General features: G+C 43.8%; 4 protein-coding genes and 1 pseudogene across 11 annotated transcripts in view; 2 read left to right on the top strand and 3 right to left on the bottom strand.

Annotated features, from left to right (window-relative positions):
• The first annotated feature begins 34,219 nt into the window (after positions 1 to 34,219).
• On the top strand, positions 34,220 to 42,616 carry grhprb (glyoxylate reductase/hydroxypyruvate reductase b). The gene is made up of 9 exons (XM_060916611.1): positions 34,220 to 34,359; positions 34,501 to 34,631; positions 34,718 to 34,790; positions 34,925 to 35,041; positions 37,624 to 37,712; positions 37,843 to 37,947; positions 38,103 to 38,238; positions 42,022 to 42,152; positions 42,296 to 42,616. Exons 1-9 carry the CDS (start codon positions 34,220 to 34,222, stop codon positions 42,415 to 42,417), a joined length of 1,044 nt encoding a protein of 347 aa, XP_060772594.1. The 3' UTR covers positions 42,418 to 42,616.
• Positions 42,617 to 51,576: 8,960 nt separating this feature from the next.
• LOC132883242 (zinc finger and BTB domain-containing protein 5) lies at positions 51,577 to 83,600 on the bottom strand. 7 transcript variants are annotated; one of them, XM_060916607.1, is made up of 4 exons: positions 83,302 to 83,600; positions 81,381 to 81,525; positions 66,464 to 67,555; positions 51,577 to 52,689 (listed from the first exon to the last, which is right to left on the bottom strand). In XM_060916607.1, exons 3-4 carry the CDS (start codon positions 67,550 to 67,552, stop codon positions 51,769 to 51,771), a joined length of 2,010 nt encoding a protein of 669 aa, XP_060772590.1. In that variant the 5' UTR covers positions 67,553 to 67,555; positions 81,381 to 81,525; positions 83,302 to 83,600; the 3' UTR covers positions 51,577 to 51,768. The 7 variants fall into 7 exon arrangements, with proteins under 7 accessions (XP_060772590.1, XP_060772588.1, XP_060772589.1 ...); XM_060916605.1 differs by lacking the exon at positions 81,381 to 81,525 and adding an exon at positions 80,345 to 80,439; XM_060916606.1 differs by lacking the exon at positions 81,381 to 81,525 and adding an exon at positions 80,345 to 80,386.
• A 3,716-nt stretch (positions 83,601 to 87,316) lies between these two features.
• Positions 87,317 to 89,117, bottom strand: LOC132882534 (general transcription factor II-I repeat domain-containing protein 2-like; annotated as a pseudogene).
• Positions 89,118 to 93,901: 4,784 nt separating this feature from the next.
• On the bottom strand, positions 93,902 to 109,151 carry LOC132883243 (N6-adenosine-methyltransferase non-catalytic subunit-like). Its single transcript, XM_060916610.1, has 11 exons — positions 108,999 to 109,151; positions 105,783 to 105,871; positions 105,448 to 105,535; positions 105,289 to 105,366; positions 103,562 to 103,649; positions 102,868 to 102,958; positions 102,591 to 102,732; positions 102,316 to 102,408; positions 101,966 to 102,082; positions 97,964 to 98,174; positions 93,902 to 97,844 (listed from the first exon to the last, which is right to left on the bottom strand). The coding sequence occupies exons 1-11, from the start codon at positions 109,062 to 109,064 to the stop codon at positions 97,552 to 97,554; spliced, it is 1,356 nt and encodes a 451-aa protein (XP_060772593.1). The 5' UTR covers positions 109,065 to 109,151; the 3' UTR covers positions 93,902 to 97,551.
• A 25,808-nt stretch (positions 109,152 to 134,959) lies between these two features.
• LOC132883241 (uncharacterized) overlaps positions 134,960 to 144,179 on the top strand; it is a 9,906-nt gene continuing 686 nt past the window's right edge. Inside the window, exons 1-3 of one of the 2 annotated variants that reach the window (XM_060916601.1) lie at positions 134,960 to 138,623; positions 139,303 to 143,727; positions 143,864 to 144,179. The exon at positions 143,864 to 144,179 is cut by the window's right edge and continues 686 nt beyond it. In XM_060916601.1, the coding sequence (XP_060772584.1) occupies positions 136,688 to 138,094 (1,407 nt within the window). In that variant the 5' untranslated portion in view covers positions 134,960 to 136,687 and the 3' untranslated portion in view covers positions 138,095 to 138,623; positions 139,303 to 143,727; positions 143,864 to 144,179. Of the gene's footprint in view, positions 143,728 to 143,863 lie in introns of both variants that reach the window. The other variant, XM_060916602.1, reaches the window with a different exon arrangement.

The raw sequence follows: 144,179 nt of genomic DNA, 5'->3' as shown, positions 1-144,179 counted from the left end.
AGCATTCTTTATGTCTCAGCAAAAGCCACCCATGGTGATCAAGGCGTTTTTTGAAAACCCATTTAGTGAGATATACTTGTGGCACATGCACTCACTCATGTCCGTCTTCCACAATCACATTCAAGAAATGGAAAGGGAGAATAACTCCATCATGGAGGTTAAGAAAATATTGAGCAGCATCCACATTCTTCTTCTTGAACGGAAGAACAACAATTTCATGTCCCTCAAAGTTAAGGGATTGCTGGCCGAAAATCGCAGAGATGGACTTGAAGGGGGCTGTGACAAGTTCATGGCTGATGCGCTCGGCATGTAACTGCATGTTTAGAGTATCTGGAGAAGTGGATGACTCCCATGGAAGAGTTCTCACCATTCATGTGGATGGACATGAGTGAGCCACCAAAGTGGAATGATGTGGAGGCCTGCATCAAGTACCTTGGAGAGAAGGGGGTGCCAATTGATGACGTTAAATGTTTTTTGACCAGGTTGCCAATCTGAAGAAATTAATTGAAAGCTGCAGTGATGATGAGTTCATGGGCCTGCAGGTGCACCAGAAGTGGACCAAATACTTTGAGAAGGCCAAAAACATTGCATGCTACTCAGAACTGCTGAAGATTGCACAGTTTGTGTTGAGCATTTCCTTCTCACAATGCAAATGTGGAGAGAGTTTTTTCACTGATGCAGAGCCAGTGGACAAAGGAGAGGAACCAGCTCTCTGTTGAATCATTGAAAGGGATTCTATTTGTGCAATACAATTTCAAAGATATGTCTTGCAAAGACTTTCATGCTTATTTGTTGAGCAACAAAAAACTGCTGAGAAAGATCAGCTCTACAGCAAAATATCAATGGGCAAACAAGGAGGATGAGGAAGAAAAACCAGACGAAGAGGAGGAAAAACCAGATGAAGAGGAAGATGAGGATTAAGCAGGAAACTAAAGATAGACTATTGATATTTTTTGTTAGTTTTTTTTACATTTTTGAGTTATTTTTAAAGTAAATATACAAGAGGTATTTTTGTTAATTAGCTAATTTGTTAATTTATCTTTTCCAATAGCCTACAGATCAGACATTATTTCTTTCATTACTGAAATTGAGGCTAACTGAGTATCAGTATGTTTGTTATTGGGAGTTGAGAGTTATTGTTAACTTTTATTGTTAATATGAGTGAGTGTGGTTTAGATGAGACATTATTTCTTTCATTGTGTCATTCATTCATTGCAGAAATTGTAAAGCATTTTTGAATAAATACATTTTAAATATCATTTGTTATTGGAGTTATTGTTGTTGACTTTTATGAAAAGCATTTTTAATAAACCAACTTTAAATATCATTTTATTTGTATGTTTGTTAAGTGAGTGCATGTGCCATAAGTATATCTCACTAAATGGGTTTTCAAAAAACGCCTTGATCACCATGGGTGGCTTTTGCTGAGACATAAAGAATGCTTTTAAAGCAGGGAACATCTGTAGCATCCTCTCTATGCCTGGGAACAGAGAGAGCCACCTTGTCTTGCTGTATGAAAGCATCCTCCTGTACTCAGTGTCAACAAAATCACAGTACTCTTGCCGCTTTTCCACTACAAACGCGGCTGAGCCGTGCCGTGCTGAGTTGGGCTGAGTCGTGCTGAGCGGGGCTGTTGGAGTTGCATTTCGACTACAACCGCGCTGAACCGTGCTGGTTGGAAGTGGGTGGACACATTGGGTGGAGTTAGCGAAAGTGGGTGGACGTCACGTGATGTCGTTAAGCAGCGCAAACAGTGACATCAGTGATCTTTTAAGCGGTAGTCTCACGACCCGGATAGTAAACAATAAACATGGAGGACATGGAGTCGTTAGTGTTGCTGGTCTTGGTTCTGTGGCTTGTAGTCACCGACAACGCCAACAGATACTGGCAAGAGCGTATAGATGAGGCGAGGCGCATAAGGCTTCATAATTCTCGTAATTCTCCTTCTTCCGGGTTTACGGTGTTTACAGATCCCAGCGTGCTCGCGGGGCATGTGTGGACATGTGAGGACACTCCTCCTCACCAATCAGTGCACAGGGGAGTGTCTGCTCACGCCCCCAGCCTCACTCAGCACGGTTTGGCTCGCTTCAGCCCCACTCCAAAACCGTGTGAGTTTTAGGGGCTAAGCAGGGCTGAAGCGAGCTGAGTCGTGCTGTTTTTTGGTAGTCGAAACGCGAGCCGTGTCGGGCTGAAGTGAGCTGAAGCGAGCTGAAGTGAGCTGAAAAAGGGTAGTGGAAAAGGGCCATTTGAGGGACTCAGTACGCACGGTGTAAATGTGGAAGTACTGGTATATTTAAAAATGATATTTTCAAGGTCCACATCAAGTGTGTCTGCCCCGTGATGGACACAAATGTTCAGTATGTGTACTGGGCAACCCACACCAATGAGTGTTTTGTTCTGCATTTGGAAGACAAATAGTTTTTTTTACCCATGTTTCCATTAGGTAGTTTGCGATGGTGGTTGCTGTCTCATTTGGTGTATCTTTCACCTCAATTAATTTGGTCTGCATAACACCCTTCTTCTTCCAATCAAAGTGATTACTCCAGTCAGTACTAACACCACAGAATGGGACACCTCAACAGAGTGAGGTAAGTTTGTAGTTTGATATTGTTACTAACACTACCCCCCCCGCACTAAGGTGTCCTGGTTTTCCCAAATCAAAATATGGTCACCCTAGACATAGTACTGCAGGCTAGTACACTGCAAAAAAAAAAAAAGTTGGGTGAACTCGAAATTTCAAGGCACTAAACTTCGATAAAATTTTAAGTTGGTCAATTACACTAAATATTTTAAGTTTTGCTTTTGAGTTTGCTCAACTCTGAATTCTGATTTTTGTCAACTCAACCATAAGTTGTACTAACTTATAATTTTACATTGTAATAACTGAATTTTTACACAGATAATCCACTTTAATTTGGTTAAGTTAGCATAGCAGAATAATTTAAAAGGAATTAAAAATTGCACACTGCAATAGTTAATAATGTAACTTAACTTTATCATTTAGAATGTTGGCTGGACAGAAGGGAACTTTTAGGCAAGGCAAGTTTATTTATATAGCGCATTTTATACACAGTGGCAGTTCAATGTGCTTTACAGAGGTAAAAGCAAACAGTAAACAATAGAAAATAAAATTACATAAAATAAAGGGGGAAGAAGAGAGAAAAAAATAAGAATTAAACAATAGTAGAAATAAAATAATAAAATGAAGTAAAAAGTTCAGTAAAAAACAGCAGAATAAAATAGAATAAAAGTTAAGTAAAGTTTAAAACATGCAGAGACTGTAAAAGTTAAGTAAAGTTTAAAACATGTAAAGATGACAATATTTATCAGTTAGCAGAAAGCATCTGAGAACAGCTTGGTCTTTAGTCTAGATTTGAAGCTGCCAACAGCAGGAGCATTTTTGATGTCCTCTGGCAGTTGGTTCCATAGCTGTACTGCATAGTAGCTAAAAGCTGCTTCACCATACTTTGTTTTAACAACAGGTTTTAACAGTAAATTTTGCTGCTGCGATCTGGTAGATCCATGGGCGTCGCCACCATTGAATGTGAAGGGGACGTGTCCCCCTCACATTTCATAATTCTTCATTTGGACACACACACACACACACACACACACACACACACACACACACACATTTAACATAAAATATGAGTTCACCCAGCGCCGTTTCTATTGCTTCGTGAAAGAATCCATTCCACTTGATCGATAAGAGAATACACAGACCACTGAACATCCACTCCGGGTTTTCCGGGCGTTCCCGACAACAACTCACCGCGCGCGAGTGAATCTCAGCGCGAGCGGAGACATTTTGGTGCACCTGCTGGAAAGTGGAGGAGGTGACGTCAGCCCCATTGCAACCTCACAATGCCTAGCTTTTGCTAAAACCTTATTCTTTTGTTATATGCCCTCAAAATTAACCCTAGGCCACGTTAAATTAATGTTCAACTAAACAATGAAATAAGCTTAGCCTAATGGGGTATTCTTGGTTGATGATGAATTGTTTGCAGTATTTGCTCCCTCCCCAGACACAATGGACATAAGGACATTCTTTACAAAGAAGCGGAAAGTCAGTCAAAATTTCCCCACAATGGAAATGTTAGTGCAGTTAGCTGGTTAGTCAATGTTAGGAGATGTATCAGCTAGCTTGCTGTTAGCTATCATTTAATTCAAACCCAGTATACCTACCTTATTGTAATGCCAAGAATGAGGTCAAGTCTGCTCTGATGATATTTACTGATTCCCTGTTGTGATTTGAAGAACTTGTTTTGTCTGGTCTTTGGCAGTTTTCTGGAAAGTAACATGGGTAATCAGTGTATGGGGAAGGAATAGTAGAAAGGAAAGCGATGGAGAGAGATGGATGTTATTCCAGGTGGATTGTGAAGGAAAGGGGGATAAAAGTTATGAAGTGGTAGAAATTGTGGTGGCATCAATGTAAGGAGTTATATCTATAAATCTATTTGTTATACTAATCTGTAAATGCTACTGTAGTACCACCATTGCATGTAGGTTGACAAAACTGCACTTGTTCATTGTGTGAAGTTCTCTTTTATGTGTCATTGCTTGACAGTGTGATTTTGTGTGAAAAAAGTAAAATGCACCCACTAAAGTCACTGCTGGTGGTGAACAAAATTGCACCTGTTCATTGTGTGAAGTTGTTTTTTATGTGTCACCGTTGCTTGACACAGTGTGATTTTGTGTTATGAAGTTTGCATGATGCCATGTCATGCCTGTTCATTGTGTGAAATTATGAATATTCTTATTTTTAAACATACAGTTGAGTGTCACTATTGCTTGGCACAGTGTCATGTTGTATTACATCTAAAACTAAATAAAAAAGGAAACACAAAATAAAAAGTAAAATGCACCCATAAAGTCATTCTCTAGCCACTTTATCCTATTCTACAGGGTCGCAGGCAAGTCACTGTTGATGATAAATTGTGTCACATTCATCTCATTATCTTAGGCAGAGCAGTGGGTTTAAAAACAGGCTGATGAATATATGGACTAGTTAAATGAGGACTTATTGTTGAGTCTCGAAAATAGTCATTGAATTAAGTGACTTTTGAAGGTAAAATTACGTGTTTAACAACCTGTTAAAAATACACCAGAATGCAGGAAATGGCATCTAATTAATTAAAAATTTTCTGGGGGAGGACCCCTGCCAGTGTGTCCCCCCCACATTAAAAATGCTTCTGACGCCCTTGGGTAGATCCAGGGGCTTCAAAGTTTGGGAGAATAGCAGGGTACAAATAATTTACAGCAGGGTGCAAAATGGTAAAATGTCTGCCAGCGGCAGACATAATGCACGCAAAGCGTGCAGGGATAGATAGATAGATAGATAGATAGATAGATAGATAGATGCAAGTACGAATTTTTCATGGGGCGGGATGGTTTGGAACAGGCCATCTAAAATTGGGATAACATTTACCTGGGACGGGTATTTGAGGCGGGTCGTCTAGCTTAAGCTTGATTAGCGTTGTTACGCACGCCAGTGTTTCCCACAGAAATTTTGGAGACTATGGGGGAGGCGCGGGGGTTGTTTAAAATTGAGTGATATGTTAAATATTAAGTTATTACTGAAAAACTATTGATTAAAAAAACAGACACTGAGAAATGGTCCTATAAACAACTTTACCAATATAAAAGATTACCAGGACTACAAAAATGCAGAATAGGCTTTACTTATCCAAATGCACCTGTTGGTTCAAAAGTTAAAGTGCAGAGAACCTCACAGCACAACATGAAGTTACCTTAAAATATAATATAAATGCCTCAGCTTTCATGTAAGAAAAAAAACTATTAATACTAGTACTGTGTGCACTCAGTGTCTTCTGAAGACTCAATTAAACAATAATTATAAACTAATAAAATAAATGGCTCAGGCTTCATAGAAGAAAAAAAACAATTTGAACAGAATCTCACAGTATGATGCTGAAGCTGCCTAAACAATGGAAAATAAAATGCCATTTTGGCAAAAATGTTGGCATCCATTAATTTATTGTATTAAGTAAAAAAATATGTTGCCAGATACTGCTGACGTTTTACAGCCCAAAATATGTTCAAAACCCGCCAAAATGCACTTAAAACCGCCCAAATTGGGTGGGAAACCGCCCAACCTGGCAACACAGGCGGCAGTAATGGCTGCACTCATGTCGAGGATGTAAACACAGTTGACGCGGCAACGGACATACATGACATAGTGGATGTAATTTACGTTCACAACTTTTTTTGCTGTCAGAAATATTTAATATTAAATTTTGTGACTCGACTGACAATAGCCGGCGGCATAACAAGCCATAGCCGGCGATTTGCCGCCAGTGACCGGCTACTTTTGAGACCGCTGTAGATCTGATTGGGTTAGGCCGCTGCAACATATCAGAGAGGTAATTGGGCCCTGTACCATTTAGAGATTTGTACACCAGCAGCAATGCTTCAAAGTCAATTCTGTAGCTTACTGGAAGCCAGTGAAGGGACCTTAGAATTGGAGTAATGTGCTCTGTTCTTTTTGTTCGTGTGAGAACCCTAGCTGCTGCATTTTGAACCAGCTGAAGTCGTTTGACGTTTTTTTTTGGCAGGCCTGTGAAAAGGCCATTGAAGTAATCAACCCTACTAGAGATGAAGGCATGTATAAGTTTTTCCAGATCATTTTTTGACATAAGTCCTCTTAGTTTGGAAATGTTTTTTAGGTGATAAAATGCCATTTTAGTGATTGCTTTCATGTGACTGTCAAAGTTTAGCTCACTGTCAATGAAAACAAGATTTTTAACCATATATTTTGTTTTAATCCCCTTTGTGTCAAGAATAGTGGTAATCCTGAGTCTTTCATCTTTTTTCCCAAATAGAATTACTTCTGTTTTATCTGTGTTCAGCTGAAGAAAATTTTGTGACATCCAGTTGTTGATTTGGTCGATACCCTGGTAGAGACATTCAAGGGGGGCATAATCATTAGGTGATAGAGCAAAATAAATTTGGGTGTCACCTGCATAGCAGTGATACAAAATTGAGTTGCTCTTGATAATTTGTCCAAGTGGGAGCATATAAAGGTTGAATAGTAATGGTCCAAGGATCGACCCCTGGGGGACACCACAGGTCAAGGACATTGATGTTGAGGTACAATTTCCCATGGTAACAAAGAAGCTCCTATCTTTTAAGTATGATTTTAACCAATTGATAACTTTACCAGTCAACCCAACCCAGTGTTCAAGTCGATATAGCAGTATGTTGTGATCAACAGTATCAAAAGCTGCACTGAGGTCCAGTAACACCAGGACTGATGTTTTGCCTGCATCAGTATTAAGATGTATGTAATTTATAACTTTAATCAGCGCTGTTTCAGTGCTGTGATTGGCACGAAATCCTGACTGAAAGTTATCAAAACAGCTGTTTGATATCAAGAAGGCAGTTAATTGATTAAAGACAATTTTTTTCAAGGATTTTCCCGATGAATGGTAGATTTGATATTGGCCTGTAGTTGTTCAATACTGAAGCATCCAGATTATTCTTTTTAAGTAGGGGCTTTACAACGGCTTTTTTCAGGGACACAGGAACAATGCCAGTCTCTAGGGATGTATTTATGATCTGAAGCACATCTGTAATTATAAGGTGAAGAACAGACTTAAAAAAGTTGGTGGGCAGAATGTCCAATTCAGATGTTGAGGAACTGAGATTTTGTACAGTTTTTTCAAGAGTCTTGTAATTAATCAAACAAAATTCTGACATTGTGTTGAAATTGTCTGTCTGTGTCACTGGTGATTGCAGCTTTTCAGTTATTTGCAACTGAGATATATTATGAGCAATATTCTGCCGTATTTTATCAATTTTACCTTTGAAGAAGGATGCAAACTCATTGCATTTATTAACTGAGAGAAGTTCAGGTGCTAATTGTGGTGGGGGATTAGTTAGCTTCTCTACTGTTGAAAATAGCACACGGGCATTGTTCATATTCCTGTTGATGATGTTGGAGAAGAAAGATTGTCTTGCTTTACCAATTTCATAATTATATTTACAAAGCATCTCTTTATGGATTTGATAATGGATGTGAAGTTTAGATTTGCGCCATTTTCTTTCAGTCTTCCTACATTCTCTCTTTAGCAGTTTAACAGCTGGGTACTGCTTCCATGGTGCTTTCTGCTTGTCATTTACTCTTTTGATTTTGAATGGAGCAATGTCATCCATAATTTGGGTCATATTTAAATTAAAAATTTCCAGTAAGTTGTCTACAGAGTCTGACATTTTAGTTGAGATCCGAGATAGAGCTTGCTCAAAGAGAACACGTGTTGTCGTTTATGACTCCCCTACCCATAGTCGTTGAGCTGTTCTGAATGTGAGGGGACATAGAAACATCAAAGAAAACACAGAAATGATCAGATAAGGCCAGGTCAACAACAGTAGTAGAAACAGTAAGACCCTTTGCGATAACGAGGTCAAGGGTATGACCACGAGAGTGGGTTGGCCCCTGTACATGTTGTACTAGGTTGAAGTTGTCAATAAGTGCAAGTAGTTCTCTGGCGTAAGTGTTTTCAGGATTATCTATATGCAAGTTAAAATCCGGCGGCACGGTGGTGTAGTGGTTAGCGCTGTCGCCTCACAGCAAGAAGGTCCTGGGTTCGAGCCCCGGGGCCGGCGAGGGCCTTTCTGTGTGGAGTTTGCATGTTCTCCCCGTGTCCGCGTGGGTTTCCTCCGGGTGCTCCGGTTTCCCCCACAGTCCAAAGACATGCAGGTTAGGTTAACTGGTGACTCTAAATTGACCGTAGGTGTGAATGTGAGTGTGAATGGTTGTCTGTGTCTATGTGTCAGCCCTGTGATGACCTGGCGACTTGTCCAGGGTGTACCCCGCCTTTCGCCTGTAGTCAGCTGGGATAGGCTCCAGCTTGCCTGCGACCCTGTAGAAGGATAAAGCGGCTAGAGATAATGATGAATGAAGTTAAAATCCCCAGATATAATAAGACAGTCAAACTCTAAGCAAATGACTGACAACAGTTCACAAACTCTTCCAGAAAGACTTTGGCTGAATGTCTCGGAGGCCTGTAAATAGTTAATAACAATATGTTAGGACAGCATGTAACAAGTGCACATAAGTGTTCAAAGGATGTAAAATCACCAAGTGAGGACAGTTTACATTGAAAAGAGACTTTGAATATATTTGCTATCCCTCCACCTTTCCCATGTCGGGTAGCACTCATGAAATTAAAATTTGGGGGAGCTGCTTCAATAAGGGTGGTAGCACTCTTTGCTTGATCCAGCCATGTTTCAGTTAGAAGCAAAAAATCAAGATTGTGTTTGCAAATAAGATCATTAATTAAAAATGACTTGTTTGAAAGTGATCTAACGTTCAGAAGAGCTAGCTTTACAGAAAGTCTAGAAGTAATATCCGCTTGGGCACTCTGATGTTGTTTTGAAACAGGAAGGAGACTAGACTGGTTTACCCCCTGGGTTAAATATGCTCTATGTTTTCTATTTCTTATCAACACAGGAATAGAGAATGGCATAGGCATACTGGGTCCCAGCTTGTTTTCAAAACTACACCCAATGCAGGGACCCACAGCACATCATACAAGACTCTCTGTATTTTCCATGAGGTTGGGAGGGGGAAGGATTAGAGATGTCATGTATTTTTTAGATGGTGAAAAAGATTGGTAGCCAGTTGAAAGTCCTGGGCGAACACAATTCAGTCTGTTGGTTGATTTTTGATGAACTGGGTACACTGCTTGTCGCGAATGATTTGGGCTGGAAAAAGAGAGTGCAGCCATTGGCAGCAGTCTCTGCATACTTTTAGGGAAATCCATGCAGGGGGGAGACGGAGATGGTACAACAAAGTCAGAAGAGCGAGACTAAGATTGGGACTTTGGTGAGGTCTTTGTGAGTGTCTCCATGACTGTCTCTGTGGTGACCGTCTCCCTGACAGTCTCTGTGATACTTGCATGGGGTCGAGATGTGGATGATGCAGCCTTGGCATGATTGTCTTTGGTCAGGTCCTCAATAGGGATGGGCGGTGCAGATATCTGTGGCTGCCCATTGTTAACAACATGCTCACATTCTCCATGTGATTGTTGATTTTAGATTTTAGAGGTCAACAATTCCAGATCCAACATTATGAGTTAACTTGTGGATTCACTGAAGGAGTTTGTTTTTGAGGGATCTGACCCTTGCAGAGAGGTCTGTACTAAGTTTCATGAAAACCTTCTGAACAGTTTCAAATGTGTACCTGAGATCTTTTGGGTACTTGAAGATCATAGGCAAGGGTCAGAGGTGAAACGTAGAATATCAACTTTATTGTCCAGGAGAATGATCCAAAAAGCAAATTCAATTTTCCTAGTGTCTAATTTGCGCCCTAAAATTGAATAAAATGGTTAAAATATACCGTTTTGCCCAGTTTCTGAAGGTTTGTTTACATCTCACTTATGCACACTTTCACCACCAGGGGGCAGTCGTCATGACGTCATTTAAGCCAAACAGACCGGGAGCAGTTCTGTGTTTACCTGCGAACCGAGCACACGTGTATGGACTTTGGTCGTGAGAGGTTGTGTAAAATGTCTGAAAGCGATAGCAATTTTGAAGTAGGAACTCTCCAAATTAAATATGAAGAGGTGAAACCAGGGCGGCACGGTGGTGTAGTGGTTAGCACTGTCGCCTCACAGTAAGAAGGCCCAGGTTCGAGCCCCGTGGCCGGCGAGGGCCTTTCTGTGCAGAGTTTGCATGTTCTCCCTGTGTCCACGTGGGTTTCCTCTGGGTGCTCCGGTTTCCCCCACAGTCCAAAGACATGCAGGTTAGGTTAACTGGTGACTCTAAATTGACCGTAGGTGTGAATGTGAGTGTGAATGGTTGTCTGTGTCTATGTGTCAGCCCTGTGATGACCTGGCGACTTGTCCAGGGTGTACCCCGCCTTTCGGCCGTAGTCAGCTGGGATAGGTTCCAGCTTGCCTGCGACCCTGTAGAACAGGATAAAGCGGCTAGAGATAATGAGATGAGATGAGGTGAAACCGTATATGTATGAATCTATGGCCGTTGCAAAGCAATCGGTGAATGTGGCTCACTGGTTTGACCGTGCGGCCTCGGAATCGGACAGCGACTCGGCCAACTCTGATCGCGGTGACCCCGGACCTCAACAAGACTCGCGCCCAAACGATTTATCCTGGTAGTTCTGATAAATTCCTACTTTCGTCGTAATACTAAATGAGAGCCCTTTTGAAGAATAATTAAACCGCCCTCACTAGTGAGTACAGGGAACGATTACTGGACAGTGCGCCGGTAGGCCACATTAGCCTGCCATCCGCAGCATAATACTATTTATAGCCGACTCTAAGCGAGGAAATATCCCTTTGTCTCATTTCTACAATGATTGTACAGGATCCCTCAGGATTCTTGACTTGTCAATTACAAGCAAAAGTAAAAATGTTTACCTCCAATCTTCTTCTTTTTGCTTGAGCGATGCTGCTCCGTTTCTTCTTTGACTGCTTGATTTTGTTTCATGCGCACAATCCACTCTCTCCGCCTCTTCTCCTCTTCCGGAAAAAAACAACCCTCTGGCTTCACGCGCACAATCTACTCTCTCCGCCTCTTCTCCTCTTTTGGAAAAAGCCAATCCTCTCGCTCCGCCTCTTCTCCTCTCTCAGAAAAAGGTAAAAACTTATTCCTGAATCGGTCCCGTTGTTACAGATCACTGCACAACAATAAGGCATGGTTTTTCTTTGGAAATTCCCAAATGCACTTCTGCACTCAAGCCAAACGGCAATGCAAGTAAACGGAAGTGGACTCAACTCAAGTGGTTTGTTTGTCTTAAATGATGTTACGCGCCGAGTGGTCACGAAATTCGCCGAACAGGAATTCGCCATGATCTGAGCTAACTTATTTTAATTATTACTTATTAACAATACCTCTTGGGACCAGAAGAAAATTACAGAGTTTTTTTTTTAACATATAAAGTTTCAAATGTGCATAAAATTAAAACCGTTGCCTATGAGCTTTAAGGTTTAAAGTATAGATCAGTCCAAAGAGGTATGCAAAAGCAGTTGGCAGGTCAGGGAGATCTTGAAGGACACTTTCTTCTTCCACAACAACAGCAACACTCACGACACTTTGAGGAGCTGCGGTGCTGTCATCATCCTCCAACACAGTGAGGATACCCACAGTGAGGCCCTTCGTCTGCTCTTCTTCTGCATCAGTGTCCTTGTGTTGACAAACAGGAAAACACATGAATTGCAAATCAAACTGCAAGACATTAGTCACTAAAATACTGTGAATCAGAATAAGCTATTACTCTAAAATAATTCCAAATTATTGGATAAACATTTTTTTCCAAATAGAATTAATCATGAGTTTGACATATTAACCATTTCCATCCCATACCCCACAACCAAAAATTGAACACCATATACACATTAACCCTCCTATTATGTTCATTTCTGAGGAACACCCATGATGTTCCCGGGTCAATTTGACCCATGGCATGTTTAATTGTCTAAAAGTGTCATAAAACAAAAATATCCTCACAATTCCTTTGTATGCATCATTAGCAGGTCCATTTCTTCCATTTCAAGTCAATTTTGGTGCAAAGGTGTTTTTTGACCTCAGATAGATCATGGTTCATTTACGATAATTCACCCGATTTCTGAAATAAAAACATCTTTTAAGTGTATTCTGGAAGGTCAAACATTTTTTAAAAAGTTGTTTTACCTGACATTGGTTAGAAATAAACAGTTTGCAATATGTAATGCATGTGAAATATACAATGACTAACATAATATTCTCATGTTATAATATAATATGTCTGTAGCCGAGCTGCTGATTCAAATTCAAGACAAATGAGTCATTAGGTATTCAATGCAAAGCAACCTTTATTTCAAGAAATGAACAAATTCAGAGGAGATAAGTAGTATGAACACCACTGTACATAAGTGTATGAATTGCTGTTTGAACACCTCTTTCCCACTATGTGTGTGTCTGAATGTGACACTTTACAATGCTTAGGAACAACATGAACTATAGAATGTTTGGGAATTACAGTATATGAACTACAGCACCTAGGAACAGAAATTCACAGAAATGACTCTACTTGGCACATGAGGGGCATGCCATCACAGTGTGTTTTGTGCATATGAATTTACCACACTTCACACAAGTTGAGCTTGTCTTCACATCATTTGCTGGCTTGCAGATCTGGCATCTCTTCCTCTTCCTTTTACTCCCCGCAGAAACCTAGGAGGACAAACATCATTATTACTTTATTTTTGCTATTTTTCTAATCTAATGTACAATGAAATACTGCATCACACATAAGGAAACACACAGACATACTGTACACATATGTGTACCACATATTGTGGTACACCCCCCCATCCACACACACAAACACACATGCACACGCGCATGTACGCACACACGCACACACACACACACACACACTCACACAGACAGACAGACACACACACACACGCACACACACACAAACACACACTCTTACCTTGCGCACTGGTGTGCTGGTTGATGCGCTGTCCTGGATCTCCCGAACGGTGGCTGCAGCAGTCGGTGTCCTTGGCATGGATTTTCTTCGTTCAATATGTGGAACCACAAGGGCCTTTCCCAGCTCTTCGAGGAACATGCGTCTCTTGAAAAGCTTTCCAGCATTCCACTCTGGACAGATCTCTGACCAGATCACAAAGGCATTGTATGCCGATACATCAATTATATTGTAGAAGATGACAAGAGGCCAGCGTGCAGTCATCCGCTTGGTACTGTAGGCATCTGTCACCTTATCCAAATTATCCACACCCCCTTTGGTGGCATTGTAGTCACAGATGATGGTGGGTTTTCAGTCTTCTCCTGAACTGATTTCCGCATCCCTGTGCAAGGTGTTCATGAGCACAACATTCTTCCCTTTTTTAGGACAGTATGACACCACAGTAGTGGTGTCTGTGAAGGCGAATGCAGAGGACTGAGGGGCTCTGTCCTTTGTCACAAGCAGCTCTGGTGGGAGTTCAGTCCTGTTTTTGCGGACCGTTCCGACCATTGTGATCTTTCTCTTGAGAAGTTCCTGACCCAGGGCGTAGCTTGTGAAAAAGTTGTCACAAGTAATGTTGTGCCCCCTTAGGCCCTGTGCCATGTCACGTACAACTCTCGCACTTTCCATTGAGGTCAGGAATAGGTTTTTTTTTTTTGTGTGTGTGTGTGTGTGTGTGTGTGTGTGAGAGAGAGAGAGATAGAGAAAGAGAGAGTGGGGGGTGGAGGGAAGGTGTGGAAGTGGACTATATCTCACAAATGCAAGAAACCTATAATATTTGACACTTCTGTCTCTGTTTAGCCTCTACTTTGACAACCGGGTCAAATTGACCTGGAACAGTATCTATGTAATAGGTTCATGCAGGGGGGGTTACAAATATTTGAATTCATTGTTTTTTTTTCATTTTATGTGTTTTTTACACTAAATGAGACACATAAAACAAGGTACATAGCAGAAAACAAAAATGAACTGTGTTTTTAACACTTTTAAAAATTGAAACGGGTCAATTTGACCCGTAACATAATAGGAGGGTTAACTGACATCATTTAGGCTAAATCAAGTCATAGCCAGGACAGTAAAACTATTGAAGACACTCTGGACATGGGGAAATATGAAGGGAACAAGGAGGACAGAGAGGTAATGGTTGAAGTCACTCACAAGACAGTTCCTTAGAGCTTCTCCTGACTGTCACGGACATACAAGGGAAGGCCCTTCAATGCTGCAGTTTGTCGATGTGCAGTGATGTCAGATGTCTGAAACAAAGAGTTGCAAAAGAGAACAAAGATATAACTGACATAGAAAGTAGAGTAAACATGCAAGCAGCTATCCTCTTCCGTATGCGGAAAATTCCTGTTGACTGCACGTCGAAGGTTTACTCCTTTTAAAGGGTAATTTGGCATTTTTCAACCTGAGCCCTATGATCGCTCACTGTCGAGGTATGTCCACTGAAAGTGCTTGTTTGTGTCACTGACAGGCTAAGATTATTATCAGTGTCTGACAACGTTATGAAAAGGATCCCTATAGAGCAAGATCTTTTTTTTTTTAAGATTAAGATACCCTTTGTTTAACAAGAAAGAGCCACTATATCTCAGTAATTTCATGTCTTTGGTCAACCACTACCTGAATTGGTTGGCTTGTTTGTGCTATTCTGTCAGTCCCTTAGATACCCATGCATTTATTCTGAGGGTTTGTCACTATAAGGATCATTTAATATTGTAACAATTGCTACCAAAATTACCATCGCTTCATAAAAAAGCCAAAATTCCATTTTATATCCGTAATGTTCAGAGTTATAAATTACTACATCTAAAATTCACCTCTTGATCCAGGCGGTTAAGGAGCCGATCCATCTCGGATGAAAAAGCTGTCCTCCTTGCCCGATAGAGTCTCAGGAGCCTCAAAGTGTGCTGATTGAGTGCTGCTCTGAAGTTGTCTATTAGGTTCTTGTTTGTGATGCGATAAAATTCTTCCCTTATCTGTTGAAAAATGTGAACAGAAAATTTAAATCCGCAATACAAGGTCAATACAATTTCAACACCATCTTCATGTTAAAATATGCATTGTAATCAACACACATATCTCTTATTCTGTCATTTTAAAAAGACTAAATCATAAATACAACATAATATATTCTTGGTTTATCTGCTTACCTCTGCCTCACAAAACAGAGCAGGCCACTGTTCCAGAACCTCTGACACCATAGGCTGCAGCTCCACGATCTCCTTGCGCCTCAAGGAGAAAGTCAGCTCCATCTTTTGTCTGATGAGTGCAACATGCTTCTTCTTCTTCTTCAACTCCTCAACCAGAGCCAGTCTTTCATCCTCCAGTGAGTCATGATTATGGTTTTCTGGATGGTCAGGGACATGATTAACCTCACCTCACTTTGCTCTCTTCAGAGAAGGACCTGCACCATTATCTTCACAGCTCCTCTTTTTCTGATTAATGCTAACCTCGATACAGCCCGCCTGATGCAGCTTGGACCTGTAATTGCCAAGTTTATATTTTATGCTCATTTTCCATCCAGCACACCTTGTTTCACTGCCTGGTTCTCGAAGACAAGCTCACAGCTAACTGATGCATCACCGCTAGCACCAGTTAGCGGCTAGGTTTCGCTAACGACTGAAAAGCTGTTTGTATTTTAATGTTGAAAATGTTAAGGTCACCTTGTCCATTCATTTACAACGTACTGCTCAACTTGACTCAGAATAACATTCCCGGGGACGTCGTGGCTCAGGTGGATAAGGCGCCATACCATAAATCCAGGGACCCGGGTTTGATTCCGGCCTGAGGTCATTTCCCAATCCCTCCCTGTCTCTCTCTCCCGCTCATTTCCTGTCTCTGCACTGTCCTATCCAATAATAAAGGTCAAAAAATCTTTAAAAAAGAATAACATTCCTATATCATTTTAACTTACGGTAATTTAATTAAAGGTTGGTTAAAACTTACCTGTGTGGACTCCAGCTCGAGGCAGCACAGCCACAGTGAGGTCACATTGACAGAGTACCAAGTGCCAACTCGGAAAGTTGGCTTTCCAGCATTTCACAACAAAGAAATAAGTTAGCAGAACTGTTGTCGCTTGTATTGAACCCCAACTTAAAGATATAAGTATTAACAACTCACCAAATTGTTTTGGAGTAAACAACTTGCTTGCTTTGTTGTGCTAACTAACATTATTGCCCTAAATGTCAATAATTTATATTTTCAAGTTTTACTAAATTAAATTACTGTTTTAGGCCAAAAAATATGAGTTGGGTTTTTTGCAGTGTAGCACAAGCGGTGGGGCTGGCAAGAGGCTGCACTGGGTAGCAGTGGGCTTCCTGCCAGTGTTGTAGTTGAGTCACTAAACTTCGAGTCTGAGTCCAGTCTCGAGTCCCCAGTGTTCAAGTCCAAGTCATTTAAGAAAATTTCAAGTCGAGTCCAGTACTGATCTGAGTTGAGTCCAACACAAGCCCCGTTATCAACAGGGCAAATAACGAGAGAGGATTAACACTAGCTAGTTCATCGGTCAGAAAGCAAGCCCCGCTATCAACAGAGCAATGAACATAGCGCGCCACTTATTTCTCTGGGTGTAGTCTTGCCAAATGACGATTGAAGTTCGAGGTTGTCCCCGTTGTCTCCTTGATAGTTCTTCTACATATGGAACACATAGCAGTGAATTTTTTCCCACTGCATGAGAAGTCTGTATAAGCAAAGCAGACAATCCTAGGGGCTTCTCTCCAGGCATTTTGGCACCATTAATGTTAGTTTGTTCCTGAACATGATGTATGAACAGGTGAATTTGCATTCTCTTGCACTAAATTAGTGTAAAAATTAATATAGATATAAATATCTTAACCCTGTGATGACCTGGCGACTTGTCCAGGGTGTACCCTGCCTCTCACCCATAGTCAGCTGGGATAGGCTCCAGCTTGCCTGCGACCCTGTAGAACAGGATAAAGCAGCTACAGATAATGAGATGAGATGAGATGTTACAAAAAATAAAGAAAAAATCTGAGTTATTTTAATTTGGCCTCAATTTCTTTCAAATTTGCTTCAGAAATGAAAGGGTTACTATCCTAAAAACATGAAAATAGAGTTATCCAATGAGATTTTTTTGTTTGTTGACTCTAGGTCACGGGCGATTGCTCTTAGACAACGAGGGAGGCTCAGCCTCCTCTAAAAATGCCCTTATAACTTTAATGTGTGCGTGAGTTTTTCCCCCTCGTGACAGCGCGATGCAGCGCAGCCTCAGACTTCAATGGCATTTGGGAGCTATGCGCTTTTCAATCTCAAAATGCAAGACGGTTATTGGACAAATACTGCGAAAACGCCCGCCCACGGAGTCTCACGGACTCCCAGCCTCAGTGGACTTCAATGGCATTTGGGAGCTCTGCGCTTTTCAATCTCAAAATGCAAGACGGTTATTGGACAAATACTGCGAAAACGCCCGCCCACGGAGTCTCACGGACTCCCAGCCTCAGTGGACTTCAATGGCATTTGGGAGCTATGCGCTTTTCAATCTCAAAATGCAAGACGGTTATTGGACAAATACTGTGAAAATGCCCGCCTACGGACTCCGAGCCTCACATGGGAGGGATATGGCAGTGTCCGCGAGGAGACTGGTGATTGGTGAAAGCAGCCGGATATTTTCTTTGATTGACAGCTCGTTTCAACTATAGACAGGCAGCGGTGAATTTCAGTCCCATGCGGATTCGCAAGTGCTGTGGTGTATTGTAAGAGATCAGCTTACATTTCGATTTCATTCATTACATATGGTTTCTACCAGCTTTTTTAGTTTGTATATATTTTCATTGTAAATAAAGTGTAAATATAGTGTTGTCAAGTTTGCTATCTTAGTTCCAGAAATTTCGTTTATTTGAGTAACTGAACTTGAACTTGAGGGGGCTAGTCAGCTAGCAAGAAAGCTGCGCACGGAGGCCAAGCATTGCTGATTTAATTTTGGCGAAGCCATTTGCCAGTCTTCCTTTCGAGGAAAAAATTAAAGAGCAGGGTAGACCAACGCCTCAAATTGACTTGGTGAAAAAGGTAGGGAATAATACTCGTTCCTTTCAGCTCTCCTGGTACGAGAAAGTGAATTGGCTAACAGCAAGTGACCCACATCAACAACAGTAAATAGGCTACTTTAGTAATATGTCATGGATGGACCAAAAATATAGAATCTATTTAAAATGTTTATGCTGAGTATATTATATTGGAATATATATTTCTCTGGATATGAATTAAACACAGCTACAATTTGGAAAACATTTTTAAACAAAAACACAGCCGAGAACATTTCACACTACAGACCTGGATTAAAAGTGAAGGGTTATCAAAATTATCAATAAAACATTTCTCAGTCAAAATAAGTAAAATATAGGGAAAGTGTCATTGAATGAAATGTGTGGCACCCAGCTCTACTGCTGAGGTTCCTGACAAAGAGCTGCTTTCAATAATGATCAATTTTTAAACAACATGCCACAATTTTAAAATATAAAATGTTAAAATATACCCCCCCCCCAACACCACCATCATGTATATTGGACAGTAGGCTAATGGGCCAAAAGAACCTGTTATTTCACAGTTTGTGACGCTGCCAACAATCAGCCAGATCAGAGGCAAGAGTATGGGCAAAATTGATGTGTTTTTTCTTTTAAAATCTGGAAATATCGTAACCGACCAGCCTCCCCTGTTTGAAAGACTACCAGCCGCCACTGCTCTAGGTTGAGAAGAGTTTAGAGCTGACTCACTCATTGGTTCGGATTTCATTGCTGGGACAGAAGGCCATGGCAGTGTATGTTTATGTATGAAATGACAGATGAATTAACCAATCAGACTTCAATTTATAGTGGGCGGGCGGGACCAAAATTTTATTGCCCTCAGTGAAGGTCAACACGAACTTAACCAGGACTATCAGCCGTCAGCACAGCAGTGAAGTCACCTTCCAGGCATTGTAGCATTCATCAGTGGTGTTAGCGAATGCTAATAAAGCGGTCAAGCCAGTGCTATTGAGAACAAGTAGCACAGACTAATGACTGAGAAACTAAGATTTCTGTCTCCAGACTCTTCTTCCACGCACATGTAGCAATGTCATAATTTCATATAAATAAAGTTTTGGGTTTTTTTTTGTGAATTTCCCCAAATCCCTCAATTGCACTGTAAAATATGTTAATTTGTTGGGTTGCGTTAATGGTTCCACTATTGTTTCTGATGGGGCATTAATTAGTGTGACACACCTGTGGACAATATTGTGCTTGGGGATGTCTGGAAAGGGGTAAGCTGACTTCATGAATCCTGCATGGACAATATTCATTCATACAGTATATCTCATCTCATCTCATCTCTAGCCGCTTTATCCTGTTCTACAGGGTCGCAGGCAAGCTGGAGCCTATCCCAGCTGACTACGGGCGAAAGGCGGGGTACACCCTGGACAAGTCGCCAGGTCATCACAGGGCTGACACATTGACACAGACAACCATTCACACTCACATTCACACCTACGGTCAATTTAGAGTCACCAGTTAACCTAACCTACATGTCTTTGGACTGTGGGGGAAACCGGAGCACCCGGAGGAAACCCATGTGGACACGGGGAGAACATGCAAACTCTGCACAGAAAGGCCCTCATTGGCCACAGGGCTCGAACCCGGACCTTCTTGCTTCATACAGTATATATATATTTTAATTTTTTCTAAGATATGATGTTTATTTTTTGATGTAAGAATGTGTTGACACACACCGCTGTTTGTATTGGATCAAATATGTAAATTAGTGTCATAAAATTCTGTGTGAAACATTGAGTGTTTATCTGAGTAGCCATTTGGCTGGGTGCTAACTGTTGTATTATGTTGTTGGGATGCCAGAATTCTTTCCCCTGTCTCTGTGTGTTGATAGCCCTGTCATTCATTGTTTTCCAGAATAAATGCTGACAGATCAACTCTTTGCCTCCTCTGCATCATCTATTAGTCATGCAGACTTATTGGCCCTTTTCCACTACCCTTTTTCAGCTCACTTCAGCTCGCTTCAGCTCACTTCAGCCCGACACGGCTCGCGTTTCGACTACCAAAAACCAGCACGACTCAGCTCGTTTCAGCCCTGCTTAGCCCCTAAAACTCGCACCGTTTTGGAGTGGGGCTGAAGCGAGCCAAACCGTGCCGACTGAGGTTGGGGGCGTGAGCAGACACTCCCCTGTGCACTGATTGGTGAGGAGGAGTGTCCTCACATGCCCACACACGCCCCGCGAGCGCGCTGGGATCTGTAAACACCGCAAACCCGGAAGGAGAATAATTATTAATTACGAGAATTTCTGAAGCCTTATGCGCCTCGCCTCATCTATACGCTCTTGCCAGTATCTGTCCGCGTTGTCGGTGACAACAAGCCACAGCACCAAGACCAGCAACACTAACGACTCCATGTCCTCCATGTTTATTGTTTACTATTCGGGTCGTGAGACTACCGCTTAAAAGATCACTGAATCAGTGACATACAGAGCATCGTGGACGAGTTCGCGGCGCGCAAGGCTCGTCGTATGCCCTTCAAATAATGCGCGCAGTAGGCTATTGATGTTTTATTATGAGCCATGTACAGTATGTCACCTAATGTTTTTTTGTTTCTGAGTTACATGTTCGTTTGAAGGACTTAATGTACAAAATAACATAGTTGCACCCCGTAGTGTTGAAATTGGTAAACACAGTGCATTCAGTGAGGTTTGCACCGCCCTCCTTTTATTTCTGACTCTTCCTGTCACCGCTGCAACCTCTGAGCGCTCATTCGTATGCCCTTCAAATAATGTGCGCAGTATAGGCTATTGATGTTTTATTATGAGCCATGTACAGTATCCTAATGTTTTTTGTTTCTGAGTTACATGTTCGTTTGAAGGACTTGATGTACTAAATAACATAGTTGCACCCGGTAGTGTTGAAATTGGTAAACACCGCAGTTGCGGACATTTTGTAGCCTAAAATGATGTTATGATAAGCTTTAATAAAGGGCCCGGTCATTTGCCCCGCCCCCGGCCCGGCTCTGACTTGTTCCGCCACTGTCACTGATGTCACTGTTTGCGCTGCTTAACGACATCACGTGACGTCCACCCACTTTCGCTAACTCCACCCAATGTGTCCACCCACTTCCAGCCAGCACGGTTCAGCGCGGTTGTAGTCGAAATGCAACTCCAACAGCCCCGCTCAGCTCGACTCAGCTCGACTCGGCACGGCACGGCTCAGCCGCGTTTGTAGTGGAAAAGCGGCATTAGTTATTGTTAGAGTAACTGACTAGTTATAGTCAATCATACACACTTGCCCCAGTATTTTTCACTCAGACTGAAGTATTCATTTCCCTCTGTAATTTACTGAGTTACTTTTAAAATCAACATTGACAACTACACACAACTGAGCTACCTGGCGCCCTGCCACTAATCCCTTGCAAAATCCTTTGCCCTATTGCGTTTTTGGTGTCTAGCAAAGTTTTGGCTGAGCTGAAGTCAGTCCCAGCTCTAATAGTAACAGTTTGCCACCGCTGTCATTTATACCTTCCCCTTACATTATTGGTGTTTATTTCAGATATTTTTTTACAGCTTGTCATGCATTTTTGAATCAAACATTGGTGATTTTTCTCATTAGATGTCAGTTCTTCTTTGTTTTCACTTCTCTTTTGCAGTGAATGGTGCCACAAGTGTGGTAGAATATTGCTATGAATGTAGCAAAGTAAGGCCCGCCCCTCAATTTTACCAAGTAGGTCCCAAGTATTAAAACATTATCAAGTGAAACATGAATATTATGGGAATAATAATTGTTTCCCATTTGTGTATTTAAGTTGCCCGTACACTTTTCAAACATAGAATGCACAATTAATTCATACACTTAAGACTACAGCAGGTATAACTGGTAATAGGGCTGGGCATATAACTGAAAATATATCAAACCAGAGATTTAGAACCTCTCACCAACTTAATCTTGCTCATGTCAATTAATCAAGCCAATAAATAGACCGCAGTCTGAGCATCTTACACCTTAAAGCTCATAGGCAACAGTTTTAATTTTATGCACATTTGAAACTTTATATGTTAAAAAACCCTCTGTAATTTTCTTCTGGTCCCAAGAAGTATTGTTAATAACTAATAATTAAAATAAGTTAGCGCAGATTGTGGCAAATTTCTGTTCGGCGATTTCCTTAAATGAAAATTGTTTCTTAATTTCTTAAATGTCATTTAAGACAAACAAACCGCTTGAGTTGAGTCCACTTCCATTTACTTACATTGCCGTTCAGCTTGAGTGCAGATGTGCATTCGGGAATTTCCAAAGAAATCCCATGCCTTATTGTTGTGCAGTGAACTGTAACAATGGGACTGGTCCAGGAAGAAGTTTTTACCTTATTCCGAGAGAGGAGAAGAGGCAGAGAGAGTGGATTGGCTCTTTCCAGAAGAAGAGAAGAGGCGGAGTGAGAGGATTGGCTTTTTCCGAAAAAGGAGAAGAGGCGGAGTGAGTGGGTTGGCTTTTTTCGAAAAAGGACCAGAGGCGGAGTGAGTTGGTTGGCTTTTTTCGAAAAAGGACCAGAGGCGGAGTGAGTTGGTTGGCTTTTTCCGGAAGAGGAGAAGAGGCAGAGCGATTGGGTTGGGTTTTTCCGAAAGAGGAGAAGAGGCGGAGTGAGTGGGTTGGCTTTTTCCAAAAGAGGAGAAGAGGTGGAGCGAGTAGTTTGACTTTTTCCGGAAGAGGAGAAGAGGCAGAGCGAGTGGGTTGGCTTTTTCCAGAAGAGGAGAAGAGATGGAGCAAGAGGGTTGGCTTTTTCCGAAAGAGGAGAAGAGGCGGAGCGAGAGGGTTGGCTTTTTCTGAAAGAGGAGAAGAGGCAGAGCGAGAAGGTTGGCTATTTCCAAAAGAGGAGAAGAGGCGAAGTGAGTGGGTTGGCTTTTTCCGAAAAAGGACCAGAGGCGGAGCGAGTGGGTTGGCTTTTTCCGGAAGAGGAGAAGAGGCGGAGCAATTGGGTTGGGTTTTTCCGAAATAGAGAAGTGGCAGAGTGAGTGGGTTGGCTTTTTCCAAAAGAGGAGAAGAGGTAGAGAGAGTGGTTTGGCTTTGTCCGGAAGAGGAGAAAAGGTGGAGCGAGTGGGTTGGCTTTTTCCGGAAGAGGAGAAGAGACGGAGCGAGAGGGTTGGCTTTTTCCGAAAGAGGAGAAGAGGCAGAGTGAGAGGGTTGGCTTTTTCCAAAAAAGGAGAAGAGGCGGAGTGAGTGGGTTGGCTTTTTCCAGAAGAGGAGAAGAGGCGGAGCGAGTGGGTTGGCTTTTTCCGAAAGAGGAGAAGAGGCGGAGCGAGAGGGTTGGCTTTTTCCGAAAGAGGAGAAGAGGCGGAGCGAGAAGTTTGGCTTTTTCCAAAAGAGGAGAAGAGGCGGAGTGAGTGGGTTGGCTTTTTCCAGAAGAGGAGAAGAGGCGGAGCGAATGGGTTGGCTTTTTCCGAAAGAGGAGGAGGCGGAGCGAGTGGGTTGGCTTTTTCCGAAAGAGGAGAAGAGGTGGAGTGAGAGGGCTGGCTTTTTCCGAGAGAGGAGAAGAGGCGGAACGAGAGGGTTGGCTTTTTCCGAAAGATGAGAAGAGGCGGAGCGAGTGGGTTGGCTTTTTCCAGAAGAGGAGAAGAGGCGGAGTGAGTGGGTTGGCTTTTTCCGAAAGAGGAGAAGACGCGGAGCGAGAGGGTTGGCTTTTCCGAGAGAGGAGAAGACGCGGAGCGAGAGGGTTGGCTTTTCCGAGAGAGGAGAAGACGCGGAGCGAGAGGGTTGGCTTTTCCGAGAGAGGAGAAGAGGCGGAGCAAGAGGGTTGGCTTTTTCCGAAAGAGGAGAAGAGACGGAGTGAGTGGTTTGGCTTTTTCCAAAAGAGAAGAAGAGGTGGAGTGAGAGGATTGGCTTTTTCCGAGAGAGGAGAAGAAGCGGAGCGAGAGGGTTGGCTTTTTCTGGAAGAGGAGAAGAGGCGGAGTGAGTGGGTTGGCTTTTTCCAGAAGAGGAGAAGAGGCAGAGCGAGTGGGTTGGCTTTTTCCGAAAGAGAAGAGGCGGAGCGAGAGGGTTGGCTTTTTCCGAAAGAGGAGAAGAGGCGGAGCAAGAGGGTTGGCTTTTTCCGGAAGAGGTGAAGAGGCGGAGCGAATGGGTTGGCTTTTTCCGAGAGAGGAGAAGAGGCGGAGCGAGAGGGTTGGCTTTTTCCGAAAGAGGAGAAGAGGTGGAGTGAGAGGGCTGGCTTTTTCCGAGAGAGGAGAAGAGGCGGAACGAGAGGGTTGGCTTTTTCCGAAAGATGAGAAGAGGCGGAGCGAGTGGGTTGGCTTTTTCCAGAAGAGGAGAAGAGGCGGAGTGAGTGGGTTGGCTTTTTCCGAAAGAGGAGAAGACGCGGAGCGAGAGGGTTGGCTTTTCCGAGAGAGGAGAAGACGCGGAGCGAGAGGGTTGGCTTTTCCGAGAGAGGAGAAGACGCGGAGCGAGAGGGTTGGCTTTTCCGAGAGAGGAGAAGAGGCGGAGCAAGAGGGTTGGCTTTTTCCGAAAGAGGAGAAGAGGCGGAGTGAGTGGTTTGGCTTTTTCCAAAAGAGAAGAAGAGGTGGAGTGAGAGGATTGGCTTTTTCCGAGAGAGGAGAAGAAGCGGAGCGAGAGGGTTGGCTTTTTCTGGAAGAGGAGAAGAGGCGGAGTGAGTGGGTTGGCTTTTTCCAGAAGAGGAGAAGAGGCAGAGCGAGTGGGTTGGCTTTTTCCGAAAGAGAAGAGGCGGAGCGAGAGGGTTGGCTTTTTCCGAAAGAGGAGAAGAGGCGGAGCAAGAGGGTTGGCTTTTTCCGGAAGAGGTGAAGAGGCGGAGCGAATGGGTTGGCTTTTTCCGAGAGAGGAGAAGAGGCGGAGCGAGAGGGTTGGCTTTTTCCGAGAGAGGAGAAGAGGCGGAGCAAGAGGGTTGGCTTTTTCCGAGAGAGGAGAGGAGGCGGAGCAAGAGGGTTGGCTTTTTCGAAAGAGGAGAAGAGGCGGAGGGAATGGGTTGGCTTTTTCCGAAAGAGGAGAAGAGGCGGAGCGAGAGGGTTGGCTTTTTCCGAAAGAGGAGAAGAGGCAGAGCAAGAGGGTTGGCTTTTTCCGGAAGAGGTGAAGAGGCGGAGTGAGTGGGTTGGCTTTTTCCGAGAGAGGAGAAGAGGCGGAGCGAGAGGGTTGGCTTTTTCCGAAAGAGGAGAAGAGGCGGAGCAAGAGGGTTGGCTTTTTCCGGAAGAGGTGAAGAGGCGGAGTGAGTGGGTTGGCTTTTTCCGAGAGAGGAGAAGAGGCGGAGCGAGAGGGTTGGCTTTTTCCGAGAGAGGAGAAGAGGCGGAGCGATAGGGTTGGCTTTTTCCGAAAGAGGAGAAGAGGCGGAGCGAGAAGGTTGGCTTTTTCCGAGAGAGGAGAAGAGGCAGAGCGAGAGGGTTGGCTTTTTCCGAAAGAGGAGAAGAGGCGGAGCGAGTGAGTTGGCTTTTTCTGAAAGAGGAGAAGAGGTGGAGCAAGAGGGTTGGCTTTTTCCGAAAGAGGAGAAGAGGCGGAGCGAGTGAGTTGGCTTTTTCTGAAAGAGGAGAAGAGGTGGAGCAAGAGGGTTGGCTTTTTCCAGAAGAGAGGAAGAGGCGGAGTGAGAGGGTTGGCTTTTTCCGAAAAAGGAGAAGAGGCAGAGCGAGTGGGTTGGCTTTTTCCGGAAGAGGAGAAGAGGTGGAGTGAGTGGGTTGGCTTTTTCCGAAAGAGGAGAAGAGGTGGAGCAAGAGGGTTCGCTTTTTCCAGAAGAGGGGAAGAGGCGGAGTGAGAGGGTTGGCTTTTTCTGAAAAAGGAGAAGAGGCGGAGCGAGTGGGTTGGCTTTTTCCAAAAGAGGAGAAGAGGCAGAGCGAGTGGGTTGGCTTTTTCTGGAAGAGGGGAAGAGGCGGAGCGAGAGGGTGGGTTTTTTCCGGAAGAGGGGAAGAGGCGGAGTGAGAGGGTTGGCTTTTTCCGAAAAAGGAGAAGAGGCGGAGCGAGTGGTTTGGCTTTTTCCGGAAGAGGAGAAGAGGCGGAGCGAGTTGGTTGGCTTTTTCCGGAAGAGGAGAAGAGGCGGAGCGAGTGGGTTGGCTTTTTCCGGAAGAGGAGAAGAGGCGGAGCGAGTGGGTTGGCTTTTTCCGGAAGAGGAGAAGAAGCGGAGCGAGTGGTTTGGCTTTTTCCGAAACAGGAGAAGAGGCGGAGCGAGTGGTTTGGCTTTTTCCGAAAGAGGAGAAGAGGCAGAGCGAGAGGGTGGGCTTTTTCCAGAAGAGGGGAAGAGGCGGAGGGAGAGGGTGGGCTTTTTCCAGAAGAGGGGAAGAGGTGGAGTGAGAGGGTTGGCTTTTTCCGAAAAAGGAGAAGAGGCGGAGCGAGTGGGTTGGCTTTTTCCGGAAGAGGAGAAGAGGTGGAGCGAGTGGGTTGGCTTTTTCCAGAAGAGGGGAAGAGGCGGAGTGAGAGGGTTGGCTTTTTCCGAAAAAGGAGAAGAGGCAGAGCGAGTGGGTTGGCTTTTTCCGGAAGAGGAGAAGAGGTGGAGTGAGTGGGTTGGCTTTTTCCGAAAGAGGAGAAGAGGTGGAGCAAGAGGGTTCGCTTTTTCCAGAAGAGGGGAAGAGGCGGAGTGAGAGGGTTGGCTTTTTCTGAAAAAGGAGAAGAGGCGGAGCGAGTGGGTTGGCTTTTTCCGAAAGAGGAGAAGAGGTGGAGTGAGTGGGTTGGCTTTTTCCGGAAGAGAAGAAGAGGCGGAGCGAGAGGGTTGGCTTTTTCCAAAAAAGGAGAAGAGGCAGAGCAAGTGGGTTGTCTTTTTCCGAAAGAGGAGAAGAGGTGGAGCAAGAGGGTTCGCTTTTTCCAGAAGAGGGGAAGAGGCGGAGTGAGAGGGTTGGCTTTTTCTGAAAAAGGAGAAGAGGCGGAGCGAGTGGGTTGGCTTTTTCCGAAAGAGGAGAAGAGGTGGAGTGAGTGGGTTGGCTTTTTCCGGAAGAGAAGAAGAGGCGGAGCGAGAGGGTTGGCTTTTTCCAGAAGAGGGGAAGAGGCGGAGTGAGAGGGTTGGCTTTTTCTGAAAAAGGAGCAGAGGCGGAGCGAGTGGGTTGGCTTTTTCTGAAAGAGGAGAAGAGGTGGAGTGAGTGGGTTGGCTTTTTCCGGAAGAGAAGAAGAGGCGGAGCGAGAGGGTTGGCTTTTTCCAAAAAAGGAGAAGAGGCGGAGCGAGTGGGTTGGCTTTTTCCGAAAGAGGAGAAGAGGTGGAGCGAGAGGGTTGGCTTTTTCCAAAAAAGGAGAAGAGGCGGAGCGAGTGGGTTGGCTTTTTCCGAAAGAGGAGAAGAGGTGGAGCAAGAGGGTTCACTTTTTCCAGAAGAGGGGAAGAGGCGGAGTGAGAGGGTTGGCTTTTTCTGAAAAAGGAGAAGAGGCGGAGCGAGTGGGTTGGCTTTTTCCGAAAGAGGAGAAGAGGTGGAGTGAGTGGGTTGGCTTTTTCCGGAAGAGAAGAAGAGGCGGAGCGAGAGGGTTGGCTTTTTCCAAAAAAGGAGAAGAGGTGGAGCAAGTGGGTTGGCTTTTTCCGAAAGAGTAGAAGAGACGGAGAGAGTTGATTGTGCGCGTGAAGCAAAATCAAGCAGTCAAAGAAAAAACGGAGCAGCAACGCTCAAGCAAAATGGAGAAGATTGGAGATCAACATTTTTACATCTGCTTGCAATTGACAAGTCAAGAATCCTGAGGGATCCTGTACAATCATTGTGGAAATGAGACAAAGGAATATTTCCTCGCTCAGAGTCGGCTATAAATAGTATAATGCCGCGGATGGCAGGCTAATGTGGCCTACCAGCGCACTGTCCAGTAATCGTTCCCTATATCCACTAGTGAGGGCAGTTTAATTATTCTTCAAAAGGGCTCTCATTTAGTATTACGACGAAAGTAGGAATTTATCAGAACTACCAGGATAAATCGTTTGGGCGCGAGTCTTGTTGATGTCCGGGGTCATCACGATCAGAGTCGGCCAAGTCGCTGTCCGATTCCAAGGCCGCACGGTCAAACCAGTGAGACACGTTCACCGATTGCTTCGCAACGGCCATAGGTTCATACATAAATGGTTTCACCTCTCGATATTCAATTTGGAGAGTTCGTACTTCAAAATCGCTCTCGCTTTCAGACATTTTACACAACCAGGGGTGCAGATAGGATTTTTGAACTGGGGGGGACTGAGCTGTCAGCAAATGATTCCATTTTGTGTATGCATGTATGTGTGCGTGTGTGTGTGTGTGTGTATATATATATATATATATATATATATATATATATATATATATATATATATATATATATATACACACTACCGTTCAAAAGTTTGGGGTCACTTTGAAATGTCCTTATTTTTGAAAGAAAAGCACTGTTCTTTTCAATGAAGATCACTTTAAACTAATCAGAAATCCACTCTATCCATTGCTAATGTGGTAAATGACTATTCTAGCTGCAAATATCTGGTTTTTGGTGCAATATCTCCATAGGTGTATAGAGGCCCATTTCCAGCAACTCTCACTCCAGTGTTCTAATGGTACAATGTGTTTGCTCATTGCCTCAGAAGGCTAATGGATGATTAGAAAACCCTTGTACAATCATGTTAGCACAGCTGAAAACAGTTGAGCTCTTTAGAGAAGCTATAAAACTGACCTTCCTTTGAGCAGATTGAGTTTCTGGAGCATCACATTTGTGGGGTCGATTAAATGCTCAAAATGGCCAGAAAAATGTCTTGACTATATTTTCTATTCATTTTACAACTTATGGTGGTGAATAAAAGTGTGACTTTTCATGGAAAACACAAAATTGTCTGGGTGACCCCAAACTTTTGAACGGTAGTGTGTATACATGTTATTTCACCTCCCTCACTGCCATCACCAGGAACTACCTGCAGGCCAGGACAATGATAACATTTTAACATAGCCTTTGGAAATCCAAAGTTTACACATTATCATCACGCACAGAAATTGCAAAACTGCAAAACTAGTTTTAAAACCGCTAAGTTCCAACTGTTAAATATTGCGAGAGGCTGTGTAAAGTGTAAACCAGTGCATCCTGACTTTCTAACTATGCCTGTGTGTTGCGTGAACGGCAGTCAGTCAACAACTCTTCGCAAATTTCCTTATGAAACAATATGCTCGCTGAAATTATGGCAGGGAACGCCAGATTAAACATTAAAACTGCCTTCTGAGCCTTATCTACAGGCTGCCACCGAAAGGAGGCTACCAGAAAGGCATCTCTACTCCGTACGATTTTACTTTCACTACGACATTACTTTAAACAGACTATCAAAAAATTGCAAGGTGATATGATAAAGTAAGGCACAGTTTACTTACCGGTACAGTCGTTTTTTTTTTTTTTAAAACGATGCAATCGTTTTCTGCCTTTTGGCACCCTTCATCATGCCGTGTTGGGGTCCTGAACTAGGAGGCGCTGTCCCTGATATGCCTGTCAAACTCGTTGTGGGTAACCATAGCAACCAAGCTCGAGCTCGCAACCTGTGCAGTCTGCGCAGTTGCAGCTACGTCTGTACTGCTGTGCACCTTAATAAACCGAATGGTAATTAGTCTTTTGATTTTTCCGTGAGGTTTGCCTTATGCAAAGAAAGACAGCATAGACGTTTTTTCCTCCCTATAAGTGGGGGGGACCGAACGAGGTGAATTTAAATCTGGGTGGGACGAATCCCCCCCGTCCCTCCCTCTATCTGCGCCCGTGTACACAACCTCTCACGACCAAAGTCTGTACACGTGTGCTCGGTTTGCAGGTAAACACAGAGCTGCTGTCTGTTTGGCTTAAATGACGTCACAATGACTGCCCCCTGGTGGTGAAAGTGTGCATAAGTGAGATGTAAACAAACCTTCGGAAATTGGGCAAAACAGTATATTTTAACTGTTTTATTCAATTTTAGGGTGCAAATCAGACACCAGGATGATTGAATTCACTTTTGGGGTCATTCTTCTAGACAATAAAGTTGATATTCTACTTTTCACCTCCGACCCTTGCCTATGACCTTTAAAGCAACAGTTCACACAAAAATGAAATTTGGGGAAACCATAGTTAGAGAAGTAGCTTTGGGACCAAAAGATCACCAGTTTGATTCCCTATACCAGCAGGAATGGCTGAAGTGCCCTTGAACAAGGCACCTACATGTCAATCCTGAGATTGAGACGGTGACCTCTTCTGCTCCTCGGACCTGCCTGATCCATCCTGGTGCCCTGTGTCTGGTTGGAGTCTCATCACATCGTTCCTGTGGAGGACGGACCCATATGGACAGTTGAAAGTCACACTTGGAGGACGCTCTGGACACTTACAGTAATGCTTTTGTGGCTGAGGACTACAGTTGACTTGCTAACTTTAGGACTGCAGTTGTCATAAACAGTTTTGCACTGAAGTTTCCATCAATGAAGAGTTATAACATCAACGAAACTGACTTCATGTTAAAACTGTTAATCTTATAATCATGTTGTCTGTTGTTGCCCAAATAAGGATGGGTTCCGTTTTGAGTCTGGTTCCTCTTGAGGTTTCTTCCTCATGTCGTCTGAGGGTTTTTTTTCTTGCCACCGTCGCCACAGGCTTGCTCATTGGGGATAGATTAGGGATAAAATTAGCTCATGTTTTAATTCATTCAAATTCTGTAAAGCTGCTTTGCGACAATGTCTATTGTTAAAAGCTCAAAACAAATAGACTTGACTTCACTTCACTTGACCTAACCCCCAACTTCTCCCCAGGCTGCTCTGGATAAGAGCATCTGCTAAATGCCTGGAATGGAATGGAATGGAATGGAATGTAAAACAGTGCTGGATTTTCACAGGAAAAGTGTTGTGACCAATTTTCAATCATAATAATAAAAAAAAGACATGTGACATGCAATTTATTTGGTTTTCAGATTGTTGATGCAGATGCCAGTCTCAGAAGACTTTCAGAATTTTTGTATTTTTTTTAGGGAAATGGTTAGTAATTTATTAGCTGAGAATGCACCAGAAGCCATGTAAATTTCAAAACTTTCTGGGGAAGGCATGCTCTCAGACTCCCCCCCCCCCCCCAGCATTAGTGCGCCTTTGCCGCTGCAAATTCCAGAGCCAACTACTACTTTTTTTTACTTCAGATTTTCTGGAGAACCCTGATACTGATAAAGCTAGCAAGCTAGTCATTGTTTACATTCATTATGCTGAAGAAGAAGCCTTTATTTGTCACATGTACATAAGCACAGGGAAATTCCTCCTCCGTATTTAACCCATCTGAAGCAGTGAACACACACACACACACACACACAGAGCAGTGGGCAGCTATGCTACAGTGCCCAGGGAGCAGTTGGGGGTTAGGTGCCTTGCTCAAGGACACTTCAGCCGTGATACAGAGGGAGGGGCAAGTGCTGTTCATTCACTCAACTCCCCTCACATTTTTCCTGCCAGTCCTGGGAATTGAACCAGCGACTTTTTGGGTCCAAGGCTGCTTCTCTAACCTTCAGACCATGGCTGACCCCGTGATAATATGAGGTGATTTCTTAAAATCAGGGCGGCACAGTGGTGTAATCGTTAGCACTGTCACCTCACAGCAAGAAAGTTCTGGGTTTGAGCCCAGTGGCCAACGGGGGTCTTTCTGTGTGGAGTTTGCATGTTCTCCCCGTGTCTGTGTGGGTTTCCTCCGGGTGCTCCAGTTTCCCCGACAGTCCAAAGACATGCAGGCTTGGTTAACTGGTGGCTCTAAATTGACCGTAGGTGTGAGAGTGTGAATGGTTGTTTGTCTCTGTGTCAGCCCTGCGATGATCTGGCGACTTGTCCAAGGTGTATCCCACCTCTTGCCCATAGTCAGCTGGGATAGGCTCCAGCTTGCCCGCGACCCTGCACAGGATAAGCAGTTACGGATAATGGATGAATGGATTTCTTAAAATCGCTCCTCTCCCCAATGCCCTCTCTCATAGACTTGTCCTCGAGCAGTAATCAAGCAGTGCACATACATGTGCTTTGGAGGAAGGGGGTGGGAGTTTTCAGTTAGATACTTTCAAATTCTATCCTACTCTTGCTGTTTTCTCCAAAATTACCTACCCTAGCTTTAAATTAAAAATTAAGAGAGTAATTAAAAAAACCCCCACAAACACCCCCCCAAAGACCGAAAAAAGGAATTGGCTTGAGCAGTGGTTGAGGTCCAGGGATCCTGTGGGGTTTTTCTTTCTTTATTTTTTAGGTTATACCAAATGCACCTTCTACAAGTGCTCTGTCCTCTAATCCACCGTTTCTCAACCACTGAGCCGCGGCCCGAAGCGCCATCGAGTGGGCCGCAAATTTTTTTTCAAGTTTGAAGCTAAATACTAAATAGTTCAGGATGTTGTTGTATCCCAAATCTGGTAGCTGGTCTGACATACACCTTTTAAGTGGAATAAATACATTTGTGGGTAAATTAAGATGATGTCACATTCCTCCTTTGCATTTAATCCCCCTGCGTGCACACACACACACACACACACACACACACACACACACAGCGTGCACGAGCAGTGGACAGAATAAACAAATCCATTTTGGGTTAAATTTTATGGATCTGTGACACCTGCTGGAAGAGAAGACCAGGGAGGATTGATAATCGAACAGCTGTGGTTTGTTGTTACCTGATACTAAAACTTCTAGCATCCTAGCAACCTTCTCAAAGATGCGTACAAAGCCCAGAAATTCCTCGCATAAATGATACAGGATTTATCTTGTAGTGTTTTGATCCCCAGGGCTTTAACCCTATAAACATATAAAAAGTTGTACTCCTCCATGTTTTCATCTGTTTGTCCGTGTAGAACGATGTCTGCAGCACCAGGTAGTTTGAGACATCGAGGAACTCAACAGATGGATGATTTTCCAGCTCATAATGAATGAATTAATGAATGAATAACTTTATTTAAACACGATAAGTTGATCAGCAGAGCTGGTACATGTACAGATACATATAATTACAAATACTTAAAATAAAAATAAACACAGTAAATAACTAAAAATATACAACCTTTAAAACAAAACTTAAAATCTGTTGATTATCTGTTAATTATCTTCACATTAATTAATAGTCTGCATAACTATTGTCTTTGTATTTAGTACCAGCTGCAATAGGATCAAACTTTATTCTACTAATGTCAAATTTAGCAAGTAAATTTTTCTTGAATAGGAAAAATCCTTCTTTGTTAGCGTGTAAGGATCGAATCCCATTGAGTGGTTTCTGTATCCACTTCTTTTGAGTGGACTTCTTGGTTTTAATAACTTGCTTGTTTGCTGAACACAAACATGGCAATAAGTTCTTGTGTTAATGGACCAGACTCCACTTTTGGATCATTAATCCCTTTTGACTGAGAATACCCTGCATGCATGGTTTGGCTTCTGGGACATCCATACAGTTTTAAATACAATACCTACAATTACAAACAGTTTGTTTTTATTGCATTTATTTAATTCCTGGACTCCCTTCTGTAACAGGGAGTGATGTTGCATCCCATTAATACACTTTACAATAGATCATTAGATTCTAATAGAATAGATGAGCCAAAATAATTGGTGATCTTTTTTTAATGGGCCTCGACTCGTTACAAGTATGAATAGGTGGGCCTTGATGCAGGAAAGGTTGAGAACCCCTGCTCTAATCCACAGATTGAACTGTATGTCTCATGGTGAGCTTTTTGCTGTTCATCCTGAGTTCATATTGGTCCAAAGCACTGAGTGTCCTGTCCAAAAACAACACACTCCCCCTGGGTTTTGGTGAGATTCCAAAGTCCTCTGTATGTGTAAACTATAAAGGGGACTTTGGCAGCAGGGGTTTGTGTTTCAGTGCGTTCAGGATGTGGTGTAGCAGAGCAGCAGTTCGGCAGGTTGTGCTCGGGCTCAGAGGAACACAGCGTGCCATGGCCACGTTACCACGTGTGTACGTCTCCCGTAAAGTGCCACCGCAGGGACTGGACATCCTACGCAAATCTGCACAGTGAGTTCTTGAGCCCTTGAGTATGTAGTGCACCAGAATTCAATCTGGCTGGAACTATTGGGTTCTGAGACCCATTGGTATTTGAAAGACAGGGAGTTTGGAGCCATTCTGATTTGGCATATCTGTCTTTCCTCCTCCCAGAGTGCAGATTGAGCTTTGGGACTCGGACGACCCTGTTCCACGGCAGGAGCTTCTGAAGAAGGTGAAAGGTTGTGATGGACTGCTCTGTCTCCTCACCGAGAAGATTGACGCTGAATTGTTGGACATTGCAGGTCTGACGCTAAAGTGCTCAAGCAATCATGATACTCTAGGAGGCAGAAAAGCTGTCTAGTTGAAATACATGTTTTATTGTATGTAGGTCCGAACCTAAAGGTAGTTAGCACGATGTCAGTTGGGTTTGATCATCTTTCACTGGACGAGCTAAAGAAAAGGTCAGTTTGCGTGTCTTTCTAAGAACGAATGATGTTTGTATTATTTGTATGCATATAGTTGATCAACTAGACATGCTTCATGTTTAACATAGATCTTATAATATCTGCCATGTTTGTCTTTTGTGTGTGTTTAGAGGAATCCGTGTTGGACATACTCCAGAAGTGTTGACTGATGCAGTAGCTGAGCTGACCGTTGCCCTTCTCCTCACTACTTCACGAAGACTTATTGAGGCTGCGCATGAAGTCAAAATGTACTCTATCACACACAAACACACAATTATGTACTTGAACACAAGAATCTATAAAACCAAGACAGTTGGCAAGACTTTTCAATGATACTAAGGGTTTAAATATGTAAACTAATGAAGGATCAAACATGGAACAAGTGAACACAGTTAGGAACAGACCAATGACAAGACAGATTGGTGCAAAATAAAAACAAAGGTAAATGGCACAATATAAATAGAAACACATCATGGAGACTTAAAGGTCTGATGACACGAACATGACTCTATGCAATTTCTTAAATAAACTATACAACATGGCAAACATGTTAGATTTCGGTTAGAATTACGTGAAAATAAGCTGTTGTTACGCGAATATCCAACTTTTAATTGCACAGCGCAAGAAAACTGGGTCCGTGGCTCGCGGCCATGCTGTGATGTCAGCGGAAGAACACGCTGCGGTTCACTGGCTGTTCTACTCAATGGAAATGGCGCATGAAAACGCTGGTGAACTCTCGAGTGCTAGCTCTTCCTCTGAACAAAAGAACAACCAAATACTGGTACTTTAAGCAGTGATCATGATGGCATGATTTTATCCGATTTTAAATAAATGAGATTGGTAATAATGTGAATGTTCACAACTAGTACATACAAACTCTACAGCTTCTGATTCAGCAGCTGCGTCATACTCCGCAAAAACATCAGCAAGAACCTACAATATAAATGGAAATGCAATACACTAAGCTCAAATGACTTTTGGAAAGTATAATTTCTAAATTTTTTCTACATATTCTTGAAGTCGGTCATCGGGGTACTTGCTACCGTTCCCTAACAACGCATGGCAAAGGGTAAAGTGTAGTGTTGCTACGAGTACTTGCTAAAGCCTCCGGTGGAAGATCCTCGATGTGCTGATAAGACATACAGTTCTATATAACACACAAGTGTCACGATAATCACAAAACAGATGCAAATTGTTAAAATACCTAATTTTTAAGCAATCATGTGTTGATCTCTTCCGAATAGAATCTATGATAGCCTACCCTCTTTACCCTTTGCTAGGTGGCAGTTACATGAAAGCCGCAAGCTTTCACAAGCAAATACATGACTGATATCACGCCGACTTTATGATTACATTTATGATTATCATGAATGTGTACTCTATGAGCGCTCTGGAGCGAGTGACTTCCAAGATGGCCGCGCAGACCGCATGGTTACTATTTTTAGCATCATGTCGGAGCACTCTATAGCTCTATGTACCTTTATCTTATGTCGTTTCTTAACACATGTTCTGACAGGAGGACTGTCTTTGGAGGAGTCGCCTTGTCCCAGGCGACTGCTGGATCCGGCATAGCTACTAGTAGACCCCCTCCGGAATACTGTAGGCACTGCTGATGGTAGTAACACACGTTTGTGCTGAACCGAACACCCAAGAGATTCTTTTAAGCTGGGAAGGGTGTCAAAACAATCCAAATCGAAGTGTTCAGAGCACAGGACGGATGTTGGTGAGGGCTCCCACTTGTCACGAGTGCGCCTGACTTGCCTCACCCACTTCGCATGCAGCTCGGGATCTCTGGGAAACTTGAATAAACTTACCCCATCCTTGCGGGTTTTGGAGCAAAAGCCAGCAACACAACGCGAAGGCATAATAACTATATATAATGTATAATAATAATACTAATAATGACAAACTGAACACCTGTCGCATCAACAACAAACTGGTAAGTGAGGAGGAAGATTCTTTCGCTGACGTCATATAGCCCCTCCTCCTCATTCGTCTCCTGGGTGCTGCAGCCCCGTCAAATTTGCCCAAATAGCCGCGTTTTTTATCATAACTTGTAAAATAGGCGCCTTCGTGAATTAATATATGGATCATCGGGAATTACTTATGTTATAAAACATCGCCAAAGATGTCAAAAACGTGTCATCAGACCTTTAAACAAGCAAAAGCAGCCATGCACAATGACACACAATCATCATCACTGCCGAACCCAATCCAGGCTTGAGGCGAACCATGTTTGGTTGACTTGGCCAGAATTGCAGCGGTAGGGTGGCCAGTTCCTTTCTAGGCACTCACACATACATTATTCACACCTATGGGCAATTTAGAGTCGCCAGTCGCCAGTTAACCTAACTGCATGTCTTTGGACTGTGGGGGAAACCAGAGCACCCGGAGGAAACCCACACAGACACGGGGAGAACATGCAAACTCCACACAGAAAGGCCTCTGTTGGCCACTGTGCTCGAACCCAGAACCTTCTTGCTGTGAGGCAACAGTACTAACCACCTGACACACTTTTGTACACTACATCAAATCTAAAGAATAACACTGAGCTTATTATAAACCTGGCTTTCATCTTCAAGCTCAGGAGTAAATTTCTTGCTCTGTATGCACTCCAAAATGTTATGTATATAAGCTCTTATTGACTGTATACAGTGGTGTTGAAGTCTTGATTCTGATTGGTCAGAAGGTGTTGATTATTTCTATCTGAATAGGTCCAGCTGAGAGGTCGTTTATGAAGGTTGATATGGTGAAGTTTTCTACAAGGAGATGTTTAACATTTTTGGAATGAGTCTCTAGTGCAAGTCAGCATGTATGTATGTGTGTGTAGTGGTGGCTGGGGAACATGGAGAACTCTGTGGTTGTGTGGTTATGAGTTGGCCAACAGTACAGTCGGAATTCTTGGACTTGGAAGGATCGGTGAGTCACCAGCCGATCACATGACAGCAGAGCAACACAAAAAAAAAAAATCATGCAGGTACAGCTAGTAGTATGAGCAAACTATATTAATGAAGTGTACTGCTTGTGTGTGTGTGTGTGTGTGTAACAGGACTGGCCATTGCTGAGCGTCTGAAGCCCTTTAAGGTGAAAAAATTCATCTACACCGATGTAGCGCCAAGACCGGAGCTGGCAGAGGCTATCCAGGCCGAGTACGGTAAAGAATCCTCAAATCGTCATTAAAATTCATCTCGATGGAGGGAAGAATTTATATTTAGTGATCCTACACCTGATACCAGGTAGTGAAAAAGATCAGTACAAAAATTGGGAATGAACATGATGTCATACTGGTGTGCACATGTGTGCGTGTAGTGTCCATGGACGAGTTGGCCAGAGAGTCTGATTTCCTGGCGGTGTGTTGTGCTCTGACTCCGGACACTCAGGGCATCTGCAACAAGGACCTTTTCACCAAGATGAAGAATACGTCCATTTTCATCAACACCAGCAGGTACACAACAGGAAAGAACTCAGCTACTGATACAGATCCGGGCCAGAGAGTTGGGGGAAGCTATAGCCTAATGGTTAGAGAAGCAGCTTTAGGGCTAAAAGGTTGCTGGTTCAATTTCCTGAACCAGCAAGAATGGCTCAAGTGCCCTTGAGCAAGGCACCTCCGGCTATGTTGCATATCGCTCTGAATAAGAGCATCTGCTGAAAAGCTCATGTTTGACATCATCAAACATGCACTAGCTCTGCACTTACAAATCCAGATGATCTAAATAAGGAATGAAACAAATTGGAACAGGAATTCGAAAGCACAGTTAATGTTTAGTCATGTTGTTTTCACCTGACTGTGAGCTTTACCTTTAATGGAAGGTTGTAGGCATTACTACAGTGGTGCTTGAAAGTTTGTGAACCCTTTAGAATTTCTATATTTCTGCATAAAATTGACCTAAAATATCAGATTTTCACACAGGTCCTAAAAGTAGATAAAGAGAACTCAGTTAAACAATTGAGACAAAAATATCCTTCGTCATTTATTTATTGAGGAAAACGATCCAATATTATATATCTTGGAAATGTGCTGACAGAGAGTGTATTAAGAAGATGGAAAGAGTAGTTTGAGGATTTATTAAATGAGGAGAATCCAAGAGAGAAAAGGTCAGATTCATTGGAGACAGCAAATCAGTAAGCAGAGTTGGTTAGTAAGGATGAGGTGAGGGCAGTCATGAAAAGAATGAAGGCTAGGAAAGCAGTCGGACCAGATGGTATCCCGATTGAGGCTTAGAGATGTTTGGGTGAGACGGCTGTGGAGTTCCTAACGAGATTGTTTAATAAGATCCTAGAGAATGAGAAAATGCCGAGTGAATGGAGAGTGTGCTAGGCCCAATATACAAGAATAAGGGAGATGTACAGAACTGCAGTAAATTACAGAAAAATAAAATCGATGAGCCACACCATGAAGCTATGGGAAAGGGTATTGGAGGCGAGATTGCTACCTCTCTTCTCAATCTGTGAACAGCAGTATGGGTTTATGCCAAGGAAGAGCACGTCGGATGCAATTTTTGCTTTAAGAATGTTAATGGAGAAGTACAGAGAAAGCTACATTGTATGTTTGTAGACCTGGAGAAGGCATACGATAGAGTGCTGAGAGATGAGTTATGGTATTGTATGAGAAAGAGTGGAGTGAATGAGAAGTATATTAGAGTGGTGCAAGACATGTATGAGAACAGTGAAACAGCAGTGGTGTGTGAAGTTGGAACAACTGAATGGTTCAAGGTGAAAGCGGAACTTCATCAAGGATCTGCTTTGAGTCCTTTCTTGTTTGCCATAGTGATGGATAGCTTGACGGACGAAGTGAGGCAAAAGTCACCATGGAACATGATGTTTGCGGATGATATTGTGATATGTGGTGAAAGTAGAAAGGAGGTTGAGTTGGGTTTGGAGAGATGGAGGTATACACTGGAACGAAGAGGAATGAAGGTGAGCAGTAGCAAAACAGAATACATGCACATCAATGAGAATGGGGATGAGAGTGTAGTGAAGATGCAAGGAGTAGACGTAAAGAAAGTTGGTGAATTCAAGTACCTGGGGTCAACTATGCAGGAAAATGGGGGCTGCAATAGTGAGGTGAGAGAGAGAGAGTGCAGGCAGGGTGGAGCAGTTGGAGAAGGATTTCGGGAGTCATTTGTGATTGGAAAGTCCCAGCAAAAGTGAAAGGTAAGATGTATAAGACAGTAGGGAGACCAGCTGTGATGTATGGATTGGAGACCGTACCCTTAACGAAGAGACAGACAGGAGGCAAAGTTGGAGGTGGCGGAGTTGAGGACGTTAAGGTTTGCGATGGGAGTAACAAGGTTGGACAGGATAAGGAACGAGAACATCAGAGGGATAGCACATGTGGAGAGCTTGGGAATTAAGCTAAGAGATGAGACTGAGATGGTATGGGCACATCCTGAGAAGAGATGTAGAGCATGTGGGAAGGAGAATGTTGAGGATGGAGCTGCCAGGCAAACAAAAACGAGGAAGGCCAAAGAGGGGATACATGGATGTGGTGAGAGAGGACATGAAAGTGGCAGGTGTGGTAGAGAAGGATGCGGAAGACAGGGAGCAATGGAGACGAAAGATCTGCTGTGGCGACCCCTAATCGGGAGCAGCCAAAAGAAGAAGCAGAAGATGTATATTATTTATATATATATATATATATATATATATATATATATATATATATATATATATGGCAAAAGTATATGAACCTTTGCTTTCAGTACCTGGTGTGACCCCCTTGTGCAGCAATAACTGTAACGAAATGTTTCCGGTAACTGTTGATCAGTCCTGCACACCGGCTTGGAGGAATTTTAGCCCGTTCCTCCATACAGAACAGCTTCAACTCTGGGATGTTGGTGGGTTTCCTCACATGAACTGCTCGCTTCAGGTCCTTCCACAACATTTCCATTGGATCAAGGTCAGGACTTTGACTTGGCCATTCCAAAACATTAACTTTATTCTTCTTTAACCATTCTTTGGTAGAACGACTTGTGTGCTTAGGATCGTTGTCTTGCTGCATGACCCACCTTCTCTTGAGATTCAGTTCATGGACAGATGTCCTGACATTTTCCTTTAGAATTCGCTGGTATAATTCAGAATTCATTGTTCCATCAATGATGGCAAGCCGTCCTGGCCCAGATGCAGCAAAAACAGGCCCAAACCATGATACTACCACCACCACCATGTTTCACAGATGGGATAAGGTTCTTATGCTGTAATGCAGTGTTTTCCTTTCTCCAAACATAATGCTTCTCATTTAAACCAAAAAAGTTCTATTTTGGTCTCATCCGTCCACAAAACATTTTTCCAATAGCCTTCTGGCTTGTCCATGTGATCTTTAGCAAACTGCAGACGAGCAGCAATGTTTGTTTTGGAGAGCAGTGGCTTTCTCCTTGCAACCCTGCCATGCACACCATTGTTGTTCAGTGTTCTCCCGATGGTGGACTCATGAAATTAACATTAGCCAATGTGAGAGAGGCCTTCAGTTGCTTAGAAGTTTCCCTGGGGTCCTTTGTGACCTCGCCGACTATTACACGCCTTGCTCTTGGAGTGATCTTTGTTGGTCGACCACTCCTGGGGAGGGTAACAATGGTCTTGAATTTCCTCCATTTGTACACAATCTGTCTGACTGTGGATTGGTGGAGTCCAAACTCTTTAGAGATGGTTTTGTAACCTTTTCCAGCCTGATGAGCATCAACAACGCTTTTTCTGAGGTCCTCAGTAATCCTTGTTCGTGCCATGATACACTTCCACAAACGTGTTGTGAAGATCAGACTTTGATAGATCCCTGTTCTTTAAATAAAACAGGGTGCCCACTCACACCTGACTGTCATCCCATTGATTGAAAACACCGGACTCTAATTTCACCTTCAAATGAACTGCTAGTCCTAGAGGTTCACATACTTTTTGCCACTCACATATGTAATATTGGATCATTTTCCTCAATAAATAAATGACCAGGTATAATATTTTTGTCTCATTTGTTTAACTGGGTTTTCTTTATCTACTTTTAGGACTTGTGTGAAAATCTGATGATGTTTTAGGTCATCTTTATGCAGAAATATAGAAAATTCTAAAGGGTTCACAAACTTTCAAGCACCACTGTAAACGCAAATCAGCTGTTCGTTGGGTTATTCATCAACACATGCACGAGTGAAACTTTTGAGTTCAGTTTGGTTGATGAAAAGCATTTAGACACAAATTTACTCAAAGACGAGGGGTGTGTGTGTGCGTGTGTGTTGAACAGAGGAGGTGTGGTGAATCAGGAGGACCTGTACACAGCATTATCTTCAGGCTTAATTGCTGGAGCTGGACTGGACGTCACTGTGCCAGAACCCTTACCCACTCACCACCCCCTCTTAACACTCAAAAACTGCGGTGAGCTCCAGTGTGTGTGTGGAACTATAATATTGCTTTATACATACTACAATATAAAGCAAGTGCTTTAGCTGATCTTTTTGAATCATCGTCTATGTTTCATGCACAGTGTGTGATCATAACGTGTGTTTTAATGTTTTTAGTAATCCTGCCACACATCGCCAGCGCTTCCTACAGTACGCGGAACGCCATGTCTGCGCTCGCCGCCAACAACCTGCTCGCTGGACTCCGAGGAGAACCCATGCCAAAGGAGCTTCAGCTCTAGAACCTGATTCAGAACCTGCTCATTAGAACTGCTGAGAAATGAATTGATGATTTTGGCCCCACAGACATCATTCGTAATGAAACTGTAACCTAAACATGTTAAACACTGAACATCTGGTTTATGTGTTTGTTTGTAAATAATTCTGTGGTGTAAGAGCCTGTGACAGTTCAAGTACCCAAGATTACAGCTATACAAGCGCAGGAATAAACGGCAAGACATTGTGATTTTTTTTTTTTGGAGGGTGAGGGGTGGGGTGGGGGGAGAGAAAAATCAACTGCAAAAGTGTAAAGAGATTTTTAAATGTCAGAGCTACAGCTTTCAGAATATAGCCATAAGTAGTACAGAATGAAAAGTAAGAAAGGTGAGAAGAAATGTAAAGAGAAAATAGACAAAAAGGAATGAAAAAAAGAGGAAACCACAAATGGAAACAAAAAAAAATAAATAAAGAACAAGAATGGAAACGAAATAAAAAGAAAATAATGGAAAAATGAGAAACGATAGAGATGGAGAATATAATATGAGCAAGGAAAAGGGAAATAAAATGGAAAGGAAGGAAGAAAGAAAAACAATGGAAAAAAAGAGAAATTAAAAAAAGAAAGGAATATCCATTATCCATAACTGCTTATCCTGTGCAGGGTCGCAGGCAAGCTGGAGCCTATCCCAGCTGACTACGGGCGAAAGGCGGGGTACACCCTGGACAAGTCGCCAGGTCATCACAGGGCTGACACATAGACACAGACAACCATTCACACTCACATTCACACCTACGGTCAATTTAGAGTCACCAGTTAACCTAACCTGCATGTCTTTGGACTGTGGGGGAAACCGGAGCACCCGGAGGAAACCCACGCGGACACGGGGAGAACATGCAAACTCCGCACAGAAAGGCCCTCGCCGGCCACGGGGCTCGAACCCAGAACCTTCGGGCTGCGAGGCGACAGCGCTAACCACTACACCACCGTGCCGCCCTCATGTGGTCGTATCAGAAGTCTCATCTCATCTCGTTATCTGTAGCCGCTTTATCCTGTTCTACAGGGTTGCAGGCAAGCTGGAGCCTATCCCAGCTGACTACGGGTGAAAGGCGGGGTACACCCTGGACAAGTCACCAGGTCATCACAGGGCTGACACATAGACACAGACAACCATTCACACTCACATTCACACCTACGCTCAATTTAGAGTCACCAGTTAACCTAACCTGCATGTCTTTGGACTGTGGGGGAAACTGGAGCACCCGGAGGAAACCCACGCGGACACGGGGAGAACATGCAAACTCCAAACAGAAAGGCCCTCGCCGGCCACGGGGCTCGAACCCAGAACCTTCGGGCTGCGAGGCGACAGCGCTAACCACTACACCGCCGTGCCGCCCAAAAAAAAAAAAGAAAAAAAAAAAAAAGGAGTATAGGAAATGTAAAGAGAAAAGGCTGAACGAACTGCATATACACAAGAGGTGTTTTAATTGAGAGCATCATCCTACATTGGTTTCTTAAATGAAACTTGCTTACATGTGATGAATGTAACAGCAAGTGCACAAAAACTAAACTGATCTTTCTTTTCAATGTAAAATTACAGAGCTGATGGAGGGAAAGAACACATACACACAAAAAAAAAAAAGTGTTGCAGGCTTTCTTCCTTGATCGTGCAACATAAAAGAATAAACCAATGGGATTCTCAACTACATTTCCCAGAACGCGCTGCAGCTAGGAAGCCTTGAAAAATGAGAAATGTTCCAGAGTTTTATTTCTTGTAAATTTTTTACTTCTTTATCTTGGAATTTTTTTTTTTTTTTAAATTCGCAAGTTTATAACCAATCTCAGAAATTCTGCGTTTTTTCTCCTTGGAATATTGCCCACTTCTCCAAGCTCCATTTTATTTTTTTTTTTACTTTCAATGGCCCTAGTACACTGTTATACAGTTCTCCTTTACACATACCCCTTTTCCACCAAATCAGTTCCAGGGCTGGTTCGGGGCTGGTGCTGGTTCACAACTCGTTCAACTTGCGAGCCAGCTGAGAACCAGTTTGCTTTTCCATATCTCAGGGTGCTAAGGGGAGCCACGTCATTACATCGCTGTATACGTCAGTTACGTCGCTGCGTTTGCATAAACCTTGGCGCGAACATCGAAGCAACAACACCACGGAGAAGAAGCAGCAACAACAACAATAATGGATGACTTCGCGTTTGTACAGCTGCTGCTTCTCGTCGCTTAAAAATGGCGACCTTTCGTGGTCTTGCTATTGTTGTTGGTCTTAACAACTCCCCCCCCCCCCCCCCCACTGACGTAAGCGGTTCTTTCCTCTGGCCCAGCAGAGAGTTGGTGCTAGCCTGGAACCGTTTTTTCTGGCCCCAGAGCCAGTTCTTTGTCAGTGGAAACAGAAAACCCGGTTCCAAACTAAGCACTGGCCCCGAACCAGCCCTGGAACTGCTTTGGTGGAAAAGGGGCATCAGAGAAATAGGGGGAAAAAAACCCCGTACTTTCTTTAACATGGGGAAGAAAAAACAAACAAACAAAACAAAACACTATCATCTTTACATGACACGCCTGGAGAAAAATGACATTAAGCGCCACAACATTTGAATGTGCAACAGTGAATATTTCCACCATGGCGCAGTTTCTGTCGAAGACATGAGGAGGAAAATGAAGTTTGAGCTTCAGGCACGCTTCACGTTTGGCTTTCCTTTCTTTTGTTTAGCCCTTTAAAAAAAAAATGCTCATGTACACCTCACAGATGCAAACACACAGGAAGAAAAACGATTTCAGTACAGTACAGCACACACACACACACACACACACCTCCCTGGACGACAGGAACACAGCATTTAGAAAGTCAGAAATATTTCCAGAGAGATCACAATACAGTTCACGACTACAAGAGAACAAAGAACAAAAGCATTGGTCTGGCTGATTCAGGAAGAAAAGAGAAGGACCGTTTGGTTTGAGGAAGCATCACTTCCACTACTGCATTTTTACTGTCACACCAAAGGTGCGTTTACTTTTGAGCCTTTTTTTTGGTCAAGGGTTACCTGCTGCTTATAGTTTCCATCCAAATGTTGGATGTTGTCTGGCAGTCGTTCACTCTGCAGCTGGAACCACTGCCAGAGCTGCTGGCAGTCTGGAACAGTGAGGAAGAAAGGAAGGAAGAACATAAAAGGAGGGAAGAAAGAAGGCTTTTAACTTTGTGAACGAAATATCAATATGTACACTGCCTGACCAAAAAGTCACGTTTCATTGGCCCGCTTTTAGCTTTCATTATGATGCTAATTCACCGTGGAATTGTTTCAGAAACCTTAAAGTGCCATTCCACCATTGGATGTATTCTTTGGCATAAAATACAATATATTTTATGACAACATGACTAGACAGAGAAATCTTTTAGCTTCAAAATGATATATCAAATATAATTTTTTGACAACGACAAGTATATTAATTTTGCGACCAAAGTCACCTACCCTTTTAATTTCCGCGCGGTAGTGAAACGTGATGTCATCGGCAGGTTCCCCTTCTTGTGTACCACGTCACGTGTGACGTGGCACAGATTATCAGCAATGGCGGATAGAACGCGATTTCCACTTGTCGATTGCTGTGCCGATATTCACCATCGACCGTCTCCTTTGGGCATCACTTGCTATTTTCCTTCGCTTCTTTTCCGAAGCTGACAATTGCGTTCTATCCGCCATTGCTGATAATCTGTGCCACGTGACGTGGTACACAAGAAGGGGAACCTGCCGATGACATCACGTGCGGAAATTAAAAGGGTAGGTGACTTTGGTCGCAAAATTAATATACTTGTCGTTGTCAAAAAAAATTATGTTTGATATCATTTTGAAGCTAAAAGATTTCTCTGTCTAGTCATGTTGTCATAAAATATATTGTATTTTATGCCAAAAAAATACATCCAATGGTGGAATGGCACTTTAAGGCCAATTTATGCTAACAACCCAGTCCTCGCAGACGGCATCGCAGACAGTGTCTGTGTAGCCCCCCCCACCTTCGCAGACGCTCTGCGCGCACCTACCAAAAATTGTGACCACCGCAGAAGCCTCGCAGACAGCGTCGCAGACAAGAGGGCTCTGATTGGTCCACTCTACATCCGCTGTACACGCACTTCCGCTTCCCTACTTTCCCAGTTTGGTTTGTTTTCACGACCGGCATTTTTAAAAACACGAGCGAAGATGGAGCAGCATGAAGAGCGGTTGATCGAGGAAGTGAGGAAGTACGGACATCTATACGACTCCAGTTCTAGTCATTATAAGTAACCGGAGGATAAACACTCCACTAACCACACCCACCAACTACTCCTAGCGATTTCGCGACTTCACGCCCCCTTGCGTTGTGGCGGTGAGTAACATCGCGCACGCCTGTTACTCCCCGCTCAACGATAAATTACAACTGTCTGCGAAAAGCTATCTGCGAAAGCCTTGTCGCAAGAGCATGCAGAGGCCTTTATGCAACGTCAACATTTATTTCCATCCAGAGTTGTATTCATTTTTCATCGAGATCTTGTCTTGATGACAGGAGAGTCGAACCACCACGTAGTCTTCTCCAGCATCCCAAAGATTCTCAATGGGGTTAAGATCACGACTCCGTGGTGGTTCATTCAGGTATGAAAATTATTCCTCATACAACCTGAGCCCTAATTTTATTCCCGTGCCATCAGAGAAGAAAAAAAAAAACCATTGAAGTGATAAACTGGTCATTCAGGTCGTCAGCCGACTTCATTTTATTGCCCCATCACGTTGTTGAGCCTCGACCTGATCAACCGAACCAACCCCAGATCATAACGCTGCCTCCAGAGGCTTGTACAGTGGACACGATGCATGACGGGGGGCATCGCTTCCTGCGATTCCCTTCTTACCCTGACACGCCCATCACTCAGGAACAGGGTCAATCTGGACTCGGACCAGATAGCTCCAGAGTCCAATCTTTATCCTCCCGAGCAAACTGAAGCATTTTCTCCTGATTAGTCTCGCTACCAAGTGGTTTTCTTCTGAACACACGGCTCTTCGTCTCAATCCTTTAAGTTCTCGTCTCATTGTGAGTGTAGAAATGCTCTTGATTTCACTATTAAACACAGCCCTGAGATCTGCTGCTGAATTTTTTTTATGATTTGACTTTACCAAGCGTTTAAATGATCTCTGATCACGCTCAGTCATGATGGTTCAGTAACGCATCGGACAGTTCTTAGGCCAGTTCCAGTCACTTCATTGATCTCCTTTAGTTGTTTTCTTGCTTGATCCAGACCCATAATTTAATCTTCTGAAACACAGTAACATCTTTTCCATGAGCGCAGGTAGTGTAAGAAAGGAGAAGCTACTCACTGCATCAGTTAGGGTTAAAAGAATTGTTGCCAGCTGAAACATTATTACTCACTGCTCTAATTATCCAATCAGACTCTCTGAAGTATTTACAACCCCGATTCCAAAAAAGTTGGGACAAAGTACAAATTGTAAATAAAAACGGAATGCAATAAATTTACAAATCTCAAAAACTGATATTGTATTCACAATAGAACATAGACAACATATCAAATGTCGAAAGTGAGACATTTTGAAATTTCATGACAGCAACACATCTCAAAAAAGTTGGGACAGGGGCAATAAGAGGCTGGAAAAGTTAAAGGTACAAAAAAGGAACAGCTGGAGGACCAAATTGCAACTCATTAGGTCAATTGGCAATAGGTCATTAACATGACTGGGTATAAAAAGAGCATCTTGGAGTGGCAGCGGCTCTCAGAAGTAAAGATGGGAAGAGGATCACCAATCCCCCTAATTCTGCACCGACAAATAGTGGAGCAATATCAGAAAGGAGTTCGACAGTGTAAAATTGCAAAGAGTTTGAACACATCATCATCTACAGTGCATAATATCATCAAAAGATTCAGAGAATCTGGAAGAATCTCTGTGCGTAAGGCGTAGGTTGCATTAACCGACAATTGTCCATCATTGACGGATTTTTTTTTTTAGCTATGACGGAAAAATCTGAAGGCCGTCGGTCATTTTGACGGATGTTTACCGTTATCATTACCAATAACAATAATAGCCTAATAATAACAATAATAAAACACACAAATGAAATGATTGGCAAGTTGTGGCAGAGTTTTCTTACATACAGTATACATAGTCTTCACTGCCGTCACCTTCAACCTGAGCCGACGTTGCGGCAGTCTTGATGTTCAGTGCATAGGCTACTCATGTATACATTGTAGCCACTGCGCAAGGCTGTTCCCCCCATCGCGCTCCTGACCGCGCTCTGACTTTTCTACCACTAGCACAGTGAGATGGATTAATGTTTCCCTTCTCTGCAGAAGACACGTCATTTTTGCTATTAAAAAAGAGAGATGCATTGGGTTGTTTGTGTCGTTTCCCTGCCTGTACGTCTTAATGCAATAGTGCTCATTTAGGCTAGTTGTTTTCTTGTTTTTAAAATGAAACAAATGTCGATTTATTGTATTCTTCCCCAGCAAGCTTAGGAACATCACTGCTCGAATATCTGCTGAACTATCATTTTAATGAGAGCACGGGTAGACTAACATTTAAACATAACTTCGTTTTATTTAAGACCTTCCGTGTCAGCCCACTATGGGTCACCGCGGGGTGCAGCTGCACCACTGGTGCAGAAAGACCGCATGCTGCAGGATTTCCTCCCTATGAAGAGAGTACTAGCAGGGTCGGGAAATCCAACTTTCAGAGGCTCTTGCCGGCTTCTGATCACTTCCCTGGGAGAAATGTTTCCCGACTTCAGAACTTTGGCTGAAGTGGCGCTGGTTATTCCAGTCTCCAGTGTCGCAGCAGAGCGCGGGCTCAGCCTTCAGAATAAAATTAAAACGTCAATGAGAAGTCGTCTGTCCGAGGCAAAGACGCAAAATTTAATGGCAATTGCCTCGGCAGCAGTCTCGATTGACGACTTTGATTATGCACAAGCGAGCTCCCAATTTAAATCCATGCGGGCCAGAAGGAAGGTTTGAGCTCACGCAAACAGGTCAAATTAGATCGTTACTTAAATCGTTGTAGTGAACTGTTCATATTTTAACTGCAATTGTCTTGCTACGTTGTAAAATAACATTGTTCGTATGCCCGTTAAGGCACAACAGCCGCAATGTTTTTAGCGGAGGGAAAATGGGTTCACAAGTGACCGAATGTCAGAATCTCTGTTCATCTTTCTGCATCATAAATACATAAATAAATGATTAAATAATACAAGCTTGTTCTGTGAATTAATTTTTAAATGAAAATGAGTCCATGAAAACACGTTATTAAATATATAGCATTTATAGCCTATATACATTGTCATTTAAAAGTTAAAATAAAATGACAGATAATCATGGACAATGACAGAATTTTTACGACCCTGTCCGTCAAAATGACGGACAATGAAAAAGTCTAACGCAACCACTGGCGTAAGGGTCAAGGCCGGAAAACCATACTGGGTGCCCGTGATCTTCGGGCCCTTAGACGGCACTGCATCACATACAGGCATGCTTCTGTATTGGAAATCACAAAATGGGCTCAGGAATATTTCCAGAGAACATTATCTGTGAATACAATTCACCGTGCCATCCGCCGTTGCCGGCTAAATCTCTATAGTTCAAAGAAGCCGTATCTAAACACAATCCAGAAGCGCAGACGTCTTCTCTGGGCCAAGGCTCATTTAAAATGGACTGTGGCAAAGTGGAAAACTGTTCTGTGGTCAGACGAATCAAAATTTGAAGTTCTTTATGGAAATCAGGGACGCCGTGTCATTCGAACTAAAGAGGAGAAGGACGACCCAAGTTGTTATCAGCGCTCAGTTCAGAAGCTTGCATCTCTGATGGTATGGGGTTGCATTAGTGCGTGTGGCATGGGCAGCTTACACATCTGGAAAGACACCATCAATGCTGAAAGGTATATCCAGGTTCTAGAGCAACATATGCTCCCATCCAGACGACGTCTCTTTCAGGGAAGACCTTGCATTTTCCAACATGACAATGCCAAACCACATACTGCATCAATTACAGCATCATGGCTGCGTAGAAGAAGGGTCCGGGTACTGAACTGGCCAGCCTGCAGTCCAGATCTTTCACCCATAGAAAACATTTGGCGCATCATAAAACACGACAAAAAAGACCCAAGACAGTTGAGCAACTAGAATCCTACATTAGACAAGAATGGGTTAACATTCCTATCCCTAAACTTGAGCAACTTGTCTCCTCAGTCCCCAGACGTTTACAGACTGTTGTAAAGAGAAAAGGGGATGTCTCACAGTGGTAAACATGGCCTTGTCCCAACTTTTTTGAGATGTGTTGTTGTCATGAAATTTAAAATCACCTAATTTTTCTCTTTAAATGATACATTTTCTCAGTTTAAACATTTGATATGTCATCTATGTTCTATTCTGAATAAAATATGGAATTTTGAAACTTCCACATCATTGCATTCCGTTTTGATTTACAATTTGTACCTTGTCCCAACTTTTTTGGAATCGGGGTTGTATTTATTTATTTAAATACAAATGGAACCTTTTTTTTTTTTTTTGGCCAGGTAGTGTACATTACATTATGTTCAAGTAAGTTTCAAACTGCACTTTTTGTCTTCTTAACTTCAAGACAAAGAAATAAAGAGGCCGTGGAAGGAACAGCAGCTAGAATACAATTGACAAACTTGTATCGCTGACGTTCCACACTGTTAACGGTAACTGTAAATACAAGCATGATGGTCTGCAATGAAAATCACGTGCAAGTTAAATCCTACGTGATTAAAAAGCAATGTGCGATTGTAAAAAAATTAAAAATAAATAAAAAAAAACTGTAAAAAGTGTGAAAACAGATGGGTGGAAACTTTAAACGAAACACATTCATCAACTGTTCGTTTTTAGCTTCAGATACCGATCCAATGCAGATAAATGGTTTGGCGCTCACTTTTTTTCCCCTCTCTTGAGCCAAGTCAGTTCATTCAAATCAGTCTTTTACAATGCATCGACTTCGAATGTGCCGTGTTCCAAACGGACGTATGGGTTCAACGTCATTCTCGTTGTGAAACGAAGAGAAGTTGCTTATTATGATGCAGTGTTTAGCAGGAGTGTTTGCTCTCGTTGTCTCAGTAGATCGCACATCTATCCAGTTATGAACTCTGAGCACTTCACCAATTCTTCACAAAATCGACATGAACGTAAAAATCACACGGCTTTAGAGCAATCTCAAGTGCGATACTTTATTGACGAGTCATATTACTTACTTAATTTGGCAAATACGTTACATGTCCATGCTTAGTTTCTTGAGAAGTGGTGCGTTTACATTTAGTGTTAAAACAAATATGCCGTATTGTCTGGCTGCGTTTTAGGCAGTCCGGTATGGAAGTGTGCAGTGCAGTGTTCGGTCTAATGCAGTCCAGTCGGCATGATGCTGCTCTGCCACCGGAGGCAGGTGGTTTTCGAGTGTTTGTACAGGTGACTGGATTGGCTGAAGCGCTTGCCACACTTCAGGCATGCGTAAGGCTTCTCGCCTGTGTGAACTCGGATGTGCTTCTTGCAGTCCGTTAAAGTCAGAAAGGTCTTGCAGCAGATTCGACATGCATATTTACGTGCTCCTTCGACCACCAGGACGTTTTGCTCCGAGAGCGCTTTCTTACATTTGGAGAGCACGTCTGCTGAGGCCCGGGTCAATTGGGGCAGAGGATTCAAGTTTGAGTTGCTTCCTCGTTGGCTCGAACCATCAAAATTAGTGCCGTTTACAAACATTGATGATGCTGATGATGAAGAAGTCGTGTCCTGCATCGAAGCGAGTCCTGGTGCAGCTTTTGGTGCGATGCGTCGATAAGGAGGAAATCTACATGCACCACCCTTCCAAATGTTTCTCTGAAACGCCAACACCAGCTGCTCTGAAGATGACGCCGATGATGACGACGACGCCATCCCATTAAGCATAGGCTGAAGCAGAAGTGAGTCAGACCGCATGTTGGAAAACTCCTGCGCCTCCCCTGAGAGGAGGTTCTGAGACGGAGGGAGGTGCATAGATGACGAAGAGTCGGAGCCGAACAGGAAATGAGATGGCTCGTGGTCCAGTGCGCACTCCCCTGTCATGGCGTTTGGGACAGAGACGCGGTTGAAGTTCATCGCGTTCAGGAGACCTCCTCCTCTTTCTCTTAAATCTCCACCTCCTCCTGTATCGCCCGCTCTTTCTCCTTCTACGACTGGGCCCTTGATTTCTGAGATCAGGATGTCAGAGCTGGGCTGAGGGTCGCTGAAGCTGTGCTCGCTGCCTTCAGGACTCAGTTCCAGCTTCTCTCCCACAGTCTCCACCTGATCAGACAGAATAGTAGTCTCTCACACACACACACACACACTGAAAACTCCAAACCCCCAACCCAAGCATCTTCAATATAACATAACTGTTCTTTCCATACTTAAAAGACACACACACACAAAAAAAGAAAAAAAAGCCTCTCTCGCACCCACAGCCCAGACTGGAAGTTTCTTACACTTACAAGACCAACAGCCTCCAGTTCCTCTTACTCACAGGGCTCGACATTAACTTTTTAATTTCCACTTTCCCCCTATTTTGCGAGTACCATTTTATTTTTTATTAGGAAAACCATAAAATAATTGTGAATTGCAACATAAAATGAAGATCACACATTGAGTTGAAGTTTGGTTATTGATTAAGTTTGGTTATTAGTTATTTTTTACTTGTAACGGACAATAATTTTATCCAAAATAATTTTTCCTGCCTTAGTCGATTTAGTTCCATTTCACATGCATGCAGCTGTTGTAAAGTTCAGTGCGTTTGTGTAGAACTCTCTCTCAGACTGTCGGTTCATTACTCGATAATGTAGAAATCATAAAATAGAAATCTATAACAAAGTTTGTATGAAGAAAACAATAGGGTGCCAAGACTTGTGAACAGTACTGTGTATGAGAATATTTATGCATCTTTTTTTTTTTTGTTATATTATCCACCTCTAGGTTTTTAAACCCCTCCGCACTGCATCACGACAGACAGGATAATGTTTGAGTTTAAAATTGTTTAGTGTGTTGGTTGTGGGTGTTTTATACAGACCTGGCAACCTGTAACTGAATCAGCGCAGCCAGCCTGTCTGGACACCGTGCAGGTTTTTGTTTTTGCGCAGGACTGTGTTCCTCTGATAACAGGAACAAAGCTCCAGCTCTCTCTGCTCTTAATCTGTTCTGTTCTTTCAGGATTTATCGCGCATGTCGCTCCTTGTTGAGTTTTTTATACCCGAGCTGTCTGAAACCAATCTGGGTTTACTGTGTCGAATAAAGAAGCGGCTTCACCTTTAAGAAAATCAAACACTTTCATGAAGGAGCTAACTCGAATATGAGCAGAAAAAAAAATAAAACGAGATTCTTAAGCAAACTCTTCCATCCTCACTTCCGACTTTCTGTTTTTGTAAAATACATTTTAAATACAATCGTGAATTTCTCTGGAGTTTTCAGGCTGAGCTCTTCTCCTCGTATTCTTTAACCGCTCATTTCCTCGTCGTTCTTGAAGCATTTGCTTCTATTTGTTCACATTTTTCTTGATAGCGGGGAGACGGTAATTTTTATCCATTTGAACGAGCAAAAACAGCGCAAAAATGAACCATGTTGAAGACAGATTAAGCCTTGCTTGCATGAAAGACGGTGTCTGTCTGACCCCGGCTGTAATTATCATGTGATGCGCGACATCATGAGCAAGGGGTCTGTAAACAGTACGCGTCTCATACTACAGCAGCGGGGGGATAGAAAATAACTTGCAAAGCAGTAAATGAAACCGAGACTAAGAAAACAGCCGAGACGTAATGGCGGATACGTAGTGAGGGACGCTTTTAGGAACTGAAATAAAAGAACAAAAAGCCTCATTTTTGTGGTGCTGGTTCGTAATATGCGCTCATTCCAACTTGCCCGGTTGAGCAGGTCAGGGACATATCCTACTTGCCCCGGTCAATCGGGCAGTCCTTAATGTCGAGCCCTGACTAACCGCATCTATAGACCCTTCCCACTGACGTCACCGGAAACCGGAAGTAAACAGACCCTGTGCCATATTGGAAGACCAACAAACTCGTGATCAGGGGGAAATAACGGCAGCGCGCGGAATTTAAACCCACGAGGCACTTGATTCATCATAAACCTACAATGGTAAACTTTTGTGCTGTGTTTGGGTGTTCCAACAAAGCTGATGGGAAAGGTGAAAAGAAGTCGTTCTTCAGAATACCAGCTGTGATTGAGACACAAGGGGAGCAAACTAAGGAGCTTTCTGCCAGGAGACAGAGAATAAGTGCATTACTGAGTGTCTGTGAGCAAAGGAGAGCCTGAACGTGGCAACCTCCTTATTGGCTGTTTGTAAAAATGTATCAATTGTTGCCCTTCATCGCGGACTCGAGAGACGAGACCTGACGAGTTAGTTCGTTGGTAGCAGAACAAAATGTCTGGACACAAATCGGGTTTTCAGAAAAGGAAAGAAAATAAACGCAGGGTCGAAAATACAAAAAAGGAGGCAGAAAATGCAAAACGAGTTTTAAGGTAGGACAAATGGTTAGTTTTCTGAGGCAGCCCGCCGTGGCTGCCTGCAGGCTTATTTATTATAGCCCATTTAGTTAAAATAGTTGATATAAAATGTTTATAGTTATAGTTATGTGATGGTTGTCCTCAGTGTTCGAACTATGCCGATATTTTCGGGGGGTCCCTTTTTTTCCCTGGGGGGGTGCTTGCGCTTGTCTCGGAGCGCGGATCTCCAAACACACGAGAAGCCTATCTTACGCACATATCACGCAGACTCCACACACGCATCGCGTCTGAAGTCATAACTCATCAGGGGAAATCGTGTCCGCATTGGCATGTTCAAAAAACAACCTCGCGTCAACAATGATACCACACGCAAGAAAAAAAAAAAAAACAAAACAGTCAGGCTACTCAACAACCAACCTGGCAGCAGCAGTCGTTGTCATATCGGTTTATTTTATCTTTGATGTAAACACAACACTTCGGATATGCAAATGCTTCCCGTTACACACGATTGCTATGTCAATAAACATCATTTTGCCAATATTTTAGAGACACCCCAACATTTCCCAAATCATGTTTTCAAGGGATCTCATGTCTGTTTCAGGGGATCTCGGATCCCCCGAGTACCCCTGTAGTTTGAACACTGGTTGTCCTGATTTAGACTGGTGTTTTTTTTTTTTGGGGGGGGGTGTTGCACGATGTTGCACCCGGGTCCAGATTAGGGCAGAACCGGCCCTGGCTACATTTCAGGTGTAGTTTGTTTTATGTATGTATGTACTTGCATAGATGTGTACTTGGTCTTCCAATATGGCGCCTACCGAAATCTCGCGGCGCGGTGACGTCATGCGGGAACCCTCTATAGAAAGGTTTTGTGTGTGTCGCATTTGTACCACATGCACTTGTATATACATTCCGTCAGTGTATATTCACATCTGATCACATTGTGTGACACCTGAAAAGCAAGCACACATGCATATGCATGTAGGTGAAACATGTCTTGATCCTGCATCCTGTTTATTTTACAGAAAGTCAATATGCAGGAATGGGATTATCCATTATATACCGTATTTTCTGGACTATAAGCCGCTACTTTTTTCCTAGGTTTTGAACCATGCGGCCAGCGCTCGAAACTAACGGTGTCCCGATGTCCCGGGGACTATAAAAAATGTCATCGGGACACAAAATTATCATATCTGGGACAATCCCGGGACAATGGAAAAAAAATAGATCTAGAAAAAAAGTTCTACATTAATATTATTTACAAAGCCGTAACACATACGTAGACATTCACCTAATTTGTCAATTTTAATTTTAAAACGTTAACAGCGAAAAATACATAGTAGCTACACTTTCGATGCACCTGCATCCGTAGGCTACAGAGCAGCGCATTCTGTTCTAGAATCTTCGGCCGGAGTCCGCATTATATGGACTTGGAATGGAATTGCTAGCGCACACGCTGTGCCGACTCTTGCCAGAACAAAAATGCTGAAGTGGTTGAAGCGGACCAACCGCGGGGAAGAAACTGAAAGCCCAGACATAACGTCTCCGGGACCTTCAGGATCCAAAGTGTCATCGCCTGGTCTGCAGGCAACGCTAGCAACTGAATGAACTTAATGAACACTGTTAGACCCGTTATAAAATACAACAGGAATGATGTGGATGATATTGACGGAAGATACCGTTCAACAGAATAAGTGAGTTTTCTTGGTGTCTTTCTAGTTCAGAAAGTTTAGTCAGTCAGCAGCACAACTAGGCTCGGACCTGGCACTACGCTGATGTTCCACCCACGTTTCGGCAGCGAAAGTTCATAAAATGGATAACGGAAAGTTCATAAAAATGGATAACGGAAAGTTCATAAAAATGGGAAAGTTCATAAAAATGGATAACGGTAATGGATAACGGAAAGTTCATAAAAATGGATAACGATCTCATCTCATCTCATTATCTGTCGCTGCTTTATCCTGTTCTACAGGGTCACAGGCAAGCTGGAGCCTATCCCAGCTGACTATGGGCAAAAGGCGGGGTACACCCTGGACAAGTCGCCAGGTCATCACAGGGCTATGGATAACGGTAATGGTGAAAATGATAAGTTGGCCTTATAAGTGCCAACAGATATTCAAGGTATAAGTAGATGAAATGAACATAAAAGGGGTCTTATTTTCAACTAAAGTGTACTGCAGATGTAGGGAGTTGAAACATTTTCTGAATGAGCTAGTTGGCCCCTTTAAATAAACGGGTATCTATTCATACAGTGAGATCGCCAAAGTTTAATAAACTGAAAATGCAATAACTGTAATTTTGAAGTAGATGATGTATAGGACATGTCGCTTGTGTCTTGTGACTTATTGTAAAAATGATATAAAGGGTTCAAAATCGCATAGTTACAAATATAATAGTAACTTCATATGATAATATTAACCACTGGTTATTTCAGAGAGGAAAAAAAATGGGGACACTATTGCTTCCATTCGGGACAATACAAAACAGAATTCGGGACCACTGGGGGACACAAAGAAAAAAAAGTTAATTTCGAGCCCTGCATGCGGCTTATACAAAGGTGCGGCTATTCTGTGGATTTTTCTTCCACCGCTAGGGGCGCTCTAACCGGAAGTAGAATCAAAAATAAGATAGACGAAAAATCAATGCAAAGAAGAATTAGCAGATCTTTAGCAGATAGAACACGCACGACAAATTACTAACTGGTAATTATTTTCAAGTCCAGCGAAGATGATTAAAGTGACTTGTGGTTTCAAACACAGGAGAAATGAAGGTAAATAAATACCGGTTATTTTCTCTTGGTTCTGTTCCGTTTTAATCAGCAAAGTTGCTGCCGTGTTAAAAGGCACTGTTCGGAAAGAATCTGTTCAGGTACATACATGTACATTTACAGTACAAAATCGTTCTGTACATGCAGTAAATATCTAATTTTTCAACATAGATATCTGCGGCTTATAGCCCGGTGCGGCTTGTATATCTTTTTTTTTTTTTTTTTAAATAGAGCGGATGCGGCTTATATACAGGTGCGCTCTATAGTCCAGAAAATACGGTACATACATTATATAAAAAAATAATAATCTCCATGATCATCAACTGCACAAAGAGACTACAAACGCATGTACTCATGCTAAAGCGTTCCAAACCCAGATGATGACACGCCTCGACATTGTGCCTAAAGTGTACTCGAATTCATCAAGGCTTCGCCCACTGGGTAAACTACTGTAGTACCCTGAAACCCTCGCTTTATCAGTTCATTCCTCTGGTTAGTGTGTACAGTACATATAAACTGGTTTGGTCAAACGTGTTTGCTATATAGCAAGCACGTTTGACCAAACCAGTCTGCAAATGAAACAAGGGCACATCACATCTTCAGACAGGAAATGCACGCCTGTTCATACTTCCTTCATCGCTCTTAAGAGATACCATACATCTGTACTGTCAGCGTCAGAGCGTGTGAGGTTCAGAACCCCTTGATGGTCAGAGTGTGTCTCATTGTTCCAGCTCAATGTGAGAATCGGTGCGTTTCCATGACGCTTTGCAAGACGTTTACTGTATTTGGGCGTGTCCCAGTGACTCGTGTGGCAGTCTGGGAAACCTATCTGGTTTTCACAGTGACTGAAACGGTGGAGGCAGGGAGGCTTTGACCAAATAACAACCACCACCAATGCTTTGAGTGATTTTTAGTCTTTTATTTAGGCTATATTCCGAGATCATGTTTAGTCACAGGGTAAAACAGTCAGTGTGAATAAACATGACGAAAACACAACTTCCTCACACAGTGAACGTCACGCGTTTTTGCATAGCTAGGAGTCAAAGAGAAACGGCCACGTAAGCCTGCTTGTAGTCTGATGCCTGCTGTCAAAATGCCCATGACGCTCCGTATCAAAACAGAGAAGCGCGCCTTCACACTCTACGTCGAGCAGAACGGAAGTGAGTGAATGAATCAGCGTGAACAGAGATCAATCAATGATGAGGTTCGTGGGTTTTCCCCCCCTTTTATGAAATCAATTTTGTGCCAAAATGTTCATACAATACTTTTGAAATATCAAACAAAAACGACAAATCAAAATACAAAAAAAAAAGTCAATTTTTTTTTAGACTGGCAAACAAATTATTCATGTAATCGTGCAAAATATCAGTCTATTACTCTTCAGAAACCTTTTATTTTTGTTCCGCGTCTTTCTCGGTTTTGTTTGACGTAATTTATTTTGGTTGCGATTCCAGCTCTCTCGTTTGCGCTCCCTGACTTTTTGCTTGCAGTTTTGGCACAAACTTCACGTGTGGGTGGGCTGTCCAGGAATGCATTCCCATTGGGTAACTTGTGTTTGACTGACGGCTACGCTCAGCCATTCCCTACTCGGATTCTGGCGGACTGTTTGACGAGTGACCGATCCATTGACGGTAAACGAGGATCGAGTGGACATACAACACATTTGTCCCGTACTTACACTTTGTTGAATTAATTCAATATCATAGTCGCCACTGAAGTCCACTCGATCCTTGTTTACCGTCAATGGATCGGTCACTCGTCAAACAGTCCGCCAAAATCCGAGTAGGAAATGGCTGCAACAGCCTCCAGGGGAATGGCTGAGCGTAGCTGTCAGTAGGGGTGGGCGGTTTGCATGGTATGATACCGTATGCGGTATTTTTTGGCCAACGGTAGAGAGTTTGTCTCATAGTGTGTACCGCGATAGCTCATTGCCTCCTCTAGTTGGCAGTAATGCATAGTTTGAACGCCCGCCTGGCTGCCTCGAAGAACAACAACAACGGCGACGAGTAGTGAAGAGACGGCAGCAGAGGAAGAGCTCGTGAAAAAAAGTCGGCGCAACATCAGTAATCTGGACATGGTTTGGATTTAAAGTGACGGATATTGAACAAGAAAATATGTTATCTGCAAGATATGCCAGGCGACAGTGATTGCAAGACACAGTAACACTAGCCTGGGCCCGCCCATCCCAAGTGTGACGCAACACGAGGGCCTGTTGCGAGCTTAAGGCCAATTTATGCTGACAATCCAGGCCTCGCAGACAGTGTCGCAGACAGCGTCTGCGTAGCCCCCCCACCTTCGCAGACGCTCTGCGCGCACCTCCCAAAAATTGTGACCACCGTAGAAGCCTCGCAGACAGCGCCACAGACAAGAGGGCTCTGATTGGTCCACTCTACATCCGCTGTACACGCACTTCCGCTTCCCTACTTTCCCAGTTTGTTTTGTTTTCACGACCGCCATTTTTAAAAACACGAGCGAAGATGGAGCAGCATGAAGAGCGGTTGATCGAGGACGTGAGGAAGTACGGACATCTATACGACTCCAGTTCTAGTCATTATAAGTAACCGGAGGATAAACACTCCACTAACCACACCCACCAACTACTCCTAGCGACTTCGCGCCCCCTTGCGTTGTGCCGGTGAATAACATCGCGCACGCCTATTCCCCCGCTCAACAATAAATTACAACTGTCTGCGAAAAGCTATCTGCGAAAGCCTTGTCGCAAGAGCATGCAGAGGCCTTTAGTCTGGCCAGGCAAGCTATCTACAGCTCTTCCAAGCTCCCGAAATATCGGGAGCCAATCAACTTTGAGCATCTCCAACGGCCCTGGGTAGAGGCATGTTCAAGGCACTGACGTAGTAGAACTGCGACCGGAAGCCATAGATTGTTTACAGAATCTATGCCGGAAGCGCTTCATTCACTAGAAACATTACGAACATGGAGCAAGTTCTCACTGAAAACGGAGCAAAGAGCAGCCCTGGAGGTATTTATTGAAAGGAAGGACGTTTTCGCCTTGCTCCCGACCGGCTTCGGTAAGAGTTTAATCTACCAGTTAGCCCCACCACGTCACATACGTCAGAGGAAAGAGTGATGTGATTGGTTTAAGCTTCGTCACAGCCTTTTCTGGCTTCGACCAGTAGCAAACTGAGGCATTTCAGGGAGGCGGGTCAACCACGCCTTTGGGAAACGGTTGGGCTTAATATCTTTGCCAGACCAAATGCTCGCAGAGCTTTGAAGTTGCGTTAGCCAGACTACGGTAACACAAGTAATCTGTTCAACCACCTCAAGACTAACCACACTATCGAATATGAAGAAAGCCAAAGACTGCAGCGTGATGTTACCGAAAAGAAAGGGCAGTCCTCGGATGGGAGAAAAACCACACACCACAAACCCGTTGGAGAGGCCAACCCGTTAGACTGGTGGAGGCTGCACGAGGCAAATTTTCCAAGAGTGGCAAGCCTGGCACGGAAGTACCTGTGTATTCCAGCCACCAGTGCGCCATCAGAAAGGGCATTTAGCACTGGTGGCAATATTGTTACATGCCACAGAGCTGTACTAAAGCCTGAGAATGTGGACAGGCTTGTCTTCCTGGCTAAAAACCTGCCATAAATGTGCACTGCATCTTATTTACTTGTTTACAGGTTTGGGTTCATTCTACCTCTAACATTTCTAAAGTGTATTTGCACTCAAGTGTTTAGTCATTTTCAATTTTGTGTTGATATGTTTGGTTAAATGAGTCCTGCTTTGTTTCTTGAAGTGTTTCATTGGATATGTCCATGTTATGTTGTTATTTAGGAAAAGAGAGGAGGAAAGCAGTGTCCTTTGCACTACCAATACGTTCAGACTGCAACCTGAAACGACCCATATCCGATTTGTTGTGAAATCCGATTTTTTTGTTAGGCCGTTCACATTACCAATTATACGAGACTTGTATGCGATCTCCAATATGAACGGAAAACGACCCAAAAGTGTCCCGCATGCGCAAATTGACACGTAATAAGCACATCTACGTAATACGTAAGAAAAAAAAAGCGCACTCAAGTTTGCAAGTAAAGCATGGAGATGAGGCGAGACCTGGCGATGTGGTTTTTGTAGCGGCGGCGGAACTCACACAATAATCTGATTAATGTGGGCAGCAGACTAATGAGACCGAAGGTGTCAAATTACTGGAAATTTCCAGAACAATCTTATAATCTTGTAATACAGGATGGTTTAAGTTATAAATCAGTTCTAGAAACTGTTTTATTTAAATCAGGCTAACAGATCAACATCCAGGTCCCTACCAAATCCACCATTAGCTTGATCAATTCTATAAAAGTCTATTTAAATTCTGAAAACTGTACAAATGTTGTTTTCTTCCACCAAAGAGGCGGGATTAGCCAACGCAGAATAGTGACGTTTGTCTCTTGTTGATGACGTGTAGGTCGCATGAATGCGACCTGTCCGGTCAGACTGCAGTCGCATGTGAAAATAACGGATATGCATCGGAATTAGGACCACATACCCAAGCGGCCTGGGTCGCATGTGAAAAAAATCGGATCTGTGTCGTTCAGGTTGTCAATAACAAATCGGATACAGGTCGCATATGGGCAAAAATATCGGATATGGGTCGTTTCAGGGTGCAGTCTGAACGTAGTCTAAGGTTCACTATACTTGCCTTGAAGTGTGTTACTAATTGGCACTAAAGCTGTTTAAAAGCTTGGTTCTACATCTCAGTTGATTATTTTTGCACTTAGAAAAGTACTTTACAATTTTGTGTCTATATGAGGAATTCGAGGAATTTATTTGAGGAACTTTTTTTTTTTAAGATATTTTTTGGGCTTTTTTCACCTTTATTGGATAGGACAGTGTAGAGACAGGAAATGAGCGGGAGAGAGAGACGGGGAGGGATCAGGAAATGACCTCGGGTCGGAATCGAACCCCGGGTCCCCGGATTTATGGTATGGCGCCTTATCCACCTGAGCCACGACGCCCCCTATTTGAGGAACTTTACCTATTCTTATGGCCCTTTTCCACTACCCTTTTTCAGCTCGCTTCAGCCCGACACGGCTCGCGTTTCGACTACCAAAGAACAGCACGACTCAGCTCGTTTCAGCCCTGCTTAGCCCCTAAAACTCGCACCGTTTTGGAGTGGGGCTGAAGCGAGCCAAGCCGTGCCGAGTGAGGCTGGGGGCGTGAGCAGACACTCCCCTGTGCACTGATTGGTGAGGAGGAGTGTCCTCACATGCCCACACACGGCCCGCGAGCACGCTGGGATCTGTAAACACCGTAAACCCGGAAGAAGAAGAATTACGAATTACGAGAATTTCTGAAGCCTTATGCGCCTCGCCTCATCTATACGCTCTTGCCAGTATCTATTGGCGTTGTCGGTGACTACAAGCCACAGAACCAAGACCAGCAACACTAACGACTCCATGTCCTCCATGTTTATTGTTTACTATCCGGGTCGTGAGACTACCGCTTAAAAGCTCACTGATGTCACTGTTTGCGCTGCTTAACGACATCACGTGACGTCCACCCACTTTCGCTAACTCCACCCAATGTGTCCACCCACTTCCAGCCAGCACGGTTCAGCGCGGTTGTAGTCGAAATGCAACTCCGACAGCCCCGCTCAGCTCGACTCAGCATGGCACGGCTCAGCCCGACTCAGCCGCGTTTGTAGTGGAAAAGCGGCATTTGTTTAAAATATCTTTTTTATATGTCCTGTGTTTTCTGTTTTGCACAAATTTCAATATCGCTGAAAACATCCTGATTGAAAGCTTTTACTTTTTGCTATGGTAACCACTAAGAAACTGTTCTGTTGTAATTTATATACAAAACTACAATACTGTGATGTATACCGTATACCGTCAGTGGCTCAAATTATACCGTGATATACATTTTTGGCCATAACGCCCACCCCTAGCTGTCAGTCAAACACAAGTTAGCCAATGGGAATGCGTTCCTGGACAGCTCACTCACACGTGAAGTTTGTGCCAAAACTGCAAGCAAAAAGTCAGGGAGCGCAAACGAGAAAGCTGGAATCGCAACCAAAATAAATTACGTCAAACAAAACCGAGAAAGACGCGGAACAAAAATAAAAGGTTTCTGAAGAGTAATAGACTGATATTTTGCACGATTACACGAATAATTTGTTTGCCAGTCTAAAAAAAAAAAAAAAAAAAAATTTGACTTTTTTTTTGTATTTTGATTTGTCGTTTTTGTTTGATATTTCAAAAGTATTGTATGAACATTTTGGCACAAAATTGATTCCATACCCTTTCTGTACGCATAGTTTCACAAGAAATAATTCTCAGCCTAATCACTGGCACAATGCGCAAATGAAAGCAACCAGCTGAAACAGAAAGCTTTATTCAAAAGAGGGACTAACAGCCCACCTTGAATCCTGAAGCCTTTAAGATCTCCACACTAGGGTTGGGCGGTATCCAAATTTTGATACCTTTAAACTGTCTGTGTTTTCCCGGGGTATACGGTATTACCCAGAAAAAAATAATATTTTGTTTCGGCCTACTGTGTAACGTGCGCCTATACCGGCGGACCTTGTCCAGACCTGCGCCTATGCCTCAAATGTACTATTTAAAAGCAGCATAGCGAGTTGTGTGCATTGTGGTATGGATTAAGCAGCAAAGCGAATTTTGTGCATTGATGAATGGATTAAGAGATATTTCAAAGCATCACGCAACTCTTCCTTCATCTTGAAAATAGCATTCAACTGTCGTTTACACATGTCTGCGTTGAAACGCCATTTGCAGCACTATTTCACCTACTCCATCAAAAAAAGTACACGATGAGCAGGATCATACCCTTTCAAGCATGGGAAATAAAAAAAAAAGAAAAAGAATCAACCAACACCCCGTTTAGACTGCGCGATAAACCATATTCTTCAGCGCAAATGAGGTGAACCTAATTCAAATGCGTGATAGCTGCACAAGGCAAAATCATATGGGCCCACGTCATGCCATGGCGGGGAAATTAATAATCAAATGGCCTTACCTTGCTGAAAACGTTGTCTTGATCACATAACTCCTTACAATTATTCCACTTAAATCCATACGGTTTAACACACCCAACAAAGACAGCAAGCGCATTGCTAATTCCCACCAGAAACCTAACAGTTTACGCTACGATGTTTTCTTCCGTTTCTTCAGTAGAGGACATTTCAAACGTTTATTACCCACATCCCAAATGTCATACGTTATATTATTTTACCTTGTTGTTACTCATGTAACCTACTCAAAACACTCAGATTGGAGGTGTTCCCCTCTCGCGCCGTGACCGTCTTCTTACATACTTTACACACAGCTTCATCTGTGTTTGCTGGCTCTCCCTTTTCGTTTGGTTTGAAACCAAAATACTGCCACACTGCCGATGTTTTTTTTTTTTGCCACTAACTCGTTATCTTGACTTGCCATCTTTCAACCGCGGTCTCGGTCTCTTGCGAAGCTTTCTGTCAGACTCCAAATGTCACGCAGGGTTGCCATGGTAACGACATAAACAACCCTGCACGCGATGAGAACTTCTTTAGGAAATTGATAGAATTAGTGAAAATACGATCACACAGTTATTCGGGATGATCTTCAATTTATTAATTATTTTATATTATGACCTCATGCACTCCATATTTATTTAGATATTATATATTTTTTAAAATGACGGTAATGAGACCGATACCGTTGGTACTTTTGGATACCTCGGGATACCTTCTTACCGTAATACCGCCCAACCCTACTCCACACATCAACTCATGTGCACGTGACGTCGTGCTTATTTTCCAAATCGGAAGTCCGCCATGTTGGATGATGATGAGAACCAAGATAGCGGCTCTTCACGCGTGTGCTGCTGCAATGCTTCATGATTTTCTTTCGATTTCATTGCCTTTGAAGGAGGACAACGCCTACTTTGTGTGCGGGATACAATTGCAGCAATAACGCTACTTGGGACAACGGTTCTTCAGAATTCCCAAAGTAATTAAAAATGGCGACAAAACGGATGAGAACGCCGTGGTTCAAAAACATACATTGTAAGGACTTAACTGAGGTAAAAGCTAATTACACCCGTGTGTGTGGCGACCACTTTATATCTGGTAACAGTTCATTGCTAATTAAAGCCATGTTTTCTGTTGATTAAATTTAGATTTAGCGCAAACGCTCTGCTTCTCACCCTGCAGGAACGCCGGCAAACCTACGTGATAAAACAAATCCAGACAGGGCACGAACGCTCAAATTAGGACACGATAAGATCAAGACGAAAACTTGTTTTGCAGTATCAAGAAGCAACAGGATAAATAAAAGATCTGCCAAGAAAGACAGATCAGAAGCAGCGCAAACCTTAGCGAGTTTGGAGAGATAAGAACAACGTGGGTCAACTTTGCCAGGTGAGATATTCGTGATGCCGTTCCAGTAACCTCGTTTTTTTTGGTAGAATGAGATACTGGGAACTATCGGCGTATTCAATCGCTGGTCATGAGGTTAAATCCTCTGTATAATCACACGGGTTTAACATATACGGGTCAAAGCCAGACATTTCAACTTTTTCTCTGAATCTTGACTTGGCAGAGGATGCCAGAGAATCATAATGTTTCGAGAAAGTTGGAGATGTGTCACAGTTGTTACACGAAGCGAAGAATTTGGGAACTGATGCTGCAAATCGCACAACTCTATCCCGTTCAGGGCTCAAGAGCGGCCTGGACCCTAAAATTCGAACTCACTGGAGTTCAAGACAGCATTCCTGCATATGACACATGCGCTTGCTTTTAAGGGTTTGGTGATCAGGTGTGGAATGTCCAGACGTTCGGCAAGTTATACTTACCTGGTCACTGCCCTCAGCCTGCGAGGTGACATCACTGGTCTCGTCTGCAGGCTCGGGTGAGCTGATCGGCTCGCTCTTCACCACCACTGGCATACGCTGTGCTTCTTCCTCACCTCCACCTTTCACTTGTACACCATCGCCGCCATCTGGATATTCCTCCTTGTGTGACAGCAAGAGAGGCTCCACCCTGTTCTCTCTGCCACCGTCTGATTGGCTGGGCAGCTGCACGTCCTCTTGCTCCGCTGCCCTTCTGTACGCTTCTCTCTCATCTGCTGCAATCACCACTATGTCCAGTTTGGAATCTTCACCTATGGTTTTGCTATGGGAGTCTGGAGAGAGAAGCTCCTCTCCTCTAGCTCCTCCCTCCTCACAATCGTCCACGATCCCCTGGGCTGGTGAAGGGAGGCGTGGTCTCTGGCGCGGGCTCTCGGCCTCTGGGCGAATCAGAGAAAACGTCTGCTTGCGCTTATGCAAGCGGCGCTGTGGGAAGAAAGAGTCCCGTTGGTCCAACAGTCCACTTCCTGAAACTGACCCCGCCCCTCGACTGGCTGCACTCCCTTTCTCTTCAGTTTCTTCATTAAGGGCGGAGCTAACTACGCTTAAGCCAAGTTGCTGCAAGAGGAACGAGCGCTGGAGGCGCGAGTTAGAGCCATCGTTCAGCTGCTGCTGCTGCTGCTCAACACGCGGACACCCGCGCTCCCCAAGAGGCGACTTAGGCAAAGTCCGAGTGTTCAGATAATGCTTACAAGCCTTCACTACCGTATTTAAATGCAAATGAGACGCAGCCAATAACACATCCATGACGTTGCTCTCTCCCAGCGTCAGCATGGAAGTGTACATCATGTCCATGAGCACTGAAAACGCCTCGGACGTCACGACCTCCGAATCCAGACGGATTACACTCACGTTCCCGTCACCCTCAGAGACACTAAACAGCGCACGGAAGTGCGTACTGCACGCAGCCAAGACGGCACGGTGAGCTTTAAAATGCCGGCTGCCCACCACAATCACGCAGTCACACAGTTGCCCATGGACACGCTGGTAGTTCAGCTGCTGGAAGATCTGCTCAAAGTGTCCTGGGAAGTCCATGATCTGAGGAAGAGGGAATTCTGTTACAACTTACTTAAAAAAAAAAAATAATAATAATCCACCCACCAAAGCATAATACTGCACAAATATATATTTTTTCCCCAAAAGATCAAGAAAGAACATTCCAAGGAGTTAAACTGGGTTTCCCAGATTCAACTAGTTTTTTTGTTAGTTTTTTCTTTATCACACATCTAATTTTTTAGGTTTGTTTACCTGACATGTTTCGATGTACGACTGTCGTCTTCCTCAGAGTGACACTCTGAGGAAGACGACAGTCGTACGTCGAAACATGTCAGGTAAACAAACCTAAAAAATTAGATGTGTGATAAAAAAGAAATAAACTAACAATATTCAATATAAGACATAATGAACGTAATCGAAAGATCAACTAGTTTTTATTATTATTATTATTTTTAAATATACACATACACACCTCTCTCAGGGTTCTAACTAGGCCTTTTCAGCATATCGGGCCAATATGCAATGTGCCCCTACTGCTACGCCCACAATATTGCCAACATGCCTGTAAAAGTTGTCACTATACTAAAAAAAAAAAAAAATAATAAAAATAAATAAATAAATAAATAAATAGGCATATCAGACGCTCGCTGGCCATGCTGTGAAAATTGTGCATGCAGATGCTCATCAAAAGTTTCCAAATCGGTCACTGCTTAACTCTTTAATATCAATAAAAAGCTTATAATTTCTGCTTTCCAAAGAAATTTATCTCGCCAAGATCTATTCAGTACTTTGGGAGTAACAGCAAGCTGAAGTTGGCACAACAGAGTAAAAACTCTGCTCACGTGATGTCGGGAAACTACCAGTGCTTTTTGAGTCACGGGAAAGCGGTCAGGCTCTCTCCCTCGCTTCTGATTGGTTTCCGACTGGATTACTCGTGAATGTCAGATAACTTTTATAGGAATGTTCTCTCGCCCTCACGGTTTCTGATGAAAGATTCAGCAAAATTTTCCAACAGCTAGTTTCGAGGTTATGCTTCATGTGAGACTTTGAAGTGAGCTTTCGTAGCTTTACCTACTTATTTTTTTTTCAAATCAAACTGATTCATGTAAATAAATAACCATTTTAGAACATAACTGCAGTTATTTTGATGAAAAAGAGAGATCTTAGTGGCCGGAATGAGATTTTAAAAAAATCGGAAGTCAGAAATGCGAGTGTCAATTTCAAGTTAATTAATTGGAATTCTTTATTGGATGTGGATCACACAGTTTTTTCGAGGTTTGCCTTGAAAGCTGTGAATATTATTTATATTCTCTCAAACACTAATAGGCCCTACTTTTGAGAAATACAAGGTCTACAGAGCACAAAGAGGGTATTAGAAATAATATTTTATTCCTTTTTTGAGTGTACCAATTTAATGTTTTTTACATAACTAGCATAATCAGGGATGCAAACGGCGCGCCTTTTAGCGGATGCCGCCTTTTTCACAGCTGAATCGTGCAGATACGATTTTTTTTTTTAGGGGGGGCATTGGAGTGTCTGATTATAATTTCATCAAAGATTCTGTATTAAAATTATTAAATAAGCAAATGCCGTTACAGTCCATGAAACATAGGAAGTATGAGAAGAAAACACGTGCGCAGCTTTCTGATTTACTGTTTTCTTCTCATACTTATACTTCCTGTGTTTCATGGACTGTAACGGCATTTGCTTATTTAGTAATTTTAATACAGAATCTTTGATGAAATTATAATCAGACACTCCAACGCCCCCCCGAAAAAAAAAAATCGGATCTGCACGATTCAGCCGTGAAAAAGGTGGCATCCGCCAAAAGGCGCGCCGTTTGCATCCCTGATAATTAATGCTAATTAAAGAGCACTCTGCAAAATAAGTTTTTCCAAATTTTGTATTCAGTGTAACCATCTACGTGCCTGCCAATTTCCATGGCTATATCTTGAAAAATAGAAAAAAAAAAAAAAAGTTAAGAAACATTTGACCTCATTCGTTAATGAGGCCCATTTTGGAGCATGTGATCCTCATACAGAATATTACAGCAGTTTTCTAAAAATTAAGCCGTTTTTCCAATCTTTGGATTTGTAATATCTCAAGAACGGATAAACACTAATTCTGTAAAAAGTATGCTGTTCAGCATTCAGTTCTGACTTCAATGACACCAGTTTCAAGCAAGTTGGATTGAATTTAAAATTTTCACCCGATATGCCTAATAAAAAGATTTGTCAATCTTGAAAATGTGGCCTTTTGTTTAAATTTTTCTTGTTATCCGCATGCGGCAGTGACTGCGTGCTGCCATGCAAATGTTCTACATTTGGACAGGCTCCACTCCCCGTCCATGTAAGCACCCAGCGCATAACTGCCCCAGTCGTTCTGTGTGGAAGTGGTCACTGATCGTGCCAGTCCGGTTTACCACCTTCCTTATGCTGTGTTCGCAGTAAAGTGCCAACCGTGTTAAGAGGCGCTCACGCGCCATGCACGTAATACATGCCGGTCCCCGAGTTAGATCTGGACAGTCATGTATTGTAATTGATTGGCTGAAGCTGAAAATAAAGCTGACAATTGAACATCAACTGGTTGTTTTATTCTTATTCCATAAATGTGTCCCTAATATAGTTGAATATTAATTATAATAAGTCTTCAATCAAAAACAATCAGCAACTTTTGTCAAAACAAACAAACAAACAAACAAACAAACAAACAAACAAAAAAACCCTCATTAAAGCTAGACTGCCTTTCAGATTTTTCAAGTTTAGGTCATGAAGAGAATTTTCCCCGACACCGGGTTATTTTTGTTTGTGCACTGAAAGCTACTGAATTCAAATCACAGACTTCCAATTTTATTAAAAATAGAACAATTAATGAATTGAGGGCCACGTGGCCCTAAATTCTCCACTATTTTTTCCTGCTTCACTGTGACCCAATTCAAGAAACTACATCATGCATGACGTGGTGGGCTTTCCCCGTTCACACAAGGCATTGTGGGATACAAATTTGAAACAGGAGAGAAAAATGAAGGACGCGAGTGTGCGAATGAAATGTGAACGACCGACTACCGTAATGGAAAGCGAGGAGACGGCATTATGCTGCAAAGGAAAGGAAACGCAGGACCAAACTAATAAATATCAGCGGTCAGCGAGCACCTCGGTGTGATCAGCTGTTCGTTTAGCGACAGAATGACGTAACTGTCCGTTCATGGTCAAGGTAAACCTGTAGATGGTAATAATGCAACAAAAGAAGGTGGTAAACCTGCGCATGCGCACGCACACACGGACTTCCTCGGTCTGCTTGACTGCACGAAGCAAGCGATTTCATGCACATTTGCAAGGGAATCCCTCAAATTAAATAACTCCCCAGCGACAGAATGGCCTGGGGTTTTTTTTTTGTTGAGATATTACAGAAATAAATGTTGCTAGGCAAAACAAACCTCACCTGGTAGCACTTATGATGAATATGAAGGAAGATATCGCGAAAAAATAGGTATCCCATGGGTACATGTGGCCATTTTATAAATAAAATAGTTTTCTGATCCCATGTCCATACAGTATAGTGTATATACATTTACTCTATGATGCAGTAACCACAAAAATAAACTATAATCCAAAAATGAACAATCACAGAAGTAAAATATACCAAGTGTCTGTACTTTATATTATTCTACTCTTACCGCTTACACTTTTCGAAACTGAAAGCTCCGAACCGAGGCTGACATACACACGCTGTCGCCATGACCCAAACTCTTATTTCCCGGAAATGGCCCGGCGCTAGAGCTCAGTGGAACGTGCTTTCCCTCTGTATTAAGCATAAACACGTCTGAAAGCGATTTCTTTACTCTGGTCCATTTATTTCGAATGGTGAACCGAGTTGTACACACTCACCGGCCATTTTAATCGGAACACGTGTATGCGCATGCGCAGTGTGCGACAGTTACACTCTTAAAGCCAATTTATGCTGACAGCGCAGTCCTCGCAGATGGCGTCATAGACAGCGTCTGCGTAGCCCCCCGCCACCTTCGCAGACGCTCTGCGCGCACCTCCCAAAAATTGTGACCACCGCAGAAGCCTTGCAGACAGCGTCGCAGACAAGAGGGCTCTGATTGGTCCACTCTACATCCGCTGTAACGCACTTCCGCTTCCCTATTTTCCCGGTTTGGTTTGTTTTCACGACCGCCATTTTTAAAAACACGAGCGAAGATGGAGCAGCACGAAGAGCGGTTGATCGAGGAAGTGAGGAAGTACGGACATCTATACGACTCCAGTTCTAGTCATTATAAGTAACCGGAGGATAAACACTCCACTAACCACACCCACCAACTACTCCTAGCGATTTCGCGACTTCGCGCCCCCTTGCGTTGTGGCGGTGAATAACATCGCGCACGCCTATTACTCCCCGCTCAACGATAAATTACAACTGTCTGTGAAAAGCTATCTGCGAAAGCCTTGTCGCAAGAGCATGCAGAGGCCTTTACAGCACGATGACGTAGTGGCTAGCGCCTCTATATGACGCGGTAGCCACAAAATTGATTTTGACCTTTCTGATGATCTTGACCGGATGACCCTCAAAATGTTGGAGGTTCTATTTGAGACCAATGCCCATCTATCCTGAAAGTTTCATGAAGATTGATTCAGCTGTTTTCTTGTAATATCGTTAACAAAGAAACCTGACCGAAAACAATACCTCGGCCCCTGATGGACTCCGTCCCAGGCGAGGTGAACACATAGATCACAATTACCAAATTTCAGAGGGAACTAAATTTCACCGATTTTACGAAATCAAAAGGCCATCAAGCTTTAATGTTACCAGAAAAAGTGTGACTTTCAGGGAGGCCTGAAAGTGCCAGGAAACGCACGAGAATGCATCTCAGAGCCTGTAGAGCCCGTGAGCTTTCGGGGACTAAGGCAGCCCCTGAACCCCTGGCTGTTATGACTGGTGCCACTACGCTGATATTTTGGTCTAGTTAGAACCCTGAGGTAGGTGTGTGGTTATATACAGTGGTATGCAAAAGTTTGGGCACCCCTGGTCAAAATCGCTGTTACTGTGAACAGTTAAGCAAGTTGAAGATGAAATGATCTCCAAAAGGCATAAAGTTAAAGATGACTCATTCCCTTTATATTTTAAGCAAAAACAATTTTTTTTAATTTTCATCTTTTACATTTTGAAAATGACAAAAAAGGAAAAGGGCCCGAAGCAAAAGTTTGGGCACCCTGCATGGTTAGTACCTAGTAACACCCCCTTTGGCAAGTATCACAGCTTGTAAACACTTTGTAGCCAGATAATAATCTTTCAGTTCTGACCTGGGGGATTTTCACACATTCGTCCTTGCAAAAGGCTTCCAGTTCTACAAGTTTCTTGGGCTGTCTTGCATGCAATGTTCTTTTGAGATCTCATATCATCTGTAGCCGCTTTATCCTGTTCTACAGGGTCGCAGGCGAGCTGGAGCCTATCCCAGCTGACTACGGGCGAAAGGCGGGGTACACCCTGGACAAGTCGCCAGGTCATCACAGGGCTGACACATAGACACAGACAACCATTCACACTCACATTCACACCTACGATTTCCGGTTGAGAGTACGTAGTTTGCTGCCTCTTCTCCCCAGCGTTTTCTTTCTTTTTTGTTTTCTTTAACTGTGCTTCTGATTTTTTTGGCAACGTGTTGCATATCCATTTTTTTTCTTTTTGGTTAATATCGGACTCTTCTTGTTTGGTTTTGACACCGGCTTTTTGCAATCACCTGTAGCTAACCCGCCTGCGAGCCCCCGCTTGACTTCAGCAGTGGCGAGTGAGTTTCCACCATTCACTACGCTGTTGTCTTGTTTTATGTGCTGGCTAGTCAAATTGCTTCCCTGCACTGTACTCTGGGTGTGGAACCGCTGGTCTTTTGGCTACGTTTATGAGCGGTGTTAGGCTAGGTGGCTTTGCACCTTACATTGGACTGCGTCTGTCCATCTATTTTTGGATTGTGACTGTGGGTCTGGGTACTGGTTTTGTGGCCCGGCTTTTACCCATGTTTTACACCTACTCGCCGGAGGAATTAAAAAGCCTTAGTGTGCGGCACCGCTTGGATTCCACGGCATTTAATCTGTGCCGCTCTGTTGGAATTGCGCGCCGCCCTCAGTACATTCACCGGCCTCCGTGCTCTCCGACTGCTCATTATGCTTCGGAGTCTTCCATACCCATCATATGGACTCGCAATCGGATTGCCAAGGCCAACAAGAATGCTCATGGAGTTAATCACAGTGTTCTTCGCTTACTTGGGAAACTGCAATGTTCTGCTGTCTCTGGATTGTCACCTGTGTTTCCTGTGAAGATTGGCCTTTTAAACTCCCGCTCCATCACCAACAAAGCGTCACTCATTAATGACCTAATTATCCAAAAGACCCTGGACATACTTCTGCTGGTGGAAACATGGCAACAGGCTGAGGACTATCTACATTTAAATATGTCTTCACCAGCTGGATAGACATATTTCAAAGCCCCGTCTCACAGGGAAGGGTGGAGGTCTAGCTGCAGTTTTCCGATGTGGTTTGAAACTTAGAGATTGTTTTTCACGATATGAAAAATATCTGTGAATATCTGGCTTTGAAAACCTCCACTCCCACACCGATGTTGCTGATCTTAATCTCTTTTTCTGTCTGAACTGAATGAACTGCTAACTGTAGCCTCATCGGTCTGTCATTCTTCTGGGTGACTTTAACATTCATGTTGATATTAGTTGCTCCCTTACTGAGGAGCTCTTGACTGTCTTTGAATGTTTTGGTTTAACTCAGCATGTTGACTTTCCCCACACATAATCATGGTCATATACTTGACTTGCTTTGCTCTACTGGTACAAAAATTGTATCTGTATCGGGTTCTGATGTCGGTTTTACTGACCACAAGTTGATTGAGTGTTCTCAGTGTGCCTTCTTCTAAACTTCCTCCGAGTTCTACTGTGTCTTTCCGTAATCTTTCTTCTATTGATGTGCATTCTTTCTCTGCCTCTCTCCTCTCTTCTTTTTGTAAATTTGCTGAGGTTTCCTCTCCTGATTCGCCTAGTAAACTAGACCCACCCGCCTAGCGGCCAAAAATATTTTTGCCTAGCGAATGGGTCTAGCCTCGCACCATATAAACAAAAACACCCCGGGCATCAAATCGTGCCCGCCAATCACAACGCAAGGTTTTTGTTTGGATTCTTTGGGCGGGCTTTTGCAGGAGTGACGACAAGGCTGCGCGACGCTGGAGAAAGCGCAGCAGGAAAGATGGCTACGGCTAGTGAACAGCGCGCGTTTGACTCCGCTTTGGAATCAGTTTTAGAAGAATTAGACTTGGAGTTTTCGTTGAAACATGAGCAGGAAGAGGCTCTCCGCTCATTCCTTTTCAAGAAGGGCGTTTTCGCTGTTTTGCCGACCGGCTATGGCAAAAGTCTGATCTACCAGCTGGCTCCGCTCGTAGCCAAAAGGATGGGGCTAGTTTGTGCAGTACGAAGAATTAATAAACACCTTTGAAACATTACTTTTTGATTGTTTCTTATTTTCCCGTTATTTTAAATTTAAGGGAAATTATTTCACCAAACACCACTAAATAAAAACTCTCAAAAACAGTTTAAGCAAACCCTTGAAAAACACTTGGAAAAAACAAGAAGTGTATGTGGTACAGACTCCAAACTTGTGGTCATTATCTCCAAACTTCTTAATATCTAGAACCTGTTTATTAATTAATACGCATTTTGAAAAATTATTTATTTCAAGGCCTCCCCCACTGCTTTCTGTCGCTCTGACTACGTCACAGTCACTGTTGCGCTGATTGGTCAGAGCGTTGGCCTATACGCACAGAGACAGTTTGAAAGACAGCGGTTTGTTCCTCCTACCCCCGTCGGAAATGTCTACGGATCGAGGCCAGACTAAATATTCACATTTAGTCTGGCTTGCCAGGCTCTCTCCTGATGATACAGTTGCTATCTACAATAATACTATATCTAACACAACACTTCGCTCCCCTTAAAACTAGGCAGGTATCCGCAAATTGCGCCTCTCCTTGGTTCGCCTCTGAGCTTAGGGCCATGAAGGCCAAGGGAAGGCGGCTAGAGCGCCTTTATAAGAAAGCTGGCCTTACTATTCATCTTTCACTCTTCTCTGAACACATCGCAAAGTATAAGGATGCTCTTAATGCTGCCCGATCCTCCTACTATGCTAACATCATTAAGAGTGGCAATCATAGACCCAAAACTCTGTTTAATACAATAAATAAACTTCTTCAGCCTCCTTCCTCAACCACTCCCTGTTCCCCTGCTCAGTGTCAGGCTTTTTTGGATTCTCTTTTGGATAAAATTGACAATATTTACCAACACTTTCATTCTGAAATTCATTCTTCTGTCCCGCTAGTAGCGCTTTCTCATAAAGCTGACTGCTGTCTCTCTGCTTTCTCTCCTGTTGATTCTTCTAAAGTATCGGAAATTATGACTAAGTCCTCCTCCTCCTCATGTCTGTTGGACTCTGCACCCACTGCACTTCTTAAATCTTGTGTATCTGCTATCTCCCCTTATATTGCTCATTTGATTAATCAGTGTTTTGCTTTAGGCACTGTTCCCATCTCCCTCAAAATTGCTTCAGTTACACCAATACTAAAGAAACCTGGTCTAGATTCTCTTTCACTGTCCAATTACAGACCCATTTCAAATCTCCCCTTCCTAGCTAAGGTAATGAAGAGAGTTGTAGCCTCTCGGCTTCATACTTTCCTTGCTCGTAATGATCTCTATGAACCCTTTCAATCAGGCTTTCGCAATATGCATAGCACTGAATCTGCTCTCTTAAGAGTTGTTAATGACCTCCTGCTCTCAACTGATGCTGGTCATCTCAATGCCCTTGTTCTCTTGGACCTCACAGCTGCCTTTGACACTGTACATCATGAGATACTCATCCAGACAGTCTTCTTTTGGTATTACTGGCTTAGCTTTATCCTGGTTTCGGTCATATCTAGCAAACAGGCAACAGTTTATTTTTATTGGTGTTCATAAATCATTCACTGCTACTGTTGCTCAAGGTGTGCCTCAGGGTTCTGTCCTTGGTCCCCTTCTTTTTATATTATATGTTTCTCCTATAGGCCAGATTATTTGTAACCATGGCCTTAACTTTCATTGTTATGCTGATGATATTCAAATCTACATCACTATCACCCCTTCCATAGCCTCTGTTCAGCTGCTAAGGACTTGCATCACTGACCTTAAGCAATGGCTGCATAAGAACTGCCTTAAACTTAATGCTGGCAAAACGGAGGTTCTATTAGTAGGTACCAAAAGACAGGTTCAGAATTTCTCCAGTTTTACTATTGATGTTGATCGTGTGACTATTCGTCCTTCCCAAGTTATAAAAAAACCTTGGAGTTACAGTTGTGCTCATAAGTTTACATACCCTGGCAGAATTTTTGCATTCTTGGCCTTTTTTCAGAGAATATCAATGATAACACAAAAACTTTTTCCCCACTCATGTTTCATGGTTGGGTGAAGCCATTTATTGATAAACAACTGTGTTTTCTATTTTTAAATCATAATGACAACAAAAACATCCAAATGACCCTGATCAAAAGTTTACATACCCCAGTTCTTAATACCGTGTATTGCCCCCTCAAACATCAATGACAGCCTAAAGTCTTTTGTGGTAGTTGTGGATGAGGCTCTTTATTTTCTCAGATGGTAAAGCTGCCCATTCTTCTTGGCAAAAAGCCTCCAGTTCCTGTAAATTCCTGGGCTGTCTTGCATGAACTGCGCACTTGAAATTCTCCCCAGAGTGGCTCGATGATATTGAGGTCAGGAGACTGAGATGGCCACTCCAGAACCTTCACTTTGTTCTGCTGTAGCCAATGACAGGTCGACTTGGCCTTGCGTTCTGGATCGTTGTCATGTTGGAACGTCCAAGTACGTCCCATGCGCAGCTTCCGGGCTGATGAGTGCAAATTTGCCTCCAGTATTTGCTGATAACGTGCTGCATTCATCTTTCCTTCAACTGTGACCAAGTTTCCTGTGCCTTTGTCGCTCACACATCCCCAAAACATCAGCGATCCACCTCCGTGCTTTACAGTAGGAATGGTGTTCCTTTCATCATTGGCCTTGTTGACGCCTCTCCAAATGTAACGTTTATGGTTGTGGCCAAAAAGTTCAGTTTTGGTCTCATCACTCCAAATTACCTTGTTCCAGAAGTTTTGAGGCTCGTCTCTGTGCTGTTTGGCGTAAATTTTTGTTGGTCTACCTGACCGTGGTTTGGTTTTAACAGAGCCCTTGATTTTCCATTTGTTAACCACAGTTTGAACACTGCTGACTGGCATTATCAATTCCGTGGATATCTTTTTGTATCCCTTTCCTGTTTTATACAGTTCAACTACCTTTTCCCGTAGATCCATCGACAATTCTTTTGCTTTCCCCATGACTCAGAATCCAGAAACGTCAGTGGCTGGATGAAAGATGCAAGAGTCTGTCTGGATCCCAGAAACTCACTCAGCTTTTATGCACACACACTGATTACAAGCAAACAGATCACAGGTGAGGACGTTACCTTTAGTAGCCATTCAAACCCATTTGTGTCAACTTCTGTGCATGTTATCAGGCCAAAATCACCAGGGTATGTGAACTTTTGATCAGGGTCATTTGGGTAGTTTCTGTTGTCATTATGATTTAAAAAGAGAAAACACAGTCGTTTGACAATAAATGGTTTCACCCAACCACTAAGCATGAGTGGAAAAGATGTTTGTGTGTTATCATTCATATTCTCTGAAAAATGGTCAAAGAATCAAAGATTCTGCCAGGGTATGTAAACTTATGGGCACAACTGTATCTTTGACTCCACCCTTACGTTTGAACCCCATCTTAAACTAAGAATGCTTTCTTTCACCTCTGCAATATTGCACGTCTCCGCCCTTTTCTCTTGGAAACCGATGCCAAAATGGTGGTCAATGCGTTTATTTTTTCTCGTCTTGACTACTGCAGTTCTCTCTTTTATGGTCTCCCTGCCACATTGCTCAATCGCCTGCAGTACATCCAAAACTCAGCAGCAAGAGTCCTCACACTCACCAAGCGCACTGCTCACATCACTCCTGTTTTACAGCAACTGCACCGGTTGCCAGTTATTTCTCAGATCAAATACAAAATCTTGCTGTTAACCTATAAAGCTCTTCATGGTTTCGCCCCTTCCTATCTCTGTGAGCTCATTTATTTGTACCGTCCCTCCCGCTCCCTCAGATCTTCTGTCTGTGGACTTTTGACTGTTCCATGTTTTAAACTGGCATCTATGGGTGGCAGATCCTTCAGTGTTGCTGCTCCTAAACTTTGGAACTCGTTACCACAATCACTTCGTGACTGTTCCACTCTCTCTTCCTTCAAAGCTAACTTGAAAACTTCTCTTTACCTCACACTTCTTCCTAGTTTTTTTTTTTTGTTGGTAACTCCTGTGTAAAGCGTCCTTGGGTTTGTGAAAGGCGCTATATAAATTGAAATTATTATTATTATTATTATTATTATTATGGTCAATTTAGAGTCGCCAGTTAACCTAACCTGCATGTCTTTGGACTGTGGGGGGAAACCGGAGCACCCGGAGGAAACCCACGCAGACACGACGAGAACATGCAAACTCTGCACAGAAAGGCCCTCGCCGGCCACGGGGCTCGAACTCGGACCTTCTTGCTGTGAGGTGACAGCGCTAACCACTACACCACCGTGCCGCCTCTTTTGAGATCTACCTACAGATTTTCAATGATGTTTAGGTCAGGGGACTGTGAGGGCCAGGGCAAAACCTTCAGCTTGTGCCTCTTGAGGTATTCCATTGTAGATTTTGAGGTGTGTTTTGAATCATCGTCTTATTGTAGGCCCCATCCTCTTTTTAACTTCAACTTTTTTACAGATGGTGTGATGTTTGCTTCCAGAATTTGCTGGTATTTATTCGAATCCATGCTTCCCTCGACCAGTGAAATGTGCCCTGTGCCACTGGCTGCAACACAACCCCAAAGCATGATCCATCCACACCCATGCTTCAGAGTTGGAGAGGTGTTCTTTTCCTGGAATTTGGCACCCTTTTTTCTCCAAACATACCTTTGCACATTGTGGCCAAAAAGTTCTATTTTGATTTCATCAGTCCACAGGACTTGTTTCCAAAATGCATCGACTTATTTAGATGTTCATTTGAAAACTTCAGACGCTGAATTTTGTTGGCTAGGACGCAGGAAAGGTTTTCTTCTGATGACTCTCCCATGAAGGTCAAATTTGTTCAGGTGTTGCTGCATAGTAGAACAGTGCACCGCCACTCCAGGGTCTGCTAAATCTTTCTGAAGGTCTTTTGCAGTCAAACAGGGGTTTTTATTTGCCTTTCTAGCAATCCAACGAGCAGTTCTTTCAGAAAGTTTTCTTCATCTTCCAGACCTCACCTTGATCTCCACTGTTTCTGTTAACTGCCATTTCTTAATAACATTACGATCTGAGGAAACAGCTACCTGAAAACACTGCTATGTTCTTGTAGCCTTCTCCTGCTTTGTGAGCATCAATTATTTTATTATTCAGAATGCGAGGGAGTTGCTTAGAGGAGCCCATGGCTGTTGATTTTAGGGACAAGTTTGAGGAGTCAGAGATACAGCTTTGAAATCTGCATCATCTGCCCTTTCCTAATGAAGAATTTGAACAAGCCACAGCTCAGTAAGCTAATTAAGGTCTGGAACCTTGGTAAAAGTTACCTGAGAACTCAAATGTATTGGGGTGCCCAAACTTTCGCATGGTGTTCCTTTTCTTTTTTCACTCTCCAATTGTACAAAACAAAAATAATACACAAATCTTGCAGAAAACGCTGAAAAGAAATGTGTCGTCTTTACCTTTATGCCTTTTGATGATCAGTTCATCTTCTGCTCACTTAACTATTCACAGTAACAGACATTTTCAATAAGGGTGCCCAAACTTTTGCATGCCACTGTACACACACACACACACACATATTACACAATTTAATGACTATCAAAATAATATTAGTCATAGACCAGTTATCTACTTTTAAGTGGAAATAAAGCACACATGGACTCAAGAATAAAACACTTGGTGTCAGGACATTAATAACACCCAACATTAGCTTCCTTTTCTGAATCTTGTGTTTTTAATATCGGTTAATTAGCTATATATACACACGGGTCTGTCTCAGAAACCGGTCTCTCATTTGGGACATTATGGTCAAATTTTTTTTTCTAATTTTACTATTTTTTTTGCATTTACCCAACACTCAATGTTTCTTTTGTCGTGTTTAATAAGAATAAAGATAGCCTCTTGCTTTATCTGGCCTCCACTGTGGAAATTTTTTTTGATTACAACTCAAATGCTTTTGTAAAATTGATTTCCATATAAAATAACTCCATCATGAAGAATTAAAGCCCCTCCTTCACAGAGGAGTGAAAATATTGAATAAAATTTCCTCTTTCTGATTGCTTGGGTTAAAAAATGCCAAGTTCTGATGACTGAATTGATTATTCACTTAAATATGAATAATATGATACCCAAAATGTATCTGATATGGCGAAACAGTACAATAGGACACAGTGGAAAAATCAAGAACACACCGGAAAGATGAGAATAACGGCGGTGGTAAAAGAACAGCGACTGTACCGGCTGAAGGTCGCGCGGGTCTCTGCTGCGGCGCGCGAGCAACGGGACATCACTACCGCACCGGACGGAGCGCGAGGCGGGGGCGGGGCAAAATGACTGGCCGTAGATTCTATCAAAAGTTCGATCTAAATTGACCATGGTTGCAAAATATTGGCGAAAAATACGCAAACACTACGAAATATGAAATTAAAATGAAAAAGAAACATTCTATCGCCTTATACTGCAAGACTAAAACAAAATAAAACTGTCAAAACTCACCTTTTCAGTGATAACGTCCGAACAGATCACCCGCGGAAAGCCTAGGTCACAACCGGACGTACGATTTTTTGGCGTTTCCCAAATCACTGCATTTTTTTTTGTTCATGGAGAAAGACGCACGTTGGGCGCAAGTTTGTCTTGCAACCTGAAAAAAAAAAACGTAAGCGCCTGTAGAGTTTGTTTGACATGACAAAGAACCTCTGCGGCCGGTCTACGGCTCGAAAATCAGCACGTCACATGCGCGCCCTCCGTGCGTTTCTTGCACGTAGACCAGCCGTAGGAGCACGTACGACCGGTTGTGACCGAGGCTTAACAGAAAGACCGCAAACGGAAGCATGATCAACTTCTAACTGTCGGAGTGGAAAATTCCATTCTACACATGCAAATTGTTAATGTGTGTCCTTCCCCGCACACAAATAACACGCTACGGTAAAAAATAGACCACAACTCATTTTATAGCTCAGAAATTCATACAAGACCAGCTACCATCGTAACATATTCTGTAAGAAACATATTCTATACCTAACTTTCAGCTTTCGTTTTAAAAAACAAAATTGCAGATTTATAAGTAAATTTTTATATGGCGCACTGATTTTTAAGTTCCTACTTTTGGCGAGGTCGTGACCTTGACCCTGAAGGCCAATTTATGCTGACAACACAGTCCTCGCAGACAGCGTCTGCGTAGCCCCCCCACCTTCACAGACGCTCTGCGCGCACCTCCCAAAAATTGTGACCACCGCAGAAGCCTCGCAGACAAGAGGGCTCTGATTGGTCCACTCTACATCCGCTGTACACGCACTTCCGCTTCCCTACTTTCCTGGTTTGGTTTGTTTTCACGACCGCCATTTTTAAAAACACAAGCGAAGATGGAGCAGCACGAAGAGCGGTTGATCGAGGAAGTGAGGAAGTACGGACATCTATACGACTCCAGTTCTAGTCATTATAAGTAACCGGAGGATAAACACTCCACTAACCACACCCACCAACTACTCCCAGCGATTTTGCGCCCCCTTGCGTTGTGGCAGTGAATAACATCGCGCACGCCTATTACTCCCCGCTCAACGATAAATTACAACTGTCTGCGAAAAGCTATCTGCGAAAGCCTTGTCGCAAGAGCATGCAGAGGCCTTGAGGCTTTCCGTTTAGATCAAAACACACGATCGTATTGGTTTTGGGTTTGCGGAAAATAGAGTTACGGCGGCGATCAAATATTTTGCATGATGTTTTATTACGGTTATGATTATTCTGTGAGCGCACCAATCCTTAGGTGGATAAAGTTACGGCTTAAAATACAATCAGTGATAACTGTAGACTTTTCAGTGGACTACGACCTTTTTAAGGGAATGCGATGGAGTCGACCATTTATCATGTCCCAGATCAAGCCGACATTTTTCCACAAATTTGCAGAATTTTTGCCAAATTCTGAATAGAGTATTCACATAAAAAAAAAGATTTAGTTTTATCTGTTTTATTTCTTTCATCATTTTATTTCAAATTAAAACCATCACCATTCAAAACCGTATAGTTTACTGACTGAGTATATTTAGTGGGGTTCCCACACAGTACCCAGTTTCTGAGACAGACCCATAAACAAGATTCAGAAAAAAAAAAGAAAGTCTTAAACCACATTAAGGCTAAATTAACAAAAAAAACGATTAATGACTGTTATTCTACATTTCAGGTATAACTATAAACGTACAATCAATATTTAATTGCAGTATCATGCACTAAGTGAATTTTTCCTGAGGTAATTAGCACACTGGCTAACATGGCTAGACGTTGGCAGGTTACCTAGCAACCTACGCTACAACATGGGTTAGCTAGTTAGCTCGCTAGCTAGCGAACCTCACTAGCCTATCTAACTAACCGAGCTAACATGCTTATCTTGTTTTTTATTTATACATAAACAAAGCCAGCTTACTTTTGCGTGTACACAATAACCACCAGGTTGGACCTCCGTCGGTGTAGCGAGCTAATTAGCCGAGGTTAGCCAGTCTAGCAGCTAATGAAGTTGCCCCGGACCTTCAGTTACCACAGAGAAAGCAAACCAGTCATTAATACGGACAAATAAATCCTCTGGAATAACAAAACTATTATGTCCTTTTTTATATATTAATGTTTACGTCATGCTGTAACTAAAAGGCCGAATTAACAGACAACAATATCCCTTCATGTGCTAACAGTTAGCCAGGAAGCTATCAGCCATTAATCATTAGTGAATGAGTCGACTCTTTGAACTGGATCTTTTAAGTGAGCCGACTCGCTTATTTATACACCCCTTGTAGTGACGTCACATTTACGTTGGCAGTCGCCGCTCCTGTTGTCCTGGGGGACAAGCGAACTTTGTTTACATATTGAAGATGGTCATGTGGTATATGAACCATGAATGAACCACTTCTCTTTGTATTCAAGGTTAGGTGAAGGTTAAAGTGAATGCCTTCTTCTTCTTGACTTGACTTCTTATTCTTTTGGCTGCTCACGATCCTTCTTCTTCTTGACTTGACTTCTTATTCTTTTGGCTGCTCACGATTAGGGGTCGCCACAGCGGATCTATCGTCTCCATTGCTCCCTGTCTTCCGCATCCTTCTCTACCACACCTGCCACTTTCATGTCCTCTCTCATCTGTGGGTGGTAAAAAGAGCAACTGGACTTGCTTGAAGATTCTTGAAGACGTTTCACCTCTCATCCGAAAGGCTTCTTCAGTTCTGTCTGACTAGTAGGGAGTATCAAGTCAAGTTAAGTCAAGTCAACTTTATTGTCAAATATGCTATACATGCTCCATATACAGCACAGATGAAATATCAGTCCTCTCTGACCCACGGTGCAAACAGGCAATGCAATAAATAAAAATACAATAATTGAAAAAAACAAACAATATAAACAGTATAAACACTCTAGATAGGAACTAGACATAGACTAAACACTCAAACAATATAAACAGTATAAATAAACAGTATAAACACTAGATAAGAACAAGACAGACTAAACAATCAGACAATATCAACAGTGTAAACACTAGATAAGAACTACACACAGACTAAAAACTCAAACAGACAATATAAACAGTGTAAACACTAGATAAGAACTACACACAGACTAAACACTCAAACAGACAATATAAACAGTATAACACTCTAGATATGAACTAGACGTAGACTAAACACTCATATATATACACACACACACACACACACACACACACACACACACACACACATAAATTGGTTCAAATAACCAAACAGTCAAGGGCACTTGAGGTATAGCAGGTAAACATGAAACATGAAATAAGCAGTATAAACAAACTAGCAGCTTTTAAGATGAGGTAGTGCGGAATAGTGCAAATGAGCGAGGTAAAGTGAGATGTGCGGTCCCTGAGTTCAGTGTGTTAATGAACGATGAGATGTATGTATGTGTGTTGGGGGGAAAACTGTGAGGATGACTGTGAGTATCAGGTATTTATCCTCTCATGGATGAAAAGCAATCCTAAGGTGTCGTTGAGTCATCCTGTTGGTGTGGGTCACTGGGGGCCGGGTGTGAACGGCCTAGAGAGTCATTGGGGTGATCAATGGATTGTTGGTTCTCTTTGTCCTCCTGTGAGTCACTGAAAACAGCTGGGTTTTGGTGTGCATTCAGTTGTCTGGGAAGTGTGCCAATACGTCTTCAAGCAAGTCTAGTTGCTCTCTTTTACCACCCACAGTTTACTATGACCTGGATGACTGAGAATCTTCACAGACATGTCCTCTCTCACCACATCCATTTATCTCCTCTTTGGCCTTCCTCGTTTTCGTGTGCCTGGCAGCTCCATCCTCAACATTCTCCTTCCAACATGCTCTGCATCTCAGTCTCATCTCTCTTAGCTTAATTCCCAAGCTCTCCACATGTGCTGTCCCTCTGATGTGCTCGTTCCTTATCCTGTCCAACCTCCCATCGCAAACCTTAATATCCTCAACTCTGCCACCTGTCTCTTCGTTAAGGGTACGGTCTCCAATCCATACATCACAGCTGGTCTCACTACTGTCTTATACATCTTACCTTTCACTTTTGCTGGGACTTTCCGATCACAAATGACTCCCGAAATCCTTCTCCAACTGCTCCACCCTGCCTGCACTCGCTTTCTCAAGTCACTATCGCAGCCTCTATTTTCCTGCACAGTTGACCCCAGGTTTGACCATGGTCAAACACATGTTGATTGACCATGTGTTTTCGAACCATAGCTGATCCAAAAGGCCATAAATTAATGGAAAATCAATAAGATTAGCCAATCTTCACGGAATCTGCCTTGACTGATCCAGAAGATCCTGAAGGGGTGCATGATGTCACACATGTAACAAGGATCCAGGTGTCAGTTTCATTCACGTGCGCAGCAGTGATTAGACCAGTCTTGATATGGAATCACATTTTGGAGAGAATTATGATCGTGATTGAGATTCTTATATGTCAGATGAAGGGGCAGAAGATTATCAAGGATATTCCAGAGTAAATGGTTATCTTTGGATGGCGCACCACGAGTTGGCCGAGTGGTTAGCATGTCCGCCTCTCGATCGGGAGATTGAGAGTTCTACTCACGGTCGGGTCACACCAAAGACCATCATAAAAATGGGACCTACTGCATGCTGCAATACAGATGTGAGTGGGGAGTCAAACACTACATTCACAGTGCAAGGCTTAATGCTCAATTCCAATTTTTTTGTGAAATCCGATTTTTTTTGTGAGGTCGTTCACATTAACAAATATATGCGACTTGTATGCGATCCTCAGTATGAACGAAAAGCGACCTAAAAGTGTTCTGCATGCGCATTGCAGGATACGACGATGTCACACGCAGTGAGCATGGCCAGTGTTTACGGAAGTAAAACCGCCCGGTTGCAGTATGACCCATCCAATCTAGCTTGAATAGCTGCATCCCCCCAAATGGAAATCAGCTCCCTAACCTCTGCGTCCTTCCATTGAGAAGATTCAGAACCTTCACAGCCCAAAGCGTCGAACCTTCACAGCCCAAAGCGTCCCTTGCATTGATGTCATGCGCCATGTTGTTGTAACTTTTTTTGAGAGACCCGCCCCCTACTTCAGCGCAGAATAGTGACGTTTGTGGCTTGTTGATGACGTGTAAGTCGGATGAATGCGACCTGGCGGTTCAGACTGAAGTCGCATATGAAAAGATCGGATAGGAATCGGAATTAGGACCACATATCCAAACGGCCTGGATCGGATTTGAAAAAATCGGATCTGTGTCGTTCATATTGTCAATAAAAGATCGGATACAGGTCACATATGGGCGAAAAGATTGGATTTGAGTCACTTCAGCCTGCAGTGTGAACGTAGCCAAACTCTTGCGGTTACCAGAGGACCCGCCCCCCACTGTAACCCTAGTTATGTAATAGGCGAGATTGGCGCCACCCTATGCGTCACATGGCGTGGGAAGGGACTTTGACTTTGGATGGCACGGTGGTGTAGTGGTGAGCACTGTTGGGTCCTGGGTTCAAGCCCAGTGGCCGGCAGGGGCCTTTCTGTGTGGAATTTGCATGTTCTCCCTGTGTCTGCGTGGGTTTCCTCCGGGTGCTCCAGTTTCCCCCACAGTCCAAAGACATGCAGGTTAGGTTAATTGGTGGTTCTAAATCAGAGGTGTCAAACTCAATCACAGAATGGGCCAAAATTGAAAACACAGTCTAAGTCGCGGGCCAAACAGGATTAACATTGAGCAGTCTAAAACTGACAATATTTTAATCAGCAATATGAATTTGAATAGCCAGAATACAACAACTTTTTCCTCAACACATTAAATAAAATATAAAATTATATTTTTCTTCAAAAATAACATCAGGCAAAATGAGAATATTTCAAGCTGATGAAAATTTGCAAATATTTCACATAAAAACTGTGATGTGATATCAGCAAAAAGTCCAGAAACAAAAAGCTATTTAGTTTTCTCTCTTATTTCATTTCTCCGAGCCAGATGCTTGGCATCTTTTCTTGGCTGCAAGTTCATTTATGTTTGGGGTTAGGCTCTGAGCTGTGGAAACTCTCAGGATGGATTGGAGATGTGCATCAGTGAGACGACTTCTCTGTGTGGTTTTGTTCATCTTCATCACAGAGAAAAGTTGCTCACACAGGTATGTACTACCAAACATGCAGCGCATTCGAGCAGCGTGTAGGTGGAGTTGGGGCATCGTGTCAGGAATGAATTGGAGGAACTGCGCAGGCCCCACAGAATCATACTTTGCCCTAAGTGTGCCGTTACACTGGAGTTCTATCAGTTCTATCTGGATGTTTGCCGGAGCTTTCTGCACGTCAACTGCAAATGGACTTCTGAGCAGTTCAAAGTTAAATTTCTGCGCTTCAGAGTCGGCAAAGTGCCGTGTAAACTCAGTGCGCAGTGTGTTCAGTTTATCAGCAAAAAGTGCAGCTGGAAACACAGCAGTGGAGACCCGGTCTGTGATTTCTTGGCAACATGGAAAGTGGCATAAGTTTTGCATCTGCGTCTCCCACAGGTGCAACTTGACTTGAAAAGCTTTCACTGCGTCGTACATGTCCGTAATCACACGGTCCCGTCCCTGAAGCTGGAGGTTTAATGCATTAAGATGCTTCGTTATGTCGCACAGAAAGGCCAACTCACACAGCCACTTTTCATCCCGGAGCTCTGTTGAGTCTTTTCCTTTAGTTTCCATGAACTGACAAATTTCCTCACACAGCTTGAAAAGTGCTTAGCAGATTTTTTTCTCGACTCAGCCATCACACCTCTGTGTGATAAGGCACGTCACCAAATTCAGAATGTATTTCCTCCAGAAAAGACTGAAACTGCCGGTGATTTAAACCTTTGCCTCTGATAAAGTTAACTGTCTGTGTTACAGTGCTTATGACATGTTCCAGCTTCAGGACTTTGCTGCACAGTGTTTCCTGGTGTATGATGCAGTGAGGCAAGGTCAGCTCACCTGTGCAATTCTCCCTCTGCATCTTCTCCTGCATCCATCCCACTCTTTTCCCCGCACATATCGCAGGCGCTCCATCTGTCGTCAGTCCTGTAAGTTTGTCCCAGGGCAGTTTCATGTCATTCATACATTTAGATACTTCTTCAAATACGTGTTTTCCTGTGGTTGTGTCGTGCATTGGTTTAATACCCAAAAGTTCCTCTGTAACACATAAACTGGAGTCTACTCCACAGTTGAAGATTGCCAGCTGTGCAGTGTCAGTCTTGTCGGTGCTCTCATCCACAGCAAGGGAATATGCAATAAAGTCTTTTCCCGTTTCCATCAACTGTGCTTGTAAAACAGTGGCAAGCTCACATATCCGATCAGCAACCGTATTTTTGCTGAGACTTCTATTTGAAAATGCTTGCTTTTTATCTGGACACAAGACGTCGCACACTTTAATCATGCAGCGCTTCAAAAACTCTCCATCTGTAAAAGGCCGGGCTGATTAGGCTCTCTCTTCTGCCACTATAAAATTAGCTTTCACGGCAGCTTCACTTTGTGATTTTGCTTTTGTGAGCATAGCTTGCTGTAACACCAGACTCTTTTTCAACTCTTCGGTCTTCTCTAGCTTCTGCTGTATGTCCAGGTTTTTGTACTTGTCCTGATGTTTTGTCTCATAATGCCGTCTTAGGTTATATTCTTTAATTACAGCCACATTAGCTCCACAAACAAGACATGCAGGTTTACCTCCGATGTCAACGAATAGGTACTCTGCCTCCCACCTGTTTTGAAAATCCCTGTTTTCAAAGTCTACTTTTCGTTTGGCCATTTTTTTTGAGTCAGGCTAGCTTAAATGTCACTGTAAAAAGTGCTGACCGATGCTTTTATCCGCTGACCACTGATCAATGTGTTATTGGCAGTGTGGGAAAACGGGTTGGTGCACAGGTCTTGACCTGCGCGGCAGCTGTTGCAGTGCATAGTGGGATTTGTAGTATGAGTGGTGGGAGCGCTATTTACTGAGGGGCCATTAATAATGGCCACATGAAATTATCTTGCAGGCCATATATAATTATATCGCGGGCCGGATCTGGCCCGCGGGCCTTGAATTTGACACCCCTGCTCTAAATTGACCGTAGGTGTGAACGTGAGTGTGAAGGGTTGTTTGTCTCTGTGTGTCAGTCCTGCGATGATCTGGAGACTTGTCCAGGGTGTACCCCATAGTCAGCTAGTGTACCAGGGTGTACCCCATAGTCAGGGTGTATCCCACACCCATAGTCAGCTGGTGTACCAGGGTGTACCCCATAGTCAGGGTGTATCCCACACCCATAGTCAGCTGGTGTACCAGGGTGTACCCCATAGTCAGGGTGTATCCCACACCCATAGTCAGCTGGGAGAGGCTCCAGCTTGCCTGCGACCCTGCAGAACAGGATAAGCGGCTGCAGATAATGGATGGATGGTTCTTTTCTAGCCCCCAAAACGAAAAACTGCCAGTTCACGACAGTCCCACTCACCGCCAACAGCACATCACCAGCCAGAGAGAATTGGAAGCACAGGTTGGTTTGTGGATTTTTATTCTAAACTGGCCACTGCAAAATATAGGGAAAATATTTACATGTATCTCAATAAATGCAGAAATGTAATCTTTAAAGCATACACTTATTCAGTGTGTCAGGGGATAGGTAGGAGATGGACGTAAGTGCAGGACTGACACAGTGTAATTACTGAAAGAAAATATGAAGTGGGCGATAATAGGGGAATCGACGAACTTTCTAAATGTCAGATCAAATGTCATTTATTAAATAAATGGGTTTCTTTTTGCTCCAGTAATTCTCTGGTCATGATTCTGTCTTGATTTGGGTAGATGCAGTGGCATGGTGCAACAACTGGAAAGTTTAATTAGATTTGTATAAATCATGTACAAAGTACATGTACCACTACATGTACTAATAAATATCTCATCTCATCTCATTATCTCTAGCCGCTTTATCCTGTTCTGCAGGGTCGCAGGCAAGGTGGAGCCTATCCCAGCTGACTACGGGCGAAAGGCGGGGTACACCCTGGACAAGTCGCCAGGTCATCACAGGGCTGACACATAGACACAGACAACCATTCACACTTACGGTCAATTTAGAGTCACCAGTTAACCTAACCTGCATGTCTTTGGACTGTGGGGGAAACCGGAGCACCCGGAGGAAACCCACGGGGAGAACATGCAAACTCCGCACAGAAAGGCCCTCGCCGGCCACGGGGCTTGAACCTTGCTGTGAGGCGACAGCGCTAACCACTACACCACCGTGCCGCCCCTAATAAATATCATAATTCTAATTTTATAATAGATAGAAATATGCAAATATTAGTGTCCATCATTTCATGCCTTGACTCTAACACAAGTGTAAATATATTCTAATCAATCTAGATCATTAGCTGGTGGTTATTAACTGATAACAGTAAAAAAAAAAAAAAAATGCATATTTACATGGCCTGTCATCAACTTGTCCACAGCGCTCCTCTTCTTGACAGGGGGTGTAAGTTTCATTTGCACAAACATCACCCGCTGTCGCTTTAGATTAGTGTCTTTTCTTGGAAATTTGTGAACTGAACGTCCTGCTGTATATGAATTTGAACATCCAAACACAACTTAGCGCTTTCCCATCATTATTTTTGTAAGATTCCTACAACAATATCCAATCTTGTTGAATAAACAAGCTCGGAGTCAGATGAACCGAAATGACCCAGATAACCGGGGTCCATGTGTGACATCATGTGGGATTAGCCCTGAGGCAAGGCTGCCTTTTTCCGGGATACTGAAGCCGTGATTTATCGATAGTTTTGTACTTGATAATAAAATAAATAATTTACATTATTTCCCCCCTGCTTTATGAATTCAATTTGGTTGTTACTAATGATGCATATTCATTTTAAAGCATTACAATAAGGCATTACATACACTTTAAGGTTAGGGTTAGTTCCTTCACATAGTTCCAGCGGTATGGTAAAGTGTAAATTCCCCCCCACATTACTTGGATCATCAGTCAGAAAGAAGTGAAGGAGAGATTTACGTGGAAATTAGAGTTTATTAGCGGTTATGATCCGTACAATATTCCTTGAAATGATTGGAGTGACAGTGCAGATTTGTGGCCTAGCATGAGCTACATGTTGGAATATACCACCTTTTTTCCAAGAGTCTCTACACAGTTAAAAAACTACAAAAGCAAGAAAACTTTCTTTGTGTAAAGACTTTTTCCCGACATCAGCTTTTGAGAACAGAATGTTGCAAAAGCCAAAGCATTTACTCTCAAAGGACTCCGACCCAAACTGTGGGCTGGATGGTATTCCCAGCCTTCCGTGTCTCAACAACCCCAAGGACATCTAGTTACACAGTTATTTGCATTCCATCATTTATACACTGACACTAATTATTGTTAAAACAATATCTGAAGTGTTATTTGTAAAATAACAAAATCTTTCTCTAGATCTTCAAACAATTAATATTGTAAGATTTTATTCTAATGTTATCTCATAGTGGATGGTACAATAATTACAAACGCTAACAGAATCAGCACATTCCAGTTGTAGCTATAGTCATATAGTAACTATAATCACCCTTGTAATAATAATAATAATAATAATAATAATAATAATTTCAATAAACGATTAAATGTTCAGTTCCCTCTTCATTTATTCTCTATTCAAAAGGCACAACTGAGTCACACAAGTTGATCAGTGTGTAACGGACAGTAACAATTTTATCCAAAATAGCTTTTCCTGCCCGAGTCAATTTATTTCCATTTCACATGCATGCAGCTGTTCAAAAGTTAAGTTGGTTTGTGTAGAACTCCCTAGAACTGTAGGTTCATTACTACACTCTGGCTCCATGGTGACATTTTGCACAGGACTGGGTTCCTCTGATAACAGACACAAAGCCTCAGCGCTCTGTTCTTAATCTTTTCTGTTCTTTCTGGATGCATCATGTATGTTGCTCCTTGTTGATTTTTTTTTTTTTAACTGGTTTGCTTGGTGCCCAATCTGGGTTCTCCTTGTTGAATAAGGAACCTGGTTCATCTCTCATCTCATTATCTCTAGCCGCTTTATCCTGTTCTACAGGGTCGCAGGCAAGCTGGAGCCTATCCCAGCGGACTACAGGCGAAATGCGGGGTACACCCTGGACAAGTCGCCAGGTCATCGCAGGGCTGACACATAGACACAGACAACCATTCACACTCACATTCACACCTACAGTCAATTTAGAGTCACCAGTTAACCTAACCTGCATGTCTTTGGACTGTGGGGGAAACCGGAGCACCCGGAGGAAACCCACGCGGACACGGGGAGAACATGCAAACTCCGCACAGAAAGGCCCTCGCCGGCCACGGGGCTCGAACCTGGACCTTCTTGCTGTGAGGCGACAGCGCTAACCACTACACCACCGTGCCACCCCAAAGCTGGTTCATCTGTAAGAAAATCAAACACTTTCTTGAAGAAGCTAACTCGAATGTGAGCAGAAATAAAACGAGATTCTTAAGCAGTCTTCCATACTCACTCACTTATGTATTTTTCAAAAATACAAGTTCTTACCTGAAATAAAATGATCACTACATATGCGGGTATTCGCGAATTTCTCTGGAGTTTTCAGGCTTAGCTCTTCTCGTCATATTCTCTTTAACCACCCATTTCTTCGTTGTTCTTGAAGCATTTGAAGAAACCTTTATTTATTTGTCACATGCACACTTCAAGCACAGTGAAATTCATCCTCTGCATTTAACCCATCTGAAGCAGTGAACACACATGCACACACACTCAGAGCAGTGGGCAGCCACACCAGAGTGCCCAGGGAGCAGTTAGGGGTTAGGTACCTTGCTCAAGGGCACCCCAGCCCAAGGCCATCCCACGTTAACCTAACTACATGTCTTTGGATTGTGGGGGAAACCGGAGCACCCGGAGGAAACCCATGCAGACACAGGGAGAACATGCAAACTCCACACAGAAAGGCCCTCGCCAGCAGCTGGGTTCGAACCTGGAACCTTCTTGCTGTGAGGCGACCGTGCTAACCACTACACCACCATGCCACCCAAAAGTATTTGATGGTAAAAACATCCATCCATTATCTGTAGCCGCTTATCCTGTTCTGCTGGGTCACAGGCAAGCTGGAGTCAGCTGGAGCCCAGCTGACTATGGGTGAGAGGCGGGGTACACCTTGGATTTGCTTCTCTTTAACATTTTTCTTGGTAGCGAGGAGACGGTAATGCCTTTTATCTATTTCTCTATTTGAACGATTGGAACAACTAAAAACAGCACAAAAATGAACCATATTTAAGACAGGTTAACCCTTGCTTAGACGAAAGACAGTGTCTGTCCCCCAGGTGAAATTATCACGTGATGCGTGACGTCATACGCAAGGGGTCTGTAGAGCAGGAATATCCTTTTGTTGAAAATGAATCAGTCTTTTTGTATTTTTTTTTCCAGTGCCTTTAATTTTACAAGCTGATAAAATGACATACTTTTTCATGAGTTCTAGTTTTAATGAAAAAAAAATTTAAGCACTCATTCTTTTAAAATTTATTGAAATACAACCCTAGTTCCTTAAAAAAAAAAAAAAAAAAAAACAAACAGGGCTGCTGTGTAAACAGTACATAAAACAAGAACTTGATAATTTGCAAATTATGGAAACCTTGTATTTCATTGGAAATAGTACTGTACAAAGGCTATTTTTCAAATGTTTAAACTGAGAAATCTTTTTTAAAAATTATTATTATTTTTTAAATCCAGCTCATTTTGAATTTAATACCAGCAACACGTTCCAAAAAAGTTGGAACAGGGGCATGTTTATGACTATGTTGCATCAACTCCATGTTTAATAACACTGTAAATGTTTGGAAACTGAGGAGACCAATTGCTATAGTTTTGAAAGTGAAATGTCACATTATTTCTGATGTACAATTTCAGCTGTTCAACAGTTTGGTACCAAAACCAAACTGGCTTCATCAGTCATTGAGCAGTCAGCATAAAGACTATGCAAGTACAGTTATTACTCAATTCAAAACTAAGGAAACATGGTTTAGCCGAGGACATCACAGGCTTTTTGCAACAGCGTCTTCTAATTGTTCATACAAAGCTCCGCAGAGGTAGACATACCACTACGTCTGAAGTTGTGCCAAGAGTCTGCAATAACACTGTTCTGTCATGTACACACAAGATATTTGGATTGTTCTGAAATCCCATCTTGAACTCCCATGTTCTCCCATTAAAATGTGCTCCAAAACAGAATTTGCTGAAAGAGCTCTCCATATGATTAAATGGCTCAAAAACATTATCTGGCCACCAAGTCAGGTTGCACAACACATGAAGACAGCAAGCCAAAGAGCCCAGTAGATAAGGAAGAATGGAAACAAAACAGTTGTAGAGATACTTCAGGAATATCCACGTGGGTTTAAGAAAAAAAATTACTTGTTTTTTAACCTATTAATTTTCCTTTAGTTAAAATATTTTAGTTCCTTTAGTTTTCCTCACTATTCTGCGTAAATTCTAGAGACTATTGTGCATGAAAATAACAGACAGTCAAGCAGCTACGGGAACTACTACGGGGACTTCAGGCTTAGAGTCACTTCTGGGAGCTCAACATCTGACTGGCATCAGCTCGAGAAAGGGCTCATAACTGGCTGTACCATCTCAGTTAGTTATTCTCTTCGCCCTTGCCATGAATATGGTGGTCAAGGCAGCTGAGACAGAGGCACCCTGTCCAAGTCCAGTATTTGGCAGCCCCCCCCATCAGAGTCTACATGGATGATCTGACAGTCACCATGACATCAGTGCCTGGCAACAGATGTATCCTTCTCAGCCTGGTAAAGCTCATCTCTTTGGCAAGAATGAGCTTTAAACCAATAAAATCCAGGTCCATGGTCCTGAAGAGACAAAAAGTGGTATGGTGACCAAGTTCTGCTTCTTTGTGGACAGTGTTCCTAGACCATCTATCACTGAGAAACCAGTCACTAGCCAAGACAAGGTCTTTGACTGTAGCCTTAGGAACGCAGCGTCTTTCCAGTCAACCATCAAGAACCTTGAAGGTTGGCTGTCCGCAGTAGACAAGTCTGGTTTATCCAGGAGGTTCAAGGTGTGGATATACCAGCACGGCACCTTGCCTCATATCCTCTGGCCTCTGCTGGTGTACAAGGTGACAATGTCTCCAGCAGAGAAAGATCAGCTGTTACCTCCGCAGATGGCTGGGTCTGCCGTGCAGTCTCAACAGTGCAGTGCTGTACAGTAGGAACAACAAACTCCAGCTTCCCATCAGCAGTCTGGAAGAGGAGTTCAGGGTCTCACACACAAGAAAAGTGCTGGAGTATCAGGACTCCAGTGACTCCAGAGTGGCATCGGTGGTCATCAATGTGTGGACATGCAGGAAGTGGAAAGCTCAAGAAGGGCTGGAGCTGGTGGAGTCTCAGCTGAGATGCAAAGCTCTGGTGGGCACAGTGGCAACCAGGTGTGCTGGGATAGGAGCCATCCTACAGCCTCGATACGACAAGGCCCATGGCAAGGACAGATACCATCTAGTCCTGGAGGAGGTGCGGACCAGCAGGATGGTGAGCATGCAGTAGCAGGGGGCTAGGACAAGGTGAGAAGGAGTGCTGGAGAGGAAGCTGACCTGGACTGACATCTGGCAGGCAGAGCCTTAGCATAGCAAGTTCATGGTCCAAGCTGTTTACAACGTGCTACTCAGCCCAGCAAACCTGCACGTTTGGAGCAAGAGTGAATGATGAACATGTCCTCTCTGCCCCAGGAAGGGTACACTGGAGCACATCCTAAGCAGCTGCACAACAGCCCTTGGGGAGGGGCACTACTGCTAGTGACATGACCAGGTGCTGAAGTCAGTGGCTGAGGCCATTTCCAGGGCAGTGAGCAACAACAAGCACACCCACAGTCAGAGGAAAATCTCCTTTGTAAGACCTGGAGAGAAGCCATGACCACAGCCTACACCATCAGCATCAGACTGGGAGATGCAAATTGATCTTGGCAGGCAGCTCAAGTTCCCAGACCATGTGACACCAACCTCCTTGAGGCCAGACATGGTGTTAACATCGGCTTCTTCTAAGCAGGTCCTCTTAGTTGAGTTGACAGTCCCTTGGGAGGACTGCATGGAAGAGGCCAACAAGCGCAAGCGGCTCAAATACAATGAGCTGGTGGAGCAATGCTGGAGGAGTGACTGGAAAGCTCACTGTGAGCCCACAGAAGTGGGATGTAGAGGCTTTGCTGCCCACTCCTTATGCAAGACCTACACCCTGCTTGGCATCACAGGAGCTGCAAAGAGGAGAGCCATCAAATCCACCATAGAGGCTGCAGAGAGAGCCTCTTGGTGGATCTGGATAAAAAGGTCCAAAACATGGACTAATGCTGCTGGGACACAAGCCAGGGTCTATCCCTGGTTGTGGGTGTGATGTTGAAAGACTCGTAACACCTGATGACTTCAGGAAACATTACTGATGATGTGTCCCAGTGGCTCTACAGATGTATCTACACACTATCTGCATAATTTTATACACCGTGCTGCTTCCACATGATTGGATCATTGCTGAATGCGCAGTGGTACAGGTGCAGATGGCGAGTGTATATTCAATTGGAGTTATTTCTCTGTCCACTCTAGGGCAAAAGTACACACCTTTAAAAGTGATTTTATTTTTTGAGGAAACAGAGGAGAGAAACTAATTTTCCACTTTCCATCACCTCCCATTTAAACACATGCACAGCAAAAAAAAAAATAAAGATGTCTGAGAGATAGCCTGCGATGCAGATGATGTCTGAATGCAGAGGTTGAAAACAGGGTCTTTAATGTTTGCCTCCAGACCCATTACTAATACCAGAGCCGAAGGAAGTTGCAAAGTAAAGCATACATGACATTTTTAGGGAAGAAAAGAAAAAAAAAAATCAGAACAATTACAATTATAAAAGACCAATTATAAAATCATTAAAAATCTCAAAACTGCATTTCTAACAATTGACGTTCGATCCGAACAGAAGAAATCGAACAGCACTGATGAAGATCTGAACCTTTTAAAATGCAAGATGTGCACATATAAAACTCCTCAGCTGTTTGGTCATGTCTATGGTATGATCTAGATCCAAAAATTGAAAACAAAAGGCGAAAACTTTGGTAGCCAAACAACAACAACCTGCTGGTCCGTTAAAAAAAATATATATCAGCTCTGTGTCATCATTTTTACTTAAAAAAAACCAAACAAACAAAAAAACCCCACCATGATAAAAATGTGAATTTATCGTGGAGGAAACCCGCGGTGAGGTGCGCCACGACCTCTGAACCCACCCCGCTCTCCTCGAAAGTTGGGTCGGTTCCTGTCACGCCCGCGTTCACCTCGACCCCCTGCCACTCCACCTCGGCCCCCTCGCGAAGCCCCCCTGCACCCCTCTGCCTTAGGGGGTGGAGATTTGGGGCGGAGCCTTTCAATGTCCTCTGTGCAGCCAGAGAGGTGGGAAGATGAGAAGTAGGCGGAGTAGGCTTCAGCATTGAAGTTGCTGTTGGTCAGCGTGGGTCCGACGGTTAACCAGCCTGGAAATCAGACACACACACAACAAATTCATCAAACATATCCCAACTAATTTTTGAGTACATAAGGGAGAAATGATGACAACAGTTTGGACAGAGAAAACTGTGTGTGTGACTGAGACCTGGCCTGATAGTACTGTCTCTCCCAAATAGATGCAGACGTCTGAGTCCGAGGCAGAAGTGCTCAATGATGTGGAAAATCTCCACAGGCTTCTCGATATTGCCCATCTCAGGCTCCTCTGTGATGATCAGGTCGATGTCTACGTTAGCATGGATGAAGTCACCGTCTGTGCTGCGCCACACCGTGCCCTTAATACCCATCAGGCAGTGCTCCTGAAACACACACACACACACACACACACACACACACACACACACACACACACACACACACACACATACAAAAATCCCAACATCATTCAATCAATTAATTTTGGCCTCAAAAGAAACAAACTCAAGAAGTCCACAGAATAATTTCATGAACCAAGCCTGCACTTTCGTATTGTAAAGTACTATAAATGATGAGCATCTTGCTAAGCAAAAATGTCACTCAACTGAAAGCTTCTGATAAACCTTCTCTGTATTCTGACTATAATACAACCCCAATTCCAAAAAAGTCGAGACGCTGTGTAAACTGTAAATAAAAACAGTATGCGATAATTCACAAATCATGGAAACTATATTTTATTGAAAATAGTACAAAGACAAAATACCAAATCTTGAAACTGAGAAATTTTATTGTTTTTTTTAAAAATATATGCTCATTTTGAATTTGATGTCAGCAACTCGTTTAAAAAAAAAAAGTTGGGACAGGGGCATGCTTACCATTGTGTTGCATCACCTCTACTTTTAACAAAACTGAGGACACCAGTTGCTGTGGTTTTGAAAGATAAATGTTGTCCCATTGTTGCCCAATATACAATTTCATTTGCTTGACAGTTTGGAATCTCCTTTGTTGTATTTTGCGCCAAAGGTTTTACATGGGAGACAGGTCTGGACTGCAGTTTAGCACCTATACTCTTTTACTTTGGAGCCATGCAGTTTTAATATGTGCAGAAAGTAGTTTGGCATTGTCTTGCTGAAAGAAAAAAGGCCTTCCTGCATTGGCTCCCAATCAAATTTCGTATTGATTATGAAATACTACTATTGACCTTTAAAGCACTGAATGGTCTTGCACCACAGTACCTGAGTGAACTTCTGCTCCTCTATGACCCGCCACACCTACTTAGATCAAAAGGTGCAGGCTATCTGCCGGTACCTCGTATAGTGAAGGCTACATCAGGGGGCGGAGCCTTTTCTTACAAAGCCCCACAGTTATGGAACAGCCTTCCACGTAGTGTTCGGGAATCAGACACCATCTCAGTGTTTAAGTCTAGGCTGAAAACATATCTGTTTAGTCAAGCCTTTTGTTAAGTGTTGATGAGGTAAAGGAGTAGCTCTGGAGGATCCTCAGACATAGACTGTTTGGTAAACTGGGATGTATGGATGCTGTCAGTCCCCCACTCGCTTGCTCACTTGAGTTTGTTGATGGTGTAGTGGCTGCTGCTTTATGTCCCAGGGCTCATGCCTGTGTTACCTTCTGGCTCTCCTCTTTTAGTTATGCTGTCATAGTTAGTTTTGCCGGAGTCCCTGCTTGCATTCAGCGCAAAATGTATACTGTTCCTACTTTTTCAGGTGACATTAAGCATACCCAACAACCTGTGTTCCCCCCTCCATCTGTCCCTCTGAGTTACGTCAATCCTGAGATTGAGATGCTGACCTCTTCTGCTCCTCAGATCTGCCTGATCCATTCTGATGCCCTATGTCTGGTTGGAATCTCATCACATCACTCCTGTGGAGGACGGCCCCATATGGACAGTCGAAAGTCACACTTGGAAGATGCTCTGGACACTTACAGTAATGCTCTTATAGCTGAGGACTACAGTTGACTTGCTAACTTTAGGACTGCAGTTGTCATGAACAGTTTTGCACTCAAATTTCCATCAACTGAAGAGTTATAACATCAACGAAACTGACTTCATGTTAAAACTGTTAATGTTATAGTCATGTTGTCTGTTGTTGCCCAAATGAGGATGGGTTCCCTTTTGAGTCTGGTTCCTCTCGAGGTTTCTTCCTCATGTCATCTGAGGGAGTTTTTCCTTGCCACCGTCACCACAGGCTTGCTCATTGGGGATAGATTAGGGATAAAGTTAGCTTATTTTTAAGTCATTCAAATTCTGTAAAACTGCTTTGCGGCAATGTCTATTGTTAAAACCGCTATAGAAATAAACTTGACCTTCCCTGAGAAAGCTTTTGTCTGGATGGCAGCATATTGCTCTGAAATGTATAGATCATTCAGCATTAATGATGCCTTCCAAGATGTACAAGCTACCCATGTCATGTGCACTAATGCACCCTCATACCATCACAGACGCTGGCTTTTGAATTGTGCACGGATAAGCCGGATGGTCCTTCTCCTCTTTAGTCTGGAGGGCGTGGTGTCCATGATTTCTTAAAAGAATTTCTACTTTTGATTCGTCAGACCTCGGGACAATTTTCCACTTCGTCCATTGTAAAAGAGCTCGAACCCAGAGAAGGTGGTGGTGTTTCTGGATATTGTTTATATATGGTTTTAACTTGCATTTGTGGATGCAGTAATGAACTGTTTTCACAGATGATGGTTTTCTGAAGTGTTCCTGAACCTATACAGTGATTTCTACTACAGACATGTGTCTGCTTTTAATGCAGTGTCGCCTGAGGGCCTGAAGATCACCAGCATCCAGTGTCATTTTTCAGCCTTGTCTCTTGCATACAGAGATTTCTCCAGATTCTCTGAATCTTTTTATGATATTATGTACCATAGATCAGTGTTTCTCAACCACTGGGCCGCAGCCCATTAGTGGGCCACGAAGCGCCATCTAGTGGGCCGTGAATTCTTTTCAAGTTTGAAGCCAAATACTAAATAGTTCAGGATGTCATAGTGTTCCAAATCTGGTAGCTGGTTTGACGTACACCTTTCAAATAGAATAAATACATTTGTGGGTAAATTAAGAACAAATCTTTATTATTGTCACATTCCTCCTTTGCATTTAGCTCCAATTGTAATGGATTTAATTCCTATTATAGTTCCGGCTACAATAGGATCAAAATTTATTCTACTAATGTGAAAATTAGTTAGCAAATTTTTATTTCACAGGAAAAATCCTTCTTTGTTAACGTGTAAGGATATAGCCCACTGAGTGGTTTCTATATCCACTTCTTCCGGAGTGTACATTTTGGTTTTAATAACTTGCTTGTCTGCTGTACACGAACATGGCAATAAGTTCTTGTGTTAATCAACCAGACTCCAATTTTGCAGTGTCTGGTTTTATGTTGGCTTCTGGCGCATCCATACAGTTTTAAATACAATACCTACAATTAAAAACAGTTTATTTTTATTGCATTTATTTAATTCCTGGGCTCCCATCTGTGGGTTATTTTTCATGGCCTGTTGCTAAACATCACAGGGAGTGATGTTGCAGCTCATTAATACACTTTACAATAGATTATTAGAGTCTAATAGAAGAGATGAGCCAAAATAACTGGGGATCTTTTTTAATGGGGCCCCGACTTGTTACAAGTATGAATTGGTGGGCCTCAAAGCAGAAAAGGTTGAGAACCCCTGCCATAGGTGATGTGATCCCCAAATTCTTTACAAATTTTACACTGAGGAACGTTATTCTTAAATTGTTGCACTGTTTGCCTACGCAGTCTTTCACAGAGCGGTGAACCCCTCCCCATCTTTACTTCTAAGAGACTCCGCCTCTCTGGGATGCTCTTTTTATACCCAATCATGTTACTGACCTGTTGCCAATTAACCAAATTAGTTTATTTTAAGTATGACAACTTTTCAGTCTTTTGTTGCCCATGTCCCAGCTTTTCTGAAATGTGTTGCTGACACCAAATTCAAAGTGAAGATATATTTTTCAAAAAACAATAAAATTTCAGTTTTAACATTTAATATGTTGTCTTTATACTATTTTCAGTGAAATATAGGATTTCCATGATTTGCAAACATCACATTCTGTTTGTATTTACAGTTTACACAGCGTCCCAACTTTTTTGGAATTGGGGTTATAAAAAGCGAACATTTCCCTCCTTCTTACCTTGGTCCTCTGAAACACTGCTTTAGGGTCTAGCGTTTTGGTCTTTCCCGGGTTGTTTTTGTTGGTCTTGATCCAGCAGATGTCCTCACATCTCCTGAACCCCCATTTCCTCAAACACTGGAGCACAAACACACTGATTATTCTTTAGCAACAGGCCATGAAAAATAACCCACAGCTGCAGAGCTTGTGCATGTCTAAATGAATTACTTCAACACACAACGCACTGACCATTTTTAACCCTGAGACTTACACAGTAAGAAAACGTTACGAAGTCCAAAATTAGTGTGGTTTGTAATTGTATATGTTGTTAACGAATGAACACCTGACATTCTTTCATTGCAAGCCTTTACCATCCTCCCGAGATCGAGCCCCTCTCCTGAGCCGCACCAGAGAAAGACGAAAGAACGCAGTGCTGAGATTTCATCGATCTCCAGCTTCATGATCTGGAAGGACAGCGATAGAGACAGAGATGCACAGGGTTTAATTCAATTCTCGAATCTGATTCATCAGAAAGTGTTGATTAGTTTCTTGTAACTGCAGCTCTGACAGCACGTCCAGCTGTAATTCAAGTCATTAATGAGCTCCACGTTTATAACATAGAAACAAATCAAGGCTAATCACTCACATCATCCCAGGTCCAGAAGCGTTCGCTGGCGATGATGCCTGACTCTCTGTAATACTCTTCTAACGGAGGCTCCAGCAGGATCACGTCAAATTTACACTTCAGATCCCGAAGATCAAAGTTCTCCAGATCGGCCTGCAGGTACCTGACAACATCCGGACACACGCAATATATTATATATTGAAAAAAAGAGAGAGAGATAGTCACATGGCTGTCTTGGAAAATGAATCTACGTAAATCATTATTTCATAATATAGCTTCTTATTTATAAAATGCTCACATGGGCGGTGTGTTTGTAGTGGAGATGAGCTCGTCTTTGAGCCGGATGAGTTCCCGGAGTTTGGGGTACTCCTCAAATCGGTCAGCCAGACCTGTAACACAAGACGGCAAAAACAATCGATTACATTTATTCTTATTAAATAAACAGAAACAATCAGCTTGAACTTTTCCTTCAGATTTTATCGCTTATCATCACTAATTATCTTGCTAACCTGCACACCGTCTACCAACAAATATTTCTTCTCATCTCATCTCATTATCTCTAGCCGCTTTATCCTTCTACAGGGTCGCAGGCAAGCTGGAGCCTATCCCAGCTGACTACGGGCGAAAGGCGGGGTACACCCTGGACAAGTCGCCAGGTCATCACAGGGCTGACACATAGACACAGACAACCATTCACACTCACATTCACACCTACGGTCAATTTAGAGTCACCAGTTAACCTAACCTGCATGTCTTTGGACTGTGGGGGAAACCGGAGCACCCGGAGGAAACCCACACAGACACGGGGAGAACATGCAAACTCCGCACAGAAAGGCCCTCGCCGGCCCCAGGGCTCGAACCCAAGACCTTCTTGCTGTGAGGCGACAGCGCTAACCACTACACCACCGTGCCGCCCCCAAATATTTCTTATATGGTATTTCTCTTGCTCTTTGTTTTGTTCACAATACCATACACTTACGTTTGACACTCACCCACATCTCTGATGAAGTTCTGCGGTCGATGTCCCGTGTCCACAAAATGCTGGCAGTAGTCGTTATGAGGATTCAGACTCTGCGTCCCCTAATCAGTAGAACAAAAAACAAGAATTAAAATTACTTAGAACAAACAAACAACTTCAAGAGAACATGGTCACATAGAACCCAATCTGAAGATGATTTTGATTCCAGATTAGTATGGAGTAAATCACCCGGGAGTGTGCCGTGAGAAGAAAGTAATCAGTGACATGGTGGTGTGATGAGACATGAAGCAGAGTTAATTATTATACAATAACAGCATGTGCTGAAACTTAAAACTTTCTATGTCCGGTATTAAACAAAGACATGTTGCCTTTTCTATTTTTAGTAACATTTAATGTTGTAGAATGTCCACGAAACAGGTTCACTCTGTAGCAGCTGGATATAAAATCATCATTCCTTCACCGACGTTTTTTTTTCCTCTTCACAGACTTCTGCAACTTTTCATAAATGGAAGCATTCTTCAGTTACATTTTGTTCATAAGAACGTCCAGGAGTGCCAATAATTATGTGACAGACACTTTCTCTACTACGGGGTGGGCAATTATTTTTCCATGGGGCCACATGAGAAACAGAAAATTTTGTGGAGGGCCGGACCAAAAGGCTGAACTAAATTCTGCATAATATTAATTGTATTTCTTTATATAAAGCAGTAAATAACATTGTTTTTACAAGCTGCTAAGACTGGTAAGAGTATGGAAAAAACGAGGTTGCCTTACAAAAAATGTCATTTATTCAATCAAATTTCCCAAAACAATGGTTAACAAAATGTGAACGTTTGTACCTTTTTTTTTCAGTCACATTCACCCCAAAACACAATAAAGACATCACAATATTGTCTTTCTACTCCAAATATCAAGCAAGATACAGTCCGTGTTTTGCTGAAAGCCCTGCACTCGGCATCTACCTTTCTTCTTTTTGCGGACATTTTGGGGGCTAAAGTCTTCTTGTGACCTGCTTGCAACAACATCGATTCGGTGTAGGTATCAGATCTACAGATCGGCTCGGGCTCCGGTGCCTGCTGGTGACGTCACACTATGTGATTGGCTGGACCATTTGAAGGATGGCGTACAAGTTTGTGGTTGGTCTGAACAAATTACGGAAGTAGTTATCGCGGGATTAGGTTTCGTGGGATTTCATGTCATGTCGCGCGCATTGCGTTTTTGTTGAACAAAACTTCAAAATAAAAGCCATGCACATTCAGTCCATGCATGAGGTAAAATTAAAAAATACGTTTATTTTGTAATTTCTAATTAACCTTACGCGGGCTGGTCAGAATGAACCAAAGGGCTGGATATGGCCCGCGGGCCGTAAAATGCCCAGGTCTGCTCTACTATGTACCATAACTTCAGTTAAATGTTTGTAGTGTGACATGAAGCTAATTAACCGCAAATATTTTTCCGAACCTCTTTACCGAGGGTGCCAATAATTCTGGAGCCGACAGTATACGCAGAGCTGAAAATGATAATTAAATATTTCAGATATTTTGGTTGTTATATCCAGCTCATGTCACATATCTGTGGTTAAACAGACTCATTCCTAAGCAAATAAAAAGTGACCTCTTAAGATGGTTGCCTGATATTCCTATTTGTATTGATTTAGTGATCAGGTACATCCTTCTAAGCCAAAAGCGATACATGAAGGACATTAAAATACTGATTCTCAGGAAGTATAAATCTAATCACCTTCAGAAACGTGCTGGAGTCCTTGTAGACCTCTTCGAATGGACCGCTGTCCTCCTGCTGCTGAGGCTCTGCGTCCTCCTGCAACACATCCGACATCTGTCACCATGGTGATTATAAATTACAACCACTTTTATCTGGTCTGAGATCAGTACGACTCACTCTCTGCTCCTCAACGTCCTCATCGGCGTCCTCACCCTCATTCTGGCATTTCCTTTTGGAGCCGGACGCTGTCGTGTCGAACGACGATCTGCGGAGCCACAAAGCCGAGATTAATTCATACATAACAGGAGGTCTGACTTGGGTTCTGTTTTTTCTAATGCATCATTGTTTCTACAGAAACAATGCACCTGAAAGAGGCTCTACATAATCCAAAAGTAATGAAACAGATTTAAAAATGTGCTGTTATTTAACAAAGAAATCTCATCATTTCTACTGTTGATACAACATTTAAGTGGATGCATAAATATGAGGGGAAAAAATGAATGCGTAAATACCTGCACGTCTCTCTTGTCTCTTCGATCTCCTTTTGCTCCTGTTTGCTGTTAAGAACGGCGCCAATGGTGTCTGCACTTTCTGCTCCCAGCTGCAAAGACAAAAATTGTACAACGCCAATTCCAAAAAGTTGGGACGCTGTGTAAACTGTAAATAAAAACAGATTGTGATAATTTGCAAACCATGAAAACCCTATATTTTATTGTAAATAGTACAAAGACAACATGTAAAATCTTGAAACTGAGAAATTTTTATTTGTTTTTTGAAAAATATATGCTCATTTGAATTTGATGCCAGCAACATATTTAAAAAAAAAGTTGGGACAGGGGCTTGTTTACCACTGTGCTGCATCACTTCTACTTTTGACAACACTGTCAACGTTTGGGAACTGAGGAGACCAATTGCTGTAGTTTTGAAAGATAAATTTTGTCCCATTGTTGCCCAATATACAGTTTCAGCTGCTCAGCAATTTGGGGTCTCCTGTGTCATATTTTGCACTTCATAATGTGGCAAATGTTATCAGTGGGAGACAGGTCTGGACTGCAGGCAGGCCAGTTTAGCACCTGGACTCTTTTACTATGGAGCCATGCAGTTTTAATATGTGCAGAAAGCGGTTTGGCATTGTCATGCTGAAATAAACAAGGGCTTCCGTGAAAAAAAAACAACAACAAACAAACCAAAAAAAAAAACCTTGTCTGGATGGCAGCGTATTGCTCTGAAATGTGTATATCATTCAGCATGAATGATGCCTTCCAAGAGGACAAGCTACCCATGTCATGTTCACTAATGCACCCTCATACCATCACAGATGCTGGATTTTGAACTGTGCACTGATAACAAGCCGGATGGTCCCTCTCCTCTTTAGCCTGGAGGATGTGGTGTCCATGATTTATGAAAAGAATTTCAAATTTCAATTCGTCAGACCCGAGGAAAGTTTTCCACTCCACCTCAGTCCATCATAAATGAGCTTGGGCCCAGAGAAGATGGCGGCATTTCTAGATATTGTTTATATTTGGTTTTAACTTGCATTTGTGGATGCAGTAATGAACTGTTTTCACAGACGATGGTTTTCTGAAGTGTTCCTGAGCCCATACAGTGTCTGCTTTTAATGCAGTGTCACCCGAGGGCCTGAAGATCACTGGCATCTAATATTAGTTTTCGGCCTAGTGTCTTGTGTACAGAGATTTGGGTTCTCTGAATCTTTGAATGATGTTATGTACCAAAGATGATGTGATCCCCAAATTCTTTGCAATTTTACATTGAAGAACATTATTCTTAAATTGTTGCACTGTTTGCCCACACAGTCTTTCACAGAGCGGTGAACCCCTCCCAATCTTCACGACGCCTCTCTGGGGCGCCATTTATAAAATTGAACTGAAAAGCATATACACTATATACTATAGTTTGGTTCAAGGTACCTCCATGTTTTATGTATCTACTCATTAAAACCACCGACTAGTGGCCTAGTGGTAGCGTGTCCGCCTCTCGATCAGGAGATTGTGAGTTCTATTCACGGTCAGGTCATACCAAAGACCATCATAAAAATGGTACCTATTACCATCTGGCAAGGCACGCTGCAATACAGATGTGCATGGGGAGTTAAACTCTCGTGGTTACCAGAGGACTAGCCCCCCACTGTAACCCTAGCTATGTAATAGGCGAGAGGCCGAGGGCTATGGAAACGGAGATCGGCGCCGCCCGATGCACCACCATACAGGTTGGGCCTGGTTAGTACTTGAGTGGGAGACTGCCTAGGAATACCAGGTACTGTAAGGCGTGGGAAGGACTTTAACTTTTTTTTAACTCATTAAAACTTGCTCTTCCATGCGATATAGTTCTTTTCATGGTAGTCCTTGTCATACGTGAGCCATATGCATTTGAATTATAGGTGTGTAATGATCCCCCCCCCCCATTTTTAACAGCTTATAAATGAGGAAGTTTGAATTCTTTCAGATATACTTCAAGTTGAGAAGAGAACTACAGCATGAGTAGTAGATATGAAAATTTGAAAGATCTGATCTACGTTAGTGTGGAGATATAGAGGGACAAATTTGCTCCAAACCATTTTTTTCAATAAAAATACAAATTGCCACAAGCAATAATTTGGAAAATATGCAACCAGGGACCTTCAATTTTAGAAGTTAAAGACCTCATATCTCATCTCATTATCTCTAGCCGCTTTATCCTTCTACAGGGTCGCAGGCAAGCTGGAGCCTATCCCAGCTGACTACGGGCGAAAGGCGGGGTACACCCTGGACAAGTCGCCAGGTCATCACAGGGCTGACACACAGACAACCATTCACACTCACATTCACACCTACGGTCAATTTAGAGTCACCAGTTAACCTAACCTGCATGTCTTTGGACTGTGGGGGAAACTGGAGCACCCGGAGGAAACCCACGCGGACACGGGGAGAACATGCAAACTCCACACAGAAAGGCCCTCGCCGGCCACGGGGCTCGAACCCGGACCTTCTTGCTGTGAGGCGACAGCGCTAACCACTACACCACCGTGCCACCCCAGACCTCATATCATAGACAACAATCCCTGAGAATTTCATGCATCTAGGATGAACAGCTCAAAAGTATTGACTTATGAAACTTGGTAACTTTTTGATGTAGAACTAGTTTTACAGTAGAATTAGGGCCAAGTTCTAATCTTAAAGCCTCCAGATGTCAAAAACTAATGTAGATACAAGCCTGAAATTTTGCACACTATTTCTTTGGTGCAGTGAGACTATTTCCAAAGATCATGAAGCAAATCTGAGATAGTTAGTCAGTAACTTTTTTTTTTAATCTGGTGATGAAGCAGAGTTACTCTCATGTTATACCATACAATAATAGTGCACTATTAACACAATACACAAGCAGACTACTCCGACGATTTCAAATCCATAATCACGACAGAAGGCCAGAATTTCTTAATTTTCACACGGAGAAACATGACATCACCATTTCACCACGTAAACACAACACACAACTCGCAAACGCCTCCATATTCCCTATGAGTGGCTTATGGAAGGAAAGAAACAATGGCGACTATTGTGTGTCGTGTATTTTATACGTATTATATGTACATATAATTATATGTATGTATGTGATCAGAGTAAAGTCTCTCCAGAAAGACAGCATGCTTATCCTGAAGGGTTGGGAATAATACCGCTCAGAACAAAAAGAAGACTTGCCGCAGGAATAATGTGTTAGTTTTACATTTTTACCTGTTGTGCAAGAAGTTGTCGTCTTATCTTCTGCCTCTCACGAATTTCCTGCAACCGACTGTCCATTTCGCGTGTTTATTACTGTCCAAATGGATTATTTCACCAGGAAAATGCAAGCAAGCCCATTCAAAACCAACAAGCCTCGGTCGCACGCATTCTGCGTCATCGTTAGTCCGAGCTTCCGCGTGTCGACGCGTGATGACGTAAGCAAGCCTCCAGTGAAGCCAATAAACGGATTCACTGCAGAAAGCCATGCAGTTTTATCGACTTGGAGTATATATATATATATATATATATATATATATATATATATATATATGCAAGACAAAGTGGAATAAAATGATTAAATATTACCATAAAATTGCTAAATATTACCCAAATCTGATAGAATCTTACTCCAAAACACTACAGGGTTAAGGTAACACCAGGTTAACTCCTGACCCTAGTTTTTAAACACACACACACACACACAGAAGTACTAATTGGTCAACACTGCAAAAAAAAAAAAAATAAATCTGACAGCTAGTATTGTTTATTTCATTCAACAATGCAGTTTTATTATACACATAGGTTCTGCTGGATACAAGTGAAAATGTCATTATTCAATCACCATAGGTTTTGTGTCAGGGGTCAATAAGTCCAGTTCAACTATTATAAACTACACATAGTACCAGTCAAAAGTGTGGAGACACTTACTCATTCATAGATTTTTCTGTATTTTGTATTTTCTACATTGTACAACGATACTGAAGACATCAACACTATGAAATAATATATGGAATTATGTGGTAAACAGCGGGCGGCACGGTGGTGTAGTGGTTAGCGCTGTCGCCTCACAGCAAGAAGGTCCTGGGTTCGAGCCCTGGGGCCGGCGAGGGCCTTTCTGTGCGGAGTTTGCATGTTCTCCCCGTGTCCGCGTGGGTTTCCTCCGGGTGCTCCGGTTTCCCCCACAGTCCAAAGACATGCAGGTTAGGTTAACTGGTGACTCTAAATTGACCGTAGGTGTGAATGTGAGTGTGAATGGTTGTCTGTGTCTATGTGTCAGCCCTGTGATGACCTGGCGACTTGTCCAGGGTGTACCCCGCCTTTCGCCCATACTCAGGTGGGATAGGCTCCAGCTTGCCTGCGACCCTGTAGAACAAGATAAAGCGGCTAGAGATAATGAGATGAGATGTGGTAAACAAAAAAACCCAGTATGTTTGATATTTTAGATTCTTCAAAGTATCCAGCATTTACCTTGATGACACTTTGCACACTATTGGCATTATCTTAACCAGCTTCATGAGGTAGTCACCTGGAATGCTTTTCAATTCATAGGTGTGTCTCATCAAACGTTAATTAGTGGACAAGTTTCTTGCCTTCTTAATGCATTTGAGATCAAACAGTCAATAGTAAATAATAAAAATACAGTAAATAGTCATGTTCCATAACAGTAGTAATCCATATTATGTCAAGAACTGCTCAACTAAGTAAAAGCGAAACGACAGTCCATCATTACTTTAAGACATTGTTGGTGTTTTTATGTACAGTATATGTAACCACACACATACACCGATTTGTCTTATGCTGATAATATATTGATTCAAAGCCAAGTATGTTGCTCTTCAGTAAAAAGTAAACGAAGTTGATTCTATTAAAAGTAATAATAAATTGATCTTTGAATTATCATAATTCCAGTAAACAAGTAAATACAGTAAAGAAATTGAGACTGATTGTACTGAAAGATTGTTTTCTGCTAAATCACTGACCTATTTTAATCGTATATTGTTCGAACTTCTGCACTTGCATTTTTAGCATATGTTGTAATGAGCTAGCCAAGGCCATTTTGTTTCAAGTAATGTTCATTCTGAATCAAACAATTGTCCATGTATCATTCTGACTATGTATTGTACTGGTCCTGCATGTTAATGCATTACATTTTATCAAGTGACCCATTTCTTTCTAAATTGTATTGTTCATTCTGAATCATGCGATTCATGTACTGGAGTGTTTTGCCTGCTTATGTATTACATTTTATCAAGTGTTGCAAGTCATTCTGAATCACGTATTGTTTTTGTGTTGTGCAAAGCTCCACACCTGCATCCATCCATCATCTGTAACCGCTTATCCTGTGCAGGGTCACGGGCAAGCTGGAGCCTATCCCAGCTGACTGTGAGTTGTAGAGGAAAATATAATTTTTAGAGAATCTATGATTCTTAGATCCTTAGAAGGAAGGTCAGACACTGTGTCTCATGTTTATATAAGGTGAAATATGTTGTTTTGTGTTACACTGTTCTGTCAAGGTTATCTTAAGACTACGTGTGGAGATAGAAGAAGAGATGCCCCTGACAGTGAAAGGAGATAACAGAGGAACATCTGATATTTCAGTTATGCGAACCTGTATAAAACAGGGTGTATGAATAAAGAGAGTAGTTCTCTGGGTGAAACGCCTGTGATTTTCATTTTGGAGAAACCCTCTTGCAAGGAGTATAATAAACTCATATTTCTGTCTGCTTTTTCCTAATAGTCTTGAGTCTTATTAAGTTTTTCAACCACAATTTTGGCGACAAGGATGGCATGTCACAAGTAGCGGAGATTTTTCCAGATCCAAGTTTGGGGAAACTATTACCCAGCAAATCTGACGAGCTCTCTGGAGACAGACTGACTCTTTAGAGGATGGGGATCCTCCACTGCCGCTGATATCCAATGAACTTGTGGTGAGGAAAAGCCTTTTTCTTTTATTCTTGTAAATTGATGATAAAAGATTGTGAACTGTAGTAGGCACGTGTCTAAATGGGCGGACCAGGGGGGCTTCTGCCCTGGCATGGAGCAGACATAGGTCCTGACAGCGCTCGTCCCCCCCCCCATTTTGCACTCTTCTCTGACCATAATTGGACCATTTTGATGTGATACTGACTAAAATTCACTGGCAATCTATTTCTGCTCAGACACTGTGCTCTGGTAGCTTGAAAATAAAACAAAAGAGGAGAGCAAGGGACAACTAAACAGCTAAGCTAACTTGTGAAGCGAGATGGTGGAAAGCAGCCAACTCACTGTTGAACTTCTCTGTGATGAGCTTAAACTCTCCCGTGAGGTTGCCTTGACTGAATTCAGGGCAGAAATTTCCACTCTTCATGTGGAGCTGAGACAAGAAATCGAGGCTATACGTTCAGAACAACAAGCTTCCAAAGCCTGCGCTATGAGGTGGGGGAGGAGATCAACAGTCTCCACCAGGACCATGCCCAGGTGTCAGCTGAACAAGCTAACAGATGCCCTTGACTGCATTCAGCAATTGGAAAATCTGGCGGCAAAATTTGAGGTTTTTCAGCATCCTGGAGAGAGCTGAGGGTTTGTCTCCCACAGAATTCATGACAGAGCTTATCCCATACCCCTTTTCCACCAAATCAGTTCCAGGGCTGGTTCAGGGCCAGTGCTGGTGCTGGTTCACAACTCATTCAACTTGCGAGCCAGCTGAGAACCAGTTTGCTCTTCCATAGCTCAGGGTGCTAAGGGGAGCCACGTCATTACGTCACTGTATACGTCAGTTACGTCGCTGTATACGTCAGTTACATCGCTGCGTTTGCATAAACCTTGGCGCGAACATTGAAGCAACAACAACACGGAGAAGAAGCAGCAGCAACAACAACAACAATAATGGATGACTTCGCGTTTGTACAGCTGCTGCTTCTCGTCGCTTAAAAATGGCGACCTTTCGCGGTCTTGCTATTGTTGTTGGTCTTAACAACTCCACCACCCCCCGCTGACGTAAGCGGTTCTTTCCTCTGGCCCAGCAAAGAGCTGGTGCTAACCTGGAACCATTTTTTCTGGCCCCAGAGCCAGTTCTTTGTCAGTGGAAACAGAAAACCCGGTTCCAAACTAAGCACTGGCCCCGAACCAGCCCTGGAACTGCTTTGGTGGAAAAGGGGCACCAGAGAACCTGGGGACCGAGAATTTTTCTTCTCCAGTAGTGATTGACCATGCCCATTGATCTCTGGCACCCAAACCTAAAAAGGGAGCCAGGCCAAGACCCATCATCTTCCGGCTACATTACTATGCACAAAAGGAGAGGATTTTGGGCATCGCTAAGGGAAGGGGTCCCCTCACCTTTCGAGGTGCCCCGGTTCATATTTACCTTGATCTACCGGCAGAGATAAGCAAGCTCCAGGCTACTTTCAATGCAGTGAAGGCGAGGCTCTGGGAAGCCAAGGTTGAATACAGCCTGTACTACCCCGCGGTCCTATCTGTCAACCTAAACGGTGTTTGGCATACCTTTGACTCCCCGCAAGCAACAGAGGACTTCTTCCGGAGAAAGATAGCTTCACTACGAGATGGTTGACGCCTCTCATTTGTTTTCGTTTACTGCCAGGTTGGTTTAAAACACTTTAACTGGGAGAATTAAAGGCTGGGTGACTGTGTGTCCGGCAGCCGAAGGACGGTGGGGTTTTCTATACCCATTTAACCCTGTTTGTGGAGTTCATGCTTGACAACGAAATATGTCTGCAGCTAGGAGTGACAGGTGGCATTGTCGCTTACTGGGAAAATGGTAATGTTAAGACTGTAACTCCATAATTAACTCACTCTGACTCTCGGTAAAAAGCTATGGGTTAGCCTGTCTGCTAACCTGTCCAGCAACATTTATTCAAACAGAGCATATTTGTGTCCACAGCCAATTACTGATTGTGTTTTCTACAATTTTTCTTTTCTTTGGTTCTTTTTATTTGCAGTATATGTTGTTGAATACAATCTGTTTGAAATAGGAGGAGGCAGCAGCATTTATGATTAGTTACACCATTTCTTCCGCTCCTTTCTCTAGTCTCCTGTTTAGATTGGCTTGTATTTAATATATGGTTAAACACTTAGGTGACCCCCGGTATCCAGATTACTAAATGTGGACTACATGCTCTCTGTTTGAAATGATAATGCTCATAATATTTTTGATGGTCTGTCACTTAATTTTATCACCTGTTTCTAGAAGGGTGTAACAGTTACCTTTTATGGTCTAGGTTGCTAAAACTGAAGCTGATTAGTTCAGCCAGACAGTGCTAGAGCACCATGTTTAGTCTGAAACAAATATGGGGATTTTGTTACCTTTCATTTGGGGAAAGGTAATGATGGGTGGGGGGATATGAGTTTTCTTATTTGTATTTTGTTGTTAGCGATGGCAGTTGCAGTGTTATTTTTGTTCTTTGAGGTGTGGTTTTGTCAGGTTATTTGGAGTTAGAAATATATGGCTAACTTTCACGGAAGTGGGGAGAGCTTGGTTCAACTTATCACCTAGAATACAAAAGGAATGAATGGTTCTGTAAAGAGAGGTAGAGTTTGGGCTCATCTTAAAAAATTAAAGGCAGACATAGTATTTCTCCAGGAGACGCATCTGAGAAATAAAGATCATGGTTATTTACATAGAGGCTGGGTGGGCCAGGTTTACCACTCCAGCTTTCAGGCTAGATCCAGGGGGGATGCAATTTTAATAAGTAAAGCCATTCCTTTTATTTGCTCCACATCCTTTGCTGATAGCCAGGGTAGATACGTTGTAGTAGAAGGGAAATTGTACAATGTCCCACTCACTCTAATCTGTGTATATACTCCTAATTACGATGACGACCAATTCTTCTCATCCTTATGGTCCTCGATTCCTAGTCTGAACTCTCAGGGTTTAATCATTGGAGGAGACTTCAATTGTGTCTTAAATCCTAAATTGGACAGATCCTCCAAAACCAGCCAGCCCCTCTCTAGGTCAGCAAGGAATATAGAATCATTTCTGAAGGATTATGGAATTGTCGACCCATGGCGGTTCAAAAACCCATCCTCTCACTGTTATTCTTTCTTCTCCCCTGTCCACCAATCTTATTCACGGATAGATTATTTCCTCGTAGACCACAAACTCTTATCATATGTCAAGCAGTGTGACTATGATGCAATTGTTATCTCTGACCATGTCCCACATTTTTTACAATTGGTGTTTAAACACAAATCAACCACTGCTTCTTGGCAGTTCAATAATTTATTGCTGACAGACAAAGAATTTGTTAACTTCATCTTGGCCCAGTTGGAACAGTTTATCTCCACTAATGATAATGGGGAAGTATCAAAAGGAACACTCTGGGATGCTTTGAAAGCATATATTCGAGGCCAAGTTATTTCTTAGGCCAAATCCACCTGCCACTCCCGGGCATCTCAATTGTGTTTAAGCACCTATTGGAGATCTCGGATGAAATTTTAAAGGTGGATCACCAACACTTAGTTACAGCCTCTCCAGCACTCTACAGTATAATAAGAGGATCTCCCTCCAATCAGATTTTGACCTCCTTTCTACTGAAGAATCAGCAAAGCTACTGCTGCAGTCCAGATATAGATGGTATGAGCAGGGTGAGAAGACTGGACATTTATTGACCCATCAGATCCGTCGAACAGCCGTAGCAAGACTTATAGCAGAAATTCGTAAGAATTCTGGGGAAATTCTCACTGACCAACTAGAAATTAATAATGAATTCAAATCTTTCTATACACGTTTCTACACCTCAAAGTCCAAAGGAGAGCCTTCATTAATAAACGACTTTCTAAATAAATAAAAAATCCCTACCATAGAATCAGACCACTCGAAGATTTAACACAAGCAATTAAAAGTATGCAAAGCTCTAAAATGCCTGGCCCTGATGGGTTCACCTCCAAATTTTTAAAAACTTTTTCAGATTTACTCTCTCCTGTACTACTTGATGCCTTTAATGAAGTCTTTATATAAAAAACTCTTCCCCCTACTTTTTATCAGGCATCCATATCAGTGCTGTTAAAGGAAGGTAAAGACCCCAGGGAGCCAGGCTCTTACCGACCCATTAGCCTTCTAAACGTAGATGATAAATTACTGGCCAAAATGCTTGCCACCTGGTTAGAAAAAATTCTTCCATCAATAATATAGTCAGACCAGACTTGGTTTGTTAAAAATTGTCAGCTATTCTCAAACCTTCGCAGGCTCTTTAACATTCTGTACTCCCCCGGCCCGACTCCTCAGCGTCCAGAGGTTGTTATCTCTCTGGATGCTGAGAAGGCTTTTGATCGAGTTGAATGGGATTTTCTCTTTGCTGTTCTTAGAAAGTTTGGGTTTGGAGATAACTTTATAGCTTGGATCAGGCTGCTGTACAGTGGTGCTTGAAAGTTTGTGAACCCTTTAGAATTTTCTATATTTTTGCATTAATATGACCTAAAACATCATCAGATTTTCACACAAGTCCTAAAAGTAGATAAAGACAACCCCGTTAAACAAATGAGACAAAAATATTATATTTGGTCATTTATTTATTGAGGAAAATGATCCAATATTACACATCTGTGAGTGGCAAAAGTATGTGAACCTCTAGGATTAGCAGTTAATTTGAAGGTGAAATTAGAGTCAAGTGTTTTTCAATCAATGGGATGACAGTCAGGTGTGAGTGGGCACCCTGTTTTATTTAAAGAACAGGGATCTATCAAAGTCTGATCTTCACAACACATGTTTGTGGAAGTGTATCATGGCACGAATAAAGGAGATTTCTGAGGATCTCAGAAAAAGCATTGTTGATGCTCATCAGGCTGGAAAAGGTTACAAAACCATCTCTAAAGAGTTTGGACTCCACCAATCCACAGTCAGACAGACTGTGTACAAATGGAGGAAATTCAAGACCATTGTTACCCTCCCCAGGAGTGGTCAACCAACAAAGATCACTCCAAGAGCAAGGTGTGTAATAGTCGACGAGGTCACAAAGGACCCCAGGGTAACTTCTAAGTGACTGAAGGCCTTGCTCACATTGGATAATGTTAATGTTCATGAGTCCACCATCAGGAAAACACTGAACAACAATGGTGTGCATGGCAGGGTTGCAAGGAGAAAGCCACTGCTCTCCAAAAAGAACATTACTGCTCGTCTGCAGTTTGCTAAAGATCATGTAGACAAGCCAGAAGGCTATTGGAAAAATGTTTTGACGGATGAGACCAAAATAGAACTTTATGGTTTAAATGAGAAGCGTTACGTTTGGAGAAAGAAAAACATTCCATTCCAGCATAAGAACCTCATCCCATCTGTGAAACATGGTGGTGGTAGTATCATGGTTTGAGCCTGTTTTACTGCATCTGGGCCAGGACAGCTTGACATCACTGATGGAACAATGAATTCTGAATTATACCAGAGAATTCTAAAGGAAAATGTCAGGACATCTGTCCATGAACTGAATCTCAAGAGAAGGTGGGTCATGCAGCAAGACAACGACCCTATGCACACAAGTCATTCTACCAAAGAATGGTGAAAGAAGAATAAAGGTAATCTTTTGGAATGGCCAAGTCAAAGTCCTGACCTTAATCCAATCGAAATTTTGTGGAAGGACCTGAAGCGAGCAGTTCATGTGAGGAAACCCACCAATATCCCAGAGTTGAAGCTGTTCTGTACGGAGGAATGGGCTAAAATTCCTCCAAGCTGGTGTGCAGGACTGATCAACAGTTACCGGAAACATTTAGTTGCAGTTATTGCTACACAAGGGGGTCACACCAGATACTGAAAGCAAAGGTTCACATACTTTTGCCACTCACAGATATGTAATATTGGATCATTTTCCTCAATAAATAAATGACCAAATATAATATATTTGTCTCATTTGTTTAACTGGGTTCTCTTTATCTACTTTTAGGACTTGTGTGAAAATCTGATGATGTTTTAGGTCATATTTATGCAGAAATATAGAAAATTCTAAAGGGTTCACAAACTTTCAAGCACCACTGTATCTATTGCCTCTTGCTTCTGTGCAGACCAACTCCCTTAGATCTCCCTATTTCTCCTTGCATCAAGGAACAAGGCAGGGGTGCCCCCTTTCCCAACTTTTATTTGTCCTAGCTATTGAACTGCTAGCTATTACCTTGCGATCTCTCAGAGACTACGGAGGAATCTGTAGAGGGGGCGTGGAAAACAGTGTCCTTATATGCAGATGACTTGCTTTTATATGTCACAAACCCCTATGAATCCATTCCTAACATATTATCCATTTTGAAGGACTACAGTGAGGTCTCTGGCTATAAGTTGAATTTATCAAAAAGTGAATTGTTTCCAATTAACAATTCTGCCCAAAGTCTTTCATACTCACATCTGCCATTTAAATTGACAGCAAACCCAATCAAATATCTGGGTGTGATTGTAACAAGAGGTATTTCCAACTTGTTTAATGCAAATTTCAAGCCTCTACTTGAATGTACTGTCTGTGAACTTGAAAGGTGGTCCCATCTCCCTATCACATTGGCAGGCCGAGTCAACGTTATTAAAATGAATATTCTTCCAAAGTTTTTATTCATATTTTGAACTATACCAATACTAGTATGAAAATCATTTTTTTTACATCCACTGCTAAAACAATTTCTAACTTTAATTGGAACAAGAAAACTCCTAGAATCAGAAAAGCCTACCGATATTTGCAACATCCAAAATGGGGTGGGGGAATGGGACTGCCTCATTTCCAATCTTACTATTGGTTGTGTAATATACATGCTCTCCCTTTTTGGGTTCAATGTGATAAACATGCAGAGGTTCCAATCTGGGTGCAAATGGAGTGTAATTCATGTTATTTGTCTTCACTGTCTGCTCTTTTGTTTTCCCCAGTGCCTCTGTCATTACAATATGTCAAGAACAATCCTGTTGTAACACATTCTCTGAAAATATAGTCAACTATTAGGAAAAACTATGGATGGCAAAACAGCTCTCTACTTGCCCTGTTTACCTCCATCACCTTTTTTCTCCATCAATTATAGATAGGTCTTTTGGTATTTTGAAAAGGAATGGCAATGACAATATGAAAACCCTTTTTATAGATGGAATATTTCCTAGCTTTGAACAACTGTGAAATAAATTTAATTTATCTCAGTCCCATTTCTTTAGATTCCTTCAAATCCGCAGTTATATCAAAGCCATTATTGCCTTCCTTTCCCAATTTGCCTGATGAGTCACCGATAGAATCTGTATTTTCCTTTGAGCCGTCAGAGAGGGGAGCAGTATCTTTTATTTAAATCTCATGGCCAATTTACAAAACCTATCTTTCGAGACGGGTGGCACGGTGGTGTAGTGGTTAGCGCTGTCGCCTCACAGCAAGAAGGTCCAGGTTCGAGCCCCGTGGCCGGCGAGGGCCTTTCTGTGCGGAGTTTGCATGTTCTCCCCGTGTCCGCGTGGGTTTCCTCCAGGTGCTCCGGTTTCCCCCACAGTCCAAAGACATGCAGGTTAGGTTAACTGGTGACTCTAAATTGACCGTAGGTGTGAATGTGAGTGCGAATGGTTGTCTGTGTCTATGTGTCAGCCCTGTGATGACCTGGCGACTTGTCCAGGGTGTACCCCGCCTTTCGCCTGTAGTCAGCTGGGATAGGCTCCAGCTTGCCTGCGACCCTGTAGGACAGGATAAAGCGGCTAGAGATAATGAGATGAGATGAGATCTTTCGAGACTTTGAGGTCTATATGGGAGGCAGATTTGGGGTTCGTGGTTCCACCAGAGCAGTGGGAAAAAGCCTTGGAAGGGGTGCATTCTGCCTCAATTTGTGCCCAACATGGCCTCATTCAATTTAAGGTGCTACATTGTCTTCATTTCTTGAAAGTTAAACTTTCTAAAATGTTCCCAGATAGGGACCCTTGCTGTAACTGATGCAAACTCTCACCTGCCTCCTTAGCACATTCATTCTGGCACTGTCCAAATCTGTCCACTTACTGGAATTCAATATTCAAAACTCTATCTTACATTTTCAAATTGACAATTCAGCCAGACCCTCTAATTTCCAGAAATGCATCAATGACATCACCACCACCAAGAACATCACCATATGTCCCAACCAGAAGCCATGGATGAATGGTGAGGTTCAGTGTTTCCTGAGAGCACGTGACACAGCTTTCAGGTCTGGAGATGCACTGGCACTGACAGCGGCGAGGAGCGACCTCCAAGTGGGTGTGACATGGGCAAAAAGAGCATATGCTGACAAAATCCAGGGCCACTTTGCATCCAACGACCCTCGGAGCATGTGGCAAGGCATAAAGGCAATCACAGGCTACAACAGGAAGAACGCAGAGTGTCCTTGGGACCCATCCCTGCCAGACACCCTCAACGCCTTCTATGCCCGTTTTGAACCCACCAACCCCCCTACCCACACCAGGCTCACTATCCCAGAGGGTGATCTACCATCATTCAGCATGTCAGCAGACAACATAAGGAGGACACTGCAGCGTGCCAACCCCCACAAGGCAGCAGGACCAGACAACATCCCGGGGAGGGTTCTGAAGACCTGCGCATATGAGCTCACTGAGGTGTGGACAGACATCTTTAACACCTCCCTCTCCCAGGCTGTGGTGCCAGTGTGTCTGAAGACATCTTCCATCATTCCAGTGCCCAAGTGTGCAGCAGTGAGGAGCATGAATGACTATCAACTGGTGGCTCTTACCCTGATAGTCATGAAATGCTTCGAATGCCTGGTCATGGACCACACTAAGGAGAAGGTGGACATAAATGTGGACCCAGACCAGTATGCGTACAGGAGGAATAGGTCTGTAGAGGACACCATCTCATCCATCGTCCACTCTGCTCTCACCCACCTGGAGAGCAGAGACACCTACGTGAGGCTGCTCTTCCTGGACTTTAGCTTGGCGTTCAACACGATCAACCCACAGACTTTAATCAACAAACTGCTGCCGCTTGGATTACCACCATCCCTCTGCAACTGGGTACTGGATTTCCTGACACACAGGCCACAGACAGTGAAGATCCATGGTGTCTTTTCTTCTACCATCATCTTCAACACCAGCTCCCCCCAGGGTTGCGTCCTTAGCCCCCTGCTCTATACTCTGCTCACATATGACTGCTCCGCTAAACATCTGGGCAGTCATATTGTGAAGTTCATGGATGACATGGCGGTGGTGGGACAGATATCCCATGGCAATGAGTCAGCATACAGACAGGAGGTGGAGGACCTGGTGGACTGGTGCAGGGACAACAATCTCTGCATCAATGTGGGGAAAACAAAGGAAATGGTTGTGGACTTCAGGAGAGGTGACCAGGCCCCCTCCCCCCTCTACATCGGAGGAGAAGCTGTAGAGATGGTCCACAGTATCAAGTACCTGGGGGTCTACATCTCTAGTGACTTTTTTTTAAAGATTTTTTTTGGGCTTTTTGCACCTTTATTGGATAGGACAGTGTAGAGACAGGAAATGAGCAGGAGAGAGAGACGGGGAGGGATCGAGAAATGACCTTGGGCCGGAATCGAACCAGGGTCCCCGGATTTATGGTATGTCGCCTTATCCACCTGAGCCACGACGCCCCCCTACATCTCTAGTGACTTGAAGTGGACCATGAACATAGCCAGCATGGTCAAGAAGGCCCACAAATGCCTTTACTTTTGAGCAGGCTAAGGCAGGCCGGACTGAGCCCTGTGGTCCTGGGAGCCTTCTACAGGTGTGTGGTGGAGAGCACACCGACCTCCTCCATCACCTCTTGGTATGGAAACTGCTCGGCTGTGGACAGGAAGGCTCTGCAGAGGTTGATGCGCACAGCACAGAAGATCACCCGTTGCAGCCTGCCATCCATAGAAGACATCTACAACAGCCGGTGCAGGAGCAGAGTAGCCCACATCGTGGGTGACTCCACCCACCCAGCTCACAGACTATTCAGCCTCCTCCCCTCAGGAAAAAGACTCTGCAGCATCAGGGCCAAAACATCAAGGCTCCAGCACAGCTTCTTCCTAGAAGCTGTGAGACTAATGAACACTAAGCCTAAGCTCTGATGCTGCCCCCCCCCCCCCCCCATTTTGCATTTTTGCACATATTGAAGGTTTTACTGTTCACCTGAACACTTTTTAATCATGGTTGCACAATTTAAAAAAAAATTAATTCTTCTATTTATATACGCTGCTAGCCCTGAGGCACAAATTTCGTTTACATGTGAAACATGCAAATGATAATAAAGAACCTTGACCTTGACCTAATAGCTATTTTTGGGGTGACAGGTGAAAACAATAATAACCTATCCAGAACTATTTGATTTGATTTGATTTACTTAGCAATAATACAGTACATAAAAATGATAAATGTAACAAAATAATCCAAAATAAACATGAGTGTATAACAAAATGCATAAAATACAAAATACTGTAGATATTGCTGGAGATAACACAAAAAAATTAAAAACTTATTTCCATTGTGGTCCCCATAACTAAACTTAAAATAACAAAGTTTGTCACTCTGTTAGCTCAAAGATTGAGCCTTCACCAGTGGAAGTCTCCTCATCCTCAGAGCTGGACTCAGTAGATGCAGGAGGTGATGCAACATCTCAAACTTGAGAAATTGAGACTCACAATAGGTGGCTCCTTGGCCACATTTATGAGAATCTGGCAATCATTTATAGACTACATTTGAGCCAAGCTCCTGCCTCCCACACCTATCTGTGTCACAGTCCGGTCCAGTCCATCCATGCCTTAGATTGTGGGACTTCCATGTCGGCTCCAGGCCAGATCCAGGACAGGAATTCAGTCCCGCCTTGCTGAAGGCCATTTCCTGAAGTGGCACTCTCACACCTGCTACCACTCCTCTCCCATCAGCCAGGGCTGTTTAAGAACTGTTTGGAGCGACTCCATTTGCCAGACTGTCTCTTGTAGACTTTCCTTGCCTTGCTACAGCTCATTGGTATTGTGTCTTCTTGATTCCCCCTGCCTGAATTTCTCCTTGTTTTTTGTCAAGTTTTTCTGTCCAGTTTTTTGTCCCTGTTTTTGCCTGCCTGTTCTTTTGGATTGTGTCTTTTGCTACCTCTGCCTGGATTTCCCTTGTCCCTGTGTTCATTAGTCTTTGTGAAGATTTTCCTGTCCTGTTTTTTGTCCCTGATTGTGTCTACCTGCTCCTCTGTGTTTTTGACTATCGATTTTTGCCTGAGCCCTACTGTACCTTTTGCCTTTCTGTCATCTACTTCATTAAAGAAGTTTTCTCTTTACACTGCCTGTTTTCTGAGTCTGCTCTTGGGTCCTCACTTCACCTCAGCTCGCCATCCCTGACAGCACAGTCTGGCCAACATGCACCCAGCAGATTTCGCCCAGCTAAGAGTAGCGGTGCAGAAACAGGGAGCTCTCCTTGGGACCCACCAACAGGACATCCAACAGATGAATCAAAACCTTGTCACCATCTCTGACACTCTCAATCTTCTTGCCACTCAGCTACAACAGCTTCAAGTAATGTCTGCTCCTATACAACCCCCTCCACCTACCGCTCCTCCAGCTCCTGCTCCAGCCCTCTTCAGAAAGCCGAGACTTCCCACCCCACAGCCATACAACAGAGAACCAGGCACCTGCAGATCATTTTTATCTCAATGCTCTCTAACCCTTGAGCTTCAACCACTGACCTTCCCTACAGAGCGTTCCCAAGTGGCCTACACCATCACTCTCCTCACTGGCAAAGCTAGGGAGTGGGGAAAGCTATGTGGGATGCCAATGCACCATGCTGCACCAGCTTCAAGGATTTCACAGAGGTGATGAGGCAAACCTTTGATCACTCTCTGTCTGGCAGAGAGGCAGCAAGAGAAATCATGGGGCTGCGGCAGGGTACCCGGTCCACTTTTGACTATGCTATTGAGTTTTGCACTTTGGTGGCATCTTGTGGCTGGAAATGAGAATGCCTTGTTTGACACATTTTTGAACAGGCTGCCAGACTCCATCAAGGATGAGCTGGTCTCACGAGAACTGCCACCTGATCTCCCTGGTCTCATGGACCTCGCCAGTCGTATTGACTCCCGGATCAGACAGCGGGTGAAAGTGAGAACTCAGACTAGTCTTGCTCCCCCTCAGCCTCCCATTCCTTCTGCTGAGCCAATGAAGGTAGACCAAGTCTGCATCTCACCTGAGGAACGACAACGCCATCGGGATATGAGGGCATGTTTTTATTGTGGACAGCTGGAGCATTTCTGTCAATCTTGCCCTTTAAAAAGAAGAGCCCACCAGTGAGTTTAGGGGCCCTGGTGGGCAATGTCCAGAATCAGCCCCCTGCTGATCAACCGCTACTCCCAGTGGTCATTATCCATGGCAATCAGCCCCACAACCTCCAGGCATTCATTGATTCAGGGGCTGACAGAAACCTGATCTGCTTGACCACCGCCAAGCACCTGGGGATTCCACTACTGGCTCTGAACCCATCCCTCACTGTCCTGACCCTTAATGGTACTGATCTGACCACCATCACCCATAGAACAGCCCTGGTCACCTTAAGAATTTCTGGCAACCACTCTGAATCCATCCAGTTTTTTGTCGAGTAATCCCCATGTGCCCATAGTTCTTGGTCTGCCCTAGCTAACTCTACATAACCCCCATATCAACTGGACTAACAACATAATTTTAGGATGGAGTCAATTCTGTTTATCGTCATGCCTGAGATCTGTTCTTCCTCACACCGAGCTGCTCCAGCCCACCATTGGTGAATATCCTGACCTCTCTAACATGCCTCCCGAGTATAATGACTTAAAATCTGTGTTCAGCAAGTCTCAAGCTGTTTCCCTTCCTCCCCATAGGCCCTATGACTGTGGAATTGACCTTCTCCCTGGGACTGCACCACCTAAGGGGCAACTTTACTCTCTCTCTCCTTCTGAAAGGCAAGCCATGGATAAATACATCACTGAGTCCTTAGCAGCTTGAATTATTCGTCCCTCCGCTTCTCCTGCAGGGGCAGGATTCTTTTTTGTGGAGAAGAAGGACAAATCCTTGTGCCTTGCATTGATTACCATGGGCTAAATGGCATCACCATCAAGAACCATTACCCCCTACCTCTCATGTCTACGGCATTTGAGTTACTCCAGGGAGCCCAGACGTTCACCAAGCTAGACCTGTGTAATGCTTACTAGGGATGCAGCGGTACAGTGTGACCACGGTTCGGTTCAGTTCACGGTTTATGGGCCACGGTTTCGGTTCGGTTTCGGTATGTCAATATTGTCTCTGCTCTAACATGCAGTAGTTTTTTTTTTTTTGCTTTTTCTATTTGAAAAACAAGGTACAATATTAAGTGTAAAATGTCAAATAATTAAAGGCATTGATGAAATCAAAGGGGTTTTATTATAAACATGGAGTTCCTTATCATACTTGCCCTCATAAATAGGTAATAAACATAAAATACAGTAAAGGGCAGCAATGTAGTAAAGTCACCTGAATACTGTCACCCACACAACTTAAGACAACTTAAGTCATACTTAACACTGAAGCCAAAATGACTCCACACTGTGGATTTGAACGAAGATGGTGCCTCTTCAAAGTTTAATCTCTCGTCTTCTTGTCCACTCGCCATGATTCTAAGTGCTACTAGAACACACGCATTCCTCTTTTATTTCCCCGGCGTCTGTTTCGGAGTGCTGATAGGCTCAAGGGAAAATTCTGAAAATCTGATTGGCTCTTGTTTCTTTGTGGTTAGGGCTTAAAGGGAGAAACCGCTTCCCCGGGGTCCTAAGCACTCTTGTGTATTGTACGTTACACAGAATACATGAGCAATGACTTTGTATTAAAAATTAAAGTTTAATGTCGCACTTCCCGAAATACCGCGGTTCGCCTACGCGTACCGAACCGTGCTGGGCGTACCGAACGGTACGAATACAATCAAAAAACTGTTGCATCCCTAATGCTTACCACCTCATGAGGATCAGGGAAGGGGATGAATGGAAGACGGCGTTTAACACCCCCACGGGCCACTACGAATATCTCATGGTTCCGTTAGGCCTGACTAATGCTCCTGCAGTTTTCCAGGCCCTCGTTAATGATGTCCTGAGGGACTACCTTAACGTTTTTGATTTTGTTTATCCGGACGATATATTGATTTTTTTTCCCAGCTCCCTTGATGAACACTGCATCCACATCAGGCAGGTCCTTCAGAGACTCCTGGAAAATAAACTCTTTGTTAAGGCAGAGAAATGTGAATTCCATAGAAATTCTGTCTCCTTTCTGGGTTTCATTATCTCCACCGCACAGATTCAGATGGACCCCCTGAAACTCAAGGCAGTTGCTGACTGGCCCACCCCATCCTCTCAGCGAGAACTCCAGCAGTTTCTTGGGTTTGCGAATTTCTACAGGCAATTCATCAGGAACTTTAGTACGGTGGGTAGGCCCCTCATGGCTCTAACTTCCACCAAGGTCCCTTTCAGCTGGGAGGAAGGGGCCGAGAAGGCGTTCTCTGAGCTCAAACGAAGGTTCACATCAGCACCTATACTCACCATTCCAGATCCGTCCTGGCAGTTTGTGGTTGAAGTCGATGCTTCAGAGTCAGGGGTGGGGGCCATATTGTCCCAAAGATCGGCTAGTGACAACAAGCTTCATACTTGCTCCTTCTTCTCTCATCGTCTTTCCCCCTTTGAGAGAAACTGATGTTGGCAATAGGGAACTTGAAATGTTCTCAAGTTCAGTTCTCTGTTTAATTAATGAAATTTGCTCCAAACTATACTGAGAGAGTGCATTTAACTTACAATTTCTGTTGTATGTTAGTTTATGGCAGTCAGAATCTTTCTTTAGTCCAATTCCTATAGAACAGGGAGGAAGTTCAGCCATTTCTAGATGTCTAAGAACAAACTCATGTATACTGATCTCAAATTGAAAGCAACTACAATTAAATTCCCTAGTCAACTATTCAAAATATCCAATCCTTGCAAAGAAACACATTCAGTTAATAACTGTAGCAGTTCGTACGGGTGGGTGGAGCACAAAGGACGGCAGGACAGAGATCAGGTTTTAGAACTGGGGCTTTTATTGCCACACTTTTCAGTGAAGAATTTTCTCCAACAGACACACACACACACACACACACACACACACACACACACGACTGGCGTCTTGTTCGGGGATCAGCTCCTCTGCTCTCCGCTCTCCCTCCCTAAATAGGGCGCGGTCACTGGGAAGACACACACAAACAGGTTAATTGCAGTCAGGTGTAGTGATTCTGCCACTTACCTTCCCTGACTCCACCCTCCTGTCACAGACCAGCGCTTGACCACGCCCCCGCTGCCACATACCCCCACCGCCCGACTCAGGCTGGGTGGCCGTCCGGCCTGCAGCCGACTCCCCCCCCCCCTTGACAGGAGAGGAAGTCCGCCACGACCATCTGCGCCCCCGGCCTGTGGACCACCTTGAAATTGAAGGGTTGGAGTGCCAGATACCAACAGGTGATCCGCGCATTGGCATCTTTCATGCGGTGGAGCCACTGGAGGGGCACGTGGTCCGAACAGAGGGTGAAAGGGCGCCCCAGCAGGTAGTAACGGAGGGCGAGGACCGCCCACTTGATCGTCAGACACTCCTTCTCAATGGTGCTGTAGCGCCCCTCACGCACTGACAGCTTCCTGCTAATGTACAGGATGGGGCAGTCCTCCCCCTCCACCTCCTGGGACAAAACCGCCCCCAGCCCCCTGTCCGATGCATCGGTCTGCAACATAAAGGGGAGAGAAAAGTCAGGGGAGTGTAAAAGTGGCCCCCCACACAGTACAGCCTTTACCTCAGAAAAAGCCCGCTGGCATTGCTCCGTCCACTGGACTGGATCTGGTGCCCCCTTTTTAGTGAGATCAGTCAGCGGGCTGGTGACGTCCGAATAATTAGGTATAAACCTACGGTAATAGCCAGCCAGCCCCAGGAACTGTCTCACCCCCTTTTTGGTCTTGGGCCTCAGGCAGGCCGCAATTGCTGCCATCTTATTAATTTGGGGACGCACCTGCCCGTTGCCCAAGGGGAAGCCCAGATACTGTACTTCCACCCGCTCATCGCAGCGACCTAAGGACGGCCCTCAGATGTTCGAGGTGCCTCTGCCAGTCATTACTATAGATGATGATATCATCTAAGTAGGCGGCCGCATAAGTGGCGTGAGGGCGGAGGACTCTGTCCATCAGCCGCTGAAACGTAGCGGGCGCCCCAAACAGCCCTAACGGAAGGGTGACGAATTGGTGTAAACCAAACGGTGTGGAAAAGGCCATTTTTTCTCGGGATAGGGGAGTCAAGGGGATCTGCCAATATCCCTTCGTCAAATCCAGTGTTGAATAAAAGCGAGCAGTGCCGAGTCGATCGAGCAACTCATCAATACAAGGCATTGGGTACGCATCGAATTTAGACACCACGTTGACTTTTCTGTAGTCCACACAGAACCGGACCGACCCGTCGGCCTTGGGGACCAAGACCACCGGGCTGCTCCAGTCACTGTGGGACTCCTCGACGATGCCCATTTCGAGCATGGTCTCAAGTTCTTCCCGAACCACCTTTTTTTTGTGTTCGGGTAGTCTGTAAGGGCGGCTACACACTACTACCCCTGGGGGCGTCTCTATGTGGTGCTCTATGAGGTTAGTGTGACCGGGCAGGGGCGAGAACACATCCGAAAACTCGGTCTGCAACTGGGTGACCTCCGTGAGTTGGGTCGGGGAGAGATGGTCTCCGCAGGGGACCGGAGAGGTGCGTGATGTCAATGCCCCTTTTTGAACCTCCGGCCCCAGCTCCGCCTTCTCCGGAACCACCGACACCAACGCCACGGGGACCTCCTCATTCCAGAGTTTAAGCAGATTGAGGTGGTAAATCTGTAGCGCCCCACCCCTGTCCGTTTGCCTTACCTCATAGTCGACGTCCCCGACTCGCCGTGTGATCTCAAAGGGTCCTTGCCACTTGGCGATCAATTTGGAGCTCGACGTGGGCAACAGTACGAGTACCTTATCTCCCGGTGTGAACTCTCTAAGGCGCATACCCTTGTTGTACAGGCAGGCTTGCCATTCCTGGGCCTGCCGCAAATTCTCCTGGGTTAGGTGAGTGAGCGTGTGGAGTTTTGCGTGCAGGTCCATAACGTATTGAATTTCGTTCTTACTTTGGGAAGGTCCCTACTCCCAATTTTCCCGCAGCACGTCTAGAATGCCGCGCGCCTTATGCCCATATAATAATTCGAACGGGGAGAACCCCGTGGAGGCCTGGGGAACCTCTTGCACTGAAAACAACAAGGGCTCGAGCCACTTATCTCAATTACGTGCGTCCTCACATACAAATTTTTTAATGATATTTTTGAGGGCGTGGTTGAACCGTTCCACTAAACCGTCCGTTTGTGGGTGATACACGCTGGTGCAGATCGGCTTAATCCCCAATAACCCATACAGTTCACGCAGTGTCCGTGACGTAAATGCGGTGCCTTGATCAGTTAGAATCTCTTTCGGGATTCCAACTCGGGAGATAACGCGGAAGAGCGCCTCCGCAATACTGCGTGCTGAGATATTGTGCAGAGGCACTGCTTCCGGGTATCGCGTTGCATAGTCCACCAGAACTAATATAAAGCGGTACCCTCATGCTGACCGATCTAATGGCCTGACGAGATCCATCCCAATCCTTTCGAACGGGGTCTCGATTAATGGTAGAGGGCGCAAAGGCGCTTTTGGAATGGCCGCTGGATTTACTAACTGGCATTCGCAGCACGCCGTACACCACCTACGAACATCGCTGTGAATCCCCAGCCAATAGAATCGGGCCATTATTCGGGCTAGTGTTTTATCCTGCCCTAAGTGTCCAGCCATGGGATTAAAGTGAGCCGCCTGGAATACCAATTCCCAGCGGCTCTTTGGAATCAAAAGCTGCGTGACTCGCTCTTTAGTTTGAGTGTCCTACGACACTCGGTATAATCTATCCTTCATAATCGCGAAGTAGGGGAAGGACGGGGTGGCGTTCGGCTGGAGCGTTTGACCATCGATTACTCTCACTTGGTCAAACGCATGTCGCAGAGTCTCGTCTCGCGATTGTTCTAATGGGAAATCTGCGAGGGATTCCCCAATAGAAAGAGGAGGAGCTGGCGGCTCCTCACTCTGACGCGGAGATGACGTGGATGGCTCTGTGACAGCTGCTCCCGCCAAAGTGACACCGGGACCTCCCCCTGTCAAATGGCAGGACCCACTCTTTACTAAGCGTCCCATTAAATCCCGAAATCCCAGCCAATCAATCCCCAAAATTACAGCGTGAGTAAGGCGAGGATTAACCGCCGCCTTCACTATAAATTTTTCCCCTCGGAAAAAAATGTGGACCGACACCAAAGGGTAGCTGTGAATGTCCCCGTGCACACACAACACCTTCACCCCCTGTGCTCCCCTCAATGCCTCATTTTGAACCAGGCTTTGGTGAATTGAGGTCTGGTTACAACCAGAATCCACCAACGCCTGATATGCATCCCCTTGGATACTCACCGGTATGCGATACGCTCCGGCCCGATCGAGGGCGGCCTCTGGCGCGTCGGGGATCTGAACCACCGCGCCCACTTCCATCGCCATGCACTGCTGTTGTAGGTGGCCCGGCTCCCTGCAGCGCCAGCAGACCGGCCCGGTCTTTCCCTCTGCACCGGTGTTCTGGGGCTCACTCACCTGAGGTGGGGGAGAGACAGACACAGAAGGGAGAGATGGGAGGGCATCGCTGGTGCGGCGGGCTGGCTGGGGAGGCACCGGCCCCCGCGGTGGGGGAATGGGGCGAGGACGGGACACAGGAGGAGGGGGAGAGAGAGAGAGAGGAGAGAAGAGAAGATGCCATCTGCTGTCCTGCTGCCGGGACAGCCGCCAAATGGTCCTCCGCCAGCTCGACTGCCTGATCCAGCGACGCCGGGCGGTGGCACTGGACCCACTCCGCCGTTCCTGCTGGCAAGCGTGCGATGAATTGTTCCAGCACCACCTGGTCGATGATTCCCTCGGCGTCGCGGTTGTCGGCCCTCAACCACCGCCAGCAGGCGTCCCGGAGCTGCTGGCCAAACGCGAATGGCCGGCCAACTTCCTCCAAGCGCAACGCGCGGAAGCGCTGGTGCTGCTGTTCTGGGGTGCGCCCCACGCGCTGGAGGACGGCCTGGCGGAGGTCCGCGTAGGCCAGCCGGCGGTCGGCGGGGAGCTGTAGCGCGGCCAGCTGTGCCTCTCCCATTAGCAGGGGGAGGAGGCGTGCCGCACGCTGCTCCATCGGCCACCCCGAGGCTTCGGCGACGTGCTCAAAGAGCGTGATGAACGCCTCGGGGTCATCCTGCGGGTCCATCTTGGTGACGGTGAGGGGAGACGAGCCCGCGGTAGGAGCGCTGGTGGACCCCGCCGACGCGAGGAGGTGCCGGAACGCCTCTCGATCTTCTTGTTGGGCCAGCACCAGGGCCTCGAACCGTCGCTCTTGCTCCTTCCGGAGGGTGACCAGCGCCTGGTGCTGGCTTTGCTGGGCCGTGGCGAGGGCGTGGACGAGGATGGCAAACAGGGAGGACTCCATGGGGCTGCTCGGCTGGTGCTCCATCCCGGGTTTTGGCACCACTGTAGCAGTTCGTACGGGTGGGTGGAGCACAAAGGACGGCAGGACAGAGATCAGGTTTTAGAACAGGGGCTTTTATTGCCACACTTTTCAATGAACAATTTTCTCCAATAGACACACACACACACACACACACACGACTGGCGTCTTGTTTGGGGATCAGCTCCTCTGCTCTCCGCTCTCCCTCCCTAAATAGGGCGTGGTCACTGGGAAGACACACACAAACAGGTTAATTGCAGTCAGGTGTAGTGATTCTGCCACTTACCTTCCCTGACTCCACCCTCCTGTCACAGACCGGCGCTTGACCATGCCCCCGCTGCCACAATAACATTGGTAAATTTTCTCAGTGCTCTGTATTACAATGTATTTAATATAATCCAAGCAATATAATGTTATCTGAACAAGTATGCAGTTTACAGACTCTAAAACTACAAGATATGAGCCACCTGTTCTGGTATCGAAGGTCACCTATTGTGCTGTGTTGATATTGATAAGGCTGGCTGTTGACTGGTACACAATAGCTGGTCATTGATTGCTAATGTTACACAGTCTTAGATTAAAATCAATTTACAAATAATTAATACTGAGCATTAATTGAAATTTTATTTAAAATTGAGGAAGAAACATGTCTCCTAACTTACTTGAGCCTTATTGAAGCATTTATTAACCCTCAAATATCAGTTATATGAAAATATATCAAAAATTCGAATTTGGTGAAAATGGATTTTTTTAAACCCCTGTAGTTTAAAAATACTTGAGAGACACAGAACAAAAATTTTGAAATGTAAAATATGGGTCTTGGGGATTACTGAAAAAAAATTACAAGTTCCTAACTGCTATCCCACATTGGATTTCTTGCTACTGAAAATGGCATGTTTTAGAAATCGGCGAATTATAAAACCCTATTACAGACAAACTAGGAATAGTGGAGACTTGGTAAAACTAAAATTGATAGATATTTCTGTGTAGATTTGAATAACATTCTTAGTTTAAGCATTACTGCCACAGGCAAGCTTCCAGAATGAGTTAAAAATGCAAAAAATGCAAATTTGTCTTTTTAATTTCCTTGTTAAAATCACCATCTAATATACAATGACCATTGAAATTCTAAGTTGGAGCTTGTAGTACAAGACATTGAGTCTCTCTGTGCAAAATTTTAGGTTTCTATCTTGCATAATAAAGATTATATTGCACTTTGAATTATGTATGTTTTGAGCAAAAAACAAAAAAATTGAAAAATTCCAATGCCTGTATCTCTGAAACTATTGGTGATAGGAAGCTCAAGTTTTGGGGATTAACTTCTTTTAATAGTATCTCTGAGCCCTCCAAATTTCATTGAAATCTGAGATGGTCGAGCATAAATTTGTCAGATATTTGTTGATTTGGCATGGAATGACCCTACTTTTAGCTTAAGGTAAATGTCAGATAAATTGTTTACTAATAAGAACTTACCTAAAGGATTATTGTGTTGCATTTTTGGACATAGTCCAACCTGTTCTTCTTGTGATCCTAATAAAAAAAACCTCAGCCATTGTTGTCATAACCTATTGATATAACAGTGTACAATGAGGAACTGAAATGGTAAGTTAGGGAAAGAAAAGAAAAAAGCAAGTAAGTGTGAGGCTACATGTGCTATAATAAGAATTGGATGTTCCTATGACAGCACAAACATCCAGTTTATGAAAACCCTCTTCTCAGTGTTTGAAATTTCAGATGGACCCTGACCTGGAGTCTGCCCCACCACCCCGACACACACTGCTTCCTCAGCAAGGCGGAGCATCACTTCCACAAGCTCTTCACCCACAGAAAGGGGGAGAAGTTGAGACAAAGCAAAAAAAAAAAAATGAGCCTCTGGAATCTCTCCCAGCCTACCAGCCGCCTCCAGCATCAGCGCTTCTCTGTCACACATGAGATCCAGTCTTGCATATGGTGACGGAAGAGACACCCTCCTGGACCTGACCACATGCTCACCAGTGGGTCCACAAGGCCATAACCTAAAGTCTGAAGTCCTTCATCTTCTAATGGTGGAAGTGGCTGGAGCTGACAGTGTGCTTCTAGTCCACAGACCCTGGACGACAGTTGACATGAAGGAAAGCATGGCTTCTCTTCCCAATGTGAGAGAGGTAGGAGGAAAGAGATTTGGTAACGAACTGTTGATGTTTTGCAGAGAATTCCGACCGACCACCCATGAACTTCGCCACCTGCTCATGACCAAGATGGGTATAGATTGGAACAAGGTTTCCCTCTTCGCTTCACCCTGTACACTGCGGACTTCTGCTACAACTCGGAGCTGTCACGTTCAGAAGTTTGCCGATGATGCAGCCATCGTTGGGTGTATCAGTGATGACAGAGAGAAGGAGTATAGGAACCTGATGAGGGACTTTGCTGTGTGGTGCAACAGGAACCATCTGCAGCTCAACACCTCGAAGACCAAGGAGCTGGTCATTGACTTTGGGAGGTCCAGACCAAGGTCATAACCAGTTCTGATCGAGGGAGTCAAGGTGGAGGCTGTGGATTCCTACAAGTACCTCGGGCTGTGACTGGACAGCAAGCTGGACTGGACTTGCAACACCAATCACTTATACAGGAAGGGACAGAGCAGGCTATACTTCCTTAGGAGGCTGCGGTCCTTTAACATCTGCAGGAAACTCCTGTGGATGTTCTATCAGTCTGTGGTCGCCAGTGTCCTGTTTTACACCGTGGTGTGCTGGGGGGGCAGCACATCCAAGAAGGACACATCCAGGCTGGACAAACTGATCAGGTAGGCCAGCTCTGTGGTCGGCATGAAGCTGGACTCTCTGGTGATGGTGGCAGAGAAGAGGTCTATGGACAAACTATTGAACATCATGGACGATGCCAATCACCCTCTGCACACCGTTGTCAGCAACCAGAGGAGCCTGTTCAGTGACAGAATGCTCCTTCCCAAGTGCAGGACGAACAGACTCAAAAACTCCTTTGTCCCTCATGCCATCAGACTGTACAACTCCTCTCTGGGGGGGAGGAGGGGTAACAGGAGGACAGAGGATGGGAAGGAGCAGTAGCCTAGCCTAACAATAAGCAATACTGGACAATGTGCAATATAATGTGCAATATAAAGTGCAATATCTCTCCTGCTACTGCCCCCCCTTTTCTCTTTTTCCCCCCCTCCTTCCCCCCTTCCCCATATCTTATTCTTTTTATATTTGTACAGGTAGTCGTCGACTTACGACCTAAGCGACTTACGACCAATTGACTTTACGACCGTCTGGTTATGACTGGCAAGTGTTTCCCAGCTGAGCTAGCTGAGCATACGACAGTTTCCGCCCCAGCTCCCGGCAGCGCCTCTTGCTGCGTACAACAGTTTCCGCCCCAGCTCCAGGCACATGCGCAGTCTCTCTCGTTCTCCCTCACATACTCCGTCATACAGTTTCCGCCCCAGCTCCAGGCACATTTGCAGTCTCTTTTGCGCTCCCTTGCACACTCCATCATACAGTTTCCGCCCCAGCTCCTGGTTTATGAAACAAGCAAATGCTCCCGCCAGCCCGAGCACTGCAACAGCTGATGATGACGTAGACGACCCACAGCCAAGCACCAGTGATGCCAGTGGTCACTAAATTTTGTATTTTGCTATGTTTTACATTTGTATTTTGGTATGTTTCAAACTAAAATGTTTTCTATTTTTCACACCTGTATTTTGTATTTTTTGTTTTGCACATATTAAACGAATTGTACTGTACGCAGTGTAGTATGCAGTGTTTGACTTAAACCAAATAATGAGCCAAGGTAATGAAATAAGAAAATGTTGATAAAATAAGACTAAGATGATTACAATATCATTACACATCACAATATACTTATGTTCATTTAACATAGGCCGACTTACGACCAAATCGGTTTACAATCAGTCAGTCGTAACCAAACACAGTCGTAAGTCGATGACTACCTGTATATGTAAATCTCATCTCATTATCTCTAGCCGCTTTATCCTTCTACAGGGTCGCAGGCAAGCTGGAGCCTATCCCAGCTGACTACAGGCGAAAGGCGGGGTACACCTGGACAAGTCGCCAGGTCATCACAGGGCTGACACATAGACACAGACAACCATTCACACTCACATTCACACCTACGGTCAATTTAGAGTCACCACTTAACCTAACCTGCATGTCTTTGGACTGTGGGGGAAACCGGAGCACCCAGAGGAAACCCATGCGGACACGGGGAGAACATGCAAACTCCACACAGAAAGGCCCTCGCCAGCCCCGGGGCTCGAACCCAGGACCTTCTTGCTGTGAGGCGACAGCGCTAACCACTACACCACCGTGCCGCCGTATATGTAAATAATTTATTTTAATTTATCTAGAAGTTTTCTCTATTTATTTTCTCTGTTTATCTGTAATGATGCTGCTGGAATCTTAATTTGTCTGAGGGAACCCGCCCAAAGGGATCAATAAAGTTTTATCTAATCTAATCTAATCTAATCTAATCAGAGAGCGGCCAGAAGCCGACCAGCGGATGGCAACAGTGAGTACAGAAATACCCTCACTGCTCTCTGTGCTCGTCTGATTGAAGCTTTTCCCTTGAACATAGACATGACTAAGATCAGTATGTGTAAGCAAGAAGATGGTGAAGTGGTGTCAGTGTTTCTCGCCCATCTCACCGCTGCCCACGAGAAACACAGTGGCCTGACCAGACCCGTGACCCTGGCTGGAGTGGAAGGCACTCCTGAGGTCTGGGAAGCGCACCTGCGGAACAGTTTCATGAACGGTGTGAATCCAGCAGTGGCCAAGTCAGTAAAGCAGCTCTGTCTCCTGTGGGAAACCGCCAGTCTCACCAAGATCGAGCAGTACGCTGTGCATGCAGAAAGGCTGCTGAAAGAGAAGAAGAAGACAAAGTCAACACAAAGAGACCAAGACCTACACGCCGCCACTCTCACTCTTCTCCAGACTGCTCAGCCTGGACCTAGAGGAAGAGGTCGAGGTAGGGGCTGAGGCAGGATGACCTGGGGTGACCCATCCTGGATAAAAGGCACAACCTGCTACAACTGCAATCAGAAGGGACACATTGCTCGAGATTGTCTCCACAGTAGCAAACAGAGGCCCCGTGAGAAGTACAGCAAAGCAGACTGACGGGCGGACTCCGGGAATGGGCCCCGCACAGAGAACAGGGAGGTAACACACACACACACACCTGATGATATGCATACACATAGACAGGAACATTCACATAATGTTAAACACATTAGTAGCAGCACCTGCATGCCACAGAAAGACTACACAGAAACGCCCAATACACCAGTCCAGGTAGATACACCTGAAGTTGCATTAAGTTTGTTAAAATACACAACTACTCCCTTCTCTAAACTCCCTTGTATGCGGGCATGCGTTGACTTTTTAGTAGATTCTGGAGTGGGACACTCAGTCATACAACATAGGGTACTTCCAGTAGACCCACTGCTCAGTTCAAATTAAATTCAGACGATGGGCATCTCAAGACAACCTGTAACGGAAACTTTCTCAGTCAAAAGTGAGGGAGGAATAGTTACGTCCCACTCATTCCTCATCTCACATACATGTCCAGTAAATTTGTTAGCATGCGATTTAATGTGCAAATTAGGAGTAAATCTCACGTCCACTCCAGATGGACTAACTATTCATCTCATCTCATTATCTCTAGCCGCTTTATCCTTCTACAGGGTCGCAGGCAAGCTGGAGCCTATCCCAGCTGACTACGGGCGAAAGGCGGGGTACACCCTGGACAAGTCGCCAGGTCATCACAGGGCTGGACTAACTATTGAAGTAAGTGAAATGTGCGGTGTGCAGTATGGTCTTGGAAGCCCCCTGTATGTGTATGTCTGGCGGGTCTGCTCAGATCAACTCACACAAACTCCCAAACACCTTGTACAGCTTGCACACTTGAACACCTCATCAGTTGACACAGATTATATGAAAAAGGAAGATTTGCATTGCACAGCACATGTTCACCAAGCGCAAGATGTAGATTTTGAAAAGACTTGGTGTGCAGACCCCCACGCACATGAAAGATTGACCCTCAAAACTACATATTGGTCGAAACATTATTGTGCTGTGCAGGTCCATTTTACTCGTTGTCCGAACAACTGCATCAATGTTCATTGCAGTGTTCTCAAACATGTTATACGTGGCCTCGTGTCAGAGGACTCTGAGGTCAGTTGCTGCCAGCATGATTTCTTTGACATCGTTAATTCTATACCCCATGTCTCATTAGCAAAGCCACGAGCAGCCCATTGGAAAGACGTGGAGAAATGGGTCAAGAAGTGTGCAGTCAATGGCAATGAATGGTCCCAAACAGAGGACCCTAGTGTGTTGTTTTGCCAAAAGCTTGGGGTCTACAAACAAAGTTATGCTGTGTGTGTGCATGTTAAGCACAGCGTAATATTAGCCACTGATGACCAGGGTCCTGGGGACCCCGGCCAAAGTGGCCTGTTTGTCTCTGTTTCCACAGGCATAACTCCAGCAGAGGTGCACCCCAAATTGGCGGGAGTTCCAAATTCCGTTTGGGTGAAGGGTAAACATGATGTAGGTCTAATAAAGAATGCTGAACCAGTGGTGATCACCCCCAAATCAGATTTCAGGCTTAAACAGACCCAGTACCCACTCAAACCAGAAGCAATCACAGGTATAAGACCGGTCTTTGATTCATTGCTGAAGGCAGGTGTAATTGTCCCTTGCCAGGACTCTCCAGTGCGCACTCCTATTTTCCCAGTTAAGAAGGCAAGAAAACTGTCCCACCCCAATGAGTGGAGGTTTGTCCAAGATCTGCAAGCAGTCAATGCTGAGGTTGTTCCGCGCGCACCTGATGTCCCTAAAGAGCGCTCTGCAGACCACACGCACTCTGGGATTGCCTGACCCCAATAAACCATTTGTTCAAACTGTAGATGAAAAGAAGGGTTTCATGACCTCTGTTCTTTTGCAGAAGCATGGGGATAGATTAAGACCTGTAGCCTACTTCTCCAGCAAACTGGACCCAGTGGCGGCTGGACTTCCTGTTTGCCTGCGTGCAGTTGCTGCAGCTGAAAAGGCGGTAACTGCTTCCAGAAATATTGTGGGGTATTCTAACCTCACCCTTTTGGTCCCACATGCTGTCTCCCTGCTTCTGTTGGAGAAAAAGACGTCACATTTGTCAGCACAGAGATGGTTAAAGTATAACACTGTCATACTTGATATGCCTAACATCATTGTGAAACATTGTTCTGTTCTGAATTCTGCCTCTCTTCTCCCTACAGAGGATGATGGAGAACCACATGACTGTGTCGTTCTCACTAACAATTTTTGTTCCCCCAGGACAGACTTAAAGAGCGACCCTTTGGAAAATCCAGACATGGTCCTCTATGTGGATGGTTCAGCCTCCAGAAACCCAGAGACGGGAAAGAACAAAGTAGGTTTTGCCGTAGTGTCAGGTCACGAGGTCCTCAAGGCGTCATGTCTGTCCTCAAACCTGTCGGCGCAGGCCGAGCCTGGAAACAGGCTGGCTGTATCTGTGCAAACTCGGTCTGGGTTTGTCCCTCGGGCCTTCCCTGTCTACCAAAACACATGTTCCCTTTCTATGCAAAATTGGCACATGGGCTCATCCATGTGTCAAAAAGGGGGGATGGTAGCAGAAGTAACAAAGAGATGGTTCACAAAGGGGTTTTCAAATTATATTGCAAAATTTTGCAAGCAATGCTTGATATGTGCACAACATAATGCAGGTCAAGGTATCAAACTAACTCAAGCAGCACACCCAATACCAGACAAACTGTTTGATCATCTCCAAATGGACTTCATTGAACTGACACTTAGTGAGGGAAAATGGGTCCCTTAAAAATAAACTAAGCAAAGCTTGTGCAGAAACAGGGCTAGGATGGACAAAGGTCCTCCCTGTAGTGCTCACACAAATGAGGATGCAAACTAGGCCTAAACATGGGTTAAGCCCATTTGAAATTCTGTTTGGACGAGTACCCAACATGGGGATAGGGCCACCCCAAGGAACACTGCTGGACACCAGACTGTGTGATGATGCAATGTTGAATTACTGTGCAACGTTGTCCTCTGCTTTGAAATCTATCCACAAACAGGTAAAAGAAGCACTTCCCAAGCCCGCTGAGGGACCTCTGCATGATCTACAACCAGGGGATTGCATAGTGGTGAAGGACTTCCAATGAACCAAGTAGAACAAGCCACGGTGGAATAGCCCATTCCAGGTCCTGCTCACAACCCCAACAGCAGTGAAGGTCACAGGCAGAGTGACATGGATCCACGCTAGCCACTGCAGGAGGGTTCCTGAACTGACTGAGCAGGAGGAAGAGGAAGGCCTAAGTGACCCAGACGCTGACTAAAGCTTGTGAGGAAGAAAGGCATCACTACATGGAACAGTGTGAGTATCACATCAATCATGCATGCACCCGAGAATTAGTGGACACTGGAAGGTGTAACCCATTAGGAGACAGGCTGTGGCTCCTTACCACGGACGAAGAGGTCAGGGTGACCGCTCCGGGAGGACAATCCCAGCGGACAAATCTGAATGACACCAACGAGGAGAAAGAAGTGTTAATTGAGTACATCTTAGCACAGAACCCCAACCATAAGGTGAGACAAGTGGTAATCCAAGACTCAGGAGGAGAGGTAAGCGATTATCATTTAGAAGGTGCCCCACATGTCCGCTTTCCCACCTTGATCCAAGCACGTGGCGAGCAAGTTCCACGGAACTGAGCATGGCAGCACAGTTACGCTGTTGCACCCTCAGTAGAGTATTTCAGTATCTAGTCAGTAAACTGGTTTCAGAAGTCCCGAGTTTCTCCAAGTGAGGTGGGACAAGGGCTGATGGGGCATGCCCGCCCTCTGAGCACCAATACACGTCAAGAAGGGCAAGGGTTAACTCGGAGACATAGTTAACATAAAATGAAGGGGTAAATTATTATAAGCTAGGTCCAGTCATGGGCCTGAGCATCCTGATCCTGCTGGGGCTCATGGGAGGATTCGTGTGGTGGTCGATACAGGGAACCCAGGCTGACACAGAGTCGAAGACAGTTGGTTTAGTGGATGGAAGACTCTGATTCTATCCACCATACCGGCCCTAGGTTTAATGATTGTGATGCTATGTTTGCTCCCTGTTTTCTGTCAATGTTGTATGTCTGTGTTTCAGAGGCAGCTGACAAATATTGGTTACCAGATGGGAAAATAGACCCAGTCGACTTGCCTGACTGGCCTCCAAACCCACACGAAGGCCATAACCTACCGTTTGATGACATCAGCACAGCTGATATGAAATTAGCCCTAGCTTAAAACACTCTCATTTGTGGTTGTTTTTCTGTTCTATTGTTTCCTGATCTATGTATATAGCTTTCTAGCATTAACTTAAAGGATATGGGACATGGATTTTTTTCTGGGCATAATTATGTATAAAGGACATAAGAAATGCCATCTAAATCACTGCAGGGCGTCAAAAATGTGAAAATCATCACATTATTCAAGTTTTTTTATACATCAGCGTAAAACAAGGATTCGTTAATGAGCTAGGTGGTCACGTGACCCGTGATGTAACAAAAACTTTCCAAGGAGCCAGCGCTTGGGAATCTAATGTAAACAGGTTACCGAAATGGACACCATCGACAGTGATATTCCCGATGTTTCACAGAGATGTGAAGTTAGACCCTATCAATTCGAACCGATAGCTGGAAATTCACATGAACATGGATCTTGTCTTTACTCTGATGGGTCAGATGATTCTGAGTGAGAGTTCATTCAATCCCCATGAAACTGAAAGCGGTCGGCTCGATAACACTTCCTGGTAAGTTAAAAACAATTCTGCTCAAAGGCTAATGATCTGTTGAAAGAAGTATTATTTTTGTATCATACATTGAAAGTTCATCATAGATCTAGCTAAAGTCCATTGCAAGCTAGTTTTTTTTGGCTGATATTTTTTGAGATTGATTGAGATACAATGCTTCCAAAGTCTGAGATGAAAACATTCAAAATGGCGAAACGAGTCAGAATTATGATAATCAATAATTGATACACCCAAAATTATAATACTAATCCTTACCTCGGCTTTCAGTCGCTTAGCGAATGCACCTCGTAATGGCCGTAGCACTTCGGGTTTCACTCTTCCGTCTTGTTCCTGAATTGGGACGTTGGGAATGGCTCCATCTTTAAGTAGCCTCTTAAATTTGGCTTGGCAATTAATATCGCTCAGTACCTGAGTATTAATGTTGAAAGAATCCTCAGTGAAATGGTCCTAACACAATTTGTGGGAAACAGTAGGTGCAAAGTTTTTTCAACAGGTGTTCTGTAAAGTTATCCTACCTCTTGGATTTGTCCTACTAAGCCTACTGCGCATGCGTGAAGCCTACTGCGCATTAGTGATGGGAATTTCGGCTCTTTTTCGGGAGCCGGCTCTTTCGGCTCCCAAACGGCTCCTGAGATTTTATTTTTGATTTAATTGCTGCAATTAACTAGTTAATTAATTACATTATTATGTGAAAGTCTCTCTCTCTCTGAGGCACCTAAGGACAAAAAACTAATTCGGCTCCCCAACTCGGCTCTCACCGAAGAGCCGGCTCCCATCGTTCACTTCAAAGAGCCGGCTCTTTGAACCGGATCGTTCGCAACCGACACATCACTACTGCGCATGCGCAGGTGAGCCCACACTTTCCTCAGCTTCGGGTCCTTGGGGAATGCAAAAAAACTTACTCCAGGGCATTTCCCATTGGAATTATTGCAACCATAAGCAGCACAATACACCATGATGTTCAATGTACGTTAAAGACTATAAAAACAATTTTCTTGTCATCCACTTCTCCATTCATCTACCCGCTTGTGCTGTGCCCGAAAGTTTTTATGACGTATGATCACGTGACAGCGGCTCTTCCGGTTGTAGAAAATGCATATCAGAAGTCGAGCAGAAATGCCATATAATCATCACGAATATAACGATTTTGCTGAATTTAATAGATGATTTTGTATTTGTTGATGCAATTAATTCATATTTTTAATGGAAAGAAACTGATATAGCGTGCATTTATGTTTCATGTCCCATATCCTTTAAGATATCTATGTCTTACAAAACAACCTTAGCATTATCCCTGTACACTCAATGACGTGTTAAGTCGAATATCTCTGGGAACTCCTACCACTGAAATTGTATACATTTCTTTCTTTTAGCAATTATTATCCTGTAGGATAAAAAGGGGGGAAATGTGAAGGAAATTTAGTGAAAGAACATTCCTATTCTCTGTGTTTCTGTGTGTTGAGCTCAAGTGGCCTAGTGTACTGAGAAAAGTTGTTTTTCCACATGCTGTAAATCGCCTTTCTGTGGCCTTGGCTGGTGATAAGCAGCATATCTGAGTTCCTGCACATACCAGAGCATGCCAGGTGCACACTTTAACAAAGCTTCATAGAAAATCTTGAGCCAATCACGTGAAGACGCGAGCAGTAAGCGAATGCCTTTAGAGTATAATAGATAACAGCCACTAAAACACAACTCAGAGTGCACATACTCTCTGCATCACTGAAGTGGTGTCTTCTTCTCTTCTTCTTCTTTTTTCCTTTCCTATTTTATATCTCTGTTTTATATGATCTACTATAATAAATAACTGAAAAGACAACTGCTAAGCGTTCTGATGTGTTTATTAGAAGTTTCCATTCCAGTGGCCATCCATCAAGGAGGACGTCCAGAGGTTTGTGGCAGCTTGCGACATCTGCACCAGGAACAAGACTGGCAACAGACCCCCACCGGCCTGCTGAGACCCCTTCCTGTTCCCCACCGGCCCTGGTCACACATAGCCCTGGATTTTGTCACAGGACTCCCCAAATCAGTTGGCAATACTTGTATCTTCACTGTTGTCGACCGTTTTTCTAAAGCTGTTCATTTTATCTCTCTCCCCAAGCTTCCCACTACCAAGGAGACCGCCAAATTACTCATACTCCATGTTTTCCGTCTACACGGACTCCCCTCAGACATCGTATCAGACCGTGGACCCCAGTTCTCTGCCCAATTCTGGAAGGCTTTCTGTAAACTCATTGGTGCTTCTCGCAGTCTGTCTTCAGGTTTTCACCCTCAGACCAATGGACAGATGGAACGGTTGGCCCAGGAGCTGGAAGTGGCTCTTAGGTGCATGGTGTCCAAGGATGCTGCCTCCTAGAGCAAGACCCTTCCTTGGATAGAGTATGCTCACAACTCCTTACCCACCTCTGCTACAGGTCTTTCCCCCTTCCAGTGCTCTCTGGGTTACCAGCCACCACTCTTCCCCATCCAAGAAGAAGAAGTCGCTGTGTCCTCTGCCCAGATGTTTGTGCGCCGCTGCAGGAGAACATGGGCATTGACCAGGAAAAAGCTCCTACGTTCTGTCAAGATGTTTAAAGAGCAAGCCGACAAACACTGCACGGCAGCTCCCATCTATTGGGTGGGGCAGCGGGTAATGCTCTCCACTCGCCACTTGCCCCTCAAGACAGTCTTCTGCAAATTGGCTCCCAGGTTCCTAGGACCTTTCCCCATCTCCAAGGTAATTAATCCCTGCTCTGTAAGACTGTCTCTGCCCATAACCATGCACCGTATTCACCCAATTTCCATGTCTCCCAAGTCAAACTCCTTGTCTCCGGTTCCCTGTCCCCACCCTCCAAACCCCCTCCTCCTCCCAGGTTCATAGATGGTGGTGAGGTCTTCATGGTCAGGAGGTTGCTGAAGGTACAACGCCAAGGCAGAGGACTCCAGTACCTGGTTGACTGGGAGGGGTATGATCCTGAGAAGAGGAACTGGGTTCCTGCCAGGTTCATCATGGATCCCACCCTCATCATGGACTTCCAACAACAACACCCTGAGGCACTTTCTAAGGCGCCTGGAGGTGCCCGTTGAAGGGGGGGGGACTGTCACAGTCCGGTCCAGTCCATCCATGCCTTAGATTGTGGGACTTCCATGTCGGCTCCAGGCCAGATCCAGGACAGGAATTCAGTCCTG

The sequence above is a fragment of the Neoarius graeffei genome, chromosome 3 (assembly GCF_027579695.1).
Source record: "Neoarius graeffei isolate fNeoGra1 chromosome 3, fNeoGra1.pri, whole genome shotgun sequence".
NCBI lineage: Eukaryota > Metazoa > Chordata > Actinopteri > Siluriformes > Ariidae > Neoarius > Neoarius graeffei.
The sequence above is the reverse complement of the archived record's forward strand: the minus strand, read 5'-3'. Positions and strand labels throughout refer to the sequence as shown.

Coding starts and splice junctions, on each gene's coding strand:
- LOC132883243 (XM_060916610.1), bottom strand. CDS start 109,064: ATGGACAGTCGGTTGCAGGAAATTCGTGAGAGGCAGAAGATAAGACGA. Junction 102,409..102,590: donor GCTTCTGGACCTGGGATGAT/GTGAGTGATTAG, acceptor CTGTCCTTCCAG/ATCATGAAGCTGGAGATCGA. Junction 98,175..101,965: donor CAGTGTTTCAGAGGACCAAG/GTAAGAAGGAGG, acceptor TGTGTGTTTCAG/GAGCACTGCCTGATGGGTAT.
- grhprb (XM_060916611.1), top strand. CDS start 34,220: ATGTGGTGTAGCAGAGCAGCAGTTCGGCAGGTTGTGCTCGGGCTCAGA. Junction 34,632..34,717: donor TGAATTGTTGGACATTGCAG/GTCTGACGCTAA, acceptor TATTGTATGTAG/GTCCGAACCTAAAGGTAGTT. Junction 35,042..37,623: donor GCTGCGCATGAAGTCAAAAT/GTACTCTATCAC, acceptor ATGTGTGTGTAG/TGGTGGCTGGGGAACATGGA.
- LOC132883242 (XM_060916607.1), bottom strand. CDS start 67,552: ATGGACTTCCCAGGACACTTTGAGCAGATCTTCCAGCAGCTGAACTAC. Junction 52,690..66,463: donor AGGCTGAGGGCAGTGACCAG/GTAAGTATAACT, acceptor CTGTCTGATCAG/GTGGAGACTGTGGGAGAGAA.